Genomic DNA, 144,179 nt, shown 5'->3' on the forward strand with positions numbered 1-144,179 from the left:
CACATCACCATCATGGAAAACACACCATCATCATGGCAAACACATCACTGTCATGGCAAACACACCACTATCATGGCAAAAACACGATTGTCATGTCAAACACCACTGTCATGGCAAACACACCACTGACATGGCAAACATGCCAATGTCATGGCAAACACATCACTGCCATGGCAAACACACCGCTATCATGGCAAACACACCACCATCATGGCAAACACATCACTGTCATGGCAAACATACCACCGTCATGGCAAACACAAGACTGTCAGGGAAAACATACCACCATCATGGCAAACACACCACCATCAGGGCAAACACATCACCATCATGGCAAACACACCACCGTCATGGAAACCACTCCACCGTCTTTGCAAACACACCACCGTCATGGCAAACACACCAACTGTCATGGTAAACACACCACCATCTTGGCAAACACACCACTGTCATGGTAACCTCACCACCTGTCATGGCAAACACAGCACCTGTCCTGGTAAACACGCCACTGTCATGGCAAACAAGCTACAGTCATGGCAAACGCACCTCCTATGATGGCAAACACACCACTGTCATGGCAAACATAACACTGTCATGGCAAACCCGCTGCTATGATGGTAAACACGCCACTGTCATGGCAAACATGCCACTGTCATTGCAAACACAACACCATCATAGCAAACACAACATTGTCATGGCAAACACACCAACCTCATGGCCAACACACCACTGTCATGCAAACACACCACTCTCATGGCAAACATACCACTGTCATGGCAAACACATCACTGTCATGGCAAACACACGACTTTTATGGCAAACACACCACTGACATGACGAACATGCCACTGTCATGGCAAACACATCACTGCCATGGCAAGCACACCGCTATGATGGCAAACACACCACCGTCATGGCAAACACACCACCGTCATGGCAAACACACCACTGAAATGACGAACATGCCACTGTCATGGTAAACACATCACTGCCATGGCAAGCACACCGCTATGATGGCAAACACACCACCGTCATGGCAAACACACATCCGTCATGTCAAACAGATCACTGTCATGGCTAACATACCACCATCATGGCAAACACAAGACTGTCATGTCAAACACACCACTGTCATGGCAAACACAAGACTGTCAGGGCAAACACACCACTATCATGGCAAACACATCCCCATTATGGCAAACACACCACCGTCATGGAAACCACTCCACCGTCTTTGCAAACACACCACCGTCATGGCAAAAACACCACCATCATTGAAAAAACACCATCGTCATGGCAAACACATCACCATCATGGAAAACACACCATCATCATGGCAAACACATCACTGTCATGGCAAACACACCAGTGTCTTTGCAAACACACCACCATCATGGCAAACACATCACTGTCATGCCAAACACACCACTGTCCTGGCAAACGCACCACTGTTATAGCAAACACATCACTGTCATGGCAAACACATCACCATCATGGCAAACACATCACCATCATGGCAAACACACCACAATCATGGCAAACACATCACTGTCATGGCAAACACACCACTGTCATGGCAAACACACCAACACTCATGGGAAACACACCACCTGTCAAGGCCAACACACCACTGCCTTGGCAAACACACCACCGTCATGGCAAACACACCACCGTCATGGCAAACACACGAACTGTCATATTTAAAACACCACCATCTTGGCAAACACATCACTGCTATGGCAAACACACCACTTTCATGGCAAATGCACCACCGTCATGGCAAACACAACACCGCCATGGCAAACACATCACTGTCATGGTAAACACATCACTGTCATGCAAACACACCACTGTCATGGCAAACACACCACCGTCATGGCAAACACAACAACTGTTATAGTAAAAACACCACCATCTTGGCAAACACATCACTGCCATGGCAAACACACCGCTATCATGGCAAACGCACCACTGTCATGGCAAACACAACAGCGCAATGGCAAACACATCGCTGTCATGGTAAACACGTCACTGTCATGCAAACACACCAACTGTCATGGTAAACACACCACCATCTTGGCAAACACACCACTGTCATGGTAACCTCACCACCTGTCATGGCAAACACAGCACCTGTCCTGGTAAACACGCCACTGTCATGGCAAACAAGCTACAGTCATGGCAAACGCACCTCCTATGATGGCAAACACACCACTGTCATGGCAAACATAACACTGTCATGGCAAACCCGCTGCTATGATGGTAAACACGCCACTGTCATGGCAAACATGCCACTGTCATTGCAAACACAACACCATCATGGCAAACACAACATTGTCATGGCAAACACACCAACCTCATGGCCAACACACCACTGTCATGCAAACACACCACTCTCATGGCAAACATACCACTGTCATGGCAAACACATCACTGTCATGGCAAACACACGACTTTCATGGCAAACACACCACTGACATGACGAAAACGCCACTGTCATGGCAAACACATCACTGCCATGGCAAGCACACCGCTATGATGGCAAACACACCACCGTCATGGCAAACACACCACCGTCATGGCAAACACACCACTGAAATGACGAACATGCCACTGTCATGGTAAACACATCACTGCCATGGCAAGCACACCGCTATGATGGCAAACACACCACCGTCATGGCAAACAGACATCCGTCATGTCAAACAGATCACTGTCATGGCAAACATACCACCATCATGGCAAACACAAGACTGTCATGTCAAACACACCACTGTCATGGCAAACACATCACTGTCATGGCAAACACACCACTATCATGGCAAAAACACGATTGTCATGTCAAACACCACTGTCATGGCAAACACACCACTGACATGGCAAACATGCCAATGTCATGGCAAACACATCACTGCCATGGTAAACACACCGCTATCATGGCAAACACACCACCATCATGGCAAACACATCACTGTCATGGCAAACATACCACCGTCATGGCAAACACAAGACTGTCAGGAAAAACATACCACCATCATGGCAAACACACCACCATCATGGCAAACACATCATCATCATGGCAAACACACCACCGTCATGGAAACCACTCCACCGTCTTTGCAAACACACCACCGTCATGGCAAAAACACCACCATCATGGAAATCACACCATCGTCATGGCAAACACATCACCTTCATGGAAAACACATCACTGTCATGGCAAACACACCACCATCATGGCAAACACATCACCGTCATGGCAAACATACCACCGTCAAGGCAAACACAAGACTGTTAGGGCAAACACACTACCATCATGGCAAACACACCACCGTCATGGGAACCACACCACCATCTTTGCAAACTCATCGCCGTCATGGCAAACACACCACCATCATGGAAAACACACCACCGTCATGGAAAACTCACCACTGTCGTGGCAAACACGCCACCAACATGGAAAACACACCACCGTCATGGCAAACACACCACTGTCATTGCAAACACACCCCAATCATGGCAAACACACCACTGTCATGGCAAACACACCACTGTCTTCACCAACACACCACCATCATGGCAAACACATCACTTTCATGGCAAACACATCACTGTCATGGCAAACACATCACTGTCACGGCAAACACATCACTGCCATGGCAAACACACCACTGCCATGGCAAACACCCACTGACATGGCAAACATACTACTGTCATGGCAAACACACCGCTATCATGGCAAACACACTACCATCATGGCAAACACACCACCGTCATGGCAAACACACCACCGTCATGGCAAACACAACACCGCCATGGCAACCACACCACCTGTCATGGCAAACACACCTCCTGTCATGGCCATCCCGCCGCTATGATGGTAAACATGCCACTGTCATTGCAAACACACCACCATCGTGGCAAACACATCACTGTCACGGCAAACACACCACTGTCATAGCAAACACATCACTGTCATGGCAAAAACACGACTGTCATGTCAAACACACCACTTTCATGGCAAAAACACCACTGACATGGCAAACACACCACCATCATGGCAAACACATCACTGCCATGGCAAACACACCGCTATCATGGCAAACACACCACCGTCATGCAAACACACCACCGTCATGGCAAACACACCACAGTCATGGCAAACGCACCACCGTCATGGCAAACATGACACTCTCATGGCCATCTCGCCGCTATGATGGTAAACATGCCACTGTCATTGCAAACACACCACCGTCATGGCAAACACATCACTGTTATGGCAAACTTACCACCGTCATGGCAAACACAAGACTGTCAGGGCAAACACACCACCATCATGGCAAACACATCCCCATTATGGCAAACACACCACCGTCATGGAAACCACTCCACCGTCTTTGCAAACACACCACCGTCATGGCAAAAACACCACCATCATTGAAAAAACACCATCGTCGTGGCAAACACATCACCATCATGGAAAACACACCATCATCATGGCAAACACATCACTGTAATGGCAAACACACCAGTGTCTTTGCAAACACACCACCATCATGGCAAACACACCAACACTCATGGGAAACACACCACCTGTCATGGCCAACACACCACTGCCTTGGCAAACACACCACTGTCATGCAAACACATCACCATCATGGCAAACACATCACCATCATGGAAAACACATCACCGTCATGGCAAACACACCACTGTCCTGGCAAACGCACCACTGTAATAGCAAACACATCACTGTCATGGCAAACACATCACCATCATGGCAAACACATCACCATCATGGCAAACACATCACCATCATGGCAAACACACCACAATCATGGCAAACACATCACTGTCATGGCAAACACACCACTGTCATGGCAAACACACCAACACTCATGGGAAACACACCACCTGTCATGGCCAACACACCACTGCCTTGGCAAACACACCACTGTCATGCAAACACACCACCATCTTTGAAAACACACCACCGTCATGGAAAACACATCACCGTCATGGCAAACACACCACAATCATGGCAAACACATCACTGTCATGGCAAACACACCACTGTCATGGCAAACACACCAACACTCATGGGAAACACACCACTTGTCAAGGCCAACACACCACTGCCTTGGCAAACACACCAGTGTCATGCAAACACACCACCGTCATGGCAAACACACCGCCGTCATGGCAAACACACGAACTGTCATGGTAAACACATCACTGTCATGCAAACACACCACTGTCATGGCAAACACACCACCGTCATGGCAAACACACCACTGTCATGGCAAACACACCAACACTCATGGGAAACACACCACTTGTCAAGGCCAACACACCACTGCCTTGGCAAACACACCAGTGTCATGCAAACACACCACCGTCATGGCAAACACACCGCCGTCATGGCAAACACACGAACTGTCATATTAAAAACACCACCATCTTGGCAAACACATCACTGCCATGGCAAACACACCGCTTTCATGGCAAATGCACCACCGTCATGGCAAACACAACACCGCCATGGCAAACACATCACTGTCATGGTAAACACATCACTGTCATGCAAACACACCACTGTCATGGCAAACACACCACCGTCATGGCAAACACAACAACTGTTATAGTAAAAACACCACCATCTTGGCAAACACATCACTGCCATGGCAAACACACCGCTATCATGGCAAACGCACCACTGTCATGGCAAACACAACAGCGCAATGGCAAACACATCGCTTTCATGGTAAACACATCACTGTCATGGCAAACACACCACTGTCATGGCAAACATACCACCGTCATGGCAAACACACCAACTGTCATGGTAAACACACCACCATCTTGGCAAACACACCACAGTCATGGTAACCTCACCACCTGTCATGGCAAACACACCTCCTGTCATGGTAAACAGACCACTATCATGGCAAACACGCCACAGTCATGGCAAACACACCACCTATGATGGCAAACACACCACTGTCATGGCAAACATAACACTGTCATGGCAAACCCGCTGCTATGATGGTAAACACGCCACTGTCATGGCAAACATGCCACTGTCATTGCAAACACAACACCATCATGTCAAACACAACATTGTCATGGCAAACACACCAACCTCATGGCCAACGCACCACTGTCATGCAAACACACCACTCTCATGGCAAACATACCACTGTCATGGCAAACACATCACTGTCATGGTAAACACACCACCATCTTGGCAAACACACCACTGTCATGGCAACCACAGCACCTGTCATGGCAACCACAGCATCTGTCATGGTAAACACACCACTGTCATGGCAAACACATCACTGTCATTGCAAACACACCACCGTCATGGAAAACACACCATTGTCATGGCAAACACACCACTATCATGACAAACACACCATCATCATGACAAACACTTCACCATCATGGCAAACACACCACCGTCATGGGAACTACACCACCATCTTTGCAAACACACCACCATCATGGCAAACACTTCACCATCATGGCACACACACCACGGTCATGGGAACCACACCACCATCTTTGCAAACACACCACTGTCATTGCAAACACACCAACATCATGGCAAACACATCACTGTCATGGCAAACACACCACCGTCATGGCAAACACACCACTGTCATTGCAAACACACCACCATCATGGCAAACACATCACTGTCATGGCAAACACACCACTTTCATGGCAAACACATCACTGACATGACGAACACGCCACTGTCATGGCAAACACATCACTGCCATGGGAAGCACACCGCTATGATGGCAAACACACCACCATCATGGCAAACACACCACCGTCATGGCAAACACATCACTGTCATGGCAAACATACCACCGTCATGGCAAACACAAGACTGTCATGTCAAACACACCACTGTCATGGCAAACACATCACTGTCATGGCAAACACACCACTGTCATAGCAAACACATCACTGTCATGGCAAAAACACGACTGTCATGTCAAACACCACTGTCATGGCAAACACACCACTGACATGGCAAACATGCCAATGACATGGCAAACACATCACTGCCATGGCAAACACACCGCTATCATGGCAAACACTCCACCGTCGTGGCAAACACAACACTATCATGGCAAACACACCACCGTCATGGCAAACACAACAACTGTCATAGTAAAAACACCACCATCTTGGCAAACACATCACTGCCATGGCAAACACACCGCGATCATGGCAAACGCACCACCATCATGGCAAACACAACAGCGCCATGGCAAACACATCACTGTCATGGTAAACACATCACTGTCATGCAAACACACCACTGTCATGGCAAACACATCACCGTCATGGCAAACACACCACAATCATGGCAAACACATCACTGTCATGGCAAACACACCACTGTCATGGCAAACACACCAACACTCATGGGAAACACACCACTTGTCAAGGCCAACAGACCACTGCCTTGGCAAACACACCAGTGTCATGCAAACACACCACCGCCATGGCAAACACACCACTTTCATGGCAAACACACCACTGACATGACGAACACGCCACTGCCATGGCAAACACATCACTGCCATGGCATGCACACCAATATGATGGCAAACACACCACCGTCATGGCAAACACACATCCGTCATGTCAAACACATCACTGTCATGGCAAACATACCACCGTCATGGCAAACACAAGACTGTCATGTCAAACACACCACTGTCATGGCAAACACATCACTGTCATAGCAAACACACCACTGTCATAGCAAACACACCACTGTCATAGCAAACACATTACTGTCATGGCAAACACATCACTGTCATGGCAAACACACCACTGTCATGGCAAACACACCACTGTCATTGCATAAACACGACTGTCATGGCAAACACACCACTGTCATGGCAAACACACCACTGTTATGGCAAACACGCCACTGTCATGCCAAACACATCACTGCCATGGCAAACACACCGCTATCATGGCAAACACACCATCATTATGGCAAACACAACACCGCCATGGCAAACACATCAGTGTCATGGCAAACACACCACCGTCATGGCAAATACACCAACTGTCATGGCAAACACACCACCGTCATGGCAAACACACCACCGTGATGGCAAACACATCACTGTCATGGCAGACATAACACCGTCAAGGCAAACACAAGACTGTTAGGGCAAAAACACCACCATCATGGAAAACACACCACAATCATGGCAAACACACCAGTGTCTTTACAAACACACCACCATCATGGCAAACACATCACTGTCATTGTAAACACACCACAATCATGGCAAACACACCAGTGTCTTTGCAAACACACCACCATCATGGCAAACACATCACTGTCATGGCAAACACACCACTGTCATGGCAAACACATCACTGTCATGCAAACACACCACTGTCATGGCAAACACATCACCGTCATGGCAAACACACCACAATCATGGCAAACACATCACTGTCATGGCAAACACACCACTGTCATGGCAAACACACCAACACTCATGGGAAACACACCACTTGTCAAGGCCAACAGACCACTGCCTTGGCAAACACACCAGTGTCATGCAAACACACCACCGCCATGGCAAACACACCACTTTCATGGCAAACACACCACTGACATGACGAACACGCCACTGCCATGGCAAACACATCACTGTCATGGCAAACACACCACTTTCATGGCAAACACATCACTGACATGACGAACACGCCACTGTCATGGCAAACACATCACTGCCATGGGAAGCACACCGCTATGATGGCAAACACACCACCATCATGGCAAACACACCACCGTCATGGCAAACACATCACTGTCATGGCAAACATACCACCGTCATGGCAAACACAAGACTGTCATGTCAAACACACCACTGTCATGGCAAACACATCACTGTCATGGCAAACACACCACTGTCATAGCAAACACATCACTGTCATGGCAAAAACACGACTGTCATGTCAAACACCACTGTCATGGCAAACACACCACTGACATGGCAAACATGCCAATGACATGGCAAACACATCACTGCCATGGCAAACACACCGCTATCATGGCAAACACTCCACCGTCGTGGCAAACACAACACTATCATGGCAAACACACCACCGTCATGGCAAACACAACAACTGTCATAGTAAAAACACCACCATCTTGGCAAACACATCACTGCCATGGCAAACACACCGCGATCATGGCAAACGCACCACCATCATGGCAAACACAACAGCGCCATGGCAAACACATCACTGTCATGGTAAACACATCACTGTCATGCAAACACACCACTGTCATGGCAAACACATCACCGTCATGGCAAACACACCAACACTCATGGGAAACACACCACTTGTCAAGGCCAACAGACCACTGCCTTGGCAAACACACCAGTGTCATGCAAACACACCACCGCCATGGCAAACACACCACTTTCATGGCAAACACACCACTGACATGACGAACACGCCACTGCCATGGCAAACACATCACTGCCATGGCATGCACACCAATATGATGGCAAACACACCACCGTCATGGCAAACACACATCCGTCATGTCAAACACATCACTGTCATGGCAAACATACCACCGTCATGGCAAACACAAGACTGTCATGTCAAACACACCACTGTCATAGCAAACACACCACTGTCATAGCAAACACATTACTGTCATGGCAAACACATCACTGTCATGGCAAACACACCACTGTCATGGCAAACACACCACTGTCATTGCATAAACACGACTGTCATGGCAAACACACCACTGTCATGGCAAACACACCACTGTTATGGCAAACACGCCACTGTCATGCCAAACACATCACTGCCATGGCAAACACACCGCTATCATGGCAAACACACCATCATTATGGCAAACACAACACCGCCATGGCAAACACATCAGTGTCATGGCAAACACACCACCGTCATGGCAAATACACCAACTGTCATGGCAAACACACCACCGTCATGGCAAACACACCACCGTGATGGCAAACACATCACTGTCATGGCAGACATAACACCGTCAAGGCAAACACAAGACTGTTAGGGCAAAAACACCACCATCATGGAAAACACACCACAATCATGGCAAACACACCAGTGTCTTTACAAACACACCACCATCATGGCAAACACATCACTGTCATTGTAAACACACCACAATCATGGCAAACACACCAGTGTCTTTGCAAACACACCACCATCATGGCAAACACATCACTGTCATGGCAAACACACCACTGTCATGGCAAACACATCACTGTCATGGCAAACACACCACTGTCATGGCAAACACATCACCGTCATGGCAAACACACCACTGTTATTGCAACCACAGCACCTGTCATGGCAACCACAGCACCTGTCATGGTAAAAACACCACTGTCATGGCAAACTCACCACTGTCATGGCAAACACATCACTGTCATGGCAAACACATCACTGTCATGGCAAACACACCACCATCATGGCAAACACACCGCTGTCATGGAAAACACAGCACCATCATGGCAAACACACCACCGTCATGGCAAACACACCACTGTCATGGAAAACACACCACCATCTTTGCAAACACACCACCATCATGGCAAACATGCCACCATCATGGAAAGCACTCCACCATTATGGAAAACTCACCACTGTCATGGCAAACACACCACCATCATGGCAAACACATCACTGTCATGGCAAACACACCACTTTCATGACATACACACCACTGACATGACAAACACGCCACCGTCATGGCAAACACATCACTGCCATTGCAAGCACACCGCTATGATGGCAAACACACCACCATCATGGCAAACACACCACCGCCATGGCAAACACACCACTTTCATGGCAAACACACCACTGACATGACGAACACGCCACTGCCATGGCAAACACATCACTGCCATGGCATGCACACCACTATGATGGGAAACACACCACCGTCATGGCAAACACACATCCGTCATGTCAAACACATCACTGTCATGGCAAACATACCACCGTCATGGCAAACACAAGACTGTCATGTCAAACACACCACTTTCATGGCAAACACATCACTGTCATAGCAAACACACCACTGTCATAGCAAACACACCACTGTCATAGCAAACACATTACTGTCATGGCAAACACACCACTGTCATGGCAAACACACCACTGTTATGGCAAACACGCCACTGTCATGCCAAACACATCACTGCCATGGCAAACACACCGCTATCATGGCAAACACACCACCGTCATGGCAAACACAACACCACCATGGCAAACACATCAGTGTCATGGCAAACACACCACCGTCATGGCAAACACAACACCGTCATGGCAAACACACCAACTGTCATGGTAAACACACCACCATCTTGGCAAACACACCACTGTCATGGTAAACACGCCACTGTCATGGCAAACACACCACAGTAATGGCAAACGCACCACCTATGATGGCAAACACACCACTGTCATTGCAAACACACCACTGTCATGGCAAACACATCACTGTCATGGCAAACACACCACTGTCATAGCAAACACATCACTGTCATAGCAAACACATTACTGTCATAGCAAACACATCACTGTCATGGCAAACACACCACTGTCATGGCAAACACACCACTGTCATGGCATAAACACGACTGTCATGGCAAACACACCACTGTCATGGCAAACACACCACTGTTATGGCAAACACGCCACTGTCATGGCAAATACATCACTGCCATGGCAAACACACCACCGTCATGGCAAACACATCACTGCCATGGCAAGCACACCACTATGATGGCAAACACACCACCGTCATGGCAAACACACCACCTGTCACAGCCAACACACCACTGTCATGGCAAACATACCACTGTCATGAAAAAACACCAGCCTCATGGGAAACACACCACCTGTCATGGCAAACACACCACCGTCATTGCAAACACACCACCGCCATAGCAAACACATCACTGTCATGGCAAACACACCACTGACGTGGCAAACACGCCAATGTCATGGCAAACATCACTGCCATGGCAAACACACCATTATCATGGCAAACACACCACCGTCAAGGCAAACACAAGACTGTTAGGGCAAACACACCACCATCATGGAAAACTCACCACTGTCATTGTAAACACACCACAATCATGGCAAACACACCAGTGTCTTTGCAAACACACCACCATCATGGCAAACACATCACTGTCATGGCAAACACACCACTGTCATGGCAAACACATCACTGTCATGGCAAACACACCACTGTCATGGCAAACACATCACCGTCATGGCAAACACACCACTGTCATGGCAACCACAGCACCTGTCATGGCAACCACAGCACCTGTCATGGTAAAAACACCACTGTCATGGCAAACACACCACCATCATGGCAAACACACCACTGTCATGGAAAACACAGCACCATCATGGCAAACACACCACCGTCATGGCAAACACACCACTGTCATGGAAAACACACCACCATCTTTGCAAACACACCACCATCATGGCAAACATGCCACCATCATGGAAAGCACTCCACCATTATGGAAAACACACCACTGTCATGGCAAACACACCGCCGTCATGGCAAACACATCACTGTCATGGCAAACACACCATTTTCATGACATACACACCACTGACATGACGAATACGCCACCGTCATGGCAAATACATCACTTCCATTGCAAGCACACCGCTATGATGGCAAACACACCACCGTCATGGCAAACACACCACCGCCATGGGAAACACACCACTTTCATGGCAAACACACCACTGACATGACGAACACGCCACTGCCATGGCAAACACATCACTGCCATGGCAAGCACACCACTATGATGGCAAACACACCACCGTCATGGCAAACACACATCCGTCATGTCAAACACATCACTGTCATGGCAAACATACCACCGTCATGGCAAACACAAGACTGTCATGTCAAACACACCACTGTCATGGCAAACACATCACTGTCATAGCAAACACACCACTGTCATAGCAAACACATCATTGTCATAGCAAACGCATTACTGTCATGGCAAACACATCACTGTCATGGCAAACACACCACTGTCATGGCAAACACACCACTGTCATTGCATAAACACGACTGTCATGGCAAACACACCACTGTCATGGCAAACACACCACTGTTATGGCAAACACGCCACTGTCATGCCAAACACATCACTGCCATGGCACACACACCGCTATCATGGCAAACACACCACCGTCATGGCAAACACAACACCGCCATGGCAAACACATCAGTGTCATGGCAAAAACACCACCGTCATGGCAAACATGACACTGTCATGGCAAACCCGCCACTATGATGGTAAACACGCCACTGCCATTGCAAACACACCACGGTCATGGCAAACACATCACTGTATTGAAAATACATCACTGTCATGGCAAACACACCAACGTCATTGCAAACACATCACTGTCATGGCAAACACACCACTGTCATGGCAAAAACACCACTGTCATGGCAAACACACCACCGTCATGGCAAACAAATCACTGTAATGGCAAACACACCACTGTCATGGCACACAAACCACCGTCATGGGAAACACACCACCGTCATGGCAAACACACCACTGTCATGGCAAACTCATCACTGTCATGGCAAACACAGCAACTGTCAAGGCAAACACACCAACTGTCATGGCAAACATGACACTGTCATGGCAAACCCGCCGCTATGATGGTAAACACGCCACTGTCATGGCAAACATGCCACTGTCATTCCAAACACACCACAGTCATGGGAAAGATACCACCTCTCATGGCCAACACACCACTGTCATGGCAAACACACCACTGTCATGCAAACACACCACTGTCATGGCAAACATACCACCGTCATGGTAAACACACCACCATCTTGGCAAAAACACCACTGTCATGGCAACCACAGCACCTGTCATGGCAACCACAGCACCTGTCATGGAAACACACCACTGCCATGGCAAACACATCACTGTCATTGCAAACACACCACCGTGATGGCAAACACACCATCGTCATGGCAAACACACCACTATCATGACAAACACACCATCATCATGGCAAACACTTCACCATCATGGCAAACACACCATCGTCATGGCAAACACACCACCATCATGGCAAACACACCACGGTCATGGGAACCACACCACCATCTTTGCAAACACATCACCATCATGGCAAACACACCACCATCATGGCAAACACAGCACTGTCATTGCAAACACACCAACATCATGGCAAACACATCACTGTCATGGCAAACACACCACTTTCATGACATACACACCACTGACATGATGAACACGCCACCGTCATGGCAAACACATCACTGCCATTGCAAGCACACCGCTATGATGGCAAACACACCACCATCATGGCAAACACACCACCGCCATGGCAAACACACCACTTTCATGGCAAACACACCACTGACATGACGAACACGCCACTGCCATGGCAAACACATCACTGCCATGGCAAGCACACCACTATGATGGCAAACACACCACCGTCATGGCAAACACACATCCGTCATGGCAAACACACCACCGTCATGGCAAATACAACACCGTCATGGCAAACACACCAACTGTCATGGTAAACACACCACCATCTTGGCAAACACACCACTGTCATGGAAAACATACCACTGTCATGGCAAACACGCAACTGTCATGGCAAACGCACCACCTATGATGGCAAACACACTACCGTCATGGCAAACACATCACTTTAATGGCAAACACACCACTGTCATGGCAAATACACTACTGTCATGGCAAACACACCAACCTCATGGCCACTTTCATGACATACACACCACTGACATGACGAACACGCCACCGTCATGGCAAACACATCACTGCCATTGCAAGCACACCGCTATGATGGCAAACACACCACCGTCATGGCAAACACACCACCGCCATGGCAAACACACCACTTTCATGGCAAACACACCACTGACATGACGAACACGCCACTGCCATGGCAAACACATCACTGCCATGGCAAGCACACCACTATGATGGCAAACACACCACCGTCATGGCAAACACACATCCGTCATGTCAAACAGATCACTGTCATGGCAAACATACCACCGTCATGGCAAACACAAGACTGTCATGTCAAACACACCACTGTCATGGCAAACACATCACTGTCATAGCAAACACACCACTGTCATAGCAAACACACCACTGTCATAGCAAACACATTACTGTCATGGCAAACACATCACTGTCATGGCAAACACACCACTGTCATGGCAAACACACCACTGTCATTGCATAAACACGACTGTCATGGCAAACACACCACTGTCATGGCAAACACACCACTGTTATGGCAAACACGCCACTGTCATGCCAAACACATCACTGCCATGGCAAACACACCGCTATCATGGCAAACACACCACCGTCATGGCAAACACAACACCGCCATGGCAAACACATCACTATGATGGCAAACACACCACCGTCATGGCAAACACACATCCGTCATGGCAAACACACCACCGTCATGGCAAATACAACACCGTCATGGCAAACACACCAACTGTCATGGTAAACACACCACCATCTTGGCAAACACACCACTGTCATGGAAAACATGCCACTGTCATGGCAAACACGCAACTGTCATGGCAAACGCACCACCTATGATGGCAAACACACTACCGTCATGGCAAACACATCACTTTAATGGCAAACACACCACTGTTATGGCAAATACACTACTGTCATGGCAAACACACCAACCTCATGGCCACTTTCATGACATACACACCACTGACATGACGAACACGCCACCGTCATGGCAAACACATCACTGCCATTGCAAGCACACCGCTATGATGGCAAACACACCACCGTCATGGCAAACACACCACCGCCATGGCAAACACACCACTTTCATGGCAAACACACCACTGACATGACGAACACGCCACTGCCATGGCAAACACATCACTGCCATGGCAAGCACACCACTATGATGGCAAACACACCACCGTCATGGCAAACACACATCCGTCATGTCAAACACATCACTGTCATGGCAAACATACCACCGTCATGGCAAACACAAGACTGTCATGTCAAACACACCACTGTCATGGCAAACACATCACTGTCATAGCAAACATACCACTGTCATAGCAAACACACCACTGTCATAGCAAACACATTACTGTCATGGCAAACACATCACTGTCATGGCAAACACACCACTGTCATGGCAAACACACCACTGTCATTGCATAAACACGACTGTCATGGCAAACACACCACTGTCATGGCAAACACACCACTGTTATGGCAAACACGCCACTGTCATGCCAAACACATCACTGCCATGGCAAACACACCGCTATCATGGCAAACACACCACCGTCATGGCAAACACAACACCGCCATGGCAAACACATCAGTGTCATGGCAAACACACCACCGTCATGGCAAACACACCAACTGTCATGGCAAACACACCACCGTCATGGCAAACACACCACCGTGATGGCAAACACATCACTGTCATGGCAGACATTACACCGTCAAGGCAAACACAAGACTGTTAGGGCAAAAACACCACCATCATGGAAAACACACCACAATCATGGCAAACACACCAGTGTCTTTACAAACACACCACCATCATGGCAAACACATCACTGTCATGGCAAACACACCACTGTCATGGCAAATACACCACTGTCATGGCAAAAACATCCCCGTCATGGCAAACATACCACTGTCATGGGAAAAACACCACTGTCATAGCAAACACATCACTGTCACGGCAAACACATCACTGTCATGGCAAACACATCACTGTCATGGCAAAAACATCCCCGTCATGGCAAACACACCACTATCATGGGAAACACACCACTGTCATAGCAAACACATCACTGTCACGGCAAACACATCACTGTCATGGCAAAAACACGGCTGTCATGGCAAACACATCACTGACATGACAAACACGCCACAGTCATGGCAAACACATCACTTCCATGGCAAACACACCACTATCATGGCAAACACACCACCGTCATGGAAAACACAACACTGCCATGGCAAACACACCACCATCATGGCAAATACAACACCGTCATGGCAAACACACCAACTGTCATGGTAAACACACCACCATCTTGGCAAACACACCACTGTCATGGTAAACATGCCACTGTCATGGCAAACACGCGACTGTCATGGCAAACGCACCACCTATGATGGCAAACACACCACCGTCATGGCAAACACATCACTTTAATGGCAAACACATCACTGTCATGGCAAATACACTACTGTCATGGCAAACACACCAACCTCAGGGCCAACACACCACTGTCATGGCAAACACACCACTGTCATGCAAACACACCACCGTCATGGCAAACACACCACCACCATGGCAAACACACCACTTTCATGGCAAACACACCACTGACATGACGAACACGCCACTGCCATGGCAAACACATCACTGCCATGGCAAGCACACCACTATGATGGCAAACACACCACCGTCATGGCAAACACACATCCGTCATGTCAAACACATCACTGTCATGGCAAACATACCACCGTCATGGCAAACACAAGACTGTCATGTCAAACACAACACTGTCATGGCAAACACATCACTGTCATAGCAAACACACCACTGACATAGCAAACACATCACTGTCATAGCAAACACATTACTGTCATGGCAAACACATCACTGTCATGGCAAACACACCACTGTCATGGCAAACACGCCACTTTCATTGCATAAACACGACTGTCATGGCAAACACACCATTGTCATGGGAAACACACCACTGTTATGGCAAACACGCCACTGTCATGCCAAACACATCACTGCCATGGCAAACACACCACCGTCATGGCAAACACAACACCGTCATGGCAAACACAACACCGTCATGGCAAACACACCAACTGTCGTGGTAAACACACCACCATCTTGGCAAACACACCACTGTCATGGTAAACACGCCACTGTCATGGCAAACACACCACTGTCATGGCAAACGCACCACCTATGATGGCAAACACACCACTGTCATTGCAAACACAGCACTGTCATGGCAAACACATCACTGTCATGGCAAACACACCACTGTCATAGCAAACACATCACTGTCATAGCAAACACATTACTATCATGGCAAACACATCACTGTCATGGCAAACACACCACTGTCATGGCAAACAAACCACTGTCATGGCATAAACACGACTGTCATGGCAAACACACCACTGTCTTGGCAAACACACCACTGTTATGGCAAACACGCCACTGTCATGGCAAATACATCACTGCCATGGCAAACACACCATCGTCATGGCAAACACATCACTGCCATGGCAAGCACACCAGCCTGATGGGAAACACACGACCTGTCATATCAAACACACCACCGTCATGGCAAACACACCACCACCATGGCAAACACATCACTGTCATGGTAAACACACCACTGTCATGGCAAACTCGCCACTGTCATGGCAAACATACCACCGTCATGGCAAACACACCACAGTCATGGCAACCACACCACCTGTCATGGCAAACACACCTCCTGTCATTGTAAACAGACCACTGTCATGGCAAACACGCCACAGTCATGGCAAACACACCACCTACGATGGCAAACACACCACTGTCATGGCAAACATGACACTGTCATGGCAAACCCGCCACTATGATGGTAAACACGCCACTGCCATTGCAAACACACCATGGTCATGGCAAACACATCACTGTATTGAAAACACATCACTGTCATGGCAAACACACCACTGTCACGGCAAAACCACCACTGTCAGGGCAAACACATCACCACCATGGCAAACACACCACCGTCATGGCAAACACATCACTGTCATGGCAAACACACCACCGCCATGGCAAACACATCACTGTAATGGCAAACACACCACTGTCATGGCAAACAAACCACCGTCATGGTAAACACACCACCGTCATGGCAAACACACCACTGTCATGGCAAACATGACACTGTCATGGCAAACCCGCCGCTATGATGGTAAACACGCCACTGTCATTGCAAACACACCACGGTCATGGCAAACACATCACTGTATCGAAAACACACCACTGTCATGGCAAACAAACCACCGTCATGGTAAACACACCACCGTCATGGCAAACACATCACTGTCATGGCAAACACATCACGGTCATGGCAAACACACCACTGTTATGGCAAACACACCACTGTAATAGCAAACACATCATTGTCATGGCAAAGACATCACTGTCAGGGCAAACACAGCACCACCATGGCAAACACACCATCGTCATGGCAAACACATCACTGTCATGGCAAACACACCACCGCCATGGCAAACACATCACTGTAATGACAAACACACCACTGTCATGGCAAACATGACACTGTCATGGCAAACCCGCTGCTATGATGGTAAACACGCCACTGTCATGGCAAACATGCCACTGTCATTCCAAACACACCACAGTCATGGGAAACATACCACCTCTCATGGCCAACACACCACTGTCATGCAAACACACCACTGTCATGGCAAACATACCACCGTCATGGTAAACACACCACCATCATGGCAAATACACCACTGTCATGGAAAACACTCCACCATCATGGAAAACTCACCAATGTCATGGGAAACACACCACTGTCATGGCAAACACGTCACCGTCATGGCAAACACACCACCATCATGGCAAACACACCACTGTCATGGCAAACACACCATCATCATGGCAAACACACCACCATCATGGCAAACACATCACTGTCATGGCAAACACATCACTGTTATGGCAAACACACCACTGTTATGGCAAACACACCACTGTAATAGCAAACACATCATTGTCATGGCAAACACATCACTGTCATGGCATAAACACGACTGTCATGGCAAACACACCACTGTCATGGCAAACACACCACTGACATGGCAAACACGCCACTGTCATGGCAAACACACCACCATCATGGCAAACACACCACTGTCATGGCAAACACGCCATAGTCATGGCAAACACACCACCTATGATGGCAAACACACCACTGTTATGGCAAACATAACACTCTCATGGCAAACCCGCCACTATGATGGTAAACACGCCACTGTCATTGCAAACACACCACGGTCATGGCAAACACATCACTGTATTGAAAACACACCACTGCCATGGCAAACACACCAAAGTCATCGCAAACACATCACTGTCATGGCAAACACACCACCGTCATGGCAAACATATCACTGTCATGGCAAACATACCACCTGTCATGGCCAACATGACACTGTCATGGCAAACCCGCCGCTATCATGGTAAACACGCCACTGTCATGGCAAACATGCCACTGTCATTGCAAACACACCACCGTCATGGCAAACACATCACTGTAATGGCAAACACACCACTGTCATGGCAAACAAACCACCATCATGGGAAACACACCACTGTCATGGCAAACTCCTCACTGTCATGGCAAACACATCACTGTCTTGGCAAACACACCACCATCATGGCAAACATACCAACATCATGGCAAACACATCACTGTCATGGCAAACACACCACCGTCATAGCAAACACATCACTGTCATGGCAAACACATCACTGTCATGGCAAACACACCACCATCATGGCAAACACAACACTGTCATGGCAAACACAACACTGTCATGGCAAACACCTCACTGTCATGGCAAACACACCACCGTCATGGGAACCACACCACCATCTTTGCAAACACACCACCGTCATGGCAAACACACCACCGTCATGGCAGAAACACCACCATCATGGGAAACACACCATCGTCATGGCAAACACATCACCATCATGGAAAACACACCACCGTCATGGCAAACACGCCACTGTCATTGCAAACACACCACTGTCATCGCAAACACACCAGTGTCATTGAAATCACACCACCATCATGGCAAACACACCACTGTCATGGCAAACACATCACTGTCATGGCAAACACATCACTGTCATGGCAAACACACCACTGTCATGGCAAACACACCACTGTAATAGCAAACACATCATTGTCATGGCAAACACATCATTGTCATGGCATAAACACGACTGTCATGGCAAACACACCACTGTCATGGCAAACACATCACTGCCATGGCAAACACACTGTTATCATGGCAAACACACCACCGTCATGGCAAACATACCACCGTCATGGCAAACACATCACTGTCATGGCAAACACACCACTGACATGGCAAACACACCACTGTCATGGCAAACACATCACTGCCATGGCAAACACACCGTTATCATGGCAAACACACCACCGTCAAGGCAAACACAAGACTGTTAGGGCAAACACACCACCATCATGGAAAACTCACCACTGTATTTGCAAACACACCACAATCATGGCAAACACACCAGTGTCTTTGCAAACACACCACCATCATGGCAAACACACCATCATCATGGCAAACACACCACCATCATGGCAAACACATCACTGTCATGGCAAACACATCACTGTTATGGCAAACACACCACTGTTATGGCAAACACACCACTGTAATAGCAAACACATCATTGTCATGGCAAACACATCACTGTCATGGCATAAACACGACTGTCATGGCAAACACACCACTGTCATGGCAAACACACCACTGACATGGCAAACACACCACTGTCATGGTAAACACATCACTGCCATGGCAAGCACACCACTATGATGGCAAACACACCACCGTCATGGCAAACACACATCCGTCATGTCAAACACATCACTGTCATGGCAAACATACCACCGTCATGGCAAACACAAGACTGTCATGTCAAACACAACACTGTCATGGCAAACACATCACTGTCATAGCAAACACACCACTGACATAGCAAACACATCACTGTCATAGCAAACACATTACTGTCATGGCAAACACATCACTGTCATGGCAAACACACCACTGTCATGGCAAACACGCCACTTTCATTGCATAAACACGACTGTCATGGCAAACACACCATTGTCATGGGAAACACACCACTGTTATGGCAAACACGCCACTGTCATGCCAAACACATCACTGCCATGGCAAACACACCACCGTCATGGCAAACACAACACCGTCATGGCAAACACAACACCGTCATGGCAAACACACCAACTGTCGTGGTAAACACACCACCATCTTGGCAAACACACCACTGTCATGGTAAACACGCCACTGTCATGGCAAACACACCACTGTCATGGCAAACGCACCACCTATGATGGCAAACACACCACTGTCATTGCAAACACAGCACTGTCATGGCAAACACATCACTGTCATGGCAAACACACCACTGTCATAGCAAACACATCACTGTCATAGCAAACACATTACTATCATGGCAAACACATCACTGTCATGGCAAACACACCACTGTCATGGCAAACAAACCACTGTCATGGCATAAACACGACTGTCATGGCAAACACACCACTGTCTTGGCAAACACACCACTGTTATGGCAAACACGCCACTGTCATGGCAAATACATCACTGCCATGGCAAACACACCATCGTCATGGCAAACACATCACTGCCATGGCAAGCACACCAGCCTGATGGGAAACACACGACCTGTCATATCAAACACACCACCGTCATGGCAAACACACCACCACCATGGCAAACACATCACTGTCATGGTAAACACACCACTGTCATGGCAAACTCGCCACTGTCATGGCAAACATACCACCGTCATGGCAAACACACCACAGTCATGGCAACCACACCACCTGTCATGGCAAACACACCTCCTGTCATTGTAAACAGACCACTGTCATGGCAAACACGCCACAGTCATGGCAAACACACCACCTACGATGGCAAACACACCACTGTCATGGCAAACATGATACTGTCATGGCAAACCCGCCACTATGATGGTAAACACGCCACTGCCATTGCAAACACACCATGGTCATGGCAAACACATCACTGTATTGAAAACACATCACTGTCATGGCAAACACACCACTGTCACGGCAAAACCACCACTGTCAGGGCAAACACATCACCACCATGGCAAACACACCACCGTCATGGCAAACACATCACTGTAATGGCAAACACACCACTGTCATGGCAAACAAACCACCGTCATGGTAAACACACCACCGTCATGGCAAACACACCACTGTCATGGCAAACATGACACTGTCATGGCAAACCCGCCGCTATGATGGTAAACACGCCACTGTCATTGCAAACACACCACGGTCATGGCAAACACATCACTGTATCGAAAACACACCACTGTCATGGCAAACAAACCACCGTCATGGTAAACACACCACCGTCATGGCAAACACATCACTGTCATGGCAAACACATCACGGTCATGGCAAACACACCACTGTTATGGCAAACACACCACTGTAATAGCAAACACATCATTGTCATGGCAAAGACATCACTGTCAGGGCAAACACAGCACCACCATGGCAAACACACCATCGTCATGGCAAACACATCACTGTCATGGCAAACACACCACCGCCATGGCAAACACATCACTGTAATGACAAACACACCACTGTCATGGCAAACATGACACTGTCATGGCAAACCCGCTGCTATGATGGTAAACACGCCACTGTCATGGCAAACATGCCACTGTCATTCCAAACACACCACAGTCATGGGAAACATACCACCTCTCATGGCCAACACACCACTGTCATGCAAACACACCACTGTCATGGCAAACATACCACCGTCATGGTAAACACACCACCATCATGGCAAATACACCACTGTCATGGAAAACACTCCACCATCATGGAAAACTCACCAATGTCATGGGAAACACACCACTGTCATGGCAAACACGTCACCGTCATGGCAAACACACCACCATCATGGCAAACACACCACTGTCATGGCAAACACACCATCATCATGGCAAACACACCACCATCATGGCAAACACATCACTGTCATGGCAAACACATCACTGTTATGGCAAACACACCACTGTTATGGCAAACACACCACTGTAATAGCAAACACATCATTGTCATGGCAAACACATCACTGTCATGGCATAAACACGACTGTCATGGCAAACACACCACTGTCATGGCAAACACACCACTGACATGGCAAACACGCCACTGTCATGGCAAACACACCACCATCATGGCAAACACACCACTGTCATGGCAAACACGCCATAGTCATGGCAAACACACCACCTATGATGGCAAACACACCACTGTTATGGCAAACATAACACTCTCATGGCAAACCCGCCACTATGATGGTAAACACGCCACTGTCATTGCAAACACACCACGGTCATGGCAAACACATCACTGTATTGAAAACACACCACTGCCATGGCAAACACACCAAAGTCATCGCAAACACATCACTGTCATGGCAAACACACCACCGTCATGGCAAACATATCACTGTCATGGCAAACATACCACCTGTCATGGCCAACATGACACTGTCATGGCAAACCCGCCGCTATCATGGTAAACACGCCACTGTCATGGCAAACATGCCACTGTCATTGCAAACACACCACCGTCATGGCAAACACATCACTGTAATGGCAAACACACCACTGTCATGGCAAACAAACCACCATCATGGGAAACACACCACTGTCATGGCAAACTCCTCACTGTCATGGCAAACACATCACTGTCTTGGCAAACACACCACCATCATGGCAAACATACCAACATCATGGCAAACACATCACTGTCATGGCAAACACACCACCGTCATAGCAAACACATCACTGTCATGGCAAACACATCACTGTCATGGCAAACACACCACCATCATGGCAAACACAACACTGTCATGGCAAACACAACACTGTCATGGCAAACACCTCACTGTCATGGCAAACACACCACCGTCATGGGAACCACACCACCATCTTTGCAAACACACCACCGTCATGGCAAACACACCACCGTCATGGCAGAAACACCACCATCATGGGAAACACACCATCGTCATGGCAAACACATCACCATCATGGAAAACACACCACCGTCATGGCAAACACGCCACTGTCATTGCAAACACACCACTGTCATCGCAAACACACCAGTGTCATTGAAATCACACCACCATCATGGCAAACACACCACTGTCATGGCAAACACATCACTGTCATGGCAAACACATCACTGTCATGGCAAACACACCACTGTCATGGCAAACACACCACTGTAATAGCAAACACATCATTGTCATGGCAAACACATCATTGTCATGGCATAAACACGACTGTCATGGCAAACACACCACTGTCATGGCAAACACATCACTGCCATGGCAAACACACTGTTATCATGGCAAACACACCACCGTCATGGCAAACATACCACCGTCATGGCAAACACATCACTGTCATGGCAAACACACCACTGACATGGCAAACACACCACTGTCATGGCAAACACATCACTGCCATGGCAAACACACCGTTATCATGGCAAACACACCACCGTCAAGGCAAACACAAGACTGTTAGGGCAAACACACCACCATCATGGAAAACTCACCACTGTATTTGCAAACACACCACAATCATGGCAAACACACCAGTGTCTTTGCAAACACACCACCATCATGGCAAACACACCATCATCATGGCAAACACACCACCATCATGGCAAACACATCACTGTCATGGCAAACACATCACTGTTATGGCAAACACACCACTGTTATGGCAAACACACCACTGTAATAGCAAACACATCATTGTCATGGCAAACACATCACTGTCATGGCATAAACACGACTGTCATGGCAAACACACCACTGTCATGGCAAACACACCACTGACATGGCAAACACGCCACTGTCATGGCAAACACACCACCATCATGGCAAACACACCACTGTCATGGCAAACACGCCATAGTCATGGCAAACACACCACCTATGATGGCAAACACACCACTGTTATGGCAAACATGACACTCTCATGGCAAACCCGCCACTATGATGGTAAACACGCCACTGTCATTGCAAACACACCACGGTCATGGCAAACACATCACTGTATTGAAAACACACCACTGCCATGGCAAACACGTCACCATCATGGCAAACACACCAAAGTCATCGCAAACACATCACTGTCATGGCAAACACACCACCGTCATGGCAAACATATCACTGTCATGGCAAACATACCACCTGTCATGGCCAACATGACACTGTCATGGCAAACCCGCCGCTATCATGGTAAACACGCCACTGTCATGGCAAACATGCCACTGTCATTGCAAACACACCACCGTCATGGCAAACACATCACTGTAATGGCAAACACACCACTGTCATGGCAAACAAACCACCATCATGGGAAACACACCACTGTCATGGCAAACTCCTCACTGTCATGGCAAACACATCACTGTCATGGCAAACACACCACCATCATGGCAAACATACCAACATCATGGCAAACACATCACTGTCATGGCAAACACACCACCGTCATAGCAAACACATCACTGTCATGGCAAACACATCACTGTCATGGCAAACACACCACCATCATGGCAAACACAACACTGTCATGGCAAACACAACACTGTCATGGCAAACACCTCACTGTCATGGCAAACACACCACCGTCATGGGAACCACACCACCATCTTTGCAAACACACCACCATCATGGCAAACACACCACCGTCATGGCAGAAACACCACCATCATGGGAAACACACCATCGTCATGGCAAACACATCACCATCATGGAAAACACACCACCGTCATGGCAAACACGCCACTGTCATTGCAAACACACCACTGTCATCGCAAACACACCAGTGTCATTGAAATCACACCACCATCATGGCAAACACACCACTGTCATGGCAAACACATCACTGTCATGGCAAACACATCACTGTCATGGCAAACACACCACTGTCATGGCAAACACACCACTGTAATAGCAAACACATCATTGTCATGGCAAACACATCATTGTCATGGCATAAACACGACTGTCATGGCAAACACGCCACTGACATGCCAAACACACCACTGTCATGGCAAACACATCACTGACATGGCAAACACACTGTTATCATGGCAAACACACCACCGTCATGGCAAACACACCACCGTCATGGCAAACACATCACTGTCATGGCAAACACACCACTGACATGGCAAACACACCACTGTCATGGCAAACACATCACTGCCATGGCAAACACACCGTTATCATGGCAAACACACCACCGTCAAGGCAAACACAAGACTGTTAGGGCAAACACACCACCATCATGGAAAACTCACCACTGTATTTGCAAACACACCACAATCATGGCAAACACACCAGTGTCTTTGCAAACACACCACCATCATGGCAAACACATCACTGTCATGGCAAACACACCACTGTCATGGCAAACACATCACTGTCATGGCAAACACACCACTGTCATGGCAAACACATCACCGTCATGGCAAATGCACCACTGTCATGGGAAACACACCACTGTCAGAGCAAACACATCACTGTCACGGCAAACACATCACTGTCATGGCAAAAACACGGCTGTCATGGCAAACACACCACTGTCATGGCAAACACAGCAACTGTCAAGGCAAACACACCAACTGTCATGGCAAACATGACACTGTCATGGCAAACCCGCCGCTATGATGGTAAACACGCCACTGTCATGGCAAACATGCCACTGTCATTCCAAACACACCACAGTCATGGGGAACATACCACCTCTCATGGCCAACACACCCCTGTCATGGCAAACACACCACTGTCATGCAAACACACCACTGTCATGGCAAACATACCACCATCATGGTAAACACACCACCATCTTGGCAAAAACACCACTGTCATGGCAACCACAGCACCTGTCATGGCAACGACAGCACCTGTCATGGTAAACACACCACTGTCATGGCAAACACATCACTGTCATTGCAAACACACCACCGTGATGGCAAACACACCATCGTCATGGCAAACACACCACTATCATGACAAACACACCATCATCATGGCAAACACTTCACCATCATGGCAAACACACCATCGTCATGGCAAACACACCACCATCTTTGCAAACACACCACCATCATGGCAAACACTTCACCATCATGGCAAACACACCACAGTCATGGGAACCACACCACCATCTTTGCAAACACATCACCATCATGGCAAACACACCATCATCATGGCAAACATACCACTGTCATTGCAAACACACCACTGTCATGGCAAACACACCACTGTCATGGCAAACACACCATCGTCATGGCAAACACATCACTGTCATGACAAACACACCACTGTCATGGCAAACACATCACTGTCATGGCAAACACACCACTGTCATGGCAAACACATCACCGTCATGGCAAATGCACCACTGTCATGGGAAACACACCACTGTCAGAGCAAACACATCACTGTCACGGCAAACACATCACTGTCATGGCAAAAACACGGCTGTCATGGCAAACACACCACTGTCATGGCAAACACAGCAACTGTCAAGGCAAACACACCAACTGTCATGGCAAACATGCCACTGTCATTCCAAACACACCACAGTCATGGGGAACATACCACCTCTCATGGCCAACACACCCCTGTCATGGCAAACACACCACTGTCATGCAAACACACCACTGTCATGGCAAACATACCACCATCATGGTAAACACACCACCATCTTGGCAAAAACACCACTGTCATGGCAACCACAGCACCTGTCATGGCAACGACAGCACCTGTCATGGTAAACACACCACTGTCATGGCAAACACATCACTGTCATTGCAAACACACCACCGTGATGGCAAACACACCATCGTCATGGCAAACACACCACTATCATGACAAACACACCATCATCATGGCAAACACTTCACCATCATGGCAAACACACCATCGTCATGGCAAACACACCACCATCTTTGCAAACACACCACCATCATGGCAAACACTTCACCATCATGGCAAACACACCACAGTCATGGGAACCACACCACCATCTTTGCAAACACATCACCATCATGGCAAACACACCATCATCATGGCAAACACACCACTGTCATTGCAAACACACCAACATCATGGCAAACACATCACTGTCATGGCAAACACACCACTTTCATGACATACACACCACTGACATGACGAACACGCCACCGTCATGGCAAACACATCACTGCCATTGCAAGCACACCACTATGATGGCAAACACACCACCGTCATGGCAAACACACCACTTTCATGGCAAACACACCACTGACATGACGAACACGCCACTGCCATGGCAAACACATCACTACCATGGCAAGCACACCACTATGATGGCAAACACACCACCGTCATGGCAAACACACATCCGTCATGTCAAACACATCACTGTCATGGCAAACATACCACCGTCATTGCAAACACAAGACTGTCATGTCAAACACACCACTGTCATGGCAAACACATCACTGTCATAGCAAACACACCACTGTCATAGCAAACACACCACTGTCATAGCAAACACATTACTGTCATGGCAAACACATCACTGTCATGGCAAACACACCACTGTCATGGCAAACACACCACTGTCATTGCATAAACACGACTGTCATGGCAAACACACCACTGTCATAGCAAACACACCACTGTTATGGCAAACACGCCACTGTCATGCCAAACACATCACTGCCATGGCAAACACACCGCTATCATGGCAAACACACCACCGTCATGGCAAACACAACACCGCCATGGCAAACACATCAGTGTCATGGCAAACACACCACCGTCATGGCAAACACAACACCGTCATGGCAAACACACCAACTGTCATGGTAAACACACCACCATCTTGGCAAACACACCACTGTCATGGTAAACACACCACTGTCATGGCAAACACACCACAGGCATGGCAAACGCACCACCTATGATGGCAAACACACCACAATCATGGCAAACACGCCACTGTCATTGCAAACACACCACTGTCATGGCAAACACACCAGTGTCATTGAAAACACGCCACCATCATGGCAAACACACCACTGTCATGGCAAACACATCACTGCCATGGCAAACACACCGTTATCATGGCAAACACACCACCGTCATGGCAAACACACCACCGTCATGGCAAACACATCACTGTCATGGCAAACACACCACTGACATGGCAAACACACCACTGTCATGGCAAACACATCACTGCCATGGCAAACACACCGTTATCATGGCAAACACACCACCGTCAAGGCAAACACAAGACTGTTAGGGCAAACACACCACCATCATGGAAAACTCACCACTGTATTTGCAAACACACCACAATCATGGCAAACACACCAGTGTCTTTGCAAACACACCACCATCATGGCAAACACATCACTGTCATGGCAAACACACCACAGTCATGGTAAACACACCACTGTCATGGCAAACACACCACAGTCATGGCAAACGCACCACCTATGATGGCAAACACACCACTGTCATGGCAAACACGCCACTGTCATGGCAAACATGCCACTGTCATTGCAAACACACCACCGTCATGGCAAACACATCACTTTAATAGCAAACGCACCACTGTCATGGCAAACACACCACTGTCATGCAAACACACCACTGTCATGGCAACCACGCCACAGTCATGGCAAACGCACCGCCTATGATGGCAAACACTCCACTGTCATGGCAAACACGCCACTGTCATGGCAAACACACCACTGTCATTGCAAACACACCACCCTCATGGCAAACACACCACCGGCATGGCAAACACACCTCTGTCATGGCAAATACACCAGCCGCATGGGAAACACACCACCTGTCATGGCCAACACACCACTGCCATGGCAAACACACCACTGACATGGCAAACATACCACCCTCATGGCAAACACACCAACTGTCATGGTAAACACACCACCATCTTGGCAAACACACCACTTTCATGGCAACCACAGCACCTGTCATGGCAAGCACACCTCCTGTCATGGTAAACAGACCACTGTCATGGCAAACACGCCACAGTCATGGCAAACACACCACCTGTAATGGCAAACACGCCACTGTCATGGCAAACATGACACTGTCATGGCAAACCGGCCACTATGTTGGTAAACACGCCACTGCCATTGCAAACACACCACTATCATGGCAAACACACCACCCTCATGGCAAACACAACACCGCCATGGCACACACATCAGTGTCATGGCAAACACACCACCGTTATGGCAAACACACCACCGTCATAGCAAACACACCACCGTCATTGCAAACACATCACTGTAATTGCAAACACACCACTGTCATGGCAACGACACCACCTGTCATGGCAAACACACCTCCTGTCATGCTAAACACACCACTGTCATTGCAAACACACCACTGTCATGGCAACCACACCACCATCATGGCAAACACACCTCCTGTCATGCTAAACACACCACTGTCATGGCAAACACACCACAGTCATGGCAAATGCACCACCTATGATGGCAAACACACCACTGTCATGGCAAACATGACACTGCCATGGCAAACCCGCCGCTATGATGGTAAACACGCCACGGTCATGGCAAACATGCCACTGTCATTGCAAACACACCACCGTCATGGCAAACACACCACTGTCATGGCAACCACAGCACCTATCATGGCAACCACAGCACCTGTCATGGTAAACACACCAATGTCATGGCAAACACATCACTGTCATTGCAAACACACCACCATCATGGCAAACACACCACTATCATGACAAACACACCATCATCATGGCAAACACTTCACCATCATGGCATATAAACCACCGTCATGGCAAACACACCACCATCTTTGCAAACACATCACCATCATGGCAAACACACCTCCATCATGGCAAACACACCAACGTCATGGCAAACTCACCACTGTCATGGGAAACACACCATCGTCATGGCAAACACATCACTGTCATGGCAAATACACCACCATCATGGCAAACACATCACTGTCATGGCAAACACGCCACTGTCATGGCAAACACATCACTGCCATGACAAACACACCGCTATCATGGCAAACACACCACCATCATGGCAAACACACCGCTGTCATGGCAAACACGCCACAGTCATGGCAAACACACCACCTATGATGGCAAACACACCACTGTCATGGCAAACATGACACTGTCATGGCAAACCCGCCACTATGATGGTAAACACGCCACTGTCATGGCAAACACATCACTGTATTGAAAACACACCACTGTCATGGCAAACAAACCACCATCATGGCAAACACACCAACGTCATTGCAAACACATCACTGTCATGGCAAACACACCACTGTCATGGCAAACACACCACCGTCATGGCAAACACATCACTGTCATAGCAAACACATCACTGTCATGGCAAACACATCACTGTCATGGCAAACATACCACCTGTCATGGCCAACATGACACTGTCATGGCAAACCCGCCGCTATCATGGTAAACACGCCACTGTCATGGCAAACATGCCACTGTCATTGCAAACACACCACCGTCATGGCAAACACATCACTGTAATGGCAAACACACCACTGTCATGGCAAACAAACCACCATCATGGCAAACACATCACTATCATGGCAAACACACCACCTGTCATGGCCAACATGACACTGTCATGGCAAACACACCACCGTCATGGCAAACACATCACTGTCATAGCAAACACATCACTGTCATGGCAAACACACCACCGTCATGGCAAACACATCACTGTCATGGCAAACATACCACCTGTCATGGCCAACATGATAATGTCATGGCAAACCCGCCGCTATCATGGTAAACACGCCACTGTCATGGCAAACATGCCACTGTCATTGCAAACACACCACCGTCATGGCAAACACATCACTGTAATGGCAAACACACCACTGTCATGGCAAACAAACCGCCGTCATGGGAAACACACCACTGTCATGGCAAACTCCTCACTGTCATGGCAAACACAGCAACTGTCATGGCAAACACATCACTATCATGGCAAACACACCACCTGTCATGGCCAACATGACACTGTCATGGCAAACACACCACCGTCATGGCAAACACATCACTGTCATAGCAAACACATCACTGTAATGGCAAACACACCACCGTCATGGCAAACACATCACTGTCATGGCAAACATACCACCTGTCATGGCCAACATGATAATGTCATGGCAAACCCGCCGCTATCATGGTAAACACGCCACTGTCATGGCAAACATGCCACTGTCATTGCAAACACACCACCGTCATGGCAAACACATCACTGTAATGGCAAACACACCACTGTCATGGCAAACAAACCACCGTCATGGGAAACACACCACTGTCATGGCAAACTCCTCACTGTCATGGCAAACACAGCAACTGTCATGGCAAACACACCAGCTGTCATGGTAAACACACCACCACCACGGCAAACACATCACAGTCATGGCAAACACACCACCTATGATGGAAAACACACCACTGTCATAGCAAACATAACTCTGTCATGGCAAACCCGCCACTATGATGGTAAACACACCACTGTCATGGCAAACACATCACCGTCATGGCAAACACACCACCATCATGGCAAACACACCACTGTCATGGCAAACACACCATCGTCACGGCAAACACACCACCATCATGGCAAACACATCACTGTCATGGAAAACACATCATTGTCATGGCAAACACATCACTGTCATGGCAAACACACCACTGTCATGGCAAACTCATCATTGTCATGGTAAACACACCACCTGTCACGGCCAACACACCACTGTCATAGCAAACATAACTCTGTCATGGCAAACCCGCCACTATGATGGTAAACACACCACTGTCATGGCAAACACATCACCATCATGGCAAACACACCACCATCATGGCAAACACACCACTGTCATGGCAAACACACCATCGTCATGGCAAACACACCACCATCATGGCAAACACATCACTGTCATGGAAAACACATCACTGTCATGGCAAACACATCACTGTTATGGCAAACACGCCACCTGTCACGGCCAACACACCATTGTCATGGCAAACATACCACTGTCATGAAAAAACACCAGCCTCATGGGAAACACACCACCTGTCATGGCAAACACACCACCGTCATGGCAAACACACCACCGCTATGGCAAACACATCACTGTCATAGTAAACACACCACTGTCATGGCAAACACACCACTGTCATGGCAAACATACCACCGTCTTGGCAAACACACCAACTGTCATGGTAAACACACCACCATCTTGGCAAACACACCACAGTCATGGCAACCACACCACCTGTCATGGCAAATACACCTCCTGTCATGGTAAACAGACCACTGTCATGGCAAACACGCCACAGTTATGGCAAACACACCACCTATGATGGCAAACACACCACTGTCATGGCAAACATGACACTGTCATTGCAAACCCGCCACTATGATGGTAAACACGCCACTGCCATTGCAAACACACCACGGTCATGGCAAACACATCACTGTATTGAAAACACATTACTGTCATGGCAAACACACCACTGTCAGACAAAACCACCACTGTCAGGGCAAACACATCACCACCATGGCAAACACACCACCGTCATGGCAAACACATCACTGTCATGGCAAACACACCACCGTCATGGCAAACACATCACTGTAATGGCAAACACACCACTGTCATGGCAAACAAACCACCGTCAAGGGAAACACACCACCGTCATGGCAAACACACCACTGTCATGGCAAACTCATCACTGTCATGGCAAACACAGCAACTGTCAAGGCATACACACCAACTGTCATGGCAAACATGACACTGTCATATCAAACCCGCCGCTATGATGGTAAACACGCCACTGTCATGGCAAACATGCCACTGTCATTCCAAACACACCACAGTCATGGGAAACATACCACCTCTCATGGCCAACACACCACTGTCATGGCAAACACACCACTGTCATGCAAACACACCACTGTCATGGCAAACATACCACCGTCATGGTAAACACACCACCATCTTGGCAAAAACACCACTGTCATGGCAACCACAGCACCTGTCATGGCAACCACAGCACCTGTCATGGTAAACACACCACTATCATGGCAAACACACCACTGTCATGGAAAACACTCCACCATCATGGAAAACTCACCACTGTCATGGGAAACACTCCACTGTCATGGCAAACACATCACCGTCATGGCAAACACACCACCATCATGGCAAACACACCACTGTCATGGCAAATACACCATCATCATGGCAAACACACCACCATCATGGCAAACACATCACTGTCATGGCAAACACATCACTGTCATGGCAAACACACCACTGTCATGGCAAACACGCCACAGTCATGGCAAACACACCACCTATGATGGCAAACACACCACTGTCATGGCAAACATGACAATGTCATGGCAAACCCGCCACTATGATGGTAAACACGCCACTGTCATTGCAAACACACCACGGTCATGGCAAACACATCACTGTATTGAAAACACACCACTGCCATGGCAAACATGTCACCATCATGGCAAAAACACCAAAGTCATCGCAGACACATCACTGTCATGGCAAACACACCACCGTCATGGCAAACACATCACTGTCATGGCAAACATACCACCTGTCATGGCCAACATGACACTGTCATGGCAAACCCGCCGCTATCATGGTAAACACGCCACTGTCATGGCAAACATGCCACTGTCATTGCAAACACACCACCGTCATGGCAAACACATCACTGTAATGGCAAACACACCACTACCATGGCAAACAAACCACCATCATGGCAAACACATCACTGTCATGGCAAACATACCACCTGTCATGGCCAACATGACACTGTCATGGCAAACACATCACTGTCATGGCAAACACATCACTGTCATAGCAAACACATCACTGTCATTGCAAACACACCACCGTCATGACAAACACATCACTGTAATGGCAAACACACCACTGTCATGGCAAACAAACCACCGTCATGGGAAACACACCACTGTCATGGCAAACTCCTCACTGTCATGGCAAACACAGCAACTGTCATGGCAAACACACCAACTGTCATGGCAAACACATCACTGTCATGGCAAACTTACCACCGTCATGGCAAACACACCAGCTGTCGTGGTAAACACACCACCACCACGGCAAACACAGCACAGTCATGGCAAACACACCACCTATGATGGCAAACACACCACAGTCATAGCAAACATAACACTGTCATGGCAAACCCGCCACTATGATGGTAAACACGCCACTGTCATGGCAAACACATCACCGTCATGGCAAACACACCACCATCATGGCAAACACACCACTGTCATGGCAAACACACCATCGTCATGGCAAACACACCACCATCATGGCAAACACGTCACTGTCATGGCAAACACATCACTGTCATGGCAAACACATCACTGTCATGGCAAACACGCCACTGTCATGGCAAACACACCATTGTCATGGCAAACACATCACTGTCATGGCATAAACACGACTTTCATGGCAAACACGCCACTGTCATGGCAAACACATCACTGCCATGGCAAACACACTGCTATCATGGCAAACACACCACCATCATGGCAAAAACACCACTGTCCTGGCAAACACACCACTGTCATGGCAAACACACCACTGTCATTGCAAACACACCACCATCATGGCAAACACATCACTGTAATGGCAAACACACCACTGTCATGGCAAACACACCAACCTCATGGGAAACACACCACCTGTCATGGCCAACACACCACTGTCATGGCAAACACACCACCATCTTTGCAAACACCCCATGACATGGCAACCACAGCACCTGTCATGGCAAATACACCTCCTGTCATGGTAAACAGACCACTGTCATGGCAAACACGCCACAGTCATAGCAAACACACCACCTATGATGGCAAACACACCACTGTCATAGCAAACATAACACTGTCATGGCAAACCCGCCGCTATGATGGTAAACACACCACTGTCATGGCAAACACATCACCGTCATGGCAAACACACCACCATCATGGCAAACACACCACTGTCATGGCAAACACACCATCGTCATGGCAAACACACCACCATCATGGCAAACACATCACTGTCATGGCAACCACATCACTGTCATGGCAAGCATATCACTGTCATGGCAAACACACCACTGTCATGGCCAACACACCACTGCCATGGCAAACACACCACTGACATGGCAAAAATACCACCCTCATGGCAAACACACCAACTGTCATGGTAAACACACCACCATCTTTGCAAACACACCACTGTCATGGCAACCACAGCACCTGTCATGGCAAGCACACCTCCTGTCATGGTAAACAGACCACTGTCATGGCAAACACAACACCGTCATGGCAAACACGCCACTGTCATGGCAAACATATCACTGCCATGGCAAACACACTGCTATCATGGCAAACACACCACCATCACGGCAAAAACACCACTGTCCTGGCAAACACACCACTGTCATGGCAAACACACCACTGTCATTGCAAACACACCACCATCATGGCAAACACATCACTGTAATGGCAAACACACCACTGTCATGGCAAACACATCACTATCATGGCAAACGCACCACCTGTCATGGCCAACACACCACTGTCATGGCAAACACACCACCATCTTTGCAAACACCCCATGACATGGCAACCACAGCACCTGTCATGGCAAATACACCACCGTCATGGCAAACACATCACTGTCATAGCAAACACATCACTGTCATGGCAAACACACCACCGTCATGGCAAACACATCACTGCCATGGCAAACATACCACCTGTCATGGCCAACATGATAATGTCATGGCAAACCCGCCGCTATCATGGTAAACACGCCACTGTCATGGCAAACACACCACCGTCATGGCAAACACATCACTGTCATAGCAAACACATCACTGTCATGGCAAACACACCACCGTCATGGCAAACACATCACTGTCATGGCAAACATACCACCTGTCATGGCCAACATGATAATGTCATGGCAAACCCGCCGCTATCATGGTAAACACGCCACTGTCATGGCAAACATGCCACTGTCATTGCAAACACACCACCGTCATGGCAAACACATCACTGTAATGGCAAACACACCACTGTCATGGCAAACAAACCACCGTCATGGGAAACACACCACTGTCATGGCAAACTCCTCACTGTCATGGCAAACACAGCAACTGTCATGGCAAACACATCACTATCATGGCAAACACACCACCTGTCATGGCCAACATGACACTGTCATGGCAAACACACCACCGTCATGGCAAACACATCACTGTCATAGCAAACACATCACTGTCATGGCAAACACACCACCGTCATGGCAAACACATCACTGTCATGGCAAACATACCACCTGTCATGGCCAACATGATAATGTCATGGCAAACCCGCCGCTATCATGGTAAACACGCCACTGTCATGGCAAACATGCCACTGTCATTGCAAACACACCACCGTCATGGCAAACACATCACTGTAATGGCAAACACACCACTATCATGGCAAACAAACCACCGTCATGGGAAACACACCACTGTCATGGCAAACTCCTCACTGTCATGGCAAACACAGCAACTGTCATGGCAAACACACCAGCTGTCATGGTAAACACACCACCACCACGGCAAACACATCACAGTCATGGCAAACACACCACCTATGATGGCAAACACACCACTGTCATAGCAAACATAACTCTGTCATGGCAAACCCGCCACTATGATGGTAAACACACCACTGTCATGGCAAACACATCACCGTCATGGCAAACACACCACCATCATGGCAAACACACCACTGTCATGGCAAACACACCATCGTCATGGCAAACACACCACCATCATGGCAAACACATCACTGTCATGGAAAACACATCACTGTCATGGCAAACACATCACTGTCATGGCAAACACACCACTGTCATGGCAAACTCATCATTGTCATGGTAAACACACCACCTGTCACGGCCAACACACCACTGTCATGGCAAACACATCACTGTCATGGCAAACACGCCACCTGTCACGGCCAACACACCACTGTCATGGCAAACATACCACTGTCATGAAAAAACACCAGCCTCATGGGAAACACACCACCTGTCATGGCAAACACACCACCGTCATGGCAAACACACCACCGCCATGGCAAACACATCACTGTCATAGTAAACACACCACTGTCATGGCAAACACACCACTGCCATGGCAAACATACCACCGTCTTGGCAAACACACCAACTGTCATGGTAAACACACCACCATCTTGGCAAACACACCACAGTCATGGCAACCACACCACCTGTCATGGCAAATACACCTCCTGTCATGGTAAACAGACCACTGTCATGGCAAACACGCCACAGTCATGGCAAACACACCACCTATGATGGCAAACACACCACTGTCATGGCAAACATGACACTGTCATGGCAAACCCGCCACTATGATGGTAAACACGCCACTGCCATTGCAAACACACCACGGTCATGGCAAACACATCACTGTATTGAAAACACATTACTGTCATGGCAAACACACCACTGTCAGACAAAACCACCACTGTCAGGGCAAACACATCACCACCATGGCAAACACACCACCGTCATGGCAAACACATCACTGTCATGGCAAACACACCACCGTCATGGCAAACACATCACTGTAATGGCAAACACACCACTGTCATGGCAAACAAACCACCGTCATGGGAAACACACCACCGTCATGGCAAACACACCACTGTCATGGCAAACTCATCACTGTCATGGCAAACACTGCAACTGTCAAGGCATACACACCAACTGTCATGGCAAACATGACACTGTCATGGCAAACCCGCCGCTATGATGGTAAACACGCCACTGTCATGGCAAACATGCCACTGTCATTCCAAACACACTACAGTCATGGGAAACATACCACCTCTCATGGCCAACACACCACTGTCATGGCAAACACACCACTGTCATGCAAACACACCACTGTCATGGCAAACATACCACCGTCATGGTAAACACACCACCATCTTGGCAAAAACACCACTGTCATGGCAACCACAGCACCTGTCATGGCAACCACAGCACCTGTCATGGTAAACACACCACTATCATGGCAAACACACCACTGTCATGGAAAACACTCCACCATCATGGAAAACTCACCACTGTCATGGGAAACACTCCACTGTCATGGCAAACACATCACCGTCATGGCAAACACACCACCATCATGGCAAACACACCACTGTCATGGCAAATACACCATCATCATGGCAAACACACCACCATCATGGCAAACACATCACTGTCATGGCAAACACATCACTGTCATGGCAAACACACCACTGTCATGGCAAACACGCCACAGTCATGGCAAACACACCACCTATGATGGCAAACACACCACTGTCATGGCAAACATGACAATGTCATGGCAAACCCGCCACTATGATGGTAAACACGCCACTGTCATTGCAAACACACCACGGTCATGGCAAACACATCACTGTATTGAAAACACACCACTGCCATGGCAAACATGTCACCATCATGGCAAAAACACCAAAGTCATCGCAAACACATCACTGTCATGGCAAACACACCACCGTCATGGCAAACACATCACTGTCATGGCAAACATACCACCTGTCATGGCCAACATGACACTGTCATGGCAAACCCGCCGCTATCATGGTAAACACGCCACTGTCATGGCAAACATGCCACTGTCATTGCAAACACACGACCGTCATGGCAAACACATCACTGTAATGGCAAACACACCACTATCATGGCAAACAAACCACCATCATGGCAAACACATCACTGTCATGGCAAACATACCACCTGTCATGGCCAACATGACACTGTCATGGCAAACACATCACTGTCATGGCAAACACATCACTGTCATAGCAAACACATCACTGTCATTGCAAACACACCACCGTCATGGCAAACAAATCACTGTAATGGCAAACACACCACTGTCATGGCAAACAAACCACCGTCATGGGAAACACACCACTGTCATGGCAAACTCCTCACTGTAATGGCAAACACAGCAACTGTCATGGCAAACACACCAACTGTCATGGCAAACACATCACTGTCATGGCAAACTTACCACCGTCATGGCAAACACACCAGCTGTCGTGGTAAACACACCACCACCACGGCAAACACAGCACAGTCATGGCAAACACACCACCTATGATGGCAAACACACCACAGTCATAGCAAACATAACACTGTCATGGCAAACCCGCCACTATGATGGTAAACACGCCACTGTCATGGCAAACACATCACCGTCATGGCAAACACACCACTGTCATTGCAAACACACCACCATCATGGCAAACACGTCACTGTAATGGCAAACACACCACTGTCATGGCAAACACACCAACCTCATGGGAAACACACCACCTGTCATGGCCAACACACCACTGTCATGGCAAACACATCACTGCCATGGCAAACACACTGCTATCATGGCAAACACACCACCATCATGGCAAAAACACCACTGTCCTGGCAAACACACCACTGTCATGGCAAACACACCACTGTCATTGCAAACACACCACCATCATGGCAAACACATCACTGTAATGGCAAACACACCACTGTCATGGCAAACACACCAACCTCATGGGAAACACACCACCTGTCATGGCCAACACACCACTGTCATGGCAAACACACCACCATCTTTGCAAACACCCCATGACATGGCAACCACAGCACCTGTCATGGCAAATACACCTCCTGTCATGGTAAACAGACCACTGTCATGGCAAACACGCCACAGTCATGGCAAACACACCACCTATGATGGCAAACACACCACTGTCATAGCAAACATAACACTGTCATGGTAAACCCGCTGCTATGATGGTAAACACACCACTGTCATGGCAAACACATCACCGTCATGGCAAACACACCACCATCATGGCAAACACACCACTGTCATGGCAAACACACCAGCGTCATGGCAAACACACCACCATCATGGCAAACACATCACTGTCATGGCAAACACATCACTGTCATGGCAAACATATCACTGTCATGGCAAACACACCACTGTCATGGCCAACACACCACTGCCATGGCAAACACACCACTGACATGGCAAAAATACCACCCTCATGGCAAACACACCAACTGTCATGGTAAACACACCACCATCTTTGCAAACACACCACTGTCATGGCAACCACAGCACCTGTCATGGCAAGCACACCTCCTGTCATGGTAAACAGACCACTGTCATGGCAAACACAACACCGTCATGGCAAACACGCCACTGTCATGGCAAACACATCACTGCCATGGCAAACACACTGCTATCATGGCAAACACACCACCATCATGGCAAAAACACCACTGTCCTGGCAAACACACCACTGTCATGGCAAACACACCACTGTCATTGCAAACACACCACCATCATGGCAAACACATCACTGGAATGGCAAACACACCACTGTCATGGCAAACACATCACTATCATGGCAAACGCACCACCTGTCATGGCCAACATGACACTGTCATGGCAAACACACCACCGTCATGGCAAACACATCACTGTCATAGCAAACACATTACTGTCATGGCAAACACACCACCGTCATGGCAAACACATCCCTGTCATGGCAAACATACCACCTGTCATGGCCAACATGATAATGTCATGGCAAACCCGCCGCTATCATGGTAAACACGCCACTGTCATGGCAAACATGCCACTGTCATTGCAAACACACCACCGTCATGGCAAACACATCACTGTAATGGCAAACACACCACTATCATGGCAAACAAACCACCGTCATGGGAAACACACCACTGTCATGGCAAACTCCTCACTGTCATGGCAAACACAGCAACTGTCATGGCAAACACACCAGCTGTCATGGTAAACACACCACCACCACGGCAAACACATCACAGTCATGGCAAACACACCACCTATGATGGCAAACACACCACTGTCATAGCAAACATAACTCTGTCATGGCAAACCCGCCACTATGATGGTAAACACACCACTGTCATGGCAAACACATCACCGTCATGGCAAACACACCACCATCATGGCAAACACACCACTGTCATGGCAAACACACCATCGTCATGGCAAACACACCACCATCATGGCAAACACATCACTGTCATGGAAAACACATCACTGTCATGGCAAACACATCACTGTCATAGCAAACACATCACTGTCATGGCAAACACACCACCGTCATGGCAAACACATCACTGTCATGGCAAACATACCACCTGTCATGGCCAACATGATAATGTCATGGCAAACCCGCCGCTATCATGGTAAACACGCCACTGTCATGGCAAACATGCCACTGTCATTGCAAACACACCACCGTCATGGCAAACACATCACTGTAATGGCAAACACACCACTGTCATGGCAAACAAACCACCGTCATGGGAAACACACCACTGTCATGGCAAACTCCTCACTGTCATGGCAAACACAGCAACTGTCATGGCAAACACACCAGCTGTCATGGTAAACACACCACCACCACGGCAAACACATCACAGTCATGGCAAACACACCACCTATGATGGCAAACACACCACTGTCATAGCAAACATAACTCTGTCATGGCAAACCCGCCACTATGATGGTAAACACACCACTGTCATGGCAAACACATCACCGTCATGGCAAACACACCACCATCATGGCAAACACACCACTGTCATGGCAAACACACCATCGTCATGGCAAACACACCACCATCATGGCAAACACATCACTGTCATGGAAAACACATCACTGTCATGGCAAAGACATCACTGTCATGGCAAACACACCACTGTCATGGCAAACTCATCATTGTCATGGTAAACACACCACCTGTCACGGCCAACACACCACTGTCATGGCAAACACATCACTGTCATGGCAAACACGCCACCTGTCACGGCCAACACACCACTGTCATTGCAAACATACCACTGTCATGAAAAAACACCAGCCGCATGGGAAACACACCACCTGTCATGGCAAACACACCACCGTCATGGCAAACACACCACCGCCATGGCAAACACATCACTGTCATAGTAAACACACCACTGTCATGGCAAACACACCACTGTCATGGCAAACATACCACCGTCTTGGCAAACACACCAACTGTCATGGTAAACACACCACCATCTTGGCAACACACCACAGTCATGGCACCACACCACCTGTCATGGCAAATACACCTCCTGTCATGGTAAACAGACCATTGTCATGGCAAACACGCCACAGTCATGGCAAACACACCACCTATGATGGCAAACACACCACTGTCATGGCAAACATGACACTGTCATGGCAAACCCGCCACTATGATGGTAAACACGCCACTGCCATTGCAAACACACCACGGTCATGGCAAACACATCACTGTATTGAAAACACATTACTGTCATGGCAAACACACCACTGTCAGACAAAACCACCACTGTCAGGGCAAACACATCACCACCATGGCAAACACACCACCATCATGGCAAACACATCACTGTCATGGCAAACACACCACCGTCATGGCAAACACATCACTGCAATGGCAAACACACCACTGTCATGGCAAACAAACCACCGTCATGGGAAACACACCACCGTCATGGCAAACACACCACTGTCATGGCAAACTCATCACTGTCATGGCAAACACTGCAACTGTCAAGGCATACACACCAACTGTCATGGCAAACATGACACTGTCATGGCAAACCCGCCGCTATGATGGTAAACACGCCACTGTCATGGCAAACATGCCACTGTCATTCCAAACACACCACAGTCATGGGAAACATACCACCTCTCATGGCCAACACACCACTGTCATGGCAAACACACCACTGTCATGCAAACACACCACTGTCATGGCAAACATACCACCGTCATGGTAAACACACCACCATCTTGGCAAAAACACCACTGTCATGGCAACCACAGCACCTGTCATGGCAACCACAGCACCTGTCATGGTAAACACACCACTATCATGGCAAACACACCACTGTCATGGAAAACACTCCACCATCATGGAAAACTCACCACTGTCATGGGAAACACTCCACTGTCATGGCAAACACATCACCGTCATGGCAAACACACCACCATCATGGCAAACACACCACTGTCATGGCAAATACACCATCATCATGGCAAACACACCACCATCATGGCAAACACATCACTGTCATGGCAAACACATCACTGTCATGGCAAACACACCACTGTCATGGCAAACACGCCACAGTCATGGCAAACACACCACCTATGATGGCAAACACACCACTGTCATGGCAAACATGACAATGTCATGGCAAACCCGCCACTATGATGGTAAACACGCCACTGTCATTGCAAACACACCACGGTCATGGCAAACACATCACTGTATTGAAAACACACCACTGCCATGGCAAACATGTCACCATCATGGCAAAAACACCAAAGTCATCGCAAACACATCACTGTCATGGCAAACACACCACCGTCATGGCAAACACATCACTGTAATGGCAAACACACCACTATCATGGCAAACAAACCACCATCATGGCAAACACATCACTGTCATGGCAAACATACCACCTGTCATGGCCAACATGACACTGTCATGGCAAACACATCACTGTCATGGCAAACACATCACTGTCATAGCAAACACATCACTGTCATTGCAAACACACCACCGTCATGGCAAACACATCACTGTAATGGCAAACACACCACTGTCATGGTAAACAAACCACCGTCATGGGAAACACACCACTGTCATGGCAAACTCCTCACTGTCATGGCAAACACAGCAACTGTCATGGCAAACACACCAACTGTCATGGCAAACACATCACTGTCATGGCAAACTTACCACCATCATGGCAAACACACCAGCTGTCGTGGTAAACACACCGCCACCACGGCAAACACAGCACAGTCATGGCAAACACACCACCTATGATGGCAAACACACCACTGTCATAGCAAACATAACACTGTCATGGCAAACCCGCCACTATGATGGTAAACACGCCACTGTCATGGCAAACACATCACCGTCATGGCAAACACACCACCATCATGGCAAACACACCACTGTCATGGCAAACACACCATCGTCATGGCAAACACACCACAATCATGGCAAACACATCACTGTCATGGCAAACACATCACTGTCATGGCAAACACATCACTGTCATGGCAAACACGCCACTGTCATGGCAAACACACCATTGTCATGGCAAACACATCACTGTCATGGCATAAACACGACTTTCATGGCAAACACGCCACTGTCATGGCAAACACATCACTGCCATGGCAAACACACTGCTATCATGGCAAACACACCACCATCATGGCAAAAACACCACTGTCCTGGCAAACACACCACTGTCATGGCAAACACACCACTGTCATTGCAAACACACCACCATCATGGCAAACACATCACTGTAATGGCAAACACACCACTGTCATGGCAAACACACCAACCTCATGGGAAACACACCACCTGTCATGGCCAACACACCACTGTCATGGCAAACACACCACCATCTTTGCAAACACCCCATGACATGGCAACCACAGCACCTGTCATGGCAAATACACCTCCTGTCATGGTAAACAGACCACTGTCATGGCAAACACGCCACAGTCATGGCAAACACACCACCTATGATGGCAAACACACCACTGTCATAGCAAACATAACACTGTCATGGCAAACCCGCCGCTATGATGGTAAACACGCCACTGCCATGGCAAACACACCACCGTCATGGCAAACACACCACCATCATGGCAAACACACCACTGTCATGGCAAACACATCACTGTCATGGCAAACATATCACTGTCATGGCAAACACACCACTGTCATGGCCAACACACCACTGCCATGGCAAACACACCACTGACATGGCAAACACACCACCGTCATGGCCAACACACCAACTGTCATGGTAAACACACCACCATCTTGGCAAACACACCAATATCATGGCAACCACAGCACCTGTCATGGCAAGCACACCTCCTGTCGTGGTAAACAGACCACTTTCATGGCAAACACAACACCGTCATGGCAAACACACCAACTGTCATGGTAAACACACCACCATCTTGGCAAAAACACCACTGTCATGGTAAACACACTGTCATGGTGTGTCTGCCATGACAATGATGTGTTTGCCATGACTGTGGTGTGTTTGCCATGACAGTGATGTGTTTGCCATGACACTGGTGTGTTTGCCATGACAGTGGTGTGTTTGCCATGACACTGGTGTGTTTGCCATGACGGTAGTGTATTTGCCATGACAGTGATTTGATTGCCATGATGTGGTGTGTTTGCCATGACGGTGGTGTGTTTGCCATGACAGTGGCGTGTTTGCCATGACGGTGGTGTGTTTACCTTGATGGTGGTGTGTTTGGCATGACGGTGGTGTGTTTGCCATGACAGTGGTGTGTTTGCCGTGACAGTGATGTGTTTGCCATTACAGTTGGTGTGTTTGCCATGACAATGGTGTGTTTGCCATGACAGTGGCATGTTTGCCATGACAGTGGTGTGTTTGCCATGACACTGGTGTGTTTGCCATGACAGTGGTGTGTTTGCCATGATATTTTGTGTGTTTGCCTTGACAGTAATTTGTTTGCCATGAGAGTCGGTGTGTTTGCCATGACAGTGGTGTTTTTGCCATGAGGGTGACGTGTTTGCCATGACAGTTGGTGTGTTTGCCATGACAGTTGGTGTGTTTGCCATGACAGTGATGTGTTTGCCATGACGGTAGTGTGTTTGCCATGACAGTGATGTGTTTGCCATGAGGGTGGTGTGTTTGCCATGACAGCGGTGTGTTTGCCATGAGGGTGGTGTGTTTGCCATGACAGTGGTGTGTTTGCCATGACAGTGATATGTTTGCCATGACAGTGGTGTGTTTGACTTGACAGTAATGTGTTTGCCATGACGGTGGTGTGTGTTCCATGACGGTGGTGTGTTTTCCATGACAGTTGGTGTGTTTGCCATGGCCGTGGTGTGTTTGCCATGACCGTGATGTGTTTGCCATGACGGTGGTGTGTTTTCCATGACAGTGGTGTGTTTGTAATGACAGTGATGTGTTTGCCATGACAGTGGCGTGTTAGCCATGACAGTGATGTGTTTGCATGACAGGTGATGTGTTTGCCATGACAGTGGTGTGTTTGCCATGAGGGTGACGTGTTTTCCATGACAGTTGGTGTGTTTGCCATGACAGTTGGTGTGTTTGCCATGACGGTAGTGTGTTTGCCATGACGGTGGTGTGTTTGCCATGACAGTGGTGTGTTTGCCATGACGGTGGTGGTTTTGCCATGATGGTCGTGTGTTTGCCATGACAGTGATGTGTTTGCATGACAGGTGATGTGTTTGCCATGACTGTGGTGTGTTTGCCATGACCGGTGGTGTGTTTGCCATGACGGTGGTGTGTTGGCCATGACAGTGGTGTGTTTGCCATGACTGTGATGTGTTTGCCATGATGGTGGTGTGTTTTCCATGACGGTGGTGTGTTTTCCATGACAGTTGGTGTGTTTGCCATGGCCGTGCTGTGTTTGCCATGACCGTGATGTGTTTGCCATGACGGTGGTGTGTTTTCCATGACAGTGGTGTGTTTGCGATGACAGTGATGTGTTTGCCATGACAGTGGTGTGTTTGCCTTGATGGTGGTGTGTTTGCCATGACGGTGGTGTGTTTGCCATGACGGTGGTGTGTTTGCCATGACAGTGATGTGTTTGCCATGACAGGTGGTGTGTTTGCCATGACAATGTTGTGTTTGCCATGACAGTGGCATGTTTGCCATGACAGTGGTGTGTTTGCCATGACAGTGGTGTGTTTGCCATGACAGTTGGTGTGTTTGCCTTGACAGTAATGTGTTTGCCATGACAGTGGTGTGTTTGCCTTGATGGTGGTGTGTTTGCCATGACGGTGGTGTGTTTGCCATGACAGTGGTGTGTTTGCCATGAGGGTGACGTGTTTGCCATGACAGTTGGTGTATTTGCCATGACAGTTGGTGTGTCTGCCATGACAGTGGTGTGTTTGCCATGATGGTCATGTGTTTGCCATGACAGTGATGTGATTGCCATGATGGTGGCGTGTTTGCCATGACGGTGGTGTGTTTGCCATGACAGTGGTGTGTTTGCCATGATGGTGGTGGGTTTGCCATGATGGTCGTGTGGTTGCCATGACAGGTGATGTGTTTGCCATGACTGTGGTGTGTTTGCCATGATGGTGGTGTGTTTGCCATGACAGTGGTGTGTTTTCCATGACTGTGATGTGTTTGCCATGACGGTGGTGTGTGTTCCATGACGGTGGTGTGTTTTCCATGACAGTTGGTGTGGTTGCCATGGCCGTGGTGTGTTTGCCATGACCGTGATGTGTTTGCCATGACGGTGGTGTGTTTGCCTTGATGGTGGTGTGTTTGCCATGACGGTGGTGTGTTTGCCATGACAGTGGTGTGTTTGCCTTGATGGTGGTGTGTTTGCCATGACGGTGGTGTGTTTGCCATGACAGTGGTGTGTTTGCCATGACAGTGATGTGTTTGCCATGACAGTTGGTGTGTTTGCCATGACAATGGTGTGTTTGCCATGACAGTGGCATGATTGCCATGACAGTGGTGTGTTTGCCATGACATTTGGTGTGTTTGCCATGACAATTGGTGTGTTTGCCATGACAGTGGTGTGTTTGCCATGACACTGGTGTGTTTGCCATGACAGTGGTGTGTTTGCCATGACATTTTGTGTGTTTGCCTTGACAGTAATTTGTTTGCCATGAGAGTCGGTGTGTTTGCCATGACAGTGGTGTTTTTGCCATGAGGGTGACGTGTTTGCCATGACAGTTGGTGTGTTTGCCATGACAGTTGGTGTGTTTGCCATGACAGTGATGTGTTTGCCATGACGGTAGTGTGTTTGCCATGACAGTGATGTGTTTGCCATGAGGGTGGTGTGTTTGCCATGACAGCGGTGTGTTTGCCATGAGGGTGGTGTGTTTGCCATGACAGTGGTGTGTTTGCCATGACAGTGATATGTTTGCCATGACAGTGGTGTGTTTGACTTGACAGTAATGTGTTTGCCATGACGGTGGTGTGTTTGCCATGACACTGATGTGTTTGCCATGACGGTAGTGTGTTTGCCATGAAAGTGGCATGTTTTCCATGACAGTTGGTGTGTTTACCATGTCATTTGGTGCGTCTGCCATGATAGCGGTGTGTTTGCCCTGACAGTGATGTGTTTGCCATGACAGTGGTGTGTTTGCCATGACAGTGATGTGTTTGCATGACAGGTGATGTGTTTGCCATGACTGTGGTGTGTTTGCCATGACGGTGGAGTGTTTGCCATGACAGTGGTATGTTTGCCATGACAGTGATGTGTTTGCCATGACGGTGGTGTGTTTGCCATGACGGTGGTGTGTTTGCCATGACAGTGATGTGTTTGCCATGACAGTTGGTGTGTTTGCGATGCCAGTGATGTGTTTGCCATGACAGTGGTGGGTTTGCCTTAATGGTGGTGTGTTTGCCATGATGGTGGTGTGTTTGCCATGACGGTGGTGTGTTTGCCATGACAGTGATGTTTTTGCCATGACAGTTGGTGTGTTTGCCATGACAATGGTGTGTTTGCCATGACAGTGGTGTGTTTGCCATGACAGTGCTGTGTTTGCCATGACAATTGGTGTGTTTGCCATGACAATTGGTGTGTTTGCCATGACAGTGGTGTGTTTGCCATGACAGTGGTGTGTTTGCCATGACAGTGGTGTGTTTGCCATGAGAGCTGGTGTGTTTGCCTTGACAGTAATGTGTTTGCCATGAGAGCTGGTGTGTTTGCCATGACAGTGGTGTGTTTGCCATGATGGTGACGTGTTTGCCATGACAGTTGGTGTATTTGCCATGACAGTTGGTGTGTTTGCCATGACAGTGGTGTGTTTGCCATGACGGTCGTGTGTTTGCCATGACAGTGCTGTGATTGCCATGATGGTGGTGTTTTTGCCATGACGGTGGTGTGTTTGCCATGACAGTGGTGTGTTTGCCATGATGGTGGTGTGTTTGCCATGATGGTCGTGTGTTTGCCATGACAGTGATGTGTTTGCATGACAGGTGATGTGTTTGCCATGACTGTGGTGTGTTTGCCATGACGGTGGTGTGTTTGCCATGATAGTGGTGTGTTTTCCATGACTGTGATGTGTTTGCCATGACGGTGGTGTGTTTTCCATGATGGTGGTGTGTTTTCCATGACAGTTGGTGTGTTTGCCATGGCCGTGGTGTGTTTGCCATGACCGTGATGTGTTTGCCATGACGGTGGTGTGTTTGCCTTGACAGTAATGTGTTTGCCATGAGAGCTGGTGTGTTTGCCATGACAGTGGTGTGTTTGACATGAGGGTGACGTGTTTGCCATGACAGTTGGTGTGTTTGCCATGACAGTTGCTGTGTTTGCCATGACAGTGATGTGTTTGCCATGACGGCGGTGTGTTTTCCAAGACAGTGGTGTGTTTTCCATGACGGCGGTGTGTTTTCCATGACAGTGGTGTGTTTGCCATGATGGTGGTGTGTTTGCCATGACAGTGGTGTGTTTGCCATGACAGTGGTGTGTTTGCCATGAGAGTTGGTGTGTTTGCCTTGACAGTAATGTGTTTGCCATGACAGCTGGTGTGTTTGCCATGACAGTGGTGTGTTTGCCATGAGGGTGACGTGTTTGCCATGACAGTTGGTGTGTTTGCCATGACAGTTGGTGTGTTTGCCATGTCAGTGGTGTGTTTGCCATGAGAGTTGGTGTGTTTGCCTTGACGGTGGTGTGTTTACCATGACAGTTGTGTGTTTGCCATGACAGTGGTGTGTTTACCATGAGAGTTGGTGTGTTGCCTTGACAGTAATGTGTTTGCCATAAGAGCTGGTGTGTTTGCCATGACAGTGGTGTGTTTACCATGAGGGTGACGTGTTTGCCATGACAGTTGGTGTATTTGCCATGACAGTTGGTGTGTTTGCCATGACAGTGGTGTGTTTGCCATGAGGGTGACGTGTTTGCCATGACAGTTGGTGTGTTTGCCATGACAGTTGGTGTGTATGCCATGGCCGTGGTGTGTTTGCCATGACCGTGATGTGTTTGCCATGACGGTGGTGTGTTTTCCATGACAGTGGTGTGTTTGCGATGACAGTGATGTGTTTGCCATGACAGTGGTGTGTTTGCCTTGATGGTGGTGTGTTTGCCATGACGGTGGTGTGTTTGCCATGACGGTGGTGTGTTTGCCATGACAGTGATGTGTTTGCCATTACAGGTGGTGTGTTTGCCATGACAATGTTGTGTTTGCCATGACAGTGGCATGTTTGCCATGACAGTGGTGTGTTTGCCATGACAGTGGTGTGTTTGCCATGACAGTTGGTGTGTTTGCCTTGACAGTAATGTGTTTGCCATGAGAACTGGTGTGTTTGCCATGACAGTGGTGTGTTTGCCATGAGGGTGACGTGTTTGCCATGACAGTTGGTGTATTTGCCATGACAGTTGGTGTGTTTGCCATGACAGTGGTGTGTTTGCCATGACGGTCATGTGTTTGCCATGACAGTGATGTGATTGCCATGATGGTGGTGTGTTTGCCATGACGGTGGTGTGTTTGCCATGACAGTGGTGTGTTTGCCATGATGGTGGTGGGTTTGCCATGATGGTCGTGTGGTTGCCATGACAGTGATGTGTTTGCATGACAGGTGATGTGTTTGCCATGACAGTGGTGTGTTTGACTTGACAGTAATGTGTTTGCCATGACGGTGGTGTGTTTGCCATGACACTGATGTGTTTGCCATGACGGTAGTGTGTTTGCCATGAAAGTGGCATGTTTTCCATGACAGTTGGTGTGTTTACCATGTCATTTGGTGCGTCTGCCATGATAGCGGTGTGTTTGCCCTGACAGTGATGTGTTTGCCATGACAGTGGTGTGTTTGCCATGACAGTGATGTGTTTGCATGACAGGTGATGTGTTTGCCATGACTGTGGTGTGTTTGCCATGACGGTGGAGTGTTTGCCATGACAGTGGTATGTTTGCCATGACAGTGATGTGTTTGCCATGACGGTGGTGTGTTTGCCATGACGGTGGTGTGTTTGCCATGACAGTGATGTGTTTGCCATGACAGTTGGTGTGTTTGCGATGCCAGTGATGTGTTTGCCATGACAGTGGTGGGTTTGCCTTAATGGTGGTGTGTTTGCCATGATGGTGGTGTGTTTGCCATGACGGTGGTGTGATTGCCATGACAGTGATGTTTTTGCCATGACAGTTGGTGTGTTTGCCATGACAATGGTGTGTTTGCCATGACAGTGGTGTGTTTGCCATGACAGTGCTGTGTTTGCCATGACAATTGGTGTGTTTGCCATGACAATTGGTGTGTTTGCCATGACAGTGGTGTGTTTGCCATGACAGTGGTGTGTTTGCCATGACAGTGGTGTGTTTGCCATGAGAGCTGGTGTGTTTGCCTTGACAGTAATGTGTTTGCCATGAGAGCTGGTGTGTTTGCCATGACAGTGGTGTGTTTGCCATGATGGTGACGTGTTTGCCATGACAGTTGGTGTATTTGCCATGACAGTTGGTGTGTTTGCCATGACAGTGGTGTGTTTGCCATGACGGTCGTGTGTTTGCCATGACAGTGCTGTGATTGCCATGATGGTGGTGTTTTTGCCATGACGGTGGTGTGTTTGCCATGACAGTGGTGTGTTTGCCATGATGGTGGTGTGTTTGCCATGATGGTGGTGTGTTTGCCATGACAGTGATGTGTTTGCATGACAGGTGATGTGTTTGCCATGACTGTGGTGTGTTTGCCATGACGGTGGTGTGTTTGCCATGATAGTGGTGTGTTTTCCATGACTGTGATGTGTTTGCCATGACGGTGGTGTGTTTTCCATGATGGTGGTGTGTTTTCCATGACAGTTGGTGTGTTTGCCATGGCCGTGATGTGTTTGCCATGACCGTGATGTGTTTGCCATGACGGTGGTGTGTTTGCCTTGACAGTAATGTGTTTGCCATGAGAGCTGGTGTGTTTGCCATGACAGTGGTGTGTTTGATATGAGGGTGACGTGTTTGCCATGACAGTTGGTGTGTTTGCCATGACAGTTGCTGTGTTTGCCATGACAGTGATGTGTTTGCCATGACGGCGGTGTGTTTTCCAAGACAGTGGTGTGTTTTCCATGACGGCGGTGTGTTTTCCATGACAGTGGTGTGTTTGCCATGATGGTGGTGTGTTTGCCATGACAGTGGTGTGTTTGCCATGACAGTGGTGTGTTTGCCATGAGAGTTGGTGTGTTTGCCTTGACAGTAATGTGTTTGCCATGACAGCTGGTGTGTTTGCCATGACAGTGGTGTGTTTGCCATGAGGGTGACGTGTTTGCCATGACAGTTGGTGTGTTTGCCATGACAGTTGGTGTGTTTGCCATGACAGTGGTGTGTTTGCCATGAGTGTTGGTGTGTTTGCCTTGACGGTGGTGTGTTTACCATGACAGTTGTGTGTTTGCCATGACAGTGGTGTGTTTACCATGAGAGTTGGTGTGTTGCCTTGACAGTAATGTGTTTGCCATAAGAGCTGGTGTGTTTGCCATGACAGTGGTGTGTTTACCATGAGGGTGACGTGTTTGCCATGACAGTTGGTGTATTTGCCATGACAGTTGGTGTGTTTGCCATGACAGTGGTGTGTTTGCCATGAGGGTGACGTGTTTGCCATGACAGTTGGTGTGTTTGCCATGACAGTTGGTGTGTTTGCCATGACGGTGGTGTGTTTGCCATGACCGTGATGTGTTTGCCATGACGGTGGTGTGTTTTCCATGACAGTGGTGTGTTTGCGATGACAGTGATGTGTTTGCCATGACAGTGGTGTGTTTGCCTTGATGGTGGTGTGTTTGCCATGACGGTGGTGTGTTTGCCATGACGGTGGTGTGTTTGCCATGACAGTGATGTGTTTGCCATTACAGGTGGTGTGTTTGCCATGACAATGTTGTGTTTGCCATGACAGTGGCATGTTTGCCATGACAGTGGTGTGTTTGCCATGACAATGGTGTGTTTGCCATGACAGTTGGTGTGTTTGCCTTGACAGTAATGTGTTTGCCATGAGAACTGGTGTGTTTGCCATGACAGTGGTGTGTTTGCCATGAGGGTGACGTGTTTGCCATGACAGTTGGTGTATTTGCCATGACAGTTGGTGTGTTTGCCATGACAGTGGTGTGTTTGCCATGACGGTCATGTGTTTGCCATGACAGTGATGTGATTGCCATGATGGTGGTGTGTTTGCCATGACGGTGGTGTGTTTGCCATGACAGTGGTGTGTTTGCCATGATGGTGGTGGGTTTGCCATGATGGTCGTGTGGTTGCCATGACAGTGATGTGTTTGCATGACAGGTGATGTGTTTGCCATGATAGTGGTGTGTTTTCCATGACTGTGATGTGTTTGCCATGACATTTTGTGTGTTTGCCTTGACAGTAATTTGTTTGCCATGAGAGTCGGTGTGTTTGCCATGACAGTGGTGTTTTTGCCATGAGGGTGACGTGTTTGCCATGACAGTTGGTGTGTTTGCCATGACAGTTGGTGTGTTTGCCATGACAGTGATGTGTTTGCCATGACGGTAGTGTGTTTGCCATGACAGTGATGTGTTTGCCATGAGGGTGGTGTGTTTGCCATGACAGCGGTGTGTTTGCCATGAGGGTGGTGTGTTTGCCATGACAGTGGTGTGTTTGCCATGACAGTGATATGTTTGCCATGACAGTGGTGTGTTTGACTTGACAGTAATGTGTTTGCCATGACGGTGGTGTGTTTGCCATGACAGTGATGTGTTTGCCATGACGGTAGTGTGTTTGCCATGAAAGTGGCATGTTTTCCATGACAGTTGGTGTGTTTACCATGTCATTTGGTGCGTCTGCCATGATAGCGGTGTGTTTGCCTTGACAGTGATGTGTTTGCCATGACAGTGGTGTGTTTGCCATGACAGTGATGTGTTTGCATGACAGGTGATGTGTTTGCCATGACTGTGGTGTGTTTGCCATGACGGTGGAGTGTTTGCCATGACAGTGGTATGTTTGCCATGACAGTGATGTGTTTGCCATGACGGTGGTGTGTTTGCCATGACGGTGGTGTGTTTGCCATGACAGTGATGTGTTTGCCATGACAGTTGGTGTGTTTGCGATGCCAGTGATGTGTTTGCCATGACAGTGGTGGGTTTGCCTTAATGGTGGTGTGTTTGCCATGATGGTGGTGTGTTTGCCATGACGGTGGTGTGTTTGCCATGACAGTGATGTTTTTGCCATGACAGTTGGTGTGTTTGCCATGACAATGGTGTGTTTGCCATGACAGTGGTGTGTTTGCCATGACAGGTGGTGTGTTTGCCATGACAATGTTGTGTTTGCCATGACAGTGGCATGTTTGCCATGACAGTGGTGTGTTTGCCATGACAGTGGTGTGTTTGCCATGACAGTTGGTGTGTTTGCCTTGACAGTAATGTGTTTGCCATGAGAACTGGTGTGTTTGCCATGACAGTGGTGTGTTTGCCATGAGGGTGACGTGTTTGCCATGACAGTTGGTGTATTTGCCATGACAGTTGGTGTGTTTGCCATGACAGTGGTGTGTTTGCCATGACGGTCATGTGTTTGCCATGACAGTGATGTGATTGCCATGATGGTGGTGTGTTTGCCATGACGGTGGTGTGTTTGCCATGACAGTGGTGTGTTTGCCATGATGGTGGTGGGTTTGCCATGATGGTCGTGTGGTTGCCATGACAGTGATGTGTTTGCATGACAGGTGATGTGTTTGCCATGATAGTGGTGTGTTTTCCATGACTGTGATGTGTTTGCCATGACATTTTGTGTGTTTGCCTTGACAGTAATTTGTTTGCCATGAGAGTCGGTGTGTTTGCCATGACAGTGGTGTTTTTGCCATGAGGGTGACGTGTTTGCCATGACAGTTGGTGTGTTTGCCATGACAGTTGGTGTGTTTGCCATGACAGTGATGTGTTTGCCATGACGGTAGTGTGTTTGCCATGACAGTGATGTGTTTGCCATGAGGGTGGTGTGTTTGCCATGACAGCGGTGTGTTTGCCATGAGGGTGGTGTGTTTGCCATGACAGTGGTGTGTTTGCCATGACAGTGATATGTTTGCCATGACAGTGGTGTGTTTGACTTGACAGTAATGTGTTTGCCATGACGGTGGTGTGTTTGCCATGACAGTGATGTGTTTGCCATGACGGTAGTGTGTTTGCCATGAAAGTGGCATGTTTTCCATGACAGTTGGTGTGTTTACCATGTCATTTGGTGCGTCTGCCATGATAGCGGTGTGTTTGCCTTGACAGTGATGTGTTTGCCATGACAGTGGTGTGTTTGCCATGACAGTGATGTGTTTGCATGACAGGTGATGTGTTTGCCATGACTGTGGTGTGTTTGCCATGACGGTGGAGTGTTTGCCATGACAGTGGTATGTTTGCCATGACAGTGATGTGTTTGCCATGACGGTGGTGTGTTTGCCATGACGGTGGTGTGTTTGCCATGACAGTGATGTGTTTGCCATGACAGTTGGTGTGTTTGCGATGCCAGTGATGTGTTTGCCATGACAGTGGTGGGTTTGCCTTAATGGTGGTGTGTTTGCCATGATGGTGGTGTGTTTGCCATGACGGTGGTGTGTTTGCCATGACAGTGATGTTTTTGCCATGACAGTTGGTGTGTTTGCCATGACAATGGTGTGTTTGCCATGACAGTGGTGTGTTTGCCATGACAGTGCTGTGTTTGCCATGACAATTGGTGTGTTTGCCATGACAATTGGTGTGTTTGCCATGACAGTGGTGTGTTTGCCATGACAGTGGTGTGTTTGCCATGACAGTGGTGTGTTTGCCATGAGAGCTGGTGTGTTTGCCTTGACAGTAATGTGTTTGCCATGAGAGCTGGTGTGTTTGCCATGACAGTGGTGTGTTTGCCATGATGGTGACGTGTTTGCCATGACAGTTGGTGTATTTGCCATGACAGTTGGTGTGTTTGCCATGACAGTGGTGTGTTTGCCATGACGGTCGTGTGTTTGCCATGACAGTGCTGTGATTGCCATGATGGTGGTGTTTTTGCCATGACGGTGGTGTGTTTGCCATGACAGTGGTGTGTTTGCCATGATGGTGGTGTGTTTGCCATGATGGTCGTGTGTTTGCCATGACAGTGATGTGTTTGCATGACAGGTGATGTGTTTGCCATGACTGTGGTGTGTTTGCCATGACGGTGGTGTGTTTGCCATGATAGTGGTGTGTTTTCCATGACTGTGATGTGTTTGCCATGACGGTGGTGTGTTTTCCATGATGGTGGTGTGTTTTCCATGACAGTTGGTGTGTTTGCCATGGCCGTGGTGTGTTTGCCATGACCGTGATGTGTTTGCCATGACGGTGGTGTGTTTGCCTTGACAGTAATGTGTTTGCCATGAGAGCTGGTGTGTTTGCCATGACAGTGGTGTGTTTGACATGAGGGTGACGTGTTTGCCATGACAGTTGGTGTGTTTGCCATGACAGTTGCTGTGTTTGCCATGACAGTGATGTGTTTGCCATGACGGCGGTGTGTTTTCCAAGACAGTGGTGTGTTTTCCATGACGGCGGTGTGTTTTCCATGACAGTGGTGTGTTTGCCATGATGGTGGTGTGTTTGCCATGACAGTGGTGTGTTTGCCATGACAGTGGTGTGTTTGCCATGACGGTGGTGTGTTTGCCATGACGGTGGTGTGTTTGCCATGACAGTGATGTGTTTGCCATGACAGTTGGTGTGTTTGCGATGCCAGTGATGTGTTTGCCATGACAGTGGTGGGTTTGCCTTAATGGTGGTGTGTTTGCCATGATGGTGGTGTGTTTGCCATGACGGTGGTGTGTTTGCCATGACAGTGATGTTTTTGCCATGACAGTTGGTGTGTTTGCCATGACAATGCTGTGTTTGCCATGACAGTGGTGTGTTTGCCATGACAGTGCTGTGTTTGCCATGACAATTGGTGTGTTTGCCATGACAATTGGTGTGTTTGCCATGACAGTGGTGTGTTTGCCATGACAGTGGTGTGTTTGCCATGACAGTGGTGTGTTTGCCAAGAGAGCTGGTGTGTTTGCCTTGACAGTAATGTGTTTGCCATGAGAGCTGGTGTGTTTGCCATGACAGTGGTGTGTTTGCCATGATGGTGACGTGTTTGCCATGACAGTTGGTGTATTTGCCATGACAGTTGGTGTGTTTGCCATGACAGTGGTGTGTTTGCCATGACGGTCGTGTGTTTGCCATGACAGTGCTGTGATTGCCATGATGGTGGTGTTTTTGCCATGACGGTGGTGTGTTTGCCATGACAGTGGTGTGTTTGCCATGATGGTGGTGTGTTTGCCATGATGGTCGTGTGTTTGCCATGACAGTGATGTGTTTGCATGACAGGTGATGTGTTTGCCATGACTGTGGTGTGTTTGCCATGACGGTGGTGTGTTTGCCATGATAGTGGTGTGTTTTCCATGACTGTGATGTGTTTGCCATGACGGTGGTGTGTTTTCCATGATGGTGGTGTGTTTTCCATGACAGTTGGTGTGTTTGCCATGGCCGTGGTGTGTTTGCCATGACCGTGATGTGTTTGCCATGACGGTGGTGTGTTTGCCTTGACAGTAATGTGTTTGCCATGAGAGCTGGTGTGTTTGCCATGACAGTGGTGTGTTTGACATGAGGGTGACGTGTTTGCCATGACAGTTGGTGTGTTTGCCATGACAGTTGCTGTGTTTGCCATGACAGTGATGTGTTTGCCATGACGGCGGTGTGTTTTCCAAGACAGTGGTGTGTTTTCCATGATGGCGGTGTGTTTTCCATGACAGTGGTGTGTTTGCCATGATGGTGGTGTGTTTGCCATGACAGTGGTGTGTTTGCCATGACAGTGGTGTGTTTGCCATGAGAGTTGGTGTGTTTGCCTTGACGGTAATGTGTTTGCCATGAGAGCTGGTGTGTTTGCCATGACAGTGGTGTGTTTGCCATGAGCGTGACGTGTTTGCCATGACAGTTGGTGTGTTTGCCATGACAGTTGGTGTGTTTGCCATGACAGTGGTGTGTTTGCCATGAGAGTTGGTGTGTTTGCCTTGACGGTGGTGTGTTTACCATGACAGTTGTGTGTTTGCCATGACAGTGGTGTGTTTACCATGAGAGTTGGTGTGTTTGCCTTGACAGTAATGTGTTTGCCATAAGAGCTGGTGTGTTTGCCATGACAGTGGTGTGTTTACCATGAGGGTGACGTGTTTGCCATGACAGTTGGTGTATTTGCCATGACAGTTGGTGTGTTTGCCATGACAGTGGTGTGTTTGCCATGAGGGTGACGTGTTTGCCATGACAGTTGGTGTGTTTGCCATGACAGTTGGTGTGTTTGCCATGGCCGTGGTGTGTTTGCCATGACCGTGATGTGTTTGCCATGACAGTGATGTGTTTGCATGACAGGTGATGTGTTTGCCATGACTGTGGTGTGTTTGCCATGACGGTGGTGTGTTTGCCATGACAGTGGTGTGTTTTCCATGACTGTGATGTGTTTGCCATGACGGTGGTGTGTTTTCCATGACGGTGGTGTGTTTTCCATGACAGTTGGTGTGTTTGCCATGGCCGTGGTGTGTTTGCCATGACCGTGATGTGTTTGCCATGACGGTGGTGTGTTTTCCATGACAGTGGTGTGTTTGCGATGACAGTGATGTGTTTGCCATGACAGTGGTGTGTTTGCCTTGATGGTGGCGTGTTTGCCATGACGGTGGTGTGTTTGCCATGACAGCGATGTGTTTGCCATGACAGTTGGTGTGTTTGCCATGACAATGGTGTGTTTGCCATGACAGTGGCATGTTTGCCATGACAGTGGTGTGTTTGCCATGACAGTGGTGTGTTTGCCATGACATTTGGTGTGTTTGCGATGACAATTGGTGTGTTTGCCATGACAGTGGTGTGTTTGCCATGACACTGGTGTGTTTGCCATGACACTGGTGTGTTTGGCATGACATTTTGTGTGTTTGCCTTGACAGTAATATGTTTGCCATGAAGGTGGTGTGTTTGCCATGACAGTGGTGTGTTTGCCATGTGGGTGGTGTGTTTGCCATGACAGTGGTGTGTTTGCCATGACAGTGATGTGTTTGCCATGACAGTGGTGTGTTTGCCATGAGAGTTGGTGTGTTTGCATTGACAGTAATGTGTTTGCCATAAGAGCTGGTGTGTTTGCCATGACAGTGGTGTGTTTGCCATGAGGGTGACGTGTTTGCCATGACAGTTGGTGTATTTGCCATGACAGTTGGTGTGTTTGCCATGACAGTGATGTGATTGCCATGATGGTGGTGTGTTTGCCATGACTGTGGTGTGTTTGCCATGACAGTGGTGTGTTTGCCATGATGGTGGTGGGTTTGCCATGATGGCCGTGTGTTTGCCATGACAGTGATGTGTTTGCATGACAGGTGATGTGTTTGCCATGACTGTGGTGTGTTTTCCATGACGGTGGTGTGTTTGCCATGACAGTGGTGTGTTTGCCATGACTGTGATGTGTTTGCCATGACGGTGGTGTGTTTTCCATGACGGTGGTGTGTTTTCCATGACAGTTGGTGTGTTTGCCATGGCCGTGGTGTGTTTGCCATGACCGTGATGTGTTTGCCATGACTGTGGTGTGTTTTCCATGACAGTGGTGTGTTTGCGATGACAGTGATGTGTTTGCCATGACAGTGGTGTGTTTGCCTTGATGGTGGTGTGTTTGCCATGATGGTGGTGTGTTTGCCATGACGGTGGTGTGTTTGCCATGACAGTGATGTGTTTGCCATGACAGTTGGTGTGTTTGCCATGACATTTTGTGTGTTTGCCTTGACAGTAATGTGTTTGCCATGAGAGTTGGTGTGTTTGCCATGACAGTGGTGTGTTTGCCATGAGGGTGACGTGTTTGCCATGACAGTTGGTGTGTTTGCCATGACAGTTGGTGTGTTTGCCATGATGGTGATGTGTTTGCCATGACGGTAGTGTGTTTGCCATGCCAGTGATGTGATTGCCATGATGGTGGTGTGTTTGCCATGACGGTGGTGTGTTTGCCATGATGGTGGTGGGTTTGCCATGATGGTCGTGTGTTTGCCATGACTATGGTGTGTTTGCCATGACCGGTGGTGTGTTTGCCATGACAGTGGTGTGTTTGCCATGACTGTGATTTGTTTGCCATGACTGTGGTGTGTTTTCCATGACGGTGGTGTGTTTTCCACGTCAGTTGGTGTGTTTGCCATGGCCGTGGTGTGTTTGCCATGACCGTGATGTGTTTGCCATGACGGTGGTGTCTTTTCCATGACAGTGGTGTGTTTGCGATGACAGTGGTGTGTTTGCCATGACAGTGATGTGTTTGCCATGAGGGTGGTGTGTTTGCCATGACAGTGGTGTGTTTGCCATGAGGGTGGTGTGTTTCCCATGACAGTGGTGTGTTTGCCATGCCGGCGGTGTGTTATCCAAGACAGTGGTGTGTTTTGCATGACGGCGGTGTGTTTTCCATGACAGTGGTGTGTTTGCCATGATGGTGGTATGTTTGCCGTGACGGTGGTGTGTTTGCCATGACGGTGGTGTGTTTGCCATGACAATGATGTGTTTGCCATGACAGTGGTGTATTTGACTTGATGGTGGTGTGTTTGCCATGACGGTGGTGTGTTTGCCATGACAGTGATGTGTTTGCCATGACGGTAGTGTGTTTGCCATGACAGTGGCATGTTTTCCATAACAGTTGGTGTGTTTGCCATGACATTTGGTGCGTCTGCCATGATAGTGGTGTGTTTGCCCTGACAGTGATGTGTTTGCCATGACAGTGGTGTGTCTGCCATGACGGTGGTGTTTTTGCCATGACAGTGTGTCTTTGCCATGACAGTGATGTGTTTGACATGACGGTGGTGTGTTTGCCATGACAGTGGTGTCTTTGCCATGATATTGGTATGTTTGACATTACAGTGATGTGTTTGCCATGACAGTGGTGTGTTTCCCATTATGGTGGTGTGTTTACCATGACAGGTGGTGTGTTTGCCATGACGGTGGTGTGTCTGCCATGACAGTGATGTGTTTGCCATGACAGCTGTGTGTTTGCCATGACAGTGGTGTGTTTGTCATGACAGTGATTTGTTTGCCATGACAGTGATGTGATTGCCATGATGTGGTGTGTTTGCCATGACGGTGGTGTGTTTGCCATGACAGTGGTGTGTTTTCCATGACGGTGGTGTGTTTGCCATTATAGTGGTGTGTTTGCCATGACAGTGCAGTGTTTGCATGACAGGTGATGTGTTTGCCATGACAGTGGTGTGTTTGCCATGAGGGGGACGTGTTTGCCATGACAGTTGGTGTGTTTGCCATGACAGTGATGTGTTTGCCATGATGGTAGTGTGTTTGCCATGACAGTGATGTGATTGCCATGATGGTGGTGTGTTTGCCATGATGGTGGTGTGTTTGCCATGATTGTGGTGTGTTTGCCATGACGGTGGTGTGTTTGCCATGATGGTTGTGTGTTTGCCATGACAGTGATGTGTTTGCATGATAGTTGATGTGTTTGCCATGACTGTGGTGTGTTTGCCATGACCGGTGGTGTGTTTGCCATGACGGTGGTGTGTTTGCCATGACAGTGGTGTGTTTGCCATGACTGTGATGTGTTTGCCATAACGGTGGTGTGTTTTCCATGATGATGGTGTGTTTTCCATGACAGTTGGTGTGTTTGCCATGGCCGTGGTGTGTTTGCGATGACAGTGATGTGTTTGCCATGACAGTGGTGTGTTTGCCTTGATGGTGGTGTGTTTGCCATGACGGTGGTGTGTTTGCCATGACAGTGGTGTGTTTGCCATGACAGTGATGTGTTTGCCATGACAGTTGGTGTGTTTGCCATGACCGTTGGTGTGTTTGCCATGACAGTGATGTGTTTGCCATGATGGTAGTGTGTTTGCCATGACGGTGGTGTGTTTGCCATGACAGTGGAGTGTTTGCCATGACGGTGGTGTGTTTGCCATGATGGTGGTGGGTTTGCCATGATGGTCGTGTGTTTGCTATGACAGTGATGTGTTTGCATGACAGGTGATGTGTTTGCCATGACTGTGGTGAGTTTGCCATGACGGTGGTGTGTTTGCCATGACAGTGGTGTGTTTGCCATGACTGTGATTTGTTTGCCATGACTGTGGTGTGTTTTCCATGACGGTGGTGTGTTTTCCACGTCAGTTGGTGTGTTTGCCATGGCCGTGGTGTGTTTGCCATGACCGTGATGTGTTTGCCATGACGGTGGTGTGTTTGCCATGACAGTGATGTGTTTGCCATGATGTTAGTGTGTTTGCCATGACGGTGGTGTGTTTGCCATGACAGTGGAGTGTTTGCCATGACGGTGGTGGTTTTGCCATGATGGTCGTGTGTTTGCCATGACAGTGATGTGTTTGCATGACAGGTGATGTGTTTGCCATGACTGTGGTGTGTTTGCCATGACCGGTGGTGTGTTTGCCATGACGGTGGTGTGTTGGCCATGACAGTGGTGTGTTTGCCATGACTGTGATGTGTTTGCCATGACGGTGGTGTGTTTTCCATGACGGTGGTGTGTTTTCCATGACAGTTGGTGTGTTTGCCATGGCCGTGCTGTGTTTGCCATGACCGTGATGTGTTTGCCATGACGGTGGTGTGTTTTCCATGACAGTGGTGTGTTTGCGATGACAGTGATGTGTTTGCCATGACAGTGGTGTGTTTGCCTTGATGGTGGTGTGTTTGCCATGACGGTGGTGTGTTTGCCATGACGGTGGTGTGGTTGCCATGACAGTGATGTGTTTGCCATGACAGTTGGTGTGTTTGCCATGACAATGGTGTGTTTGCCATGACAGTGGCATGTTTGCCATGACAGTGGTGTGTTTGCCATGACAGTGGTGTGTTTGCCATGACAGTGGTGTGTTTGCCATGAGAGTTGGTGTGTTTGCCTTGACAGTAATGTGTTTGCCATGAGAGCTGGTGTGTTTGCCATAACAGTGGTGTATTTGCCATGAGGAGGACGTGTTTGCCATGACAGTTGGTGTATTTGCCATGACAGTTGGTGTGTTTGCCATGACAGTGGTTTGTTTGCCATGACGGTCATGTGTTTGCCATGACAGTGATGTGATTGCCATCATGGTGGTGTGTTTGCCATGACGGTGGTGTGTTTGCCATGACGGTGGTGTGGTTGCCATGACAGTGATGTGTTTGCCATGACAGTTGGTGTGTTTGCCATGACAATGGTGTGTTTGCCATGACAGTGGCATGTTTGCCATGACAGTGGTGTGTTTGCCATGACAGTGGTGTGTTTGCCATGACAGTGGTGTGTTTGCCATGAGGGTGGTGTGTTTCCCATGACAGTGGTGTGTTTGCCATGCCGGCGGTGTGTTATCCAAGACAGTGGTGTGTTTTGCATGACGGCGGTGTGTTTTCCATGACAGTGGTGTGTTTTCCATGACGGTGGTGTGTTTTCCACGTCAGTTGGTGTGTTTGCCATGGCCGTGGTGTGTTTGCCATGACCGTGATGTGTTTGCCATGACGGTGGTATGTTTGCCATGACAGTGATGTGTTTGCCATGATGTTAGTGTGTTTGCCATGACGGTGGTGTGTTTGCCATGACAGTGGAGTGTTTGCCATGACGGTGGTGGTTTTGCCATGATGGTCGTGTGTTTGCCATGACAGTGATGTGTTTGCATGACAGGTGATGTGTTTGCCATGACTGTGGTGTGTTTGCCATGACCGGTGGTGTGTTTGCCATGACGGTGGTGTGTTGGCCATGACAGTGGTGTGTTTGCCATGACTGTGATGTGTTTGCCATGACGGTGGTGTGTTTTCCATGACGGTGGTGTGTTTTCCATGACAGTTGGTGTGTTTGCCATGGCCGTGCTGTGTTTGCCATGACCGTGATGTGTTTGCCATGACGGTGGTGTGTTTTCCATGACAGTGGTGTGTTTGCGATGACAGTGATGTGTTTGCCATGACAGTGGTGTGTTTGCCCTGACAGTGATGTGTTTGCCATGACAGTGGTGTGTCTGCCATGACGGTGGTGTTTTTGCCATGACAGTGTGTCTTTGCCATGACAGTGATGTGTTTGACATGACGGTGGTGTGTTTGCCATGACAGTGGTGTCTTTGCCATGATATTGGTATGTTTGACATTACAGTGATGTGTTTGCCATGACAGTGGTGTGTTTCCCATTATGGTGGTGTGTTTACCATGACAGGTGGTGTGTTTGCCATGACGGTGGTGTGTCTGCCATGACAGTGATGTGTTTGCCATGACAGCTGTGTGTTTGCCATGACAGTGGTGTGTTTGTCATGACAGTGATTTGTTTGCCATGACAGTGATGTGATTGCCATGATGTGGTGTGTTTGCCATGACGGTGGTGTGTTTGCCATGACAGTGGTGTGTTTTCCATGACGGTGGTGTGTTTGCCATTATAGTGGTGTGTTTGCCATGACAGTGCAGTGTTTGCATGACAGGTGATGTGTTTGCCATGACAGTGGTGTGTTTGCCATGAGGGGGACGTGTTTGCCATGACAGTTGGTGTGTTTGCCATGACAGTGATGTGTTTGCCATGATGGTAGTGTGTTTGCCATGACAGTGATGTGATTGCCATGATGGTGGTGTGTTTGCCATGATGGTGGTGTGTTTGCCATGATTGTGGTGTGTTTGCCATGACGGTGGTGTGTTTGCCATGATGGTTGTGTGTTTGCCATGACAGTGATGTGTTTGCATGATAGTTGATGTGTTTGCCATGACTGTGGTGTGTTTGCCATGACCGGTGGTGTGTTTGCCATGACGGTGGTGTGTTTGCCATGACAGTGGTGTGTTTGCCATGACTGTGATGTGTTTGCCATAACGGTGGTGTGTTTTCCATGATGATGGTGTGTTTTCCATGACAGTTGGTGTGTTTGCCATGGCCGTGGTGTGTTTGCGATGACAGTGATGTGTTTGCCATGACAGTGGTGTGTTTGCCTTGATGGTGGTGTGTTTGCCATGACGGTGGTGTGTTTGCCATGACAGTGGTGTGTTTGCCATGACAGTGATGTGTTTGCCATGACAGTTGGTGTGTTTGCCATGACCGTTGGTGTGTTTGCCATGACAGTGATGTGTTTGCCATGATGGTAGTGTGTTTGCCATGACGGTGGTGTGTTTGCCATGACAGTGGAGTGTTTGCCATGACGGTGGTGTGTTTGCCATGATGGTGGTGGGTTTGCCATGATGGTCGTGTGTTTGCTATGACAGTGATGTGTTTGCATGACAGGTGATGTGTTTGCCATGACTGTGGTGAGTTTGCCATGACGGTGGTGTGTTTGCCATGACAGTGGTGTGTTTGCCATGACTGTGATTTGTTTGCCATGACTGTGGTGTGTTTTCCATGACGGTGGTGTGTTTTCCACGTCAGTTGGTGTGTTTGCCATGGCCGTGGTGTGTTTGCCATGACCGTGATGTGTTTGCCATGACGGTGGTGTGTTTGCCATGACAGTGATGTGTTTGCCATGATGTTAGTGTGTTTGCCATGACGGTGGTGTGTTTGCCATGACAGTGGAGTGTTTGCCATGACGGTGGTGGTTTTGCCATGATGGTCGTGTGTTTGCCATGACAGTGATGTGTTTGCATGACAGGTGATGTGTTTGCCATGACTGTGGTGTGTTTGCCATGACCGGTGGTGTGTTTGCCATGACGGTGGTGTGTTGGCCATGACAGTGGTGTGTTTGCCATGACTGTGATGTGTTTGCCATGACGGTGGTGTGTTTTCCATGACGGTGGTGTGTTTTCCATGACAGTTGGTGTGTTTGCCATGGCCGTGCTGTGTTTGCCATGACCGTGATGTGTTTGCCATGACGGTGGTGTGTTTTCCATGACAGTGGTGTGTTTGCGATGACAGTGATGTGTTTGCCATGACAGTGGTGTGTTTGCCTTGATGGTGGTGTGTTTGCCATGACGGTGGTGTGTTTGCCATGACGGTGGTGTGGTTGCCATGACAGTGATGTGTTTGCCATGACAGTTGGTGTGTTTGCCATGACAATGGTGTGTTTGCCATGACAGTGGCATGTTTGCCATGACAGTGGTGTGTTTGCCATGACAGTGGTGTGTTTGCCATGACAGTGGTGTGTTTGCCATGAGAGTTGGTGTGTTTGCCTTGACAGTAATGTGTTTGCCATGAGAGCTGGTGTGTTTGCCATAACAGTGGTGTATTTGCCATGAGGAGGACGTGTTTGCCATGACAGTTGGTGTATTTGCCATGACAGTTGGTGTGTTTGCCATGACAGTGGTTTGTTTGCCATGACGGTCATGTGTTTGCCATGACAGTGATGTGATTGCCATCATGGTGGTGTGTTTGCCATGACGGTGGTGTGTTTGCCATGACGGTGGTGTGGTTGCCATGACAGTGATGTGTTTGCCATGACAGTTGGTGTGTTTGCCATGACAATGGTGTGTTTGCCATGACAGTGGCATGTTTGCCATGACAGTGGTGTGTTTGCCATGACAGTGGTGTGTTTGCCATGACAGTGGTGTGTTTGCCATGAGGGTGGTGTGTTTCCCATGACAGTGGTGTGTTTGCCATGCCGGCGGTGTGTTATCCAAGACAGTGGTGTGTTTTGCATGACGGCGGTGTGTTTTCCATGACAGTGGTGTGTTTTCCATGACGGTGGTGTGTTTTCCACGTCAGTTGGTGTGTTTGCCATGGCCGTGGTGTGTTTGCCATGACCGTGATGTGTTTGCCATGACGGTGGTATGTTTGCCATGACAGTGATGTGTTTGCCATGATGTTAGTGTGTTTGCCATGACGGTGGTGTGTTTGCCATGACAGTGGAGTGTTTGCCATGACGGTGGTGGTTTTGCCATGATGGTCGTGTGTTTGCCATGACAGTGATGTGTTTGCATGACAGGTGATGTGTTTGCCATGACTGTGGTGTGTTTGCCATGACCGGTGGTGTGTTTGCCATGACGGTGGTGTGTTGGCCATGACAGTGGTGTGTTTGCCATGACTGTGATGTGTTTGCCATGACGGTGGTGTGTTTTCCATGACGGTGGTGTGTTTTCCATGACAGTTGGTGTGTTTGCCATGGCCGTGCTGTGTTTGCCATGACCGTGATGTGTTTGCCATGACGGTGGTGTGTTTTCCATGACAGTGGTGTGTTTGCGATGACAGTGATGTGTTTGCCATGACAGTGGTGTGTTTGCCTTGATGGTGGTGTGTTTGCCATGACGGTGGTGTGTTTGCCATGACGGTGGTGTGGTTGCCATGACAGTGATGTGTTTGCCATGACAGTTGGTGTGTTTGCCATGACAATGGTGTGTTTGCCATGACAGTGGCATGTTTGCCATGACAGTGGTGTGTTTGCCATGACAGTGGTGTGTTTGCCATGACAGTGGTGTGTTTGCCATGAGAGTTGGTGTGTTTGCCTTGACAGTAATGTGTTTGCCATGAGAGCTGGTGTGTTTGCCATAACAGTGGTGTGTTTGCCATGAGGAGGACGTGTTTGCCATGACAGTTGGTGTATTTGCCATGACAGTTGGTGTGTTTGCCATGACAGTGGTTTGTTTGCCATGACGGTCATGTGTTTGCCATGACAGTGATGTGATTGCCATCATGGTGGTGTGTTTGCCATGACGGTGGTGTGTTTGCCAAGACAGTGGTGTGTTTGCCATGATGGTGGTGGGTTTGCCATGATGGTCGTGTGTTTGTCATGACAGTGATGTGTTTGCATGACAGGTGATGTCTTTGCCATGACTGTGGTGTGTTTGCCATGACGGTGGTGTGTGTTCCATGACGGTGGTGTGTTTTCGATGACAGTTGGTGTGTTTGCCATGGCCATCGTGTGTTTGCCATGACCATGATGTGTTTGCCATGACGGTGGTGTGTTTTCCATGACAGTGGTGTGTTTGCCTTGATGGTGGTGTGTTTGCCATGACGGTGGTGTGTTTGCCATGACAGTGGTGTGTTTGCCGTGACAGTGATGTGTTTGCCATGACAGTTGGTGTGTTTGCCATGACAATGGTGTGTTTGCCATGACAGTGGCATGTTTGCCATGACAGTGGTGTGTTTGCCATGACATTTGGTGTGTTTGCCATGACAATTGGTGTGTTTGCCATGACAGTGGTGTGTTTGCCATGACACTGGTGTGTTTGCCATGACAGTGGTGTGTTTGCCATGACATTTTGTGTGTTTGCCTTGACAGTAATTTGTTTGCCATGAGAGTCGGTGTGTTTGCCATGACAGTGGTGTGTTTGCCTTGATGGTGGTGTGTTTGCCATGACGGTGGTGTGTTTGCCATGACAGTTGGTGTGTTTGCCATGACAGTGATGTGTTTGCCATGACGGTAGTGTGTTTGCCATGACACTGGTGTGTTTGCCATGACATTTTGTGTGTTTGCCTTGTCAGTAATATGTTTGCCATGAGGGTGGTGTGTTTGCCATGACAGTGGTGTGTTTGCCATGAGGGTGGTGTGTTTGCCATGACAGTGGTGTGTTTGCCATGACAGTGATGTGTTTGCCATGACAGTGGTGTGTTTGCCATGACAGTTGGTGTGTTTGCCATGACAATGGTGTGTTTGCCATGACAGTGGCATGTTTGCCATGACAGTGGTGTGTTTGCCATGACATTTGGTGTGTTTGCCATGACAATTGGTGTGTTTGCCATGACAGTGGTGTGTTTGCCATGACACTGGTGTGTTTTGCCATGACAGTGGTGTGTTTGCCATGACATTTTGTGTGTTTGCTTTGACAGTAATTTGTGTGCCATAAGAGTCGGTGTGTTTGCCATGACAGTGGTGTTTTTGCCATGAGGGTGACGTGTTTGCCATGACAGTTGGTGTGTTTGCCATGACAGTTGGTGTGTTTGCCATGACAGTGATGTGTTTGCCATGACGGTAGTGTGTTTGCCATGACAGTGATGTGTTTGCCATGAGGATGGTGTGTTTGCCATGACAGTGGTGTGTTTTCCATGAGGGTGGTGTGTTTGCCATGACAGTGGTGTGTTTGCCATGACAGTGATGTGTTTGCCATGACGGCGGTGTGTTTCCAAGACAGTGGTGTGTTTTCCATGACGGCGGTGTGTTTTCCATGACAGTGGTCTGTTTGCCATGATGGTGGTGGGTTTGCCATGACGGTGGTGTGTTTGCCATGAGAGTGATATGTTAGCCATGACAGTGGTTTGTTTGACTTGACAGTAATGTGTTTGCCATGACGGTCGTGTGTTTGCCATGACAGTGATGTGTTTGCCATGACGGTAGTGTGTTTGCCATGAAAGTGGCATGTTTTCCATGACAGTTGGTGTGTTTACCATGTCATTTGGTGCGTCTGCCATGATAGTGGTGTGTTTGCCCTGACAGTGATGTGTTTGCCATGACAGTGGTGTGTTTGCCATGACAGTGATGTGTTTGCATGACAGGTGATGTGTTTGCCATGACTGTGGTGTGTTTGCCATGACAGTGTTGTGTTTGCCATGACAGTGGTGTGTTTGCCATGAGAATTGGTGTGTTTGCCTTGACAGTAATGTGTTTGCCATGAGAGCTGGTGTGTTTGCCATGACAGTGGTGTGTTTGCCATGATGGTGACGTGTTTGCCATGACAGTTGGTGTATTTGCCATGACAGTTGGTGTGTTTGCCATGACAGTGGTGTGTTTGCCATGACGGTCGTGTGTTTGCCATGACAGTGCTGTGATTGCCATGATGGTGGTGTTTTTGCCATGACGGTGGTGTGTTTGCCATGACAGTGGTGTGTTTGCCATGATGGTGGTGGGTTTGCCATGATGGTCGTGTGTTTGCTATGACAGTGATGTGTTTGCATGACAGGTGATGTGTTTGCCATGACTGTGGTGTGTTTGCCATGACGGTGGTGTGTTTGCCATGACAGTGGTGTGTTTTCCATGACTGTGATGTGTTTGCCATGACAGTTGTTGTGTTTGCCATGACAATGGTGTGTTTGCCATGACAGTGGCATGTTTGCAATGACAGTGGTGTGTTTGCCATGACAGTGGTGTGTTTGCCATGACACTGGTGTGTTTGCCATGACACTGGTGTGTTTGCCATGACATTTTGTGTGTTTGCCTTGTCAGTAATATGTTTGCCATGAGGGTGGTGTGTTTGCCATGACAGTGGTGTGTTTGCCATGAGGGTGGTGTGTTTGCCATGACAGTGGTGTGTTTGCCATGACAGTTGGTGTGTTTGCCATGGCCGTGGTGTGTTTGCCATGACCGTGATGTGTTTGCCATGACGGTGGTGTGTTTTCCATGACAGTGGTGTGTTTGCGATGACAGTGATGTGTTTGCCATGACAGTGGTGTGTTTGCCTTGATGGTGGTGTGTTTGCCATGACGGTGGTGTGTTTGCCATGACGGTGGTGTGTTTGCCATGACAGTGATGTGTTTGCCATGACAGTTGTTGTGTTTACCATGACAATGGTGTGTTTGCCATGACAGTGGCATGTTTGCCATGACAGTGGTGTGTTTGCCATGACAGTGGTGTGTTTGCCATGACACTGGTGTGTTTGCCATGACACTGGTGTGTTTGCCATGACATTTTGTGTGTTTGCCTTGTCAGTAATATGTTTGCCATGAGGGTGGTGCGTTTGCCATGACAGTGGTGTGTTTGCCATGAGGGTGGTGTGTTTGCCATGACAGTGGTGTGTTTGCCATGACAGTAATGTGTTTGCCATGAGAGTTGGTGTGTTTGCCTTGACAGTAATGTGTTTGCCATGAGAGCTGGTGTGTTTGCCATAACAGTGGTGTGTTTGCCATGAGGGTGACGTGTTTGCCATGACAGTTGGTGTATTTGCCATGACAGTTGGTGTGTTTGCCATGACAGTGGTGTGTTTGCCATGACGGTCATGTGTTTGCCATGACAGTGATGTGATTGCCATCATGGTGGTGTGTTTGCCATGACGGTGGTGTGTTTGCCAAGACAGTGGTGTGTTTGCCATGATGGTGGTGGGTTTGCCATGATGGTCGTGTGTTTGCAATGACAGTGATGTGTTTGCATGACAGGTGATGTGTTTGCCATGACTGTGGTGTGTTTTCCATGGCCGTGGTGTGTTTGCCATGACCGTGATGTGTTTGCCATGACAGTGATGTGATTGCCATGATGGTGGTGTGTTTGCCATGACGGTGGTGTGTTTGCAATGATGGTGGTGGGTTTGCCATGATGGTCGTGTGTTTGCCTTGACAGTGATGTGTTTGCATGACAGGTGATGTGTTTGCCATGACTCTGGTGTGTTTGCCATGACTGTGATTTGTTTGCCATGACTGTGGTGTGTTTGCCATGACGGTGGTGTGTTTTCCATGACAGTTGGTGTATTTGCCATGACAGTTGGTGTGTTTGCCATGACAGTGGTGTGTTTGCCATGACAGTGGTGTGTTTGCCTTGATGGTGGTGTGTTTGCCATGACGGTGGTGTGTTTGCCATGACGGTGGTGTGGTTGCCATGACAGTGATGTGTTTGCCATGACAGTTGGTGTGTTTGCCATGACAATGGTGTGTTTGCCATGACAGTGGCATGTTTGCCATGACAGTGGTGTGTTTGCCATGACAGTGGTGTGTTTGCCATGACAGTGGTGTGTTTGCCATGAGAGTTGGTGTGTTTACCTTGACAGTAATGTGTTTGCCATGAGAGCTGGTGTGTTTGCCATAACAGTGGTGTGTTTGCCATGAGGGTGACGTGTTTGCCATGACAGTTGGTGTATTTGCCATGACAGTTGGTGTGTTTGCCATGACAGTGGTGTGTTTGCCATGACGGTCATGTGTTTGCCATGACAGTGATGTGATTGCCATGATGGTGATGTGTTTGCCATGACGGTGGTGTGTTTGCCAAGACAGTGGTGTGTTTGCCATGATGGTGGTGGGTTTGCCATGATGGTAGTGTGTTTGTCATGACAGTGATGTGATTGCCATGATGGTGGTGTGTTTGCCATGACGGTGGTGTGTTTGCCATGAGGGTGACGTGTTTGCCATGACAGTTGGTGTATTTGCCATGACAGTTGGTGGGATTGCCATGACAGTGATGTGTTTGCCATGACGGTCGTTTGTTTGCCATGACAGTGATGTGATTGCCATGATACTGGTGTGTTTGCCATGACTGTGGTGTGTTTGCCATGACAGTGGTGTGTTTGCCATGATGGTGGTGAGTTTGCCATGATGGTCGTGTGTTTGCAATGACAGTGATGTGTTTGCATGACAGGTGATGTGTTTGCCATGACTGTGGTGTGTTTTCCATGGCGGTGGTGTGATTGCCATGACAGTGGTGTGTTTGCCATGAGGGTGACGTGTTTGCCATGACAGTTGGTGTGTTTGCCATGACAGTTGGTGTGTTTGCCATGGCCGTGGTGTGTTTGCCATGACCGTGATGTGTTTGCCATGACAGTGATGTGATTGCCATGATGGTGGTGTGTTTGCCATGACGGTGGTGTGTTTGCCATGATGGTGGTGGGTTTGCCATGATGGTCGTGTTTTTGCCTTGACAGTGATGTGTTTGCATGACAGGTGATGTGTTTGCCATGACTGTGGTGTGTTTGCCATGACTGTGATTTGTTTGCCATGACTGTGGTGTGTTTGCCATGACGGTGGTGTGTTTTCCATGACAGTTGGTGTGTTTGCCATGGCCGTGGTGTGTTTGCCATGACCGTGATGTGTTTGCCATGACGGTGGTATGTTTTCCATGACAGTGGTGTGTTTGCGATGACAGTGATGTTTTTGCCATGACAGTGGTGTGTTTGCCTTGATGGTGGTGTGTTTGCCATGACGGTGGTGTGTTTGCCATGACGGTGGTGTGGTTGCCATGACAGTGATGTGTTTGCCATGACAGTTGGTGTGTTTGCCATGACAATGTTGTGTTTGCCATGACAGTGGCATGTTTGCCATGACAGTGGTGTGTTTGCCATGAGAGTCGGTGTGTTTGCCATGACAGTGGCGTGTTTGCCATGAGAGTTGGTGTGTTTGCCTTGACAGTAATGTGTTTGCCATGAGAACTGGTGTGTTTGCCATGACAGTGGTGTGTTTGCCATGAGGGTGACGTGTTTGCCATGACAGTTGGTGTATTTGCCATGACAGTTGGTGTGTTTGCCATGACAGTGGTGTGTTTGCCATGACGGTCATGTGTTTGCCATGACAGTGATGTGATTGCCATGATGGTGGTGTGTTTGCCATGACGGTGGTGAGTTTGCCATGACAGTGGTGTGTTTGCCATGATGTTGGTGGGTTTGCCATGATGGTCGTGTGTTTGCCATGACAGTGATGTGTTTGCATGACAGGTGATGTGTTTGCCATGACTGTGGTGTGTTTGCCATGACGGTGGTGTGTTTGCCATGACAGTGGTGTGTTTTCCATGACTGTGATGTGTTTGCCATGACGGTGGTGTGTGTTCCATGATGGTGGTGTGTTTTCCATGACAGTTGGTGTGTTTGCCATGGCCGTGGTGTGTTTGCCATGACCGTGATGTGTTTGCCATGACGGTGGTATGTTTTCCATGACAGTGGTGTGTTTGTGATGACAATGATGTGTTTGCCATGACAGTGGTGTGTTTGCCTTGATGGTGGTGTGTTTGCCATGACGGTGGTGTGTTTGCCATGACAGTGGTGTGTTTGCCGTGACAGTGATGTGTTTGCCATGACAGTTGGTGTGTTTGCCATGACAATGGTGTGTTTGCCATGACAGTGGCATGTTTGCCATGACAGTGGTGTGTTTGCCATGACATTTGGTGTGTTTGCCATGACAATTGGTGTGTTTGCCATGACAGTGGTGTGTTTGCCATGACACTGGTGTGTTTGCCATGACAGTGGTGTGTTTGCCATGACATTTTGTGTGTTTGCCTTGACAGTAATTTGTTTGCCATGAGAGTCGGTGTGTTTGCCATGACAGTGGTGTTTTTGCCATGAGGGTGACGTGTTTGCCATGACAGTTGGTGTGTTTGCCATGACAGTTGGTGTGTTTGCCATGACAGTGATGTGTTTGCCATGACGGTAGTGTGTTTGCCATGACAGTGATGTGTTTGCCATGAGGGTGGTGTGTTTGCCATGACAGCGGTGTGTTTGCCATGAGGGTGGTGTGTTTGCCATGACAGTGGTGTGTTTGCCATGACAGTGATATGTTTGCCATGGCAGTGGTGTGTTTGACTTGACAGTAATGTGTTTGCCATGACGGTGGTGTGTTTGCCATGACAGTGGTGTGTTTGCCATGAGAGTTGGCGTGTTTGCCTTGACAGTAATGTGTTTGCCATGAGAACTGGTGTGTTTGCCATGACAGTGGTGTGTTTGCCATGAGGGTGACGTGTTTGCCATGACAGTTGGTGTATTTGCCATGACAGTTGGTGTGTTTGCCATGACAGTGGTGTGTTTGCCATGACGGTCATGTGTTTACCATGACAGTGATGTGATTGCCATGATGGTGGTGTGTTTGCCATGACGGTGGTGTGTTTGCCATGACAGTGGTGTGTTTGCCATAATGGTGGTGGGTTTGCCATGATGGTCGTGTGTTTGCCATGACAGTGATGTGTTTGCATGACAGGTGATGTGTTTGCCATGACTGTGGTGTGTTTGCCATGACGGTGGTGTGTTTGCCATGACAGTGGTGTGTTTTCCATGACTGTGATGTGTTTGCCATGACGGTGGTGTGTGTTCCATGATGGTGGTGTGTTTTCCATGACAGTTGGTGTGTTTGCCATGGCCGTGGTGTGTTTGCCATGACCGTGATGTGTTTGCCATGACGGTGGTATGTTTTCCATGACAGTGGTGTGTTTGTGATGACAATGATGTGTTTGCCATGACAGTGGTGTGTTTGCCATGACAGTTGGTGTGTTTGCCATGACAATGGTGTGTTTGCCATGACAGTGGCATGTTTGCCATGACAGTGGTGTGTTTGCCATGACATTTGGTGTGTTTGCCATGACAATTGGTGTGTTTGCCATGACAGTGGTGTGTTTGCCATGACACTGGTGTGTTTGCCATGACAGTGGTGTGTTTGCCATGACATTTTGTGTGTTTGCCTTGACAGTAATTTGTTTGCCATGAGAGTCGGTGTGTTTGCCATGACAGTGGTGTTTTTGCCATGAGGGTGACGTGTTTGCCATGACAGTTGGTGTGTTTGCCATGACAGTTGGTGTGTTTGCCATGACAGTGATGTGTTTGCCATGACGGTAGTGTGTTTGCCATGACAGTGATGTGTTTGCCATGAGGGTGGTGTGTTTGCCATGACAGCGGTGTGTTTGCCATGAGGGTGGTGTGTTTGCCATGACAGTGGTGTGTTTGCCATGACAGTGATATGTTTGCCATGGCAGTGGTGTGTTTGACTTGACAGTAATGTGTTTGCCATGACGGTGGTGTGTTTGCCATGACAGTGATGTGTTTGCCATGACGGTAGTGTGTTTGCCATGAAAGTGGCATGTTTTCCATGACAGTTGGTGTGTTTACCATGTCATTTGGTGCGTCTGCCATGATAGCGGTGTGTTTGCCCTGACAGTGATGTGTTTGCCATGACAGTGGTGTGTTTGCCATGACAGTGATGTGTTTGCATGACAGGTGATGTGTTTGCCATGACTGTGGTGTGTTTGCCATGACGGTGGTGTGTTTGCCATGACAGTGGTATGTTTGCCATGACAGTGATGTGTTTGCCATGACAGTGGTGTGTTTTCCATGACGGTGGTGTGTTTTCCATGACAGTGGTGTGTTTGCGATGTCAGTGATGTGTTTGCCATGACAGTGGTGTGTTTGCCTTAATGGTGGTGTGTTTGCCATGATGGTGGTGGGTTTGCCATGATGGTCGTGTGTTTGCCATGACAGTGATGTGTTTGCATGACAGGTGATGTGTTTGCCATGACTGTGGTTTGTTTGCCATGACGGTGGTGTGTTTGCCATGACAGTGGTGTGTTTTCCATGACTGTGATGTGTTTGCCATGACGGTGGTGTGTGTTCCATGATGGTGGTGTGTTTTCCATGACAGTTGGCTTGTTTGCCATGGCCGTGGTGTGTTTGCCATGACCGTGATGTGTTTGCCATGACGGTGGTATGTTTTCCATGACAGTGGTGTGTTTGTGATGACAATGATGTGTTTGCCATGACAGTGGTGTGTTTGCCTTGATGGTGGTGTGTTTGCCATGACGGTGGTGTGTTTGCCATGACAGTGGTGTGTTTGCCGTGACAGTGATGTGTTTGCCATGACAGTTGGTGTGTTTGCCATGACAATGGTGTGTTTGCCATGACAGTGGCATGTTTGCCATGACAGTGGTGTGTTTGCCATGACATTTGGTGTGTTTGCCATGACAATTGGTGTGTTTGCCATGACAGTGGTGTGTTTGCCATGACACTGGTGTGTTTGCCATGACAGTGGTGTGTTTGCCATGACATTTTGTGTGTTTGCCTTGACAGTAATTTGTTTGCCATGAGAGTCGGTGTGTTTGCCATGACAGTGGTGTTTTTGCCATGAGGGTGACGTGTTTGCCATGACAGTTGGTGTATTTGCCATGACAGTTGGTGTGTTTGCCATGACAGTGGTGTGTTTGCCATGACAGTGGTGTGTTTGCCATGACAGTGGTGTGTTTGCCATGAGAGTTGGTGTGTTTGCCTTGACAGTAATGTGTTTGCCATGAGAGCTGGTGTGTTTGCCATAACAGTGGTGTGTTTGCCATGAGGGTGACGTGTTTGCCATGACAGTTGGTGTATTTGCCATGACAGTTGGTGTGTTTGCCATGACAGTGGTGTGTTTGCCATGACGGTCATGTGTTTGCCATGACAGTGATGTGATTGCCATGATGGTGATGTGTTTGCCATGACGGTGGTGTGTTTGCCAAGACAGTGGTGTGTTTGCCATGATGGTGGTGGGTTTGCCATGATGGTCGTGTGTTTGTCATGACAGTGATGTGATTGCCATGATGGTGGTGTGTTTGCCATGACGGTGGTGTGTTTGCCATGAGGGTGACGTGTTTGCCATGACAGTTGGTGTATTTGCCATGACAGTTGGTGGGATTGCCATGACAGTGATGTGTTTGCCATGACGGTCGTTTGTTTGCCATGACAGTGATGTGATTGCCATGATACTGGTGTGTTTGCCATGACTGTGGTGTGTTTGCCATGACAGTGGTGTGTTTGCCATGATGGTGGTGAGTTTGCCATGATGGTCGTGTGTTTGCAATGACAGTGATGTGTTTGCATGACAGGTGATGTGTTTGCCATGACTGTGGTGTGTTTTCCATGGCGGTGGTGTGATTGCCATGACAGTGGTGTGTTTGCCATGAGGGTGACGTGTTTGCCATGACAGTTGGTGTGTTTGCCATGACAGTTGGTGTGTTTGCCATGGCCGTGGTGTGTTTGCCATGACCGTGATGTGTTTGCCATGACAGTGATGTGATTGCCATGATGGTGGTGTGTTTGCCATGACGGTGGTGTGTTTGCCATGATGGTGGTGGGTTTGCCATGATGGTCGTGTTTTTGCCTTGACAGTGATGTGTTTGCATGACAGGTGATGTGTTTGCCATGACTGTGGTGTGTTTGCCATGACTGTGATTTGTTTGCCATGACTGTGGTGTGTTTGCCATGACGGTGGTGTGTTTTCCATGACAGTTGGTGTGTTTGCCATGGCCGTGGTGTGTTTGCCATGACCGTGATGTGTTTGCCATGACGGTGGTATGTTTTCCATGACAGTGGTGTGTTTGCGATGACAGTGATGTTTTTGCCATGACAGTGGTGTGTTTGCCTTGATGGTGGTGTGTTTGCCATGACGGTGGTGTGTTTGCCATGACGGTGGTGTGGTTGCCATGACAGTGATGTGTTTGCCATGACAGTTGGTGTGTTTGCCATGACAATGTTGTGTTTGCCATGACAGTGGCATGTTTGCCATGACAGTGGTGTGTTTGCCATGAGAGTCGGTGTGTTTGCCATGACAGTGGTGTGTTTGCCATGAGAGTTGGTGTGTTTGCCTTGACAGTAATGTGTTTGCCATGAGAACTGGTGTGTTTGCCATGACAGTGGTGTGTTTGCCATGAGGGTGACGTGTTTGCCATGACAGTTGGTGTATTTGCCATGACAGTTGGTGTGTTTGCCATGACAGTGGTGTGTTTGCCATGACGGTCATGTGTTTGCCATGACAGTGATGTGATTGCCATGATGGTGGTGTGTTTGCCATGACGGTGGTGAGTTTGCCATGACAGTGGTGTGTTTGCCATGATGGTGGTGGGTTTGCCATGATGGTCGTGTGTTTGCCATGACAGTGATGTGTTTGCATGACAGGTGATGTGTTTGCCATGACTGTGGTGTGTTTGCCATGACGGTGGTGTGTTTGCCATGACAGTGGTGTGTTTTCCATGACTGTGATGTGTTTGCCATGACGGTGGTGTGTGTTCCATGATGGTGGTGTGTTTTCCATGACAGTTGGTGTGTTTGCCATGGCCGTGGTGTGTTTGCCATGACCGTGATGTGTTTGCCATGACGGTGGTATGTTTTCCATGACAGTGGTGTGTTTGTGATGACAATGATGTGTTTGCCATGACAGTGGTGTGTTTGCCTTGATGGTGGTGTGTTTGCCATGACGGTGGTGTGTTTGCCATGACAGTGGTGTGTTTGCCGTGACAGTGATGTGTTTGCCATGACAGTTGGTGTGTTTGCCATGACAATGGTGTGTTTGCCATGACAGTGGCATGTTTGCCATGACAGTGGTGTGTTTGCCATGACATTTGGTGTGTTTGCCATGACAATTGGTGTGTTTGCCATGACAGTGGTGTGTTTGCCATGACACTGGTGTGTTTGCCATGACAGTGGTGTGTTTGCCATGACAGTGGTGTGTTTGCCATGACATTTTGTGTGTTTGCCTTGACAGTAATTTGTTTGCCATGAGAGTCGGTGTGTTTGCCATGACAGTGGTGTTTTTGCCATGAGGGTGACGTGTTTGCCATGACAGTTGGTGTGTTTGCCATGACAGTTGGTGTGTTTGCCATGACAGTGATGTGTTTGCCATGACGGTAGTGTGTTTGCCATGACAGTGATGTGTTTGCCATGAGGGTGGTGTGTTTGCCATGACAGCGGTGTGTTTGCCATGAGGGTGGTGTGTTTGCCATGACAGTGGTGTGTTTGCCATGACAGTGATATGTTTGCCATGGCAGTGGTGTGTTTGACTTGACAGTAATGTGTTTGCCATGACGGTGGTGTGTTTGCCATGACAGTGGTGTGTTTGCCATGAGAGTTGGCGTGTTTGCCTTGACAGTAATGTGTTTGCCATGAGAACTGGTGTGTTTGCCATGACAGTGGTGTGTTTGCCATGAGGGTGACGTGTTTGCCATGACAGTTGGTGTATTTGCCATGACAGTTGGTGTGTTTGCCATGACAGTGGTGTGTTTGCCATGACGGTCATGTGTTTGCCATGACAGTGATGTGATTGCCATGATGGTGGTGTGTTTGCCATGACGGTGGTGTGTTTGCCATGACAGTGGTGTGTTTGCCATAATGGTGGTGGGTTTGCCATGATGGTCGTGTGTTTGCCATGACAGTGATGTGTTTGCATGACAGGTGATGTGTTTGCCATGACTGTGGTGTGTTTGCCATGACGGTGGTGTGTTTGCCATGACAGTGGTGTGTTTTCCATGACTGTGATGTGTTTGCCATGACGGTGGTGTGTGTTCCATGATGGTGGTGTGTTTTCCATGACAGTTGGTGTGTTTGCCATGGCCGTGGTGTGCTTGCCATGACCGTGATGTGTTTGCCATGACGGTGGTATGTTTTCCATGACAGTGGTGTGTTTGTGATGACAATGATGTGTTTGCCATGACAGTGGTGTGTTTGCCATGACAGTTGGTGTGTTTGCCATGACAATGGTGTGTTTGCCATGACAGTGGCATGTTTGCCATGACAGTGGTGTGTTTGCCATGACATTTGGTGTGTTTGCCATGACAATTGGTGTGTTTGCCATGACAGTGGTGTGTTTGCCATGACACTGGTGTGTTTGCCATGACAGTGGTGTGTTTGCCATGACATTTTGTGTGTTTGCCTTGACAGTAATTTGTTTGCCATGAGAGTCGGTGTGTTTGCCATGACAGTGGTGTTTTTGCCATGAGGGTGACGTGTTTGCCATGACAGTTGGTGTGTTTGCCATGACAGTTGGTGTGTTTGCCATGACAGTGATGTGTTTGCCATGACGGTAGTGTGTTTGCCATGACAGTGATGTGTTTGCCATGAGGGTGGTGTGTTTGCCATGACAGCGGTGTGTTTGCCATGAGGGTGGTGTGTTTGCCATGACAGTGGTGTGTTTGCCATGACAGTGATATGTTTGCCATGGCAGTGGTGTGTTTGACTTGACAGTAATGTGTTTGCCATGACGGTGGTGTGTTTGCCATGACAGTGATGTGTTTGCCATGACGGTAGTGTGTTTGCCATGAAAGTGGCATGTTTTCCATGACAGTTGGTGTGTTTACCATGTCATTTGGTGCGTCTGCCATGATAGCGGTGTGTTTGCCCTGACAGTGATGTGTTTGCCATGACAGTGGTGTGTTTGCCATGACAGTGATGTGTTTGCATGACAGGTGATGTGTTTGCCATGACTGTGGTGTGTTTGCCATGACGGTGGTGTGTTTGCCATGACAGTGGTATGTTTGCCATGACAGTGATGTGTTTGCCATGACAGTGGTGTGTTTTCCATGACGGTGGTGTGTTTTCCATGACAGTGGTGTGTTTGCGATGTCAGTGATGTGTTTGCCATGACAGTGGTGTGTTTGCCTTAATGGTGGTGTGTTTGCCATGATGGTGGTGGGTTTGCCATGATGGTCGTGTGTTTGCCATGACAGTGATGTGTTTGCATGACAGGTGATGTGTTTGCCATGACTGTGGTTTGTTTGCCATGACGGTGGTGTGTTTGCCATGACAGTGGTGTGTTTTCCATGACTGTGATGTGTTTGCCATGACGGTGGTGTGTGTTCCATGATGGTGGTGTGTTTTCCATGACAGTTGGTGTGTTTGCCATGGCCGTGGTGTGTTTGCCATGACCGTGATGTGTTTGCCATGACGGTGGTATGTTTTCCATGACAGTGGTGTGTTTGTGATGACAATGATGTGTTTGCCATGACAGTGGTGTGTTTGCCTTGATGGTGGTGTGTTTGCCATGACGGTGGTGTGTTTGCCATGACAGTGGTGTGTTTGCCGTGACAGTGATGTGTTTGCCATGACAGTTGGTGTGTTTGCCATGACAATGGTGTGTTTGCCATGACAGTGGCATGTTTGCCATGACAGTGGTGTGTTTGCCATGACATTTGGTGTGTTTGCCATGACAATTGGTGTGTTTGCCATGACAGTGGTGTGTTTGCCATGACACTGGTGTGTTTGCCATGACAGTGGTGTGTTTGCCATGACATTTTGTGTGTTTGCCTTGACAGTAATTTGTTTGCCATGAGAGTCGGTGTGTTTGCCATGACAGTGGTGTTTTTGCCATGAGGGTGACGTGTTTGCCATGACAGTTGGTGTGTTTGCCATGACAGTGATGTGTTTGCCATGACGGTAGTGTGTTTGCCATGACAGTGATGTGTTTGCCATGAGGGTGGTGTGTTTGCCATGACAGCGGTGTGTTTGCCATGAGGGTGGTGTGTTTGCCATGACAGTGGTGTGTTTGCCATGACAGTGATATGTTTGCCATGGCAGTGGTGTGTTTGACTTGACAGTAATGTGTTTGCCATGACGGTGGTGTGTTTGCCATGACAGTGATGTGTTTGCCATGACGGTAGTGTGTTTGCCATGAAAGTGGCATGTTTTCCATGACAGTTGGTGTGTTTACCATGTCATTTGGTGCGTCTGCCATGATAGCGGTGTGTTTGCCCTGACAGTGATGTGTTTGCCATGACAGTGGTGTGTTTGCCATGACAGTGATGTGTTTGCATGACAGGTGATGTGTTTGCCATGACTGTGGTGTGTTTGCCATGACGGTGGTGTGTTTGCCATGACAGTGGTATGTTTGCCATGACAGTGATGTGTTTGCCATGACAGTGGTGTGTTTTCCATGACGGTGGTGTGTTTTCCATGACAGTGGTGTGTTTGCGATGTCAGTGATGTGTTTGCCATGACAGTGGTGTGTTTGCCTTAATGGTGGTGTGTTTGCCATGATGGTGGTGTGTTTGCCATGACGGTGGTGTGTTTGCCATGACAGTGATGTTTTTGCCATGACAGTTGGTGTGTTTGCCATGACAATGGTGTGTTTGCCATGACAGTGGTGTGTTTGCCATGACAGTGGTGTGTTTGCCATGACATGTGCTTTGTTTGCCATGACAATTGGTGTGTTTGCCATGACAGTGGTGTGTTTGCCATGACAGTGGTGGGTTTGCCATGAGAGCTGGTGTGTTTGCCTTGACAGTAATGTGTTTGCCATGAGAGCTGGAGTGTTTGCCATGACAGTGGTGTGTTTGCCATGACGGTCGTGTGTTTGCCATGACAGTGCTGTGTTTGCCATGACGGTCGTGTGTTTGCCATGACGGTGGTGTGATTGCCATGATGGTGGTGTGTTTGCCATGACTGTGGTGTGTTTGCCATGACAGTGGTGTGTTTGCCATGATGGTGGTGGGTTTGCCATGATGGTCGTGTGTTTGCCATGACAGTGATGTGTTTGCATGACAGGTGATGTGTTTGCCATGACTGTGGTGTGTTTTCCATGACGGTGGTGTGTTTGCCATGACAGTGGTGTGTTTGCCATGAGGGTGACGTGTTTGCCATGACAGTTGCTGTGTTTGCCATGGCAGTTGGTGTGTTTGCCATGAAGGTGATGTGTTTGCCATGACGGTAGTGTGTTTGCCATGACACTGGTGTGTTTGCCATGACAGTGGTGTGTTTGCCATGACATTTTGTGTGTTTGCCTTGACAGTAATTTGTTTGCCATGAGAGTCGGTGTGTTTGCCATGACAGTGGTGTTTTTGCCATGAGGGTGACGTGTTTGCCATGACAGTTGGTGTGTTTGCCAAGACAGTGATGTGTTTGCCATGACGGTAGTGTGTTTGCCATGACAGTGATGTGTTTGCCATGAGGGTGGTGTGTTTGCCATGACAGCGGTGTGTTTGCCATGAGGGTGGTGTGTTTGCCATGACAGTGGTGTGTTTGCCATGACAGTGATATGTTTGCCATGGCAGTGGTGTGTTTGACTTGACAGTAATGTGTTTGCCATGACGGTGGTGTGTTTGCCATGACAGTGATGTGTTTGCCATGACGGTAGTGTGTTTGCCAAGAAAGTGGCATGTTTTCCATGACAGTTGGTGTGTTTACCATGTCATTTGGTGCGTCTGCCATGATAGCGGTGTGTTTGCCCTGACAGTGATGTGTTTGCCATGACAGTGGTGTGTTTGCCATGACAGTGATGTGTTTGCATGACAGGTGATGTGTTTGCCATGACTGTGGTGTGTTTGCCATGACGGTGGTGTGTTTGCCATGACAGTGGTATGTTTGCCATGACAGTGATGTGTTTGCCATGACAGTGGTGTGTTTTCCATGACGGTGGTGTGTTTTCCATGACAGTGGTGTGTTTGCGATGTCAGTGATGTGTTTGCCATGACAGTGGTGTGTTTGCCTTAATGGTGGTGTGTTTGCCATGATGGTGGTGTGTTTGCCATGACGGTGGTGTGTTTGCCATGACAGTGATGTTTTTGCCATGACAGTTGGTGTGTTTGCCATGACAATGGTGTGTTTGCCATGACAGTGGTGTGTTTGCCATGACAGTGGTGTGTTTGCCATGACATGTGCTTTGTTTGCCATGACAATTGGTGTGTTTGCCATGACAGTGGTGTGTTTGCCATGACAGTGGTGGGTTTGCCATGAGAGTTGGTGTGTTTGCCTTGACAGTAATGTGTTTGCCATGAGAGCTGGAGTGTTTGCCATGACAGTGGTGTGTTTGCCATGACGGTCGTGTGTTTGCCATGACAGTGCTGTGTTTGCCATGACGGTCGTGTGTTTGCCATGACGGTGGTGTGATTGCCATGATGGTGGTGTGTTTGCCATGACTGTGGTGTGTTTGCCATGACAGTGGTGTGTTTGCCATGATGGTGGTGGGTTTGCCATGATGGTCGTGTGTTTGCCATGACAGTGATGTGTTTGCATGACAGGTGATGTGTTTGCCATGACTGTGGTGTGTTTTCCATGACGGTGGTGTGTTTGCCATGACAGTGGTGTGTTTGCCATGAGGGTGACGTGTTTGCCACGACAGTTGCTGTGTTTGCCATGGCAGTTGGTGTGTTTGCCATGAAGGTGATGTGTTTGCCATGACGGTAGTGTGTTTGCCATGACAGTGATGTGATTGCCATGATGGTGGTGTGTTTGCCATGACGGTGGTGTGTTTGCCATGATGGTGGTTGGTTTGCCATGATGTTCGTGTGTTTGCCATGACAGTGATGTGTTTGCATGACAGGTGATGTGTTTGCCATGACTGTGGTGTGTTTGCCATGACTGTGGTGTGTTTGCCATGACTGTGGTGTGTTTGCCATGACAGTGGTGTGTTTGCCATGACACTGGTGTGTTTGCCATGACGGTAGTGTATTTGCCATGACAGTGATTTGATTGCCATGATGTGGTGTGTTTGTCATGACGGTGGTGTGTTTGCCATGACAGTGGCGTGTTTGCCATGACGGTGGTGTGTTGCCATGATAGTGGTGTGTTTGCCATGACAGTGCAGTGTTTGCCATGATAGTGGTGTGTTTGCCATGACCGGTGGTGTGTTTGCCATGACAGTGGTGTGTTTGCCATGACTGTGATTTGTTTGCCATGACTGTGGTGTGTTTTCCATGACGGTGGTGTGTTTTCCACGTCAGTTGGTGTGTTTGCCATGGCCGTGGTGTGTTTGCCATGACCGTGATGTGTTTGCCATGACGGTGGTGTGTTTTCCATGACAGTGGTGTGTTTGCGATGACAGTGGTGTGTTTGCCATGACAGTGATGTGTTTGCCATGAGGGTGGTGTGTTTGCCATGACAGTGGTGTGTTTGCCATGAGGGTGGTGTGTTTCCCATGACAGTGGTGTGTTTGCCATGCCGGCGGTGTGTTATCCAAGACAGTGGTGTGTTTTCCATGACGGCGGTGTGTTTTCCATGACAGTGGTGTGTTTGCCATGATGGTGGTATGTTTGCCGTGACGGCGGTGTATTTGCCATGACGGTGGTGAGTTTGCCATGACAATGATGTGTTTGCCATGACAGTGGTGTATTTGACTTGATGGTGGTGTGTTTGCCATGATGGTGGTGTGTTTGCCATGACAGTGATGTGTTTGCCATGACGGTAGTGTGTTTGCCTTGACAGTGGCATGTTTTCCATAACAGTTGGTGTGTTTGCCATGACATTTGGTGCGTCTGCCATGATAATGGTGTGTTTGCCCTGACAGTGATGTGTTTGCCATGACAGTGGTGTGTTTGCCATGACGGTGGTGTGTTTACCATGACAGTGTGTCTTTGCCATGACAGTGATGTGTTTGACATGACGATGGTGTGTTTGCCATGACGGTGGTGTCTTTGCCATGATATTGGTATGTTTGACATGATAGTGATGTGTTTGCCATGACAGTGGTGTGTTTCCCATTATGGTGATGTGTTTACCATGACAGGTGGTGTGTTTGCCATGACGGTGGTGTGTCTGCCATGACAGTGATGTGTTTGCCATGACAGCTGTGTGTTTGCCATGACAGTGGTGTGTTTGCCATGACAGTGATTTGTTTGCCATGACAGAGGTGTGTTTGCCATGTCACTGGTGTATTTGCCATGACGGTGATGTGATTGCCATGATGTGGTGTGTTTGCCATGACGGTGGTGTGTTTGCCATGACAGTGGTGTGTTTTCCATGACGGTGGTGTGTTTGCCATTATAGTGGCGTGTTTGCCATGACAGTGCAGTGTTTGCATGACAGGTGATGTGTTTGCCATGACAGTGGTGTGTTTGCCATGAGGGGGACGTGTTTGCCATGACAGTTGGTGTGTTTGCCATGACAGTGATGTGTTTGCCATGATGGTAGTGTGTTTGCCATGACAGTGATGTGATTGCCATGATGGTGGTGTGTTTGCCATGATGGTGGTGTGTTTGCCATGATTGTGGTGTGTTTGCCATGACGGTGGTGTGTTTGCCATGATGGTTGTGTGTTTGCCATGACAGTGATGTGTTTGCATGATAGTTGATGTGTTTGCCATGACTGTGGTGTGTTTGCCATGACCGGTGGTGTGTTTGCCATGACGGTGGTGTGTTTGCCATGACAGTGGTGTGTTTGCCATGACTGTGATGTGTTTGCCATAACGGTGGTGTGTTTTCCATGATGATGGTGTGTTTTCCATGACATTTTGTGTGTTTGCCTTGACAGTAATGTGTTTGCCATGACCGGTGGTGTGTTTGCCATGACAGTGGTGTGTTTGCCATGACAGTGGTGTGTTTGCCATGACTGTGATGTGTTTGCCATGATGGTGGTGTGTTTTCCATGATGGTGGTGTGTTTTCCATGACAGTTGGTGTGTTTGCCATGGCCGTGGTGTGTTTGCCATGACCGTGATGTGTTTGCCATGATAGTTATGTGTTTTCCATGACAGTGGTGTGTTTGCGATGACAGTGATGTGTTTGCCATGAGAGTGGTGTGTTTGCCTTGATGGTGGTGTGTTTGCCATGACAGTGGTGTGTTTGCCATGACAGTGATGTGTTTGCCATGACAGTTGGTGTGTTTGCCATGACAATGGGGTGTTTGCCATGACAGTGGCATGACTGCCATGACAGTGGTGTGTTTGCCATGACAGTGGTGTGTTTGCCATGACATTTGGTGTGTTTGCCATGACAATTGGTGTGTTTGCCATGACAGTGGTGTGTTTGCCATGCCACTGGTGTGTTTGCCATGACAGTAATGTGTTTGCCATGAGAGATGGTGTGTTTGCCATGACAGTGGTGTGTTTGCCATGAGGGTGACGTGTTTGCCATGACAGTTGGTGTGTTTGCCATGACAGTTGGTGTGTTTGCCATGACATTTGGTGCATCTACCATGATAGTGGTGTGTTTGCCCTGACAGTGATGTGTTTGCCATGACAGTGGTGTGTTTGCCATGACAGTGATGTGTTTGCATGACAGGTGATGTGTTTGCCATGACTGTGGTGTGTTTGCCATGACCGGTGGTGTGTTTGCCATGACGGTGGTGTGTTTGCCATGACAGTGATGTGTTTGCCATGACGGTGGTGTGTTTACCATGACGGTGGTGTGTTTTCCATGACAGTTGCTGTGTTTGCCATGACAATTGGTGCATTTGCCATGACAGTTGATGTGTTTGCCATGACACTGGTGTGTTTGCCATGACAGTGGTGTGTTTGCCATGACATTTTGTGTGTTTGCCTTGACAGTAATGTGTTTGCCATGTGAGTTGGTGTGTTTGCCATGACAGTGGTGTGTTTGCCATGAGGGTGACGTGTTTGCCATGACAGTTGGTGTGTTTGCCATGACAGTTGGTGTGTTTGCCATGACACTGGTGTGTTTGCCATGACACTGGTGTGTTTGCCATGACATTTTGTGTGTTTGCCTTGACAGTAATGTGTTTGCCATGAGGGTGGTGTGTTTGCCATGACAGTGGTGTGTTTGCCATGAGGGTGGTGTGTTTGCCATGACAGTGGTGTGTTTGCCATGACAGTGATGTGTTTGCCATGACAGTGGTGTGTTTGCCATGAGAGTTGGTGTGTTTGCCTTGACAGTAATGTGTTTGCCGTAAGAGCTGGTGTGTTTGCCATGACAGTGGTGTGTTTGCCATGAGGGTGACGTGTTTGCCATGACAGTTGGTGTATTTGCCATGACAGTTGGTGTGATTGCCATGACAGTGATGTGTTTGCCATGACGGTCGTGTGTTTGCCATGACAGTGATGTGATTGCCATGATGGTGGTGTGTTTGCCATGACTGTGGTGTGTTTGCCATGACAGTGGTGTGTTTGCCATGATGGTGGTGGGTTTGCCATGATGGTCGTGTGTTTGCCATGACAGGTGATGTGTTTGCCATGACGGTGGTGTGTTTGCCATGACAGTGGTGTGTTTTCCATGACTGTGATGTGTTTGCCATGACGGTGGTGTGTTTTCCATGATGGTGGTGTGTTTTCCATGACAGTTGGTGTGTTTGCCATGACAGTTGGTGTGTTTTCCATGATGATGGTGTGTTTGCCATGACAGTGGTGTGTTTTCCATGACAGTGGTGTGTTTGCGATGACAGTGATGTGTTTGCCATGACAGTGGTGTGTTTGCCTTGATGGTGGTGTGTTTGCCATGACGGTGGTGTGTTTGCCATGACGGTGGTGTGTTTGCCATGACAGTGATGTGTTTGCCATGACAGTTGGTGTGTTTGCCATGACATTTTGTGTGTTTGCCTTGACAGTAATGTGTTTGCCATGAGAGTTGGTGTGTTTGCCATGACAGTGGTGTGTTTGCCATGAGGGTGACGTGTTTGCCATGACAGTTGGTGTGTTTGCCATGACAGTTGGTGTGTTTGCCATGATGGTGATGTGTTTGCCATGACGGTAGTGTGTTTGCCATGACAGTGATGTGATTGCCATGATGGTGGTGTGTTTGCCATGACGGTGGTGTTTTGCCATGACAGTGGTGGGTTTGCCATGATGGTCGTGTGTTTGCCATGACAGTGATGTGTTTGCATGACAGGTGATGTGTTTGCCATGACTGTGGTGTGTTTGCCATGACCGGTGGTGTGTTTGCCATGACAGTGGTGTGTTTGCCATGACGTTGATTTGTTTGCCATGACTGTGGTGTGTTTTCCATGACGGTGGTGTGTTTTCCACGTCAGTTGGTGTGTTTGCCATGGCCGTGGTGTGCTTGCCATGACCGTGATGTGTTTGCCATGACGGTGGTGTGTTTTCCATGACAGTGGTGTGTTTGCGATGACAGTGGTGTGTTTGCCATGACAGTGATGTGTTTGCCATGAGGGTGGTGTGTTTGCCATGACAGTGGTGTGTTTGCCATGAGGGTGGTGTGTTTCCCATGACAGTGGTGTGTTTGCCATGAAAGTGATGTGTTTGCCATGCCGGCGGTGTGTTTTCCACGTCAGTTGGTGTGTTTGCCATGGCCGTGGTGTGTTTGCCATGACCGTGATGTGTTTGCCATGACGGTGGTGTGTTTTCCATGACAGTGGTGTGTTTGCGATGACAGTGGTGTGTTTGCCATGACAGTGATGTGTTTGCCATGAGGGTGGTGTGTTTGCCATGACAGTGGTGTGTTTGCCATGAGGGTGGTGTGTTTCCCATGACAGTGGTGTGTTTGCCATGAAAGTGATGTGTTTGCCATGCCGGCGGTGTGTTATCCAAGACAGTGGTGTGTTTTCCATGACGGCGGTGTGTTTTCCATGACAGTGGTGTGTTTTCCATGACAGTGGTGTGTTTGCCATGACGGTGGTGTGTTTGCCATGACAATGATGTGTTTGCCAAGACAGTGGTGTATTTGACTTGATGGTGGTGTGTTTGCCATGACGGTGGTGTGTTTGCCATGACAGTGATGTGTTTGCCATGACGGTAGTGTGTTTGCCATGACAGTGGCATGTTTTCCATAACAGTTGGTGTGTTTGCCATGACATTTGGTGCATCTGCCATGATAGTGGTGTGTTTGCCCTGACAGTGATGTGTTTGCCATGACAGTGGTGTGTTTGCCATGACGGTGGTGTGTTTGCCATGACAGTGTGTCTTTGCCATGACAGTGATGTGTTTGCCATGACGGTGGTGTGTTTGCCATGACGGTGGTGTGTTTGCCATGATAGTGGTATGTTTGACATGACAGTGATGTGTTTGCCATGACGGTGGTGTGTTTCCCATTATGGTGGTGTGTTTACCATGACAGGTGGTGTGTTTGCCATGACGGTGGTGTGTCTGCCATGACAGTGATGTGTTTGCCATGACAGCTGTGTGTTTGCCATGACAGTGGTGTGTTTGCCATGACAGTGATGTGTTTGCCATGACAGAGGTGTGTTTGCCATGACACTGGTGTATTTGCCATGACAGTGATGTGATTGCCATGATGTGGTGTGTTTGCCATGACGGTGGTGTGTTTGCCATGACGGTGGTGTGTTTGCCATGATAGTGGTGTGTTTGCCATGGCAGTGCAGTGTTTGCCATGACAGTGGTGCGTTTGCCATGACAGTGATGTGTTTGCATGACAGGTGATGTGTTTCCCATGACAATGGTGTGTTTGCCATGGGGGTGACGTGTTTGCCATGACAGTTGGTGTGTTTGCCATGACAGTGATGTGTTTGCCATGACAGAGGTGTGTTTGCCATGACACTGGTGTATTTGCCATGACAGTGATGTGATTGCCATGATGTGGTGTGTTTGCCATGACGGTGGTGTGTTTTCCATGACGGCGGTGTGTTTTCCATGACAGTGGTGTGTTTGCCATGATGGTGGTGTGTTTGCCGTGACGGTGGTGTGTTTGCCATGACTGTGGTGTGTTTGCCATGCCAATGATGTGTTTGCCATGACAGTGGTGTATTTGACTTGATGGTGGTGTGTTTGCCATGACGGTGGTGTGTTTGCCATGACAGTGATGTGTTTGCCATGACGGTAGTGTGTTTGCCATGACAGTGGCATGTTTTCCATGACAGTTGGTGTGTTTGCCATGACATTTGGTGCGTCTGCCATGATAGTGGTGTGTTTGCCCTGACAGTGATGTGTTTGCCATGACAGTGGTGTGTTTGCCATGACGGTGGTGTGTTTGCCATGACGGTGGTGTGCTTGCCATGACGGTGGTGTGTTTGCCATGATAGTGTGTCTTTGCCATGAGAGTGATGTGTTTGCCATGATGGTGGTGTGTTTGCCATGACAGTGGTGTGTTTGCCATGATACTGGTATGCTTGCCATGACAGTGATGTGTTTGCCATGACGGTGGTGTGTTTCCCATCATGGTGGTGTGTTTACCATGACAGGTGGTGTGTTTGCCATGACGGTGGTGTGTCTGCCATGACAGTGATGTGTTTGCCATGACAGCTGTGTGTTTGCCATGACAGTGGTGTGTTTGCCATGACAGTGATGTGTTTGCCATGACAGAGGTGTGTTTGCCATGACACTGGTGTATTTGCCATGACAGTGATGTGATTGCCATGATGTGGTGTGTTTGCCATGACGGTGGTGTGTTTGCCATGACGGTGGTGTGTTTGCCATGATAGTGGTGTGTTTGCCATGGCAGTGCAGTGTTTGCCATGACAGTGGTGCGTTTGCCATGACAGTGATGTGTTTGCATGACAGGTGATGTGTTTCCCATGACAATGGTGTGTTTGCCATGGGGGTGACGTGTTTGCCATGACAGTTGGTGTGTTTGCCATGACAGTGATGTGTTTGCCATGACGGTAGTGTGTTTGCCATGACAGTGATGTGATTGCCATGATGGTGGTGTGTTTGCCATGATGGTGGTGTGTTTGCCATGATTGTGGTGTGTTTGCCATGACGGTGGTGGGTTTGCCATGATGGTCGTGTGTTTGCCATGACAATGATGTGTTTGCATGACAGTTGATGTGTTTGCCATGACTGTGGTGTGTTTGCCATGACCGGTGGTGTGTTTGCCATGACAGTGGTGTGTTTGCCATGACAGTGGTGTGTTTGCCATGACTGTGATGTGTTTGCCATGATGGTGGTGTGTTTTCCATGATGGTGGTGTGTTTTCCATGACAGTTGGTGTGTTTGCCATGGCCGTGGTGTGTTTGCCATGACCGTGATGTGTTTGCCATGATAGTTATGTGTTTTCCATGACAGTGGTGTGTTTGCGATGACAGTGATGTGTTTGCCATGAGAGTGGTGTGTTTGCCTTGATGGTGGTGTGTTTGCCATGATGGTGGTGTGTTTGCCATGACAGTGGTGTGTTTGCCATGACAGTGATGTGTTTGCCATGACAGTTGGTGTGTTTGCCATGACAATGGGGTGTTTGCCATGACAGTGGCATGACTGCCATGACAGTGGTGTGTTTGCCATGACAGTGGTGTGTTTGCCATGACATTTGGTGTGTTTGCCATGACAATTGGTGTGTTTGCCATGACAGTGGTGTGTTTGCCATGCCACTGGTGTGTTTGCCATGACAGTAATGTGTTTGCCATGAGAGATGGTGTGTTTGCCATGACAGTGGTGTGTTTGCCATGAGGGTGACGCGTTTGCCATGACAGTTGGTGTGTTTGCCATGACAGTTGGTGTGTTTGCCATGACATTTGGTGCATCTACCATGATAGTGGTGTGTTTGCCCTGACAGTGATGTGTTTGCCATGACAGTGGTGTGTTTGCCATGACAGTGATGTGTTTGCATGACAGGTGATGTGTTTGCCATGACTGTGGTGTGTTTGCCATGACCGGTGGTGTGTTTGCCATGACGGTGGTGTGTTTGCCATGACAGTGATGTGTTTGCCATGACGGTGGTGTGTTTACCATGACGGTGGTGTGTTTTCCATGACAGTTGCTGTGTTTGCCATGACAATTGGTGCATTTGCCATGACAGTTGATGTGTTTGCCATGACACTGGTGTGTTTGCCATGACAGTGGTGTGTTTGCCATGACATTTTGTGTGTTTGCCTTGACAGTAATGTGTTTGCCATGTGAGTTGGTGTGTTTGCCATGACAGTGGTGTGTTTGCCATGAGGGTGACGTGTTTGCCATGACAGTTGGTGTGTTTGCCATGACAGTTGGTGTGTTTGCCATGACACTGGTGTGTTTGCCATGACACTGGTGTGTTTGCCATGACATTTTGTGTGTTTGCCTTGACAGTAATGTGTTTGCCATGACCGGTGGTGTGTTTGCCATGACAGTGGTGTGTTTGCCATGACAGTGGTGTGTTTGCCATGACTGTGATGTGTTTGCCATGATGGTGGTGTGTTTTCCATGATGGTGGTGTGTTTTCCATGACAGTTGGTGTGTTTGCCATGGCCGTGGTGTGTTTGCCATGACCGTGATGTGTTTGCCATGATAGTTATGTGTTTTCCATGACAGTGGTGTGTTTGCGATGACAGTGATGTGTTTGCCATGAGAGTGGTGTGTTTGCCTTGATGGTGGTGTGTTTGCCATGACAGTGGTGTGTTTGCCATGACAGTGATGTGTTTGCCATGACAGTTGGTGTGTTTGCCATGACAATGGGGTGTTTGCCATGACAGTGGCATGACTGCCATGACAGTGGTGTGTTTGCCATGACAGTGGTGTGTTTGCCATGACATTTGGTGTGTTTGCCATGACAATTGGTGTGTTTGCCATGACAGTGGTGTGTTTGCCATGCCACTGGTGTGTTTGCCATGACAGTAATGTGTTTGCCATGAGAGATGGTGTGTTTGCCATGACAGTGGTGTGTTTGCCATGAGGGTGACGTGTTTGCCATGACAGTTGGTGTGTTTGCCATGACAGTTGGTGTGTTTGCCATGACATTTGGTGCATCTACCATGATAGTGGTGTGTTTGCCCTGACAGTGATGTGTTTGCCATGACAGTGGTGTGTTTGCCATGACAGTGATGTGTTTGCATGACAGGTGATGTGTTTGCCATGACTGTGGTGTGTTTGCCATGACCGGTGGTGTGTTTGCCATGACGGTGGTGTGTTTGCCATGACAGTGATGTGTTTGCCATGACGGTGGTGTGTTTACCATGACGGTGGTGTGTTTTCCATGACAGTTGCTGTGTTTGCCATGACAATTGGTGCATTTGCCATGACAGTTGATGTGTTTGCCATGACACTGGTGTGTTTGCCATGACAGTGGTGTGTTTGCCATGACATTTTGTGTGTTTGCCTTGACAGTAATGTGTTTGCCATGTGAGTTGGTGTGTTTGCCATGACAGTGGTGTGTTTGCCATGAGGGTGACGTGTTTGCCATGACAGTTGGTGTGTTTGCCATGACAGTTGGTGTGTTTGCCATGACACTGGTGTGTTTGCCATGACACTGGTGTGTTTGCCATGACATTTTGTGTGTTTGCCTTGACAGTAATGTGTTTGCCATGAGGGTGGTGTGTTTGCCATGACAGTGGTGTGTTTGCCATGAGGGTGGTGTGTTTGCCATGACAGTGGTGTGTTTGCCATGACAGTGATGTGTTTGCCATGACAGTGGTGTGTTTGCCATGAGAGTTGGTGTGTTTGCCTTGACAGTAATGTGTTTGCCGTAAGAGCTGGTGTGTTTGCCATGACAGTGGTGTGTTTGCCATGAGGGTGACGTGTTTGCCATGACAGTTGGTGTATTTGCCATGACAGTTGGTGTGATTGCCATGACAGTGATGTGTTTGCCATGACGGTCGTGTGTTTGCCATGACAGTGATGTGATTGCCATGATGGTGGTGTGTTTGCCATGACTGTGGTGTGTTTGCCATGACAGTGGTGTGTTTGCCATGATGGTGGTGGGTTTGCCATGATGGTCGTGTGTTTGCCATGACAGGTGATGTGTTTGCCATGACGGTGGTGTGTTTGCCATGACAGTGGTGTGTTTTCCATGACTGTGATGTGTTTGCCATGACGGTGGTGTGTTTTCCATGATGGTGGTGTGTTTTCCATGACAGTTGGTGTGTTTGCCATGACAGTTGGTGTGTTTTCCATGATGATGGTGTGTTTGCCATGACAGTGGTGTGTTTTCCATGACAGTGGTGTGTTTGCGATGACAGTGATGTGTTTGCCATGACAGTGGTGTGTTTGCCTTGATGGTGGTGTGTTTGCCATGACGGTGGTGTGTTTGCCATGACGGTGGTGTGTTTGCCATGACAGTGATGTGTTTGCCATGACAGTTGGTGTGTTTGCCATGACATTTTGTGTGTTTGCCTTGACAGTAATGTGTTTGCCATGAGAGTTGGTGTGTTTGCCATGACAGTGGTGTGTTTGCCATGAGGGTGACGTGTTTGCCATGACAGTTGGTGTGTTTGCCATGACAGTTGGTGTGTTTGCCATGATGGTGATGTGTTTGCCATGACGGTAGTGTGTTTGCCATGACAGTGATGTGATTGCCATGATGGTGGTGTGTTTGCCATTACGGTGGTGTTTTGCCATGACAGTGGTGGGTTTGCCATGATGGTCGTGTGTTTGCCATGACAGTGATGTGTTTGCATGACAGGTGATGTGTTTGCCATGACTGTGGTGTGTTTGCCATGACCGGTGGTGTGTTTGCCATGACAGTGGTGTGTTTGCCATGACGTTGATTTGTTTGCCATGACTGTGGTGTGTTTTCCATGACGGTGGTGTGTTTTCCACGTCAGTTGGTGTGTTTGCCATGGCCGTGGTGTGCTTGCCATGACCGTGATGTGTTTGCCATGACGGTGGTGTGTTTTCCATGACAGTGGTGTGTTTGCGATGACAGTGGTGTGTTTGCCATGACAGTGATGTGTTTGCCATGAGGGTGGTGTGTTTGCCATGACAGTGGTGTGTTTGCCATGAGGGTGGTGTGTTTCCCATGACAGTGGTGTGTTTGCCATGAAAGTGATGTGTTTGCCATGCCGGCGGTGTGTTTTCCACGTCAGTTGGTGTGTTTGCCATGGCCGTGGTGTGTTTGCCATGACCGTGATGTGTTTGCCATGACGGTGGTGTGTTTTCCATGACAGTGGTGTGTTTGCGATGACAGTGGTGTGTTTGCCATGACAGTGATGTGTTTGCCATGAGGGTGGTGTGTTTGCCATGACAGTGGTGTGTTTGCCATGAGGGTGGTGTGTTTCCCATGACAGTGGTGTGTTTGCCATGAAAGTGATGTGTTTGCCATGCCGGCGGTGTGTTATCCAAGACAGTGGTGTGTTTTCCATGACGGCGGTGTGTTTTCCATGACAGTGGTGTGTTTTCCATGACAGTGGTGTGTTTGCCATGACGGTGGTGTGTTTGCCATGACAATGATGTGTTTGCCAAGACAGTGGTGTATTTGACTTGATGGTGGTGTGTTTGCCATGACGGTGGTGTGTTTGCCATGACAGTGATGTGTTTGCCATGACGGTAGTGTGTTTGCCATGACAGTGGCATGTTTTCCATAACAGTTGGTGTGTTTGCCATGACATTTGGTGCATCTGCCATGATAGTGGTGTGTTTGCCCTGACAGTGATGTGTTTGCCATGACAGTGGTGTGTTTGCCATGACGGTGGTGTGTTTGCCATGACAGTGTGTCTTTGCCATGACAGTGATGTGTTTGCCATGACGGTGGTGTGTTTGCCATGACGGTGGTGTGTTTGCCATGATAGTGGTATGTTTGACATGACAGTGATGTGTTTGCCATGACGGTGGTGTGTTTCCCATTATGGTGGTGTGTTTACCATGACAGGTGGTGTGTTTGCCATGACGGTGGTGTGTCTGCCATGACAGTGATGCGTTTGCCATGACAGCTGTGTGTTTGCCATGACAAAGGTGTGTTTGCTATGACAGTGATGTGTTTGCCATGACAGAGGTGTGTTTGCCATGACACTGGTGTATTTGCCATGACAGTGATGTGATTGCCATGATGTGGTGTGTTTGCCATGACGGTGGTGTGTTTGCCATGACAGTGGTGTGTTTGCCATGACGGTGGTGTGTTTGCCATTATAGTGGTGTGTTTGCCATGACAGTGCAGTGTTTGCCATGACAGTGGTGCGTTTGCCATGACAGTGATGTGTTTGCATGACAGGTGATGTGTTTGCCATGACAGTGGTGTGTTTGCCATGAGGGGGACGTGTTTGCCATGACAGTTGGTGTGTTTGCCATGACAGTGATGTGTTTGCCATGACGGTAGTGTGTTTGCCATGACAGGTGATGTGTTTGCCATGACAGTGGTGTGTTTGCCATGAGGGGGACGTGTTTGCCATGACAGTTGGTGTGTTTGCCATGATTGTGGTGTGTTTGCCATGACGGTGGTGGGTTTGCCATGATGGTCGTGTGTTTGCCATGACAGTGATGTGTTTGCATGACAGTTGATGTGTTTGCCATGACACTGGTGTGTTTGCCATGACAGTGGTGTGTTTGCCATGACATTTTGTGTGTTTGCCTTGACAGTAATGTGTTTGCCATGTGAGTTGGTGTGTTTGCCATGACAGTGGTGTGTTTGCCATGAGGGTGACGTGTTTGCCATGACAGTTGGTGTGTTTGCCATGACAGTTGGTGTGTTTGCCATGACACTGGTGTGTTTGCCATGACACTGGTGTGTTTGCCATGACATTTTGTGTGTTTGCCTTGACAGTAATGTGTTTGCCATGAGGGTGGTGTGTTTGCCATGACAGTGGTGTGTTTGCCATGAGGGTGGTGTGTTTGCCATGACAGTGGTGTGTTTGCCATGACAGTGATGTGTTTGCCATGACAGTGGTGTGTTTGCCATGAGAGTTGGTGTGTTTGCCTTGACAGTAATGTGTTTGCCGTAAGAGCTGGTGTGTTTGCCATGACAGTGGTGTGTTTGCCATGAGGGTGACGTGTTTGCCATGACAGTTGGTGTATTTGCCATGACAGTTGGTGTGATTGCCATGACAGTGATGTGTTTGCCATGACGGTCGTGTGTTTGCCATGACAGTGATGTGATTGCCATGATGGTGGTGTGTTTGCCATGACTGTGGTGTGTTTGCCATGACAGTGGTGTGTTTGCCATGATGGTGGTGGGTTTGCCATGATGGTCGTGTGTTTGCCATGACAGGTGATGTGTTTGCCATGACGGTGGTGTGTTTGCCATGACAGTGGTGTGTTTTCCATGACTGTGATGTATTTGCCATGACGGTGGTGTGTTTTCCATGATGGTGGTGTGTTTTCCATGACAGTTGGTGTGTTTGCCATGACAGTTGGTGTGTTTTCCATGATGATGGTGTGTTTGCCATGACGGTGGTGTGTTTTCCATGACAGTGGTGTGTTTGCGATGACAGTGATGTGTTTGCCATGACAGTGGTGTGTTTGCCTTGATGGTGGTGTGTTTGCCATGACGGTGGTGTGTTTGCCATGACGGTGGTGTGTTTCCCATGACAGTGGTGTGTTTGCCATGAAAGTGATGTGTTTGCCATGCCGGCGGTGTGTTATCCAAGACAGTGGTGTGTTTTCCATTACGGCGGTGTGTTTTCCATGACAGTGGTGTGTTTTCCATGACAGTGGTGTGTTTGCCATGACGGTGGTGTGTTTGCCATGACAATGATGTGTTTGCCAAGACAGTGGTGTATTTGACTTGATGGTGGTGTGTTTGCCATGACGGTGGTGTGTTTGCCATGACAGTGATGTGTTTGCCATGACGGTAGTGTGTTTGCCATGACAGTGGCATGTTTTCCATAACAGTTGGTGTGTTTGCCATGACATTTGGTGCATCTGCCATGATAGTGGTGTGTTTGCCCTGACAGTGATGTGTTTGCCATGACAGTGGTGTGTTTGCCATGACGGTGGTGTGTTTGCCATGACAGTGTGTCTTTGCCATGACAGTGATGTGTTTGCCATGACGGTGGTGTGTTTGCCATGACGGTGGTGTGTTTGCCATGATAGTGGTATGTTTGACATGACAGTGATGTGTTTGCCATGACGGTGGTGTGTTTCCCATGACAGTGGTGTGTTTGCCATGACGGTGGTGTGTTTCCCATGACAGTGGTGTGTTTGCCATGAAAGTGATGTGTTTGCCATGCCGGCGGTGTGTTATCCAAGACAGTGGTGTGTTTTCCATGACGGCGGTGTGTTTTCCATGACAGTGGTGTGTTTTCCATGACAGTGGTGTGTTTGCCATGACGGTGGTGTGTTTGCCATGACAATGATGTGTTTGCCAAGACAGTGGTGTATTTGACTTGATGGTGGTGTGTTTGCCATGACGGTGGTGTGTTTGCCATGACAGTGATGTGTTTGCCATGACGGTAGTGTGTTTGCCATGACAGTGGCATGTTTTCCATAACAGTTGGTGTGTTTGCCATGACATTTGGTGCATCTGCCATGATAGTGGTGTGTTTGCCCTGACAGTGATGTGTTTGCCATGACAGTGGTGTGTTTGCCATGACGGTGGTGTGTTTGCCATGACAGTGTGTCTTTGCCATGACAGTGATGTGTTTGCCATGACGGTGGTGTGTTTGCCATGACGGTGGTGTGTTTGCCATGATAGTGGTATGTTTGACATGACAGTGATGTGTTTGCCATGACGGTGGTGTGTTTCCCATTATGGTGGTGTGTTTACCATGACAGGTGGTGTGTTTGCCATGACGGTGGTGTGTCTGCCATGACAGTGATGCGTTTGCCATGACAGCTGTGTGTTTGCCATGACAAAGGTGTGTTTGCTATGACAGTGATGTGTTTGCCATGACAGAGGTGTGTTTGCCATGACACTGGTGTATTTGCCATGACAGTGATGTGATTGCCATGATGTGGTGTGTTTGCCATGACGGTGGTGTGTTTGCCATGACAGTGGTGTGTTTGCCATGACGGTGGTGTGTTTGCCATTATAGTGGTGTGTTTGCCATGACAGTGCAGTGTTTGCCATGACAGTGGTGCGTTTGCCATGACAGTGATGTGTTTGCATGACAGGTGATGTGTTTGCCATGACAGTGGTGTGTTTGCCATGAGGGGGACGTGTTTGCCATGACAGTTGGTGTGTTTGCCATGACAGTGATGTGTTTGCCATGACGGTAGTGTGTTTGCCATGACAGGTGATGTGTTTGCCATGACAGTGGTGTGTTTGCCATGAGGGGGACGTGTTTGCCATGACAGTTGGTGTGTTTGCCATGATTGTGGTGTGTTTGCCATGACGGTGGTGGGTTTGCCATGATGGTCGTGTGTTTGCCATGACAGTGATGTGTTTGCATGACAGTTGATGTGTTTGCCATGACACTGGTGTGTTTGCCATGACAGTGGTGTGTTTGCCATGACATTTTGTGTGTTTGCCTTGACAGTAATGTGTTTGCCATGTGAGTTGGTGTGTTTGCCATGACAGTGGTGTGTTTGCCATGAGGGTGACGTGTTTGCCATGACAGTTGGTGTGTTTGCCATGACAGTTGGTGTGTTTGCCATGACACTGGTGTGTTTGCCATGACACTGGTGTGTTTGCCATGACATTTTGTGTGTTTGCCTTGACAGTAATGTGTTTGCCATGAGGGTGGTGTGTTTGCCATGACAGTGGTGTGTTTGCCATGAGGGTGGTGTGTTTGCCATGACAGTGGTGTGTTTGCCATGACAGTGATGTGTTTGCCATGACAGTGGTGTGTTTGCCATGAGAGTTGGTGTGTTTGCCTTGACAGTAATGTGTTTGCCGTAAGAGCTGGTGTGTTTGCCATGACAGTGGTGTGTTTGCCATGAGGGTGACGTGTTTGCCATGACAGTTGGTGTATTTGCCATGACAGTTGGTGTGATTGCCATGACAGTGATGTGTTTGCCATGACGGTCGTGTGTTTGCCATGACAGTGATGTGATTGCCATGATGGTGGTGTGTTTGCCATGACTGTGGTGTGTTTGCCATGACAGTGGTGTGTTTGCCATGATGGTGGTGGGTTTGCCATGATGGTCGTGTGTTTGCCATGACAGGTGATGTGTTTGCCATGACGGTGGTGTGTTTGCCATGACAGTGGTGTGTTTTCCATGACTGTGATGTATTTGCCATGACGGTGGTGTGTTTTCCATGATGGTGGTGTGTTTTCCATGACTGTTGGTGTGTTTGCCATGACAGTTGGTGTGTTTTCCATGATGATGGTGTGTTTGCCATGACGGTGGTGTGTTTTCCATGACAGTGGTGTGTTTGCGATGACAGTGATGTGTTTGCCATGACAGTGGTGTGTTTGCCTTGATGGTGGTGTGTTTGCCATGACGGTGGTGTGTTTGCCATGACGGTGGTGTGTTTGCCATGACAGTGATGTGTTTGCCATGACAGTTGGTGTGTTTGCCATGACATTTTGTGTGTTTGCCTTGACAGTAATGTGTTTGCCATGAGAGTTGGTGTGTTTGCCATGACAGTGGTGTGTTTGCCATGAGGGTGACGTGTTTGCCATGACAGTTGGTGTGTTTGCCATGACAGTTGGTGTGTTTGCCATGATGGTGATGTGTTTGCCATGACGGTAGTGTGTTTGCCATGACAGTGATGTGATTGCCATGATGGTGGTGTGTTTGCCATGACGGTGGTGTTTTGCCATGACAGTGGTGGGTTTGCCATGATGGTCGTGTGTTTGCCATGACAGTGATGTGTTTGCATGACAGGTGATGTGTTTGCCATGACTGTGGTGTGTTTGCCATGACAGTGATGTGTTTGCCATGACGGTGGTGTGTTTGCCATGACAGTGGCATGTTTTCCATGACAGTTGGTGTGTTTGCCATGACATTTGGTGCGTCTGCCATGATAGTGGTGTGTTTGCCCTGACAGTGATGTGTTTGCCATGACAGTGGTGTGTTTGCCATGACGGTGGTGTGTTTGCCATGACGGTGGTGTGCTTGCCATGACGGTGGTGTGTTTGCCATGATAGTGTGTCTTTGCCATGAGAGTGATGTGTTTGCCATGATGGTGGTGTGTTTGCCATGACAGTGGTGTGTTTGCCATGATACTGGTATGCTTGCCATGACAGTGATGTGTTTGCCATGACGGTGGTGTGTTTCCCATCATGGTGGTGTGTTTACCATGACAGGTGGTGTGTTTGCCATGACGGTGGTGTGTCTGCCATGACAGTGATGTGTTTGCCATGACAGCTGTGTGTTTGCCATGACAGTGGTGTGTTTGCCATGACAGTGATGTGTTTGCCATGACAGAGGTGTGTTTGCCATGACACTGGTGTATTTGCCATGACAGTGATGTGATTGCCATGATGTGGTGTGTTTGCCATGACGGTGGTGTGTTTGCCATGACGGTGGTGTGTTTGCCATGATAGTGGTGTGTTTGCCATGGCAGTGCAGTGTTTGCCATGACAGTGGTGCGTTTGCCATGACAGTGATGTGTTTGCATGACAGGTGATGTGTTTCCCATGACAATGGTGTGTTTGCCATGGGGGTGACGTGTTTGCCATGACAGTTGGTGTGTTTGCCATGACAGTGATGTGTTTGCCATGCCAGAGGTGTGTTTGCCATGACACTGGTGTATTTGCCATGACAGTGATGTGATTGCCATGATGTGGTGTGTTTGCCATGACGGTGGTGTGTTTTCCATGACGGCGGTGTGTTTTCCATGACAGTGGTGTGTTTGCCATGACAGAGGTGTGTTTGCCATGACACTGGTGTATTTGCCATGACAGTGATGTGATTGCCATGATGTGGTGTGTTTGCCATGACGGTGGTGTGTTTGCCATGACAGTGGTGTGTTTGCCATGACGGTGGTGTGTTTGCCATTATAGTGGTGTGTTTGCCATGACAGTGCAGTGTTTGCCATGACAGTGGTGCGTTTGCCATGACAGTGATGTGTTTGCATGACAGGTGATGTGTTTGCCATGACAGTGGTGTGTTTGCCATGAGGGGGACGTGTTTGCCATGACAGTTGGTGTGTTTGCCATGACAGTGATGTGTTTGCCATGACGGTAGTGTGTTTGCCATGACAGGTGATGTGTTTGCCATGACAGTGGTGTGTTTGCCATGAGGGGGACGTGTTTGCCATGACAGTTGGTGTGTTTGCCATGATTGTGGTGTGTTTGCCATGACGGTGGTGGGTTTGCCATGATGGTCGTGTGTTTGCCATGACAGTGATGTGTTTGCATGACAGTTGATGTGTTTGCCATGACACTGGTGTGTTTGCCATGACAGTGGTGTGTTTGCCATGACATTTTGTGTGTTTGCCTTGACAGTAATGTGTTTGCCATGTGAGTTGGTGTGTTTGCCATGACAGTGGTGTGTTTGCCATGAGGGTGACGTGTTTGCCATGACAGTTGGTGTGTTTGCCATGACAGTTGGTGTGTTTGCCATGACACTGGTGTGTTTGCCATGACACTGGTGTGTTTGCCATGACATTTTGTGTGTTTGCCTTGACAGTAATGTGTTTGCCATGAGGGTGGTGTGTTTGCCATGACAGTGGTGTGTTTGCCATGAGGGTGGTGTGTTTGCCATGACAGTGGTGTGTTTGCCATGACAGTGATGTGTTTGCCATGACAGTGGTGTGTTTGCCATGAGAGTTGGTGTGTTTGCCTTGACAGTAATGTGTTTGCCGTAAGAGCTGGTGTGTTTGCCATGACAGTGGTGTGTTTGCCATGACATTTTGTGTGTTTGCCTTGACAGTAATGTGTTTGCCATGAGAGTTGGTGTGTTTGCCATGACAGTGGTGTGTTTGCCATGAGGGTGACGTGTTTGCCATGACAGTTGGTGTGTTTGCCATGACAGTTGGTGTGTTTGCCATGATGGTGATGTGTTTGCCATGACGGTAGTGTGTTTGCCATGACAGTGATGTGATTGCCATGATGGTGGTGTGTTTGCCATGACAGGTGATGTGTTTGCCATGACGGTGGTGTGTTTGCCATGACAGTGGTGTGTTTTCCATGACTGTGATGTGTTTGCCATGACGGTGGTGTGTTTTCCATGATGGTGGTGTGTTTTCCATGACAGTTGGTGTGTTTGCCATGACAGTTGGTGTGTTTTCCATGATGATGGTGTGTTTGCCATGACGGTGGTGTGTTTTCCATGACAGTGGTGTGTTTGCGATGACAGTGATGTGTTTGCCATGACAGTGGTGTGTTTGCCTTGATGGTGGTGTGTTTGCCATGACGGTGGTGTGTTTGCCATGACGGTGGTGTGTTTGCCATGACAGTGATGTGTTTGCCATGACAGTTGGTGTGTTTGCCATGACATTTTGTGTGTTTGCCTTGACAGTAATGTGTTTGCCATGAGAGTTGGTGTGTTTGCCATGACAGTGGTGTGTTTGCCATGAGGGTGACGTGTTTGCCATGACAGTTGGTGTGTTTGCCATGACAGTTGGTGTGTTTGCCATGATGGTGATGTGTTTGCCATGACGGTAGTGTGTTTGCCATGACAGTGATGTGATTGCCATGATGGTGGTGTGTTTGCCATGACGGTGGTGTTTTGCCATGACAGTGGTGGGTTTGCCATGATGGTCGTGTGTTTGCCATGACAGTGATGTGTTTGCATGACAGGTGATGTGTTTGCCATGACTGTGGTGTGTTTGCCATGACCGGTGGTGTGTTTGCCATGACAGTGGTGTGTTTGCCATGACGTTGATTTGTTTGCCATGACTGTGGTGTGTTTTCCATGACGGTGGTGTGTTTTCCACGTCAGTTGGTGTGTTTGCCATGGCCGTGGTGTGTTTGCCATGACCGTGATGTGTTTGCCATGACGGTGGTGTGTTTTCCATGACAGTGGTGTGTTTGCGATGACAGTGGTGTGTTTGCCATGACAGTGATGTGTTTGCCATGAGGGTGGTGTGTTTGCCATGACAGTGGTGTGTTTGCCATGAGGGTGGTGTGTTTCCCATGACAGTGGTGTGTTTGCCATGAAAGTGATGTGTTTGCCATGCCGGCGGTGTGTTTTCCACGTCAGTTGGTGTGTTTGCCATGGCCGTGGTGTGTTTGCCATGACGGTGGTGTGTTTTCCATGACAGTGGTGTGTTTGCGATGACAGTGGTGTGTTTGCCATGACAGTGATGTGTTTGCCATGAGGGTGGTGTGTTTGCCATGACAGTGGTGTGTTTGCCATGAGGGTGGTGTGTTTCCCATGACAGTGGTGTGTTTGCCATGAAAGTGATGTGTTTGCCATGCCGGCGGTGTGTTATCCAAGACAGTGGTGTGTTTTCCATGAAGGCGGTGTGTTTTCCATGACAGTGGTGTGTTTTCCATGACAGTGGTGTGTTTGCCATGACGGTGGTGTGTTTGCCATGACAATGATGTGTTTGCCAAGACAGTGGTGTATTTGACTTGATGGTGGTGTGTTTGCCATGACGGTGGTGTGTTTGCCATGACAGTGATGTGTTTGCCATGACGGTAGTGTGTTTGCCATGACAGTGGCATGTTTTCCATAACAGTTGGTGTGTTTGCCATGACATTTGGTGCATCTGCCATGATAGTGGTGTGTTTGCCCTGACAGTGATGTGTTTGCCATGACAGTGGTGTGTTTGCCATGACGGTGGTGTGTTTGCCATGACAGTGTGTCTTTGCCATGACAGTGATGTGTTTGCCATGACGGTGGTGTGTTTGCCATGACATTTGGTGCGTCTGCCATGATAGTGGTGTGTTTGCCCTGACAGTGATGTGTTTGCCATGACCATGGTGTGTTTGCCATGACGGTGGTGTGTTTGCCATGACGGTGGTGTGCTTGCCATGACGGTGGTGTGTTTGCCATGATAGTGTGTCTTTGCCATGAGAGTGATGTGTTTGCCATGATGGTGGTGTGTTTGCCATGACAGTGGTGTGTTTGCCATGATACTGGTATGCTTGCCATGACAGTGATGTGTTTGCCATGACGGTGGTGTGTTTCCCATCATGGTGGTGTGTTTACCATGACAGGTGGTGTGTTTGCCATGACGGTGGTGTGTCTGCCATGACAGTGATGTGTTTGCCATGACAGCTGTGTGTTTGCCATGACAGTGGTGTGTTTGCCATGACAGTGATGTGTTTGCCATGACAGAGGTGTGTTTGCCATGACACTGGTGTATTTGCCATGACAGTGATGTGATTGCCATGATGTGGTGTGTTTGCCATGACGGTGGTGTGTTTGCCATGATGGTGGTGTGTTTGCCATGATAGTGGTGTGTTTGCCATGGCAGTGCAGTGTTTGCCATGACAGTGGTGCGTTTGCCATGACAGTGATGTGTTTGCATGACAGGTGATGTGTTTCCCATGACAATGGTGTGTTTGCCATGGGGGTGACGTGTTTGCCATGACAGTTGGTGTGTTTGCCATGACAGTGATGTGTTTGCCATGACAGAGGTGTGTTTGCCATGACACTGGTGTATTTGCCATGACAGTGATGTGATTGCCATGATGTGGTGTGTTTGCCATGACGGTGGTGTGTTTGCCATGACAGTGGTGTGTTTGCCATGACGGTGGTGTGTTTGCCATTATAGTGGTGTGTTTGCCATGACAGTGCAGTGTTTGCCATGACAGTGGTGCGTTTGCCATGACAGTGATGTGTTTGCATGACAGGTGATGTGTTTGCCATGACAGTGGTGTGTTTGCCATGAGGGGGACGTGTTTGCCATGACAGTTGGTGTGTTTGCCATGACAGTGATGTGTTTGCCATGACGGTAGTGTGTTTGCCATGACAGGTGATGTGTTTGCCATGACAGTGGTGTGTTTGCCATGAGGGGGACGTGTTTGCCATGACAGTTGGTGTGTTTGCCATGATTGTGGTGTGTTTGCCATGACGGTGGTGGGTTTGCCATGATGGTCGTGTGTTTGCCATGACAGTGATGTGTTTGCATGACAGTTGATGTGTTTGCCATGACACTGGTGTGTTTGCCATGACAGTGGTGTGTTTGCCATGACATTTTGTGTGTTTGCCTTGACAGTAATGTGTTTGCCATGTGAGTTGGTGTGTTTGCCATGACAGTGGTGTGTTTGCCATGAGGGTGACGTGTTTGCCATGACAGTTGGTGTGTTTGCCATGACAGTTGGTGTGTTTGCCATGACACTGGTGTGTTTGCCATGACACTGGTGTGTTTGCCATGACATTTTGTGTGTTTGCCTTGACAGTAATGTGTTTGCCATGAGGGTGGTGTGTTTGCCATGACAGTGGTGTGTTTGCCATGAGGGTGGTGTGTTTGCCATGACAGTGGTGTGTTTGCCATGACAGTGATGTGTTTGCCATGACAGTGGTGTGTTTGCCATGAGAGTTGGTGTGTTTGCCTTGACAGTAGTGTGTTTGCCGTAAGAGCTGGTGTGTTTGCCATGACAGTGGTGTGTTTGCCATGAGGGTGACGTGTTTGCCATGACAGTTGGTGTATTTGCCATGACAGTTGGTGTGATTGCCATGACAGTGATGTGTTTGCCATGACGGTCGTGTGTTTGCCATGACAGTGATGTGATTGCCATGATGGTGGTGTGTTTGCCATGACTGTGGTGTGTTTGCCATGACAGTGGTGTGTTTGCCATGATGGTGGTGTGTTTGCCATGATGGTCGTGTGTTTGCCATGACAGGTGATGTGTTTGCCATGACGGTGGTGTGTTTGCCATGACAGTGGTGTGTTTTCCATGACTGTGATGTATTTGCCATGACGGTGGTGTGTTTTCCATGATGGTGGTGTGTTTTCCATGACAGTTGGTGTGTTTGCCATGACAGTTGGTGTGTTTTCCATGATGATGGTGTGTTTGCCATGACGGTGGTGTGTTTTCCATGACAGTGGTGTGTTTGCGATGACAGTGATGTGTTTGCCATGACAGTGGTGTGTTTGCCTTGATGGTGGTGTGTTTGCCATGACGGTGGTGTGTTTGCCATGACGGTGGTGTGTTTGCCATGACAGTGATGTGTTTGCCATGACAGTTGGTGTGTTTGCCATGACATTTTGTGTGTTTGCCTTGACAGTAATGTGTTTGCCATGAGAGTTGGTGTGTTTGCCATGACAGTGGTGTGTTTGCCATGAGGGTGACGTGTTTGCCATGACAGTTGGTGTGTTTGCCATGACAGTTGGTGTGTTTGCCATGATGGTGATGTGTTTGCCATGACGGTAGTGTGTTTGCCATGACAGTGATGTGATTGCCATGATGGTGGTGTGTTTGCCATGACGGTGGTGTTTTGCCATGACAGTGGTGGGTTTGCCATGATGGTCGTGTGTTTGCCATGACAGTGATGTGTTTGCATGACAGGTGATGTGTTTGCCATGACTGTGGTGTGTTTGCCATGACAGTGATGTGTTTGCCATGACGGTGGTGTGTTTGCCATGACAGTGGCATGTTTTCCATGACAGTTGGTGTGTTTGCCATGACATTTGGTGTGTCTGCCATGATAGTGGTGTGTTTGCCCTGACAGTGATGTGTTTGCCATGACAGTGGTGTGTTTGCCATGACGGTGGTGTGTTTGCCATGACGGTGGTGTGCTTGCCATGACGGTGGTGTGTTTGCCATGATAGTGTGTCTTTGCCATGACAGTGATGTGTTTGCCATGATGGTGGTGTGTTTGCCATGACAGTGGTGTGTTTGCCATGATACTGGTATGCTTGCCATGACAGTGATGTGTTTGCCATGACGGTGGTGTGTTTCCCATCATGGTGGTGTGTTTACCATGACAGGTGGTGTGTTTGCCATGACGGTGGTGTGTCTGCCATGACAGTGATGTGTTTGCCATGACAGCTGTGTGTTTGCCATGACAGTGGTGTGTTTGCCATGACAGTGATGTGTTTGCCATGACAGAGGTGTGTTTGCCATGACACTGGTGTATTTGCCATGACAGTGATGTGATTGCCATGATGTGGTGTGTTTGCCATGACGGTGGTGTGTTTGCCATGACGGTGGTGTGTTTGCCATGATAGTGGTGTGTTTGCCATGGCAGTGCAGTGTTTGCCATGACAGTGGTGCGTTTGCCATGACAGTGATGTGTTTGCATGACAGGTGATGTGTTTCCCATGACAATGGTGTGTTTGCCATGGGGGTGACGTGTTTGCCATGACAGTTGGTGTGTTTGCCATGACAGTGATGTGTTTGCCATGACAGAGGTGTGTTTGCCATGACACTGGTGTATTTGCCATGACAGTGATGTGATTGCCATGATGTGGTGTGTTTGCCATGACGGTGGTGTGTTTTCCATGACGGCGGTGTGTTTTCCATGACAGTGGTGTGTTTGCCATGATGGTGGTGTGTTTGCCGTGACGGTGGTGTGTTTGCCATGACTGTGGTGTGTTTGCCATGCCAATGATGTGTTTGCCATGACAGTGGTGTATTTGACTTGATGGTGGTGTGTTTGCCATGACGGTGGTGTGTTTGCCATGACAGTGATGTGTTTGCCATGACGGTAGTGTGTTTGCCATGACAGTGGCATGTTTTCCATGACAGTTGGTGTGTTTGCCATGACATTTGGTGCGTCTGCCATGATAGTGGTGTGTTTGCCCTGACAGTGATGTGTTTGCCATGACAGTGGTGTGTTTGCCATGACGGTGGTGTGTTTGCCATGACGGTGGTGTGCTTGCCATGACGGTGGTGTGTTTGCCATGATAATGTGTCTTTGCCATGACAGTGATGTGTTTGCCATGATGGTGGTGTGTTTGCCATGACAGTGGTGTGTTTGCCATGATACTGGTATGCTTGCCATGACAGTGATGTGTTTGCCATGACGGTGGTGTGTTTCCCATCATGGTGGTGTGTTTACCATGACAGGTGGTGTGTTTGCCATGACGGTGGTGTGTCTGCCATGACAGTGATGTGTTTGCCATGACAGCTGTGTGTTTGCCATGACAGTGGTGTGTTTGCCATGACAGTGATGTGTTTGCCATGACAGAGGTGTGTTTGCCATGACACTGGTGTATTTGCCATGACAGTGATGTGATTGCCATGATGTGGTGTGTTTGCCATGACGGTGGTGTGTTTGCCATGACGGTGGTGTGTTTGCCATGATAGTGGTGTGTTTGCCATGGCAGTGCAGTGTTTGCCATGACAGTGGTGCGTTTGCCATGACAGTGATGTGTTTGCATGACAGGTGATGTGTTTCCCATGACAATGGTGTGTTTGCCATGGGGGTGACGTGTTTGCCATGACAGTTGGTGTGTTTGCCATGACAGTGATGTGTTTGCCATGACGGTAGTGTGTTTGCCATGACAGTGATGTGATTGCCATGATGGTGGTGTGTTTTCCATGACAGTTGGTGTGTTTGCCATGACAGTTGGTGTGTTTTCCATGATGATGGTGTGTTTGCCATGACGGTGGTGTGTTTTCCATGACAGTGGTGTGTTTGCGATGACAGTGATGTGTTTGCCATGACAGTGGTGTGTTTGCCTTGATGGTGGTGTGTTTGCCATGACGGTGGTGTGTTTGCCATGACGGTGGTGTGTTTGCCATGACAGTGATGTGTTTGCCATGACAGTTGGTGTGTTTGCCATGACATTTTGTGTGTTTGCCTTGACAGTAATGTGTTTGCCATGAGAGTTGGTGTGTTTGCCATGACAGTGGTGTGTTTGCCATGAGGGTGACGTGTTTGCCATGACAGTTGGTGTGTTTGCCATGACAGTTGGTGTGTTTGCCATGATGGTGATGTGTTTGCCATGACGGTAGTGTGTTTGCCATGACAGTGATGTGATTGCCATGATGGTGGTGTGTTTGCCATGACGGTGGTGTTTTGCCATGACAGTGGTGGGTTTGCCATGATGGTCGTGTGTTTGCCATGACAGTGATGTGTTTGCATGACAGGTGATGTGTTTGCCATGACTGTGGTGTGTTTGCCATGACCGGTGGTGTGTTTGCCATGACAGTGGTGTGTTTGCCATGACGTTGATTTGTTTGCCATGACTGTGGTGTGTTTTCCATGACGGTGGTGTGTTTTCCACGTCAGTTGGTGTGTTTGCCATGGCCGTGGTGTGTTTGCCATGACCGTGATGTGTTTGCCATGACGGTGGTGTGTTTTCCATGACAGTGGTGTGTTTGCGATGACAGTGGTGTGTTTGCCATGACAGTGATGTGTTTGCCATGAGGGTGGTGTGTTTGCCATGACAGTGGTGTGTTTGCCATGAGGGTGGTGTGTTTCCCATGACAGTGGTGTGTTTGCCATGAAAGTGATGTGTTTGCCATGCCGGCGGTGTGTTTTCCACGTCAGTTGGTGTGTTTGCCATGGCCGTGGTGTGTTTGCCATGACCGTGATGTGTTTGCCATGACGGTGGTGTGTTTTCCATGACAGTGGTGTGTTTGCGATGACAGTGGTGTGTTTGCCATGACAGTGATGTGTTTGCCATGAGGGTGGTGTGTTTGCCATGACAGTGGTGTGTTTGCCATGAGGGTGGTGTGTTTCCCATGACAGTGGTGTGTTTGCCATGAAAGTGATGTGTTTGCCATGCCGGCGGTGTGTTATCCAAGACAGTGGTGTGTTTTCCATGACGGCGGTGTGTTTTCCATGACAGTGGTGTGTTTGCCATGATGGTGGTGTGTTTGCCGTGACGGTGGTGTGTTTGCCATGACGGTGGTGTGTTTGCCATGACAATGATGTGTTTGCCAAGACAGTGGTGTATTTGACTTGATGGTGGTGTGTTTGCCATGACGGTGGTGTGTTTGCCATGACAGTGATGTGTTTGCCATGACGGTAGTGTGTTTGCCATGACAGTGGCATGTTTTCCATAACAGTTGGTGTGTTTGCCATGACATTTGGTGCATCTGCCATGATAGTGGTGTGTTTGCCCTGACGGTGATGTGTTTGCCATGACAGTGGTGTGTTTGCCATGACGGTGGTGTGTTTGCCATGACAGTGTGTCTTTGCCATGACAGTGATGTGTTTGCCATGACGGTGGTGTGTTTGCCATGACGGTGGTGTGTTTGCCATGATAGTGGTATGTTTGACATGACAGTGATGTGTTTGCCATGATGGTGGTGTGTTTCCCATTATGGTGGTGTGTTTACCATGACAGGTGGTGTGTTTGCCATGACGGTGGTGTGTCTGCCATGACAGTGATGCGTTTGCCATGACAGCTGTGTGTTTTCCATGACAAAGGTGTGTTTGCTATGACAGTGATGTGTTTGCCATGACAGAGGTGTGTTTGCCATGACACTGGTGTATTTGCCATGACAGTGATGTGATTGCCATGATGTGGTGTGTTTGCCATGACGGTGGTGTGTTTGCCATGACAGTGGTGTGTTTGCCATGACGGTGGTGTGTTTGCCATTATAGTGGTGTGTTTGCCATGACAGTGCAGTGTTTGCCATGACAGTGGTGCGTTTGCCATGACAGTGATGTGTTTGCATGACAGGTGATGTGTTTGCCATGACAGTGGTGTGTTTGCCATGAGGGGGACGTGTTTGCCATGACAGTTGGTGTGTTTGCCATGACAGTGATGTGTTTGCCATGACGGTAGTGTGTTTGCCATGACAGGTGATGTGTTTGCCATGACAGTGGTGTGTTTGCCATGAGGGGGACGTGTTTGCCATGACATTTGGTGTGTTTGCCATGACAATTGGTGTGTTTGCCATGACAGTGGTGTGTTTGCCATGACACTGGTGTGTTTGCCATGACAATGGTGTGTTTGCCATGACAGTGGCATGTTTGTCATGACAGTGGTGTGTTTGCCATGACAGTGGTGTGTTTGCCATGACATTTGGTGTGTTTGCCATGACAATTGGTGTGTTTGTCATGACATTTGGTGTGTTTGCCATGACAATTGGTGTGTTTGCCATGACAGTGGTGTGTTTGCCATGACACTGGTGTGTTTGCCATGACAGTGGTGTGTTTGCCATGACATTTTGTGTGTTTGCCTTGACAGTAATGTGTTTGCCATGAGGGTGACGTGTTTGCCATGACAGTTGGTGTGTTTGCCATGTCAGTTGGTGTGTTTGCCATGACAGTGGTGTGTTTCCCATGACAGTGGTGTGTTTGCGATGACAGTGATGTGTTTGCCATGACAGTGGTGTGTTTGCCTTGATGGTGGTGTGTTTGCCATGATGGTGGTGTGTTTGCCATGACAGTGGTGTGTTTGCCATGACAGTGATGTGTTTGCCATGACAGTTGGTGTGTTTGCCATGACAATGGTGTGTTTGCCATGACAGTGGCATGTCTGCCATGACAGTGGTGTGTTTGCCATGACAGTGGTGTGTTTGCCATGACATTTGGTGTGTTTGCCATGACAATTGGTGTGTTTGCCATGACAGTGGTGTGTTTGCCATGCCACTGGTGTGTTTGCCATGACAGTAATGTGTTTGCCATGAGAGATGGTGTGTTTGCCATGACAGTGGTGTGTTTGCCATGAGGGTGACGTGTTTGCCATGACAGTTGGTGTGTTTGCCATGACAGTTGGTGTGTTTGCCATGACAGTGATGTGTTTGCCATGACGGTAGTGTGTTTGCCATGACAGTGATGTGATTGCCATGATGGTGGTGTGTTTGCCATGACGGTGGTGTGTTTGCCATGACAGTGGTGTGTTTGCCATGATGGTGGTGGGTTTGCCATGATGGTCGTGGGTTTGCCATGACAGTGATGTGTTTGCATGACAGGTGATGTGTTTGCCATGACTGTGGTGTGTTTGCCATGACCGGTGGTGTTTTTGCCATGACAGTGGTGTGTTTGCCATGACTGTGATGTGTTTGCCATGACGGTGGTGTGTTTTCCATGACGGCGGTGTGTTTTCCATGGCAGTTGGTGTGTTTGCTATGGCCGTAGTGTGTTGGCTATGACCGTGATGTGTTTGCCATGACGGTGGTGTGTTTCCCATGACAGTGGTGTGTTTGCGATGACAGTGGTGTGTTTGCCATGAGGGTGGTGTGTTTGCCATGAGTGATGTGTTTGCCATGAGGGTGGTGTGTTTGCCATGACAGTGGTGTGTTTGCCATGACAGTGATGTGTTTGCCATGACGGCGGTGTGTTTTCCAAGACAGTGGCGTGTTTTCCATGACGGCGGTGTGTTTGCCATGACGGTGGTGTTTTTGCCATGACAGTGATGTGTTTGCCATGACAGTGGTGTATTTGACTTGATGGTGGTGTGTTTGCCATGACGGTGGTGTGTTTGCCATGACAGTGATGTGTTTGCCATGACGGTAGTGTGTTTGCCATGACAGTGGCATGTTTTCCATGACAGTTGGTGTGTTTGCCATGACATTTGCTGTGTCTGCCATGACAGTGGTGTATTTGACTTGATGGTGGCGTGTTTGCCATGACAGTGGTGTGTTTGCCATGACAGTGATGTGTTTGCCATGACGGTAGTGTGTTTGCCATGACAGTGGCATGTTTGCCATGACAGTGGTGTGTTTGCCATGACAGTGGTGTGTTTGCCATGACATTTGGTGTGTTTGCCATGACAATTGGTGTGTTTGCCATGACACTGGTGTGTTTGCCATGACAGTGGTGTGTTTGCCATGACATTTTGTGTGTTTGCCTTGACAGTAATGTGTTTGCCATGAGAGTTGGTGTGTTTGCCATGACAGTGGTGTGTTTGCCATGAGGGTGACGTGTTTGCCATGACAGTTGGTGTGTTTGCCATGTCAGTTGGTGTGTTTGCCATGACAGTGATGTGATTGCCATGATGGTGGTGTGTTTGCCATGACGGTGGTGTGTTTGCCATGACAGTGGTGTGTTTGCCATGATGGTGGTGGGTTTGCCATGATGGTCGTGGGTTTGCCATGACAGTGATGTGTTTGCATGACAGGTGATGTGTTTGCCATTACTGTGGTGTGTTTGATATGACCGGTGGTGTGTTTGCCATGACAGTGGTGTGTTTGCCATGACTGTGATGTGTTTGCCATGACGGTGGTGTGTTTTCCATGACGGTGGTGTGTTTTCCATGACAGTTGGTGTGTTTGTCATGGCCGTGGTGTGTTTGCCATGACCGTGATGTGTTTGCCATGACGGTGGTGTGTTTTCCATGACAGTGGTGTGTTTGCGATGACAGTGGTGTGTTTGCCATGACAGTGATGTGTTTGCCATGAGGGTCGTGTGTTTGCCATGACAGTGGTGTGTTTGCCATGACAGTGGTGTGTTTCCCATGACAGTGGTGTGTTTGCGATGACAGTGATGTGTTTGCCATGACAGTGGTGTGTTTGCCTTGATGGTGGTGTGTTTGCCATGACGGTGGTGTGTTTGCCATGACAGTGGTGTGTTTGCCATGACAGTGATGTGTTTGCCATGACAGTTGGTGTGTTTGCCATGACAATGGTGTGTTTGTCATGACAGTGGCATGTCTGCCATGACAGTGGTGTGTTTGCCATGACAGTGGTGTGTTTGCCATGACATTTGGTGTGTTTGCTATGACAATTGGTGTGTTTGCCATGACAGTGGTGTGTTTGCCATGCCACTGGTGTGTTTGCCATGACAGTAATGTGTTTGCCATGAGAGATGGTGTGTTTGCCATGACAGTGGTGTGTTTGCCATGAGGGTGACGTGTTTGCCATGACAGTTGGTGTGTTTGCCATGACAGTTGGTGTGTTTGCCATGACAGTGATGTGTTTGCCATGACGGTAGTGTGTTTGCCATGACAGTGATGTGATTGCCATGATGGTGGTGTGTTTGCCATGACGGTGGTGTGTTTGCCATGACAGTGGTGTGTTTGCCATGATGGTGGTGGGTTTGCCATGATGGTCGTGGGTTTGCCATGACAGTGATGTGTTTGCATGACAGGTGATGTGTTTGCCATGACTGTGGTGTGTTTGCCATGACCGGTGGTGTGTTTGCCATGACAGTGGTGTGTTTGCCATGACTGTGATGTGTTTGCCATGACGGTGGTGTGTTTTCCATGACGGCGGTGTGTTTTCCATGGCAGTTGGTGTGTTTGCTATGGCCGTAGTGTGTTGGCTATGACCGTGATGTGTTTGCCATGACGGTGGTGTGTTTTCCATGACAGTGGTGTGTTTGCGACGACAGTGGTGTGTTTGCCATGAGGGTGGTGTGTTTGCCATGAGTGATGTGTTTGCCATGAGGGTGGTGTGTTTGCCATGACAGTGGTGTGTTTGCCATGACAGTGATGTGTTTGCCATGACGGCGGTGTGTTTTCCAAGACAGTGGCGTGTTTTCCATGACGGCGGTGTGTTTGCCATGACGGTGGTGTTTTTGCCATGACAGTGATGTGTTTGCCATGACAGTGGTGTATTTGACTTGATGGTGGTGTGTTTGCCATGACGGTGGTGTGTTTGCCATGACAGTGATGTGTTTGCCATGATGGTAGTGTGTTTGCCATGACAGTGGCATGTTTTCCATGACAGTTGGTGTGTTTGCCATGACATTTGCTGTGTCTGCCATGATAGTGGTGTGTTTGCCCTGACAGTGATGTGTTTGCCATGACAGTGGTGTGTTTGCTATGACAGTGGTGTGTTTGCCATGATGGTGGTGTGTTTCCCATTATGGTGGTGTGTTTCCCATGACAGGTGGTGTGTTTGCCATGATGGTGGTGTGTCTGCCATGACAGTGATGTGTTTGCCATGACAGCGGTGTGTTTGCCATGACAGTGGTGTGTTTGCCATGACAGTGATGTGTTTGCCATGACAGCGGTGTGTTTGCCATGACAGCGGTGTGTTTGCCATGACAGTGGTGTGTTTGCCATGACAGCGGTGTGTTTGCCATGACAGCGGTGTGTTTGCCATGACACTGGTGTGTTTGCTATGACGGTAGTGTATTTGCCATGACAGTGGTGTGTTTGCCATGACGGTAGTGTATTTGCCATGACAGTGATGTGTTTGCCATGACAGTGGTGTGTTTGCCTTGATGGTGGTGTGTTTGCCATGATGGTGGTGTGTTTTCCATGACTGTGATGTGTTTGCCATGACAGTTGGTGTGTTTGCCATGACAATGGTGTGTTTGCCATGACAGTGGCATGTTTGCCATGACAGTGGTGTGTTTGCCATGACAGTGGTGTGTTTGTCATGACATTTGGTGTGTTTGCCATGACAATTGGTGTGTTTGCCATGGAAGTGGCATGGTTGCCATGACAGTGGTGTGTTTGCCATGAGAGTTGGTGTGTTTGCCTTGACAGTAATGTGTTTGCCATGAGAGTTGGTGTGTTTGCCATGACATTAATGTGTTTGCCATGAGAGTTGGTGTGTTTGCCATGACGGTTGGTGTGTTTGCCATGACAGTGGTGTGTTTGCCATGACAGTTGGTGTGTTTGCCATGACAGTTGGTTTTTTTCACCATGACAGGTAGTGTGTCACCTAGTCCTGTTGCTAGGCAGAATGCGTCACTCTCAGGTTGGGAGTTGTTCCAACATTCCAGTCAGCAGCAGCACAGAAACAGCATGATGGCATCGACAAGTCACTCAGGACTAGACACTGACTGCATGGCATTCCCACCCCATCAACGTGCAACTGAGGTGAAACCACAAGAATATCTGTGTGGAATTCCCAGGGATTCCCAGGGAGCTGCTACAGTTTGACAACTGCTGTTCCCAAAACTGCCAGAAATGACAGAGAGTCGTGAACACAGCCCAGTCCATCACGCAAACCAGCCTCCCATCCACTGCCTCCATCTAGACTTCCAGCTGTCTCGGGAAAGCAACCAACATAATGAAAGATCCTTTCCACCCTGGTTATCCCCTCTTCCACCCTCTTCAATTGGGCAGAAGGTGCAAAAGTTTGAAAATACATCCAAACAGACTCAAGAACAACTTCTTCCCTGCTTTTATCAGAATCTCAAATGTTAATTCTGATCTCTCTCTCTACACCTTCTCTGTGGCTTTAACACTGTATTCCACACTGTGTTCCGCTACCCTGATGCACTTTGTGTGGTGCCATCTGCCCATATAGCATGCAAAACTACACTTTTTACTGTATCTCGGTACATGTGGCAACAATACATCAAATCAAATGAGATTAAATGATACCTTTAGCCAATGGCTGCCCACCCCTCAGGTCTCTGCAACTGGAAACAAAATTCTGACTGGATTCTCAGAAACCAGAGGCATCCATGAAAACGGGCAATGACACCCATGAAGATCCCAACCACCAAGGCCTGAGGTGATGGTATTACCACCACTAGAATTCTCGTCAAACAGGACAGCTGCATGCTGAGTCATAGGAATAAGGGAGATATGAACTAGAGTAGGCCATTCAGCCCTTGGAACCAGCTCCATCACTCTGGATTGAAGATGACCAACCATCTCAATGCTGTTTGCCTGCAGTGGCTCTTGAGAACTTTAATATTTGGAAATCTATCCATTTCTGAAGGCATGAGGTTTCTGAAGATTCACTCAACCTCCAAATGATTGGTCTCTAATTCTGAAACTGCATCCCCCAGTTCAGATTCCCCAACCCAACCCAACCCCTATCCCGTCCTCTCCGTATGTGCTAGACATACTTCCTGTGTCTGGCAAGACCTGGGAATCTTTTTTTATGAACAAGCCAGGGTCTCTAGAATGGTCATGGCTTGCAGCAGAGAGAATAACAAAGGGATTGGAGGTACCAGGCAAAACGCTTCAGAACATGGAGTACCTTCAGTCAATCCCCAGGATGAGGAGGAGAAAAAGATTCATAGGATCTATACAGTGGGGAAGCAGGCTGTTCAGGTCCACACTAACCCTCTAATGTGTATCCCAGCCAGACCCCTACCCTATTCCTGCATTTCCCATCGCAAATCCCCATCGCCTGCACATCCCTAGACACCATAGGGCAATTTAGCATGGCCAATCCGTCTAACAGAAACTGTATAGATGCTATGATTCTCTTTCTGCTCCTTATCCTGGGAATTGACTGAAGGTACTCCATGTTCAAAAACCTTTTGGACTGGTGCCTCCAATCCCTGTGTTGTCCTCTCTGCCACAAGCCATCACCAATCTAGAGACCCTGGTTGGCTCATGGTTGGACTGTGGGAGGAAACCCATGCAGTTCTGGAGGGACTGTACAAACTCCACAGAGACAGTCGCCTGAGGCTGGAATCAAACCCAAGTCCCTGACGTTGTGAGGCAGCAGTGCTAACCACTGAGCCACCCTGGAAGTTGGAAGGTGATGCTGCATTAATATTGCCTTTTTAAAATTGATTCACAGGACGTGGACATCACCAGCCAGGCCAGTATTTATTGCCCATCCTTAATTTGTCCAGAAGGCAGTTGAGAGTCAACCACGTGGGTCCAGAGTCATGTAGGTCAGACTGCACATGGATCACAGATCTCCTTCCCTAAAGCACATAGTGAACTGGATGGTTTTTTTTCTGACAATTGACAATGGATTCATGGTCACCATGTGACTCTTAATCCCAGATTCCTTTTTTCTCATTGAATTCAAATTCCGCTAACTGCCATGGCAGGATTTGAACTCTGTCCCGAGGATATCGGGTCTCTGGATTAATAATCTAATGATAATCCCACTAGGCCATTCACTTCCCTGGGGTCGGCTTCACTTAAATGTCACCAATTTTACGAATCCAGCAGCTGCATCCAATATTGAAATTCTCACTCATCTTTCTCCCAAAAGTGAAGCACTCCCAGCATCAACCACTCCTCCCTTCCACACCGACCCTCGCCCCACCTCCCCACCTCTCATCCTCTGTGCTTGCTTCTCAAGTTGTAATTCACTGTCATCGGAAAGTCCACTTGCTCAGCACCGTTGGGCAGGAGATAAAACTAACATTTATTCCAGTTACTAACTGGCCATAGTCCATCACATCCTCCACTTGGAGCTAACCAAGTTTGGGAATTTGGGAATGTCACACCCCTGGATATCCCAAAATGGGAGGAAGGCAATGGTATTATCGTTTGGCTGTTAATCCAGAGACCCAGGTAATGTTCTGGGGACACGAGTTCGATCCGACCACAGCAGATGGTGCAATTTGAACTCAGTGAAACCTGGAAGTAAGAGTCGAATGATGACCTTGAATCGATTATTGGAAAAACCCATCTGGTTCACTAATGTCCTTTATGGAAGGAATCTGCCATTCTTACAAAGGATGACCTATGTGTGACTCCAGAACCACAGCAATGTGGTTGACTCTTAACTGCCCTCTGGGTGGTTAGAGATGGGCAATTAATGTTGGCTTGGCCAACTATGCCCTCATCCTGTGGATAAATAAAAAAACACTTGGCTAGAAAGGCAACCTAAAAACAAAGTTTATGCTGAATCTCAATGCTTCAGAGAAAACAATAATCTTGCACAGACCCAAACAGAGAAGGCTCTATCATCAAGTCATTTTGACATTTGACAAGAATAGAGCCAAGTGTATTAAGAAGCAATGAGCACGGTGCTAGTCTCAGAAACCCCTCCCATCCCTCCATCACTGACCTCATCAACAGTGTGTCCAATCAGTGAGCACGGTGCCAGTCTCAGAATCCCCTCCCATCCCTTCATCACTGACCTCATCGACAGTGTGTCCAATCAGTGAGCACGGTGCCAGTCTCAGAATCCCCTCCCATCCCTCCATCACTGACCTCATCAACATTGTGTCCAATCAGTTATGCAAATCCATAAGGTCAGCATTGTGCTGGAGATAGCATCAACCTGACTCAAAATGAGAATTATTTTACTTTTTGCATTTTACCTTCATATATCTTCACAGACACTCACACATACTCCATTACACACACTGTCACACTCACACATATGCTTTTTTACACATTCATACATTTCTTCACACGCTCTCTCACACACACTCGGGTTCTCCCATACACCTATCTTCACACACACTCTCACATGCAATCTCACACAGTCACATACATCCAAATACTCACACAATCTCACACTCGCACACACACTGTCACGCTCACACATTCTCAAACTCTGTCATACACAGTTCTCTCACACACACTCTCAAATACATGCACACAGTCTCATACACACACACACATTCTTGCACATTTTCACAGACTCTCACACACACTCTCACACTCACACATTCTCACACTCTTACGCAGACTGTCACAGACTCTGACAATCTCACACATTCTCATACTCTCTCACATATTCATGCATTCTCACACAATCTCCCACAGACCTACATTCTCATACTCTCTCACTCTCTCAAACATTCTCATATGTCTTCACACACTTTCAGACATCTTCAGTGAGTTTGAAGTGAATTAATTAACTTTGGAGTGTAAAGTTAGTTTGAACGATGGCGACCATGAGATTATCACTGATAGCCATAAAGACCCATTGGACTCACTAATGCTCTTTAGGGAAGGACATTACCTGGTAACATCCTTACCTGGTCTGACCTACATGTAACTCTTGACCCACAGCAGTGGGGTTGACTCTGAAATGGCCCAACCTAGTCCATGTTTAATTCATGATGAGCAAAGGGTAGTTTTGCCAGTGATTCCATGAAAGAGTTACTTTTTAAAAATGCACACCCATTCCAGGGCCTGTAGGTGAATGACCCCTTGAATGTGAGGAAATGCATAGAAAATCAGAAACAAAATTATTCAATCGCCAGCTTGATAGTGATTCCAAATTTGCTTCCAGCACGAAATAAATCTTAGAAATGAAGAACCCAAAGTTCCAGCCAAGGCAGCTGTGGGGAGTAAAGCCTGACTCAGTGTTAGCAGATCCGTGAAGTGCCTCTAAAACAGTAAAAGCCTGACCCCCTGTCTCATTCCTGCCAGCCCCACACTCACACTGGAGGCTGGAGACTCAGGATGAGAGGACAGATCACCTCAGGCCACTGGGTGGCAGCAACTTGCAGATGTGGGCCCATCACAGAACACAGAGTTAGTTCAAAGTCCCACTGTTTTACATTGGTCACTATTTCAGTGTAAACCATGATGGATGTTTGGGAAGGTTTTATCCAACCAAGTAGTTCACATGGGGTGGGGAGTTCATGTCTCCTTTGTCTTGTAGTTTGAGAACCCTCAGTCTCTCTCCACCCCCCACCCCCACACACACGGCGTCTCCCTCCCCTCAGTCTCTCTCTCCCTCAGTCTCTCCCTCCCCTCAGTCTCTCCCTCCCTCAGTCGCTCCCTCCCTCAGTCGCTCCCTCCCCACGGCCTCTCCCTCCCCTCAGTCTCTCCCTCCCCACAGCCTCTCCCTCCCTCAGTCGCTCCCTCCCCTCACTCTCTCTCTCCCTCAGTCTCTCCCTCCCCTCAGTCTCTCTCTCCCTCAGTCTCTCTCTCCCCTCAGTCTCTCCCTCCCTCAGTCGCTCCCTCCCTCAGTCGCTCCCTCCCCACGGCCTCTCCCTCCCCTCAGTCTCTCCATCTCCACAGTCTCTCCCTCCCTCAGTCGCTCCCTCCCCTCAGTCTCTCTCTCCCTCAGTCTCTCTCTCCCCTCAGTCTCTCCCTCCCTCAGTCTCTCCCTCCCTCAGTCGCTCCCTCCCCTCAGTCTCTCTCTCCCTCAGTCTCTCTCTCCCCTCAGTCTCTCCCTCCCTCAGTCGCTCCCTCCCTCAGTCACTCCCTCCCCATGGCCTCTCCCTCCCCACAGTCTCTCTCTCTCTCCCCTCAGTCTCTCCCTCCCCATGGCCTCTCCCTCCCCACAGTCTCTCTCTCCCTCCCCTCAGTCTCTCCCTCCCCACGGCCTCTCCCTCCCCTCAGTCTTTCCCTCCCCTCAGTCTCTCCCTCCCTCAGTCGCTCCCTCCCTCAGTCACTCCCTCCCCATGGCCTCTCCCTCCCCTCAGTCTTTCCCTCCCCTCAGTCGCTCCCTCCCTCAGTCACTCCCTCCCCATGGCCTCTCCCTCCCCTCAGTCTTTCCCTCCCCTCAGTCTCTCCCTCCCCTCAGTCTCTGCCTTCTCTCAGTCTCTGCCTCCCCACAGCCTCTCCCTTCCCTCAGTCTCTCCCTCCCCTCAGTCTCTCCCTCCCCACAGCCTCTCCCTCCCTCAGTCGCTCCCTCCCCATGGCCTCTCCCTCCCCTCAGTCTTTCCCTCCCCTCAGTCTCTCTCTCTCCCTCAGTCTCTCCCTCCCCACAGGCTCTCCCTCCCTCAGTCTCTCCCTCCCCTCAGTCTCTCCCTCCCTCAGTCTCTCCCTCCCCTCAGTCTCTCCCTCCCCTCACTCTCTCTCTCCCTCAGTCTCTCCCTCCCCTCAGTCTCTCTCTCTCCCTCCCCTCAGTCTCTCTCTCCCTCCCCTCAGTCTCTCCCTCCCCTCAGTCTCTCCCTCCCTCAGTCTTTCCCTCCCCTCAGTCTCTCCCTCCCCTCACTCTCTCTCTCTCCCTCAGTCTCTCCCTCCCCTCAGTCTCTCTCTCTCTCCCTCCCCTCAGTCTCTCTCTCCCTCCCCTCAGTCTCTCCCTCCCCTCAGTCTCTCCCTCCCCTCAGCCTCTCCCTCCTCTCAGTCTCTCTCTCTCTCTCTCTCCCTCAGTCTCTCCCTCCCCACGGCCTCTCCCTCCCCTCAGCCTCTCCCTCCCCTCAGTCTCTCCCTCCCCACGGCCTCTCCCTCCCCTCAGCCTCTCCCTCCCCTCAGTCTCTCCCTCCCCTCAGCCTCTCCCTCCCCTCAGTCTCTCCCTCCCCACGGCCTCTCCCTCCCCTCAGTCTCTCCTTCCCCTCAATCTCTCCCTCCCCACAGTCTCTCTCTCTCTCCCCTCAGTCTCTCCCTTCCCTCAGTCTCTCCCTTCCCTCAGTCTCTCGCTCCCCTCAATCTCTCCTTCCCCTCAGCCCTCCTTCCCCCTCACCATTTTCCTCACTCTCTCCCACGTAGCTTCCCTCTCCCTCACCTTGTCCCCTCATTTCATCCTTGTCTCCCACCCCTCCCTCGGCCTCCCTCTCAGCTTCCTCATTTTGTCCCTATCAATTCACCCCTCAACTCTGCCTGCCTTCCCCATCCCGTCCCTCTCCCTTCTCCCCCTCAACCGCTCTCACTCCTTCACCCCTCCTCACCCTTCACTTTCCTACCCCCACTTCCACCCCCTCTCCTTTCCCCCTCTACCCTTCCATCCCTCTCTCTCTCACTGCCCTCCCTCTCCCCATCTCTTCTCCTTTCCATCCCTCCCTTCCTCCCTTACACCTCTCATTTTCACTCTCCCCTTCCTTTACCCTCCCTCTCCCTTCCTCCCTCACTCTCCCTTTCCCCCTCGTCATCTTCTCTTACTCTCTCTCCCTCACTCCTCCCTTACGCTTCACTCTCCCACTCCCACCTTCTGCTCCCTAACCCCTGCTCCTTCTCTCTCACTCCCCCTCCCAGTGTCCCTGCTCTCATCCCTTTCAACCCATCCTCGGTCTCCCTCCCTCTCTCTTACGCCCCCTCCCTCTCTCCCATCTGTACTCCTCTCCTTCCATCCTTCCTCCTCCCTCCCTCTCTATCTCCCTCAGCCTTCCTTTTCTCCCCTTCCTTCCCTCATTTCCAATCTACCTATCTCTGTACTGCTCCCCAAACTCTCCCCTCCTCCCTCTCCCCCTTCTCCTCCCTCTGCCTCTTCCCCCTTCCCTCCCTCTCTCTCTCCCCCTCTCCTGTCTCCCTCTGTCTCTCCCTCTCCTCCCTCTCTCTCCCCTCCCCTCCCTCCCTCCCTCTCCCTTCCTTGCTCCTCCCTCTCTCCCTCCCTCCCTCTCTCCCTCCCTCCCTCCATCCCTCACTCTTCACTGTAGCTGTTTGTGATGGAGGTTTTACTGTGATTAAATACCATGAAGCTTGTGTGTTGGGTCCGGCAAGTTGACAACACTGAATCCTGGAAACCTTGCAGATTTTAATATTTCAGAAAAATTCCAGAAATCCCTGAACCAGTCTCTGCGAAAATAGTTTTTAAAAGACAACCTGTACCTTATGTCTATTGAAGCTCAGTTGTCAGCACACACCCACATAACAAACAAGTCCTGACCTTGCAATGTGATACTGAGACAGTGCTGCATTGTCAGCAGTGGTGTGTTAGATGGGATGTTGAACTGATCTTCCATAATCAAAGACTCCTCCCACCCCGGTTATAACCCCTTCCAATCTCTTCTGTCAGCCAGAAGACACAAAAGCTTAAACACGCTTCCCAAACAGATTCGAGGACAGCCTCTTCCCCACCGCTATCAGACTTCTGAATGGACCTCTCAAATTTTAATTGTAATATTTCTGGATGCAGGTTTGCTCGCTGAGTGGAAGGTTCGTTTTCAGATGTTTCGTCACCACACTGGGTAACATCATCAGTGAGCCTCCATATGAAGCACTGGTGGCATGGCCCACGTTCTATGTATGTGTTTAGGGTTCCTTGGGTTGGTGATGTCACTTCCCGTGGTGACATCATTTCCTGTTCAACCTGAGCTACAAATCTTCTCTAAACTCGATTTAATATTTGTCTCGATCAGTGTGCACCATTAACATTCCTCGCTCTGTTCTATTACCCTACTGTACTTTGTATGGTATGGCATGCAAAACAAAACTCTTCACTGTACCCAGGTACATGTGACGATAATAAATCAAATCATTTACTGACTTATATGGATGTACAAAATCCTCCTTGAAGGGGGGAGGAGCTTTCCCTGGTTGCCCTGGTCAATATTTAATCATCTGATCCAAGAGCATATTAATGAATTATCTGGTCATTATCATATTGTTTTTTGTGTGGGGTCTTGCTGTGTACAAATTGGCTGCCATATTTCCTACATGATTCCACTTCAAAAGAGTACCTAATTGGCTGTAAACTACTCAAAGACATCCAATGCTTGTGCATGGAACTGTACAAATGCAGCAGAAACAGAAATTGCTGGACAAACTCAGCAGGTCTGGCAGTATCTGCAGAGACAAAACGGAGTTAACATTTTAGGTTGAGTGAGCCTTCTTCAGAACATTAACACAGCTTTCCCTACTCCCTTTGCCTGGGCCTAACGAAGGATGTAATGAAGAGAGGACAACAGAGACTGAGGGGTCTGAATTGCAGTATTTACTCAGGACAGTGTTTACTATGCTGATGTTTACTATGCTGGGCGGCACGGTGGCACAGTGGTTAGCACTGCTGCCTCACAGTGCCAGAGACCCGGGTTCAATTCCCGCCTCAGGCGACTGACTGTGTGGAGTTTGCACGTTCTCCCCGTGTCTGCGTGGGTTTCCTCCGGGTGCTCCGGTTTCCTCCCACACTCCAAAGATGTGCAGGTCAGGTGAATTGGCCATGCTAAATTGTCCGTAGTGTAGGTAAGGGGTAGACGTAGGGGTATGGGTGGGTTGCGCTTCGGCGGGGCGGTGTGGACTTGTTGGGCCGAAGGGCCTGTTTCCACACTGTAAGTAATCTAATCTAATCTAATATTCACCTCCAATGCTTCCGCGGTTAAATATTCCACGTTTGTGCTTCAGTTAACCACCATTCTGCTCCCATGTGCTGGCAGGCAATGGGTTTAATGCTCACTGTTCTAGAGAACTTTAACAGGACTGTCGCTTTAAGAAAACAAGTCTCAGCACTACAAGAACCAGAGCTCCCTCTGGTGTTGCCTCCAATACAGGACACCTCACTGCACCATAAACGAAACTGATTCTGAAGTCTAGACACTAATTGTCGCTGATTGAAGATAATTTAAACACTGCCGGACATATCTATCCTTATTTTAATTCAGAACCACACCGAGATGGGAAGAGTAGGAGGGGGTGGGGCTCGGGGGAAGGTAGCTGGGAGTGCAATAGGTGGATGGGGGCGGGGATGAAGGTGATAGGTCAGAGGGGAGGGTGGAGCAGATAGGTGGGAAGGGAGATGGACAGGTGGGACAGGTCATGAGGACGGTGCTAAGCTGGAAGGTTGGAACTGGGATAAGGTGGGGGGAGGGGAAATGAGGAAACTGGTGAAGTCCACATTGATGCCACGTGTTAGAGGGTCCTGAGGCGGAAGATGAGGCGTTCTTCCTCCAGGCGTCGGGTGGTGAGGGAGTGGCGATGGAGGAGGCCCAGGACCTCCTTGTCCTCGGCAGAGCAGGAGGGGGAGTTGAAATGTTCGGACACGGGGCGGTGGGGTTAATTGGTGCAGGTGTCCTGGAGATGTTCCCTAAAGCGCTCTGCAAGAAGGCATCCAGTCTCTCCAGTGTAGACGAGACCACATCGGGAGCAACGGATACAATAAACGGTATTGGTGGATGTGCAGGTGAAACTTTGATGGATGTGGAAGGCTCCTTTAGGGCCTTGGATGGAGGTGTGGGCGCAGGTTTTGCAATTCCTGCGGTGACAGGGGAAGGTGCCCGGAGGGGAGGGTGGGTTGTTGGACACCAGAAAGGAGGGAAGTTACCAAGATGACTTGTCCCAGAAAGCAGTGACACCCACTGAAGGTAGAGTCTCATTTACTCAGTGACTTGTATTCTGTTCAAGGAGACAGCAAAGACAAGGACTGTCTTCAGGCTTAGACTTCAAACTAATTCTATCTATTGTTTGTTATTGCTAAATATTGTTACATATAGTAATTGTGGATACTCCAGGTACTGATCTTAGGTTAGCATAGTTAAGGACTGATCTATTTTCATCATATGTTCAAATCCATGTGCTCTCTGTGTTTCTTCCAGAGAGTCTCATTCTACTATGTCTTCCCAAGTGTTTTTGTTTTCTAACTCCACCCACCCTGTGGTATTTATACCCAGTGATGCACAGTTCCATTTCATCATTGCAAGGTTGCTCTGGGGTCATAATACCCTCAAATTACACGATCTTCTGATTTGGACAGTGTTCAGGGACAGGAGAGTGTGGCTAAGAGTAAGGCGGGTAATAGGATCCAGAGGTCAGGAAGAGAGGAGCCTCAGAGCCTACAATTATCCAACAGAGTTGGCGTTCTTTTAGCTGGTCTGGGTGAGATTCAGAGGCTGCGGGGTGGATATGCTAACTGACCGCGGGACGAGAAGCTATTCAAGTGGGGGGGGGGGGGAGGGGGGAGGTGTACATAAAGGAATATAGTAAGGAACAGCATAGCGAGCAACAGCATTCTCTACAGAGAGTCGTGTAGCCAGCCCAGGGCCAACACTTGGGACATCGCTGGAGTAGAACATGGAGTAGGAGCATGTAGTTGTGTCAATGACAGAGGCAGAGCTAGGCGAGAGGATCAGCATGGGCAGGGTAAGGACCAAAGCAACAAACTACAAACAGAACCTCGAAGGTCATTGTCTCCACATGACTCTGACAGCCACGGGTAACTTGGCATAGGGCGAATCAGATTAGAGAGATTATTGCATCACTCAGTGACTGGACCTGAGTACTGCTATAGAACAGAGGGACTTAGGAGTTCAGGTACATAATTCTTTGAGGTTTACATGATATTTAGACAGGGTGGTTAAAAAGGTGTTTAGCACGCTTGCCATTATTGCTCAGACCTTGGAGTGCAGGAGTTGGACCATCATGTTGAGGTTGCGCAGGACATTGGTGAGGCCTCTTCTGTGTCCAGTTGTGGTCGCCATGTTACAGGAAGGATGTTATTAAGCTGGAGAGGGTTCTGAAAAAATTTACCAGGACGTTGCCGGAAATGGAGGGTTTGAGGTATAAATAAAGGCTGGATAGACTGGGGCTTTTTCACTGGAGGTTGAGGGGTGACCTTATAAAATCATGAGGGGGGAATAGATAAGGTGATTAGCGAGTGTTTCTTTTTTCCCTAGGGTGGGGGATTTCAAGACTAGGGGGTGTATTCTGAAGGTGAGAGGAGAGAGATTGAAAAAAGACGAGGGGGAAATTTTATTTTTACACAGAGAGTGGTTCATGTGCACAATGAACTTTCAGAGGAAGTGGTGGATGCAGGTACAGTGACAATGTTTCAAAGATATTTAGATAAATACATGAATAGAAAGGGTTTGGAGTGATATGGGCCAAGTGCAGGCAGGTGGGACTAGTTCAGTTGTGGATTACGGTCAGCATTGACTGGTTAGACCGAAGGGTCTGTCTCCATGCTGTACGACTCTAAAGGTGGTTTCCAGTTCATGAGACATTGTCACTAGCTCTGGGGAAGTGGGGTCTATAATGAAGGGACGATCATCGTCTAAACCATACTGGGACTTGTGAGCACAGAATTAGGGATGTAGATAGGAACTTAGGTTAAACATTGGACAGGGGAATGGATCAAATTTGGAAAATGGAGTAAATAAAGGCCAAGGAGAAATGTATAAATAGAGAAAATGGTAAACAGCCCGTGACAGGATGGGACAGAGAGCACCAATCAAAGGGTAAACCCACAGATAAGATGAGGGATTACAAAAAGAATAAAATGTTAAAACTAATGATCTGAAAATGCATAATATTCAAAACAAAACCAATGGACTGAGAACACAATAGAACCATGTCAGTCCAATCTGGAAGCGATTACAGTGACACAGCTACAGGATGATATAAATTGAAACCTATACACTGAAGGTTACAGGAGATTTCAGAAAGCTGGGAAAAAATGGAGGGGTGGCTCTGTTGGACGATAAGTCACAGAAACAGAATTAGGCCATTCGACCCATCGAGTCAGCTCCTCCATTTGATCACGGCTGGTCCATTTCTCAACCCCACTCTCCTGCCTTCTCTGTGTTACCCTTGATCCCCTTACTCTTCATGAGGATCTAACTCTGTCCTAAATACACTCAATGACTTAACCTCCTCAGCCTCCGGTGGCAATGGGTTCCACAGATCCCCCACCCTCTGACTGAAGAAATTCCCCCTCTGTTCAGTTTTAAATGATCATCCTTTCCCTCTGAGGCTACACCCTCGAGTCCCAGTCTCTTAGAATCATGCAATCATACAGCATGGAAACGATCCAACTAGTCCACGCTGACCACATTCCCAAACTAAACTAGTCCCACCAGCCTGCTCCTGGTCCATATCCTTTAGATTAGACTTACAGTGTGGAAACAGGCCCTTCGGCCCAACAAGTCCACACCGCCCCGCCGAAGCGCAGCCCACCCATACCCCTACATTTACCCCTTACCTAACACTACAGGCAATTTAGCATGGCCAATTCACCTGACCTGCACATCTTTGGACTGTGGGAGGAAACCGGAGCACCCGGAGGAAACCCACGCAGACACGGGGAGAACGTGCAAACTCCACACAGTCAGTCGCCTGAGGCGGGAACTGAACCCGGGTCTCTGGCGCTGTGAGGCAGCAGTGTTAACCACTGTGCCACCGTGCTGCCCACAAAACCTTTCCTGTTCATGTACTTATCCAAATGCCTTTTAAACATTGTAACTAGACCTACACTCCCTCTGGCAGCTCATTCCACACACGAACCACTCTCTGTGTAAAAAACAGTTGGCCTTCATGTGCATTTTAAATCTTTCTCCACTCACCTTAAAAGTCTTCTACCCCTGGAAACATCTTCTCCATGTCCACTCTATACAGACCTCTCAGTATTCTGTAAGTTTCAATCAGAAACCCCCTCATCCTTCTAAACTTCATTGAGTAAAAACCCAGAGTCGTCAACCACTCCTCATATGACAATTCCTTCATCCCCAAGACCATTTTATAAACATCTGCTGGACCCCCCTCCAACACCAGCATGTCCTTCCATGGTTCTGGGGCTCAAAATGCCTACATTATTCCAAAATGACCAGAGACACAGCAGCACATCTCTGCTCTTGTACTGTAGCCCTTTCAAAACGAATGCTAACATTGCATTTGCTTTATAAACTGCCAACTGGACCTGCATGTTAACTTTAAGATATTCAGATATTCAAAGTCTTTGCCCATTTGTGAAATAGTTTGTGCCTCTATTCTTCCTATCAATGTGCATCACCTCCCACTTTGCCGTGTTGTATTCAATCTCCCACTCTCCTAGCTTGTCCAAATCTTTCAGTATCCTCCTTACCTCCTCAACACTCCCAATCCCTCCACCTATCTTTGTGTCAACTGCAACTTTAGCAACAATGCCATCATTTCCTTCATCCAGATCATTAATGTCTAACACGAATAGTTGGGGTCCAAACACTCGTAACAGTGGAACGCCAATAGCCACCGGCTGCCATCCTGAAAAAGACCCCTTTATCCCTTCCCTCTGCCTTCTGCCAGTCAGCCAATCTCTATCCACACAGTACCCTAACAGCATGGGCTTTTATCTTATCTAGCACTTTGTCAAAGGCCTTCTGGAATTCCAAATGGATCACATCCGCTGGCTCTCCTTTGTCTAACTCAATTGTTATCTCCTCAAAGAATTCTAACAGATGTGTCAGGAATGATCTCCCCTTGATGAAGTCCATGCTGACTCGGCCCGATTTTACCCTGCACCTCCAAGTACTCCACAATCTCATTCTTAACAATGGACTCGAGGACCTTACCAATTGCCTGAGGTCAGGTTGACCAGCTTATAGTTTCCTGTTTTCTGTCTCCTGCCTTTCTAAATTAGTCATTTTCCAGTCCTCTGGGACCCTCTCTGCCTCCAGTTATTGCTGAAAGCTCACCACCAATGCCTCTACAATCTCCTCAGCTATCTCCTTCAGAGCTCTGGAGTATAGTCCATCTGGTCTGGGTGATATATCCACCTCCAGACCTTTCAGCTTCCCCAGCACCGTCTCCTTTGTGACAGTCACTATAGTCACCTCTGCCCCCGACTCTCTTGAAGCTCTGGTGTGCTGCTGCTCTCTTCCACTGAGAAACGTATCTATTCCTCCGCCATTTCCTTGTCACCCATTACTACTTCTCCAGTCTTATTTTCCAGTGATCCAATGTCCACTCTTGCCTCTCTCTCTCACCTTGCGCCTGTCGAAAAGAGCTCTTGCAATCTTCATTTATATTACTGGCTAGTTTACCCGCATATTTCATCTTCTCCCGCCTTATTACAAAATCAGCTACCATCTGCTGATTTTTAAATACATCCCAATCCTTTGGCTTCCCACGAATTTTCGCCACATTGTCTGCTCTTCCTCCTATTTCTATGCTGTCCTTGACTTCCCTTGGCAGCCATGGTCGCCTCATCCTTCCTTTAGTATGCGTCTTCTTCCTTGGGATGAATTTCTGCTGTGCCTCCCGAATCATCCCCAGAAACTCCTGATGTTGCTGCTTCAACATCTTCCCCGCTAGGCTCCCCTTCCAATCAGACCTGGCCAGCTCTTCCCTCGGGTCCTTGCAGTTAATGATAGCATTACGGTACAGAGAGGAATGCCCTGAATCCAGGAAACCAAGCTGTGGAAACGGTTTGAGTTGAGATGAGAAATGATATGGACAAGAACTCACAATTGGGAATGGCGTATAGGCCCCAACGGTAACCACAGGACAGCTTTTTTGGAATGGAGAGGCACGATTCACAGAAGATGTTAACTTACAAATCAGAAAGGCAAAGGTAGCCCATTTGAGAAGCTGTAGAACTTTTTTGGGGGGGGGATAGTTCCTTAGAAAAGCAAGTTCTGGAGTTGTCCAGACCTGGTGATATGCAAGGAGATAGGAATAATTAATGATTTTCTAGTGAAGGTCCTGAGGTAAATGCAAGCAAAATCTGTTTGAATTTTATATCCAGTTTGAGGGAGGGAAGAGCAGTCCAAGACTATTTCTTAAACTTAGCACAGAACATTCCAGCACAGTACAGGCCCTTTGGCCCTCGATGTTGTGCTGACCTGTGGAGCCAATCTGAAGCCCATCTAACCTACACTATTCCATTTTCATCCATATGTTTATCCAATGACCATTTAAATGCCCTTAACGTTGGTGAGTCTGCTACTGTTGCAGGCAGGGTGTTCCAGACCCTTACTACTCTCTGAGTAAAGAAGCTGCCTCTGACATCTGTCCTATATCTATCACCCCTCAATTTAAAGCTATGCCCCCTCGTGCTAGCCATCACCATCTGAGGAATAAAGGCTCTCACTGTCCACGTTAAATATGGGCAATTATGAGAGTACAAAACCAGAGTGAATTGATTTGATTTGATTTGATTTGATTTATTATTATCAATATGTACCTGGGTACAGTGAAAAGTTTTGTTTTGTATGTAGTACAGGCAGATAAGACCATAAGATCATAAGATATAGGAGTGGATGTAAGGCCGTTCGGTCCATCGAGTCCACTCCGCCATTCAATCATGGCTGATGGGCGTTTCAACTCCACTTACCTGCGCTCTCCCTGTATCCCTTAATTCCTTGTGAGATTAAGAATTTATCAATATCTGCCTTGAAGACATTTAATGTCCCGGCCTCCACTGCGCTCCGTGGCAATGAATTCCACAGGCCCACCACTCTCTGGCTGAAGAAATATCGCCTCATTTCCATTCTAAATTGACCCCCTCTAATTTTAAGGCTGTGCCCACGGGTCCTAGTCTCCCCACCTAACAGAAACAACTTCCCAGCATCCACCTTTTCTAAGCCATACATTATCTTGTAAGTTTCTATTAGATCTCTCCTCAACCTTCTAAACTCTAATGAATACAATCCCAGGATCCTCAGCCGTTCCTCGTATGTTAGGCCTACCATTCCAGGGATCATCCGTGTGAATCTCCGCTGGACACGTTCCAGTGCCAGTATGTCCTCCCTGAGGTGTGGGAACCAAAACTGGACACAGTACTCCAAATGGGGCCTAACCAGAGCTTTATAAAGTCTCAGCAGCACAATGGTGCTTTTATATTCCAACCCTCTTGAGATAAATGACAACATTACATTTGCTTTCTTAACTGCAGACTCAACCTGCAAGTCAACCTTTAGAGAATCCTCGACTAGCACTCACAGATCCTTTTGTACTTTGGCTTTATGAATTTTCTCACCATTTAAGAAATAATTCATGCTTGTATTCTTTTTTCCAAAGTGCAAGGCCTCGCATTTGCTCATGTTGAATTTCATCAGCCATTTCTTGGACCACTCTCCTAAACTGTCTAAATCTTTCTGCAGCCTCCCTACCTCCTCAGTACGACCTGTCTGTCTGTCTAACTTAGTATCATTGGCAAACTTCACCAGAATGCCCCCAGTCCCTTCATCCAGATCATTAATATATAAAGTGAACAGCTGCAGCCCCAACACTGAACCCTCGGGACACCATTTGTCACCGGCTGCCATTCCGAAAAAGAACCTTTTATCCCAACTCTTTGCCTTCTGTCACCCAGCCAATTCTCAATCCATGCCAGTAGCTGATCTTGAACACCATGGGCCCTCACCTTACTCAGCAGCCTCCCATAAGGCACTTTAACAAAGGCCTTTTGGAAGTCTAGATAGATAACATCCACTTGATTTCCCTGGTCCAACCTACTTGTTACCTCTTTAAAGAATTCTAACAGGTTTGTCAGGCACAACCTCCCCTTGCTAAATCCATGCTGACTTGTTCTAATCCCACCCTGCATTTCCAAGAATTTAGAAATCTCATCCTTAACAATGGATTCTAGAATGTTACCTACAACTGAGGTTAAGCTAATCGGCCTATAATTTTCCATCTTTTGTCTTGAGTCTTTCTTGAACAAGAGGGTTACAACAGCGATTTTCCACTCATCTGGGACTTTCCCTGACTCCAGTGATTTTTGAAAGATCACAACCAATGCCTCCGCTATTTCCTCAATCCCCTCCCTCAGAACTCGAGGATGTAGCCCATCAGGACCAGGAGATTTATCAATTTTTAGACCTTTTAGCTTTTCTAGCACTTTCTTTTTTTGTAATGGCTACCGTACTTAACACTGCCCCCGATTCTCCTTGTTGGGATATTACTCCTGTCTTCCACTGTGAAGACTGACACAAAGTACTTATTAAGTTCTTCAGCTATTTCCTCATCTCCCATCAGTAGCCTTCCTGCATCAATTTGGAGCAGCCCAACTTCTACTTCTGCCTGTCGTCTGTTTCTTATGTATCCAGAGAAACCTTTACTATTATTTCTAATATTACTGCCTAGCTTACATTCATATTTGATCCTCTCCTTCCTTATTTCTCACTTTGTTATCTTCTGATTGTTTTGTAGTCTGATTTCCCAGTGCTCATGGCCACCTATAGGCTCTTTCTTTTTCTTTGATACATTTCCTGACTTCCTTTGTCAGCCATGGCTGTCTAATCCACCCCCCTACCCCGCATTATCTTTCTTTTCTTTGGGATGAACCTCTGTACTGTGTCCTCAATTACACCCAGAAACTCCTGCCATTGTTGCTCGACTGTCTTCCCCACCAGGCTCTGCTTCCAGTCGATTTTCGTCAGTTCTTCTCTCATGCCCCTGTAGTTACCTCTATTTAACTGTAAGACCATTACATCCGATTTTGCCTTCTCTCTTTCAAACTGCAGATTGAACTCTACCATATTACAATCACTGCCTCCTAAGTGTTCCCTTACTTTAAGATCTTTTATAAAGTCTGACTCATTACATAGCAATAAGTCCAGAATAACCTGCTCTCTTGTGGGCTCCATCACAAGCTGTTGCAAAAAACCATCCTGTCAGCATTCCATGAATTCCCTTTCTTTGGATCCACTGGCAACATTATTCACCCAGTCTGTCTGCATATTGAAGTCCCCCATGATCACCGTGACCTTGCCTTTCTGACATGCCCTATCTATTTCCTGGTACATCTTGCGCCCCTGGTCCTGACCACTGCTAGGAGGTCTGTCCATAACTCCCATTTATGGATTTTGTTCCATGGTGGTTCCTCAACTCCAGCCACACAGAGTCTGCATCATATGACCCTACGTCATTCAGTGCCATAGAGTTAATTTCATTCTTAAACAACAAGGCAACCCCGCCCCCCCCCCCCCCCCCGCCCCCCTCTGCCCACCTCCCTGTCTTTTCAATAAGTTGTAAATCCTTGGATGTTTAACTGCCCGTCCTGAACCCCCTGCAACCATGTCTCTGTGATGCCTACCACATCATAATCATTCATGATGATTTGTGCTGTTAATTCATCTACTTTGTTACAAATAATACGAGCATTTCGATAAAGCGCCTTAATGCTAATTTCCTTATCCTCATGATTTCCAACATTTCTAGTAATATGTCCTAAATTATCCTTCCTTTTTGTTTCATTATCAGTCTGCCTTGAACATAAACCCTGCACACATGCTAATCTGCTGCTTATCTTTCTACTTGACTCCATAGTCCCTGTTGCTTTCCCTTTCCCTTCCCCCCGACTCACTACTTTAGTCCTAGTGACCACCCTATTTATCCTTTTCACTCAAACACTGGTTCCAGATCGGTTCAGGTGGAGACCGTCCCATTGTTACAGATCCCTCCGGTTCCAAAACTGATGCCAATGTCCCATGAAATGGGATCCATCTTTCCCACACCAATCTCTTAGCCACAAACTCTCGCACACACACACACCATTACACACACACTCTCACAGAAACACTCACACACACACTCGCTCTCTCGCATGCACATGCAATCTCTTTTCTCACACATATGCACACACACTCTCACACTCTCACAAACACACTCTCTCTCACAAACACACTCTCTCTCATATACACACACATGCACACACACTCTCACAATCTCACAAAAATACTTTCTCCCTCTCTCACACACACACACACACTTGCATACACTCTCACTCTCACATATATACTCTATCTCACACACACTCTCTCATACACATGTACATACATAATCTCTCATGTATGTACTCACATTCTCACACAAACTCTCTCTCACACACATGCTCTCTCACACACACACATGCTCACACATGCTCTCTCACACACATACTCATGCACACATACACCATCTCTCACACAAACACACACACACACTGTCACAGACATTCACACACACATTCTCACAATCTCACACAAACACTCTCTCTCACGTACATTCTCACACACATATGATTTCTCACATATAGACACACAAATCACTCTCTTACACACACACTCCCACATATACACGCACATTCTCGCACACACCCTCTCACACAAACATTCTCTCTCACACGTACAAACACACATTCTCTCTCACCCACACACATACACTCTGACATATACACACACAACATTCTCACATACACACCTTCACACTCTGATACTCATGCCTTCTCTCTCTCACATTCCCTCTCTCACACACATATTCTCACACTCACACAAATACTCCCTCACAAACACACGCTCTCACATATACACGCGCACTCTCACACAAATACTTTCTCTCACACACACTCACACACACATACAAATCTCTCCCACATGCAGACACACTGTCACACACAGTAACACAGACTCTTACACACACACTCACAGAAACACTCACACACATGCACACTCTTGTGCACACACTTTCACACTAGCAAGCACATGTACACACGCTCTCTCTCTTTCACACACATACTCTCTCACACACTCTCACTCTCTCATATACACACACTTTCTCAAACACGCACTCACACACATGTCACACTCTCGCATTCACCCAAACACACAATCTCTCAAACGCGCACATACTCTCACACTCTTATATACATTCTCTCCCTCTCACATACACACAGACACACACACACTTCACACTCTCATACACACACACTCCCTTTCTCTCTCACACACATTTACACACACACTCTCACACACACACACACACTCCCTCTGTCTCTCCCTCACACACACATTCCCTTTCTCTCTCTCTCACACACACACACTGTCCCACACACATTTATACACACACACTCTCTCACACCCACACACACACTCTTTCTCACACACACACTCGCACTCACACTCATGCACGCAAACATGCATTCTCTCTCACACACACACATGCACACTCAAACACACACACTTCACACTCACATACACACACACTCCCTTTCTGTCTCTTATACACACGAACACACTCTCTCTCACAAACATTCTCACACACACACATTTTCTCATGCACACTCTCTCTCGTACACACATGCGCGTGCACACTCTCACACAAATACTTTCTCTCTCACACACACATACATAAACTCTCATGTATACACTCTCACATTCTCACACAGCACTCACACACACACGCTCACATACTCTTGCACGCACTCTCACATAAACACTCTCACATGTTCACATACACTGTCACACAAACACTCTCACACATAGACACACATTCTCTCTCTCACACATACACATACACTCTGACATATACACACACAAAATTCTCACACATACACACACCCTCACACTCCCAAACAAATGCTTTCTCTCTCTCTCTCACACACACACACACACTCACACTCACACATATACACTTACACTACACACACATTCCTACACTCTCACACACTCTCTCACAAACACACACTCTCACATATACAAACACACTCTTGCACACACACTCTATACAAATACTTTGTCTCACACACACACTCTCTCACACACACTCACTCGCACACTTTTGCACACACATGCACACACTCTCTCTCATCCACACATGCACACATACACTCTCTCTCTCTCACACATACACTCTCTCTCTTACACACACACTCACACATACACTCTCTCTCACACTCTCTCACATGCACACACACACTCTGACGCACACACATTCCATCTCTCTCACACATGCATGCACACTCTCTCTTACATACACACTCACATACACTCTCTCAAGCACGCACACATGCATTCTTTCTCTCACACACACACTCTTTTACACGCACACACACCTGTTCACACACAAACTGTCATGCCCACACACACACACTCTCTCATACACTCTCTCTCCCTCTCACACACACACACATATACACACACAATCTCTCATATGCGCACACATTCTCACACTCTCACACAAATTATTCTGTCTCACACACAGTATCTCACACACACAGACACATACAATCCCAGATACTCACACATACATTCTCACAATCTCACACAAACACTCTCCCTCACACAATCTCACACACATATACAATCTCTCACATATATACACACAGTCATACACACTCTCACACACGGTCTCACACAAACACTCTGTTACACATACACACACATTCTCTGACACACACATACACTCTGACATATACACACACAACATTCTCATACACACACCCTCACACTCTCACACAAATGCTTTCTCTCTCTCTCACACACACACATATACACACTCTCGCACACACACATTCTTGCACTCTCACACAAACACTCTCTCACAAACACACACTCTCACATACACAAGCACATTCTCGCACATGCACTCTCACACTCTCACACAAATATGTTCTCTCACACACACATACAAAAGCTCTCTTATGAACACACACTCTTGCACACACACTCTCACAGAATTACTCACACACACACTCTACACACACTTTTTTGCACACACACTCTCACATTCACACACACATACACACACCCCCACAAACACACTCTCTCACTCTCACACAAACACTTTCTCACACACACACTCTCACACAGACACACACTCACACTCTTACATTCACACAAACACACAATCTCTCTCTCAAACACACACATACACTCTGGCACACACACTCTCGCACTCTTTCACACATGCGCTCTCTGTCTCTCACACACACACAACACACACACACACGCTCACACACATACACACACTCACATATGCACTCTCACACATGCACAATCACACAAACATTCAAACACACACTCTCTCTCACACACACTCCCACACTTTGACTCACACACATGCACACACACTCTCACATGCACACTCTCACACACACATAGAAAATCTCTCACATATGCACACACACTCACACCCATTATCGCACACACTAACACATGCTTACACGCACAGTCTCACAGAAACACACACAAACACAGACATACTCTCGCACACACACTTTCACACTCACACATGCACACATGCTCTCTCTCTCTCACACACACAATCTCTCACTCTCACACAACCACCCTCGCTCACACACACTCTCACATATGCACACACTCTCTCTCACACACACTTTCTCACATACACACTCACACACACTACACTCTCGCATTAACACAAACACACAATCTCTCAAATGTACACCACACTCTCGCACTCTTACACACGTTCTCTCTCACACATACATACACACACACTCCCACAATCACACACACCTACACAATCTACCACATATACACACACACTCTCACACAAACATTCAAACACGCACACTCCCTCTCATACACACACTCGCATACTCTGACACACACACACATGCACACACACTCTCACACTCTCACACACGCACACCCTCTCACCCACACTATCTCTCTCCTGTCACTCACACAATCTTTCACACACAAACTCACACACACACACATACTCGCTTCCTCTCTCTTACACTCATACTTTCTCTCATAAACATTCACACACCCACATACACACTCTCTCTCACACTCATACACACACACTCCTTTTCTCTCTCTTTCTCACACACACACACTGTTACACACATTTACACACACACGCTGTCTCTCTCACACACACACACGTACACTCTCACACTCACGCACACACGCACATACATTCTCTCTCTCACACACACACTCCCGTTCACACACAAACTGTCATGCCCACACACATACTCTCGTTCTCCCACATGCTCTCACACAATCACACTCACACGCAAATACACAATCTCTCACATATGCACACACACTCTCAAGAACACTAACACACTTTTACACACACACTCTCACAGAAACACTCACACATAATCTCTCTCCCACACACACATACACATATGCTGTTGAACACACGCTCTCACACATACACTCTTTCTCTCTCACACAAGCACACCCATACACACACTCTCACACTTTCACACAAATACTTTCTCTCACACACACAGTCTATCTCTCTCACACACACATACACAATCTCTTACATATACACTCTCACACTCACACACACACACACACACTCATATATATACACAGACACTTTTGCACACACAAATATTCAAACACACATTCTCATGCACACACTTGCACACATACACTCTCACACTCTGGCCCACATACACATGCTGGGCGACATGGTGGCTCAGTGGTCAGCACTGCTGCCTCACAGCACCAGGATCCCAGGTTCGATACTAGCCTTGGGCGACTGTCTGTGTGGAGTTTGCACATTCTCCCTGTATCTGATTGGGTTTCCTCCCACAGTCCAAAGATGTGCGGGGTCAGGTGTATTGGCTATGTTAAATTGCCTAGGAGAAAATGTGTTGCTGGAAAAGCACAGCAGGTCAGGCAGCATCCAAGGAACAGGAGAATCGATGTTTCAGGCATGAGCCCTTCTTCAGGAATTCTTCAGAATATGTTAAATTGCCCATAGTGTTAGGTGCATTAGTCAGAGTGAAATGGGTCTGGGTGGGTTACTCTTCGGAGGGCCGAAGGGCCTGTTTCCACACTGTAGGGAGTCTAATCTAATCTAATCTACACACTCTCTCTCTCAAACACAAACCCTTCACACACACACAGTCTCACACTCACACATACTTTCTCTCTCTCCCACAAACACACACTCTCTCTTACAGACATGTGCACACACTCTCTCTCTTTCTCTCACTCACACTCACACACCAACACAGTCACCTCTGTCTCTCATACACACACTCTCTCACAAACACTCCCTTTCTTTCTCACACACACACATATGCTCTCTTTCATACACACACGCACTCATACACACACTCTCACCTACGCACACACATCTCTCTCTCACACACACACACACACACACGAGGCTGATCTCCCTCCAACCTTCTATCTTCTTCAGCGAGTGTCTCGCACTAACCTTCCTTCCCCCGTGACTGTCTCTGCATTTGCACGGAGTTGTTCATGTTTGGTACATAGGGCCACCTCCTGCCCTCGCACTCAGCAAGGGTCTGACCTCCAGCAACCCTCTGAGTGCCAGCGACCCGGGCATTTCTCTCTCCACCAGCTGCAGAGATATCCTTGCAAAGATGAAAGCTCCCGGAGCACCATCCTGATAAAGACATGAGATCTCTGCTAGGTGTCTGACCCTCAACTGGGGAAATGGCCTTTGGAAGTTTGGCAGACAATTTCCATGAAGTCACCACGTCAGATCTATGAGGGATATCTTTGATGATATGTCCAGCTTGTGATTACAAAGAGACTAGGAGATCTGGGGCATTGCCTCAACTGACAGGGTTAACTCTACAAAAATCCTTTCAAGAGCCCAGATTTGTCGCTGACTCCCTACAAAGGATGGTCACACTGGGGTGCTAGGAAGTCAGGCTTTAGTCCGACAGGTTTATTTGGAAGCACTCACTTTCGGAGAGCTGCTCTTCCCTCAGCGCTCTGAAAGCTAGTGCTTCCAAATAAACCTGTCGGACTCTAACCTGGTGTTGTGTGATTTTTAACGTTGTCCACCCCAGTCCAACACTTCCACGTCATGGAAGTCAGGGAGCAGACAGCAAGATCCAAAGTGATGGCCTTTTTGCGATGCACAAGAGAAGCGAAGGGTTCTTATAAATCAGTCTCGGGACCAAAGAGTCTCTGGCGTGGCACCAGATGGGCATAGTGCCCTCTGAAAGGCACCAAACAGAAATGTCAATGGAGGCTGAAGAAATCTCCATCTGCAAAACCACATGAGGACAGCAGGTGGGGCTGTTGTCCAGAAGGTGCACACAGCCCATTAATGCAACAACTCAGCATTCCCCCACTTCACATCACAGTGTTCTCTCAGACACTGGGAAACTGTTCTCATAATTGGCCCGCAACTGTGTGTGCCTAGATGTTCTAGGTTTAAGTCAAGCCGAATGGTTTTAATGGTTTGTACTGTCCTACATTAAAACCAACTCGTCCCTCGAGAAAGGAGAATGTGAATTAATCTTCAACCGACGTCACTGGATGTTCCAATCTGCAACGTTCACTCTGATCTCTCTCCGCTGCCAGACCTGCTGAGCTTTTCCAGC

The sequence above is a fragment of the Chiloscyllium punctatum genome, chromosome 13 (assembly GCF_047496795.1).
Source record: "Chiloscyllium punctatum isolate Juve2018m chromosome 13, sChiPun1.3, whole genome shotgun sequence".
In the NCBI taxonomy this organism is placed as follows: Eukaryota; Metazoa; Chordata; class Chondrichthyes; order Orectolobiformes; family Hemiscylliidae; genus Chiloscyllium; species Chiloscyllium punctatum.